The 144,179-nt window shown below is 44.4% G+C and overlaps 1 protein-coding gene across 6 annotated transcripts; it reads right to left on the bottom strand.

Moving 5' to 3' along the window:
• Positions 1-26,064: 26,064 nt before the first annotated feature.
• Positions 26,065-122,592, bottom strand: STX2 (syntaxin 2). 6 transcript variants are annotated; one of them, XM_069557612.1, is made up of 11 exons: positions 122,221-122,592; positions 110,786-110,860; positions 105,584-105,683; positions 95,831-95,905; positions 94,176-94,249; positions 93,382-93,490; positions 91,614-91,687; positions 91,365-91,502; positions 88,398-88,508; positions 49,057-49,175; positions 26,065-26,378 (listed from the first exon to the last, which is right to left on the bottom strand). In XM_069557612.1, exons 1-11 carry the CDS (start codon positions 122,248-122,250, stop codon positions 26,333-26,335), a joined length of 951 nt encoding a protein of 316 aa, XP_069413713.1. In that variant the 5' UTR covers positions 122,251-122,592; the 3' UTR covers positions 26,065-26,332. The 6 variants fall into 6 exon arrangements, with proteins under 6 accessions (XP_069413713.1, XP_069413714.1, XP_069413717.1 ...); XM_069557613.1 differs by lacking the exon at positions 26,065-26,378 and adding an exon at positions 47,592-48,551; XM_069557614.1 differs by lacking the exons at positions 26,065-26,378; positions 49,057-49,175 and adding exons at positions 82,328-83,241; positions 86,396-86,519.
• Positions 122,593-144,179: the final 21,587 nt, after the last annotated feature.

Here is a 144,179-nt window from a genome sequence, read left to right as displayed (position 1 = left end):
GGGATGATTCTCCCGAATGGGATGCTCTGGAACTCACACACGGCCCCCTGACGGAAGAGAAGACAATTGGGGGGGGGGGAGGGGAGTGGGGGGGGGAGGGGAGTGGGGGGGGGGGTGTTGTCGGGAGAGAGGAGAAGGGAGTGTAAATGGACTTTTCTTTCCTCAGGAGGTCAGCCCTTCAGCCCTCCACGGGAGGGCAGATTAAGTATAAAAGGAGAGGTCGACAGCGCCCCCTGGAGGCAGGGCTCACGCGGCCGTGGCATCCTTGCTTTCTCACAGTTAACTCCACTCGGGTCCGTGATTCTGTCTGTAGACGAGGTAACTGACTGAGCAGGCTGCCCACGGAGATGCTGGAGACGTGAAGGGAAGCGGGCTCCAGGCTTCCACGCGCAGAGCGCTGCCCCCAAGCAGAGCCCGCATCTTTCCCTGGGACCCATCTCCCATCCATCCTTCGCTAAGAGGCTAGGAAGCCAGCAATTGCCCCAGGCTCCTTTTGTTTACGAAGCTGTGCTCTGTGGGACCCACCCCAGCTCTCAGTAGAGAAAAACAACACAGCCAGTGTGCAGTGTGCCGCACAGACGTGGTAGAAAATGATTTTAAGTAGCAATTAGCTGGAAATTAAAGGCTCCTGAATGGCGTGAACGGTGCCTCGTGCACTGTGACCTCGCGGGTGGCTGCAGGCGAGTCTGGGACGTCGCCGATAAAGGCTTCCTGGGTGAGCGGGAGCTTGTCATTATCTGAGGGACGTGGTCTGTGGGCGCTTCGAGGGGTCCAGGAGGTCGGTGCTGCATACTGCCACGATGCAAAAGGAGAATCTATTTGTTGATGACTGCACCGAAAGAAGCAAGCCTGCCATCTTATCAGACATCCCCAAGCGAGAGGGGGGATTCGATGGGCCTTTGGCTGGGCTGATGATGGATGGCTGGGTTTGCCAGCAAAGGCAGCTTCTGTGAAGGATCCTCCAGACCCGGAAACAAGGGGGGTAGTTTTTATTCCTGCCTCTGGAAGAAACCCTCAGGGTTCCCAGGACAGCGGAGGAAATAATCAAGTTCATAGCTGGAAGCCTTACATCCATGGCCCTGTGGGAAGGTGGAAAGGGAGAGAGAGAGAGTGCCCAACCAAGGGCAATCTGGACGACACCCTCGCCTGGACCGGAGCAGTCCAAGTCCCACTGGACCCAGGGAAGTCCAGCTCGCACCTGCCACACAAACCCACATCTTCGCTGAGTGTCCTTTCTAAGCCCTCTTCCACCTGCTGCCCTTGCCTCCTGCTGCTGGTTTATAACGGAGCCTCTTCATTACCTGGTGTTAAGCAGTGAAGAGTGAAGAATGATTTGATGAGTTCTTTGTTCTTTTTTTAATTTATTAAATTGTCATTAAAAACCATTAAAGACTCCCTGTCCTGATGCACAGAATTAAATCTCACCAAGACCCTGGAAACAAGTGACTGACTTTATTTTTCCAGGCTCCAAAATCAGTGTAGATGGTGATCGCAGCCATGAAATTAAAAGATGCTACTCCTTGGAAGGAAAGTTATGACCAACCTAGACAGCATATTAAAAAGCAGAGACATTACTTTGCCAACAAAGGTCTGTCTAGTCAAGGCTATGGTTTTTCCAGTAGTCATGAATGGATGTGAGAGTTGGACTATAAAGAAAGACCACCGAAGAATTGATGCTTTTGAACTGTGGTGTTGGAGAAGACTCTTCAGAGTCCCTTGGACTGCAAGGAGATCCAACCAGTCCATCCTACAGGAGATTGATCAGCCCTGGGTATTCATTGGAGGGACTGATGTTGAAGCTGAAACTCCAATACTTTGGTCACCTGATGTGGAGAGCTGATACATTTGAAAAGACCCTGATGCTGGGAAAGATTGAGGGCAGGAGGAGAAGGGGACGACAGAGGATGAGATGGTTGGATGGCATCACCAACACAATGGACATGGGTTTGGGTGGACTCCGGGAGTTGGTGATGGACAGGAAGGCCTGGCGTGCTGAGGTTCATGGGATCGCAAACAGTCAGACACAACTGAATGACTGAAGTGAAGACCCTGGAGGTCTCCTTCTGGGCGTGGTCTCCCTTCCTGAAGGCGGCCTTCTCTCCTCTCTCATGATCCCAGCCCCACCAGTTCCCCATCTTGCCCCAGGACCGCCAAGCATGATGTTCTGGAAAGGGGTTGCTCAAGCATCAAGCCATGACTGATCAGATTGCGGAGTCAATTAAGTAAGTAGGTCTTAACACCATTTTTTAAAATAGAATGGGATAGGATGGGATGAAACTGAAGATAAATACTGACAAGTTAGGAACTGTTATCTTCTCCATTTTACAGACAAGGAAACTGAGAGGAAGGCCTACTCCATGAGCAGAGAGCTAAGACATGACTTACACAGGGAACTGTCCCCCATTAACTTCATATTTTTATTGTAACACTTCTCAAAAGATACACATCTGACTGCCCTTCTCCCTGTGAGCCTCATGTGATATGACTCTATATGCAACCATCATGTAGCAAGTTGACTGAATGAATGAATGGAACGTGAAGAAACGTGCAGAGGGTTATCTCTAAACTTGTCTTTCCACTTCTTCTTGAAGCTGTGATCTTAAAACAATTAGCAATGACAAAAGCTTGCATCCTGAAAGGACTCAGGTAATTATACCTTTTCATCCACACCTGAGAGGGCAGCTTAAAGATGAAATCACCCAAGAATAACACCTTTTAAAAATGCCCTTCCTAGAACTTTCTTCTTTAACTCTTTATTTTATATTGGAACATAGCTGATTAACAATGCTGTGCTAGGTACAGCAAAGGGACTCAGCCATACGTACACATGTATCCGTTCTTCTCTAAATCCCCCTCCCATCTAGGCTGCCACATAAAATTGAGCAGAGTTCCCTGTGCTATATAGTAGGTCCTTGTTGGTTTTCCATTTTAAAAATAGCAGTGTGTACATGTCCCAAACTCCCTTCTCCTCATAGTTCCCCCAGGTAACCAAAAAGAATTTTGTTTTTAAAGATAATTTAGACAATCAGGAAAAGTCTGAGTACACACACACACACAGATCCAATTCTAGCATAATGACAACCTAGGAAAGAATCACCCCAATGAAATTAGGTCAACCACAAACAATGATAACTATTTATCATATGTGTTTTCCTTTAAAAATAGTGAACCTCAACACCAATGAAACTCAAGGACTGTGTGAAGAATCTCACTCATAAGTCAACCACAGAGAGGCTCGGGGACCAGATAATACGTGTGCACTGGGTGAGGAGAGCAGGTGTTTTGAAGATCACTGGTCTACTTAGTATGCACTTGCAGAACTTTCTTTCTCACAGAACTCAAGTTTTATTGGAGGTGGTCACACCCCAGGGAAATACTATTATTTCCCAGCTTTTGGTACAGTTTGGAGTGGGTACCTGGCCAATGAGATATAAGCAGAAGTCACTGAATGGTATCCCCAAGAACATGCATTAAAGGGGAATGCTTCCACTATCACTCACTTTTTCTCACCCTGCATCCATTTCCCCTTCTTCCTGCCTGGAATGCAGATGTACTGGCTGGAGCTCCAGCTGCCATCCTGAGAGCATCAAGATGAGGGGCACTGTCATCAGGATGACCAAGCAGCAACGTAGGACCCTGAGTCCCCAGTGATTCTGTGAAATTAACCCCATCAGAAGCTCCAGACTTCTTACAACTAAAATTTTTAGGCTGCAGGAATACAAAGCCTTATCTTGTTTGAGGCACTGCATTTTCTTTAACATGCAGCTGAGCGTAATCCTGAATGATGGATCTAGGACACCCATACACCAGAGGGCCATTCCGTGCCACACAGACTATAATCCTCGAGCAAGATTCTCCTCCAGAAGAGCAACCCGGACAGTCCTGCCCACTGACCAGATGAAAAAGCCAGAATTCCTGACTCAGCTCACTCCCATCACTCAGCCAGTTACCACACGCGCCAAGTCGGCCTCCTATTAACTCTCCAATCCATTCACTTCCCTCTGTCCCATGACCCTCATCCAGGCCACCAATGTCTCTCTCCTGGATCACAAAAACTGCCTGCTCACTGGTCTTTCTTCTAGCCAAAAAGTGAAAGTAAAAGTTGCTCAGTCATGTCCGACTCTTTGCAACCCCATGGACTGGAGCCCACCAGGCTCTTCTGTCCATGGGATTCTCCAGGCAAGAATACTGGAGTGGGTTGCTATTCCCTTCTCCAGGGGCTCTTCCCAACCCATGGATAGAACCCAAGTCTCCTGCATTGCAGGCGGATTCTTTACCGTCTGAGCCACCAGGGAAGCTTCGTCTAGCCAAGGCTTCCTTTAGCTCATATTCCACCAAGGAGGCAGAACCATCTTTGGAAAATGGACATCTGATTATGTCATTCTTTTACTTAAAGGACTTCAGAAGCTGCCCGTTACCTTAAGGATAAAGTCCACAGTCCTGACTGTGGCTTGCAATCCAGTCCTGCCTCATTTCCAGGGTTTTCCTCATCACATGGGTTTTCCAGCCTCCTCTTGTACTGGTCGCTCTGCCTGGGACCCTCTTCCCCTTTTCTCCCTGATAGTGAACCCTACTCACCCCTCACGTCTCTGTACCAACGTCATTGCCTCACTGTGACCTTGGTGGTTCTCTGGATAGTCCCCACAGCCACAGCCCTCACTACCACTGTCACTGGTTGTCCCATAGGAGATAATGAGGGGTGACAAAGAGGGTGGGGTGAGATGATGGCGGAGGACAGCCCTGAAGAGAAGTTACAAGAAAAGGAAGAAAGCACATTGAACGCGGGCACACGCCATGTCATTTCTTGTTCTTGGCACTGTTCCCAGAATGTAGATGTTTGACCAACCCTGACCAAAGGAATCAGCAAATAGAACTTGGTGATGGAGTCAGGAAATTCTGTCCAGGCCAGAGTGAGGGTTGAACCAGGTCTCACAACAAATCCAACCAGAGGTATTCCCGTCACGATGCAAAAGCCGTGATCCCAATGGAGCCCTTCTTTTCCATGAAGCCTGGGGCTCCCCTTCAGCACAGAAACAGGGAGCAACCTTGCCTCCAGTTCGTTGTTCAAAGCATCCTTTTTAAATAATGCAGGGGCCACAACGTCTGACTTCCTATCCCCTCATTAAGCCTCCCCTGATCCCTCCAGGATGGTGAGTCTCCCTACTTCCTGCCTCAGAGAGTATTTCTTTGCTGACTCTCCCTGTTCTGCGGGATGCCCACCATGTGAGCTCGGAGGACCCCATGGCCTCCGCCTCCCATGATCGCACAACCAATAGTCAGACCTTCACTGCATCTCCAAGTGAACAGTACGTTGTCTCTGAGTGATGCAGAGAACTGACAGGCAATGCTTGCCATGCAACCTTGTGAAATGTACCACATCCAAAACAAACCACTTGAAAACTCCCACCCACAGCTGACTGAACCAGGAAGAAATCAACTCAGTTTCTGTTTCATGAGCTTTAACTATAACATCGAATCTGTCATACACCATAAGCACATATGCTGAGAAGTCACGATGTAGTATCAGGCATGGGGGCCATCGTGAAACCTCAAGGAGAAAAGCAGAGATAAGAAGGACTATTCCCTGTAAATGTGTGTAGCTGCTATGGAGAACAGTATGGAGGTTCCTCAAAAAACTGAAAACAGAGTTACCATATGTTCCAGCAATCCCACTCCTGGGCATATATCTGGGCAAAACTATAATTCAGAAAGATACACGTACCCTTGTGTCCATAGCAGCTTTATTCATGATAGCCAAGAGATGGAAACAACCCAAATGTCCATCAACAGATGAATGGATAGAGAAGATATCATATATACAATGGAATATCACTCAGCCATAAACAATGAAAGAATGGCATTTGTAGCAACATAAATGTAACCAGAGATTATCATACTAAGTGAAGCAAGTCAGATAGAGAAAGACAGGTATCATATGATATCACTTATATGTGGAATCTAAAATATGACATGAACGAACTTATCCATTAAATGGAAACAGACTCACAGACATGGAGGACAGACCTGTGGTTGCCAAGAGGGAGGAGGATGGGCGGGAGGGATGGATTTGGAGTTGGGATTAGCAGACGCAAACTAGTATAGATAAAATGGGAAAACAACAAGGTTCTATAGTATAGCACAGGCACTATGCTCAATATCCTGGGATAAACTAGAAAAGAACATAAAAAAGAATATATATATAACTGAAGGCTTCCCAGGCGGTACTAGTGGTTAAAAAAAAAAAAACCTGCCTGCCAGTGCAGGAGACCAGGAGACACAGGTTCAATCCCTGGGTCGGGAAGATCCCCTGGAGGAGGGCAGGCAACCCACTCCAGTGTTCTTGCCTGGAGAATCCCATGGACAGAGGAGCCTGGCAGGCTGCAGTCCATAGGGTCACACAGAGTCAGACATGACTAAAGCAACTTAGCACACACATGTATGACTGAATCACTTTGCTATATAGCAGAAACTAACACACCATTGTAAACCAACTATACTTCAATAAAATAAATTCAAAAAGTAAAAGAAAGATTGTTCCCTCCCCACCATGAGTGAGAAAATAAACCCTGAATTCTGACTCTCCAGGTACCATGCCCTTAAGCTCTCTTCATGTTTGATTACGGTGTGAGAGCATGGAAGCAATGGGCAAACGTCCACTGGTCAAGCTGCTCAGAGATGAGCAAGATGATCTGGGTTCACAGAAGGTGTTTCGCATCCTAAGGGCAGTTGGTTCTTCTTTTGCGGCCCCCTGGTAAACAGGCACATTCTGACTAGAAAAACTGGACTCATTGTGCCACGTACCCAGCAAGCTCCGAGTGCCCACCGCACGCCCAAGACTCCCCGTGCCGGGGTGTGATGAGCGGACAAAACAGCCCCGTCCTCCTGCAGCCTATGTTATAACTGGGGAAGAAGAAAAGCCAGGAAAGTGATAAATGTGCCTGTAGAGAAGCTGATGCTGAAGAAAACCGTGTCGCCTCTTCTGAAGATGACATCAAAAGTGCAGATTCCAGTAGTAGCCCAGTAGTAGACCTGGCTGAGCTTCTGGTAAGAGCCCCCGCCTGTATCTAAATCAGGAAAGCAGCATCAGAGATCTTCCAAGGTCCAGGGGAAAGTGCATTCTAGGCTTCCCAGGAGAAGGATTTGACAAAGCATCAGCCAGCTGCGTGGGAACTAGCCGCATCTGGGGTCCCAGCACAGAGGAGCAAAGAAACAATGCCCATAAGACTCTTTCTAGACTCCCATCTTTGTGCTTCTGTCACTTTCTAAAATGTCTTCAACCAGGAGAGTTTTCTGAACTAAAAGTTACCGAAGGAGCTTATGATGGGTCCATAGTTTTCTGGAGAAGACTCTTGAGAGTCCCTTGGAAAGCAAGGAGCTCGAACCAGTCAATCCTAAAGGAAATCAACCCTGAATATTCATTTGAAGGACTAATGCTGAAACCCCAAACTTTGGCCACCTGATGGGAAGAGCTGACTCATTGGAAAAGACCCTGATCTAGGAAAGATTGAGGGCAAGAGGAGAAGGGGACAACAGAGGATTAGATGGTTGGATGGCATCACTGACTCAGTGGATGTGAGTTTAGCTTAGTGAAGGATCAGGAAGCCTGCTTTGCCGCAGTTCTTGGGGTCGCAAAGCGTTGAACACGACTTATCGACTGAACAACAACAGATAGGTTTCTAATTAGAGTTTCAATTTTAAAAAAATCCAAAGCCCTTTTCACACACCAGTTCTTTTCCAAGGCTTTCTCTGGCCCGAGCTCCCCTGTCTCTGTGCTCTGACCCTCGGATGACACATTATCCATCCCATTCTTCTGTAGCAAATGCCCGTTCACACCTGAGCTTCTCCAAAGAGCAGAGACCTGCACTACTCCACTTGGGAGGCATTTGCTTTTGGTTTTAAACAGTAACCGTACTCAGTCACTCAGTTGTGTCCGACTCTTTGTGATCCCGTGGACTGTAGCCCACCAGGCTCCTCTGTCCACAGAATTTTCCAGGCGAGAATACTGGAGTGGGTTGCTACTTCCTACTCCAGGGGATCTTCCCAACCCAAGGATCAAGCTAGCATCTCTTGCATCTCCTGCATTGGCAGACAAATTCTTTACCACTAGCACCACCTTTCGGAGAAGGCAATGGCACCCCAATCCAGTACTCTTGCCTGGAAAATCCCATGGACGGAGGAACCTGGTGGGCTACAGTCCATGGGGTCGCGAAGAGTCGGACACAACTGAACGACTTCACTTTCACCTTTCACTTTCATGCATTGGAGAAGGAAATGGCAGCCCACTCCAGTGTTCTTGCCTGGAGAATCCCAGGGATGGGGGAGCCTGAGGGGCTGCCATCTACTGGGTTGCACAGAGTCGGACACGACTGAAGCGACTTAGCAGCAGCAGCAGTAGCAGCACCACCTTTGGTTTTAAAGGAGAATACATTTCCTGTTTCTGAGTTGGAGATGTGAAGGACGTTTCCCTGTTTGTCTCTACACCTCATGTAATAACAAAACCTTCCTTCCATCCCTCAACTCGGTCACCCATGCAACTGACAGCTCCCTCCTGAGTTGCTGCTCATAAGCTTCTGGTAACATCCACAGCTCTGGTTCTAGAGCTAAATTGGCTGGAGGATCCAGGGTTGGAAGGGGGAGTGTACTTGCATAAAGAAGGCCGGGTGTGGCCAGCAAGGGGGTGTGGAGACCTGCAGAGCCAACCAGGGCTCAGCAGCAGGCTTCTGCTCTAACACTTTACAAAAGAATGTGAGTTTCGCTTCAAATACGTCAGACTGTAGAAGCACAACACCATCTTCAGGACCCAGAAAATGATGTACAAGCACACCAGTCTAATGTTTAGCGAGGCTGGTGCCATTTCACTCCACCATCATGCTGCTCATTCAAAGAGAAGGCCATCAGGAAGTCCCAAGGCTCCATCATCCTGAAATCTAGCACCTAAAGCCAAGTTCTGTACTATGGTGGAGACTCCCAGTGGTCGTTAGATCCATTCTCCCCTTCATACGCATGAACAGAATGCTGCAGCTGGACAGATGGCTGCCCAGGGAATGACTTAACCTTTCCCAGTCTGGGAAGCCAGGCGTGGCCAAGTCACTAAGTCTTACCCATGAGATGTAAAAGCGGCTATGTGACGACCCTGGGTGGTTCTCCCAGGAAGGTGTATACCCTCTCCTTCACCTCCTCTCCGTTCCTGCCATCCAGGGTGAGTTTGCAGTGATAAAACATTTGGATCAGACAGTGGAGGCCAGGGCAGAGCTACAAGACAGCAGGAACCTGGGTTTTCAACCCTGTGGAGCCCCTGACCTGGACTATTGCTCTACCAAGAGCATGTACCTTTAACCCATTTCTTTTGGATCACATGACAGCAGCGGAACCTCTCTCCACACTCATCCAATGCATTCTTTCACTTGCCCACGTGACCAGTGAGTCTTTCATCCACCCCATTCATCACCCCAAACGTGCTGGCCTTCTGCCCTCTCCATGGCCCTTCACCGGAGAACCCTGCTCCCCTCTAGAAGGGAGATTCATGAAGTCAACATCACTGAATATTGTTCAGAAGCCACAAAGTCCAATGTTGGCTCTTTTATAAATGTTTTATCTCAAAAATTCCAGTTGAACTGAAGTGGATGAACCTACAGCCGGTTACACAGAGTGAAGTAAGAAAGAGAAAACCAAATATCGTATATTAATGCATATATACAGAGTTTAGAAAAATGATAATGATGAACCTATTTGCAGGGCAGGAAGAGAGATGCAGATGTAGGGAATGGACTTGTGGATGCAGTGGGGGAAGACAGGGTGGGACAAATTGAGAGCGTAAGACCGACATACATACACTGCCGGTGTACAATGGAGAGCTGCTGGGAAGCTGCTGTATGGCACAGGGAGCTCAGCCTGGTGCCCTGCGATGACCTAGAGGGGTGGGGGGGAGGCTCAAGAGGGAGGAGATGCATGCGTGCTTATGGTTGATTCCTCCCGAGTGGCACAGTGATAAAGAATCTGCCTGCCAATGCAGGAGCTGCAGGAGCTGCGGGTTTGACTCCTGGGGTGGGAAGATCCCTTGAAGTAGGAAATGGCAACCCACTCCAGTATTCTTGCCTGAAAAATTCCATGGGCAGAATAGCCCAGCAGGCTACAGTCCGTGGGGTCACAGAGTCGAATGCGACTGGTGGATCAAGCATGCACGCATGGCTGGTTCACCTTACTGTACAGGCAAAAACCAATAAAACACTGTAAAGCAGTTATCTTCCAATAAAAAAAATAACACTGTATACCTAGGGGGAAATATTCCAAGGTTTGAATGATGGGAACCAGTTTTTAACAATTTTAATTAACTCTATGCAGGCCAAACAAAAACATGTGGGATGGCACTCAGCCTGCAAGTAAATGAGAGCCATTTGCAACCTCTGAGAGCCATTAGGGGCCCCCAACCACCCAACTGGTTTAAAGAAAAATACTTCCTGAACTGTCACTGGCCAGACAACAATCTTGACAGTCTTGTACTTTGTGTGGTGTTTTCTCACACCACGTTGGCCGTATCCACAGAGACTCACAAAACCCAATCCCTTAACATCAGCCTTCTTTTCTCCCTCCATGAGTTCCTTCGGATGTCACCTGAGCTGAGGGGAATCCTGAAACACCAGCCTGCACCCGCAGAGGACCCCTTGGATAGTCATGATGGTGGTTTGAATGGTGTCCCTCCAAATTCACATCAATGCAGAACCTCAGAATGTGACCTTATTTGGAGATAGAGCCTTTGCAGATGGAATTGAAATGAAGCAGAACCCTATAGTCCCCCCACCCCCACATGTCTTCTGTCTGTGGAAAAGGTTAGTCAAAGAATAAGTTTAATCAGAGAAATGAGAAATGCAGAAACAAAGGAAATAAAAGAAGCCCAAATAATAATAATGTAGTCATCAAGCAAAGACAAGGACCTTTAGTTCTTTCTCAAGGGCTGTAGATAATATTCTGAGCCACATCCTGTGAGCTGTTTTATAGATACTAAAACCCCAGGTGGAGAAGCTAACTACGTGATGACCTTGACTGTACCCAGGACATAAGCTGCCACAACTCTAAGAACTGGCCTCAGAGAAATGGGAACAAATGGACCCTGAAACTGAAGATTAACTGTCCCTAAAACAATCAAGATGACACTGGTCAGGCCACCTTTAATCAATTTGAAAATTACTGTCAGAGCTGACTGTGCTGTTCCTACATCTATCCCCCTCCTTCTGTCTATAAAAGTTCTTGCCCCACTGGTTGCTAGTGGGAAGTTGGGGGAGTCAGCCCTTGGACAGAGGTCCACCCTCCCCACCAGTTGCCGGCATCTGAAATAAAGCAAACTTCCTTTTCCACCCACCTAGCCTGTTTGTTAGCTTTTGAGCGATGAGCCAGACCCACACACACCTTCGAGTAACAGAATGAATGTAAAAATTGAGATGGGATCATAGTGGATTAGAGTGGCCCCAAATCCAGTGAGTCTGTCCCTTCAGAAGACAGAAAAGGACATGGCGTCACAGAGCAGAAGGGCATGCAGATGATGGCAGGGATTAGAGTGATGCTGCACAAGGTAAGGAACACCTACAGGCAAAGCAGAGACTGAGGCAGAGGAGGAAGGAGCCAAGCTTCAGGGGCAGCGTGCTCCTGCAACAACAGCCTGATGGACAGCTGCAGAATTCATGTTTTTCTCCAAGATGTTTAAGCCAAACAGTAGTATGTCTTTTAAAATGGGTCCTTGAACTTAGAGAGCAAAACAGGTTTACAACTGACTAGAGAACCTAGGGCTTCCCAGGTAGCGCTAGGGTAAAGAACCCACCTGCCAATGCAAGAGACATAAGAGATGTGGGTTCAATCCCTGGGTTGGGAAGATCCCCTGGAGGAAGGCACGGCAACCCACTCCAGTATTCTTGCCTGGAGAATCCCATGGACAGAGGAGCCTGGTGGACTACAGTACATGGGGTCACGAAGAGTCAGACATGACTGAGCGACTAACACTTTTACACTTTCCCTATGGGAATTTAAAGAATGTCTTTTCAGCTATTAATCTCTTCTAATAAGAACCATTGCACATTGATTAAGGGATAAGGCTCTAGAATCAGATTATACAGAATAGAATCTTGCCCAACCCCACCCACCCTGTTACAAACTGTGACTTTGAACAAGTTAAATTCTTGAGCCTTATCCAATAAAGCCCATCCTTAAAAGCAGAATTCATAATATGAGGCTGTGAAAATTCAATAAAAATTAAAAACTCAGAGTTTGAGGATGCTCTGTATGTTAACAGCATCAGCATCATTTACTTCTTCTCCTTCATTCCTGGGCCAAGACGACAAGACTATGATTTCCAGCAGTTTGCTCATTTCAGTAAATGCTGTTACATTTTAGGTGCCCCGAGAAGTTCATGATAATAGGATCTTCTCCATAATGAATGCAGATCACTGGGTCACTTCAGTGGGTGCAGGCGGGATTGTTGGTCTTGAATCCTAAAATAATTGCTGCAGGTGCCAGAATGTCGGACCCGGGACCACTGGGGGAGCCAGTTAACCCGGGATGGGATGCTCACCATCTATTTCCTATTTCATCTGCCTTTTACAGTCACCACTTATCATCAAGCAGGTGCCCCTTGCTGCCCAGTATGTGTGAGGGTCATCTTCAGTTATTACGCTGGCTACCCGAGAAGCCTCAATTCGCTAATAAGAAAATGATGGGCTACCATCAGCGTTTGAAAATTACCTTTAGAATTCAGGCAGAAAGGGTAAGTGATCATCATTTTTTAAAAGCATGGACATGCCTTTTGCCATCCCGCATCCTCTCCTGAACCACGGCGGCTTGAGGACGGTGGTCCCCCTCCCAACTCAGCCCCAGCCTGGGGTCTGCCCACCCGGCTCTGGGCAGGGCGCCGGGTCAGCTCCCCGGTAATGGGTAATCAGGATCTGAGAGGCATTAGCCCTCACGTGACCAGGCTGTCCCCTCCTGACCCCGATCAGCTTTTCACCCACAAGCTGCTGCCTGCAGCCTGCTCTGGGCTCATGTTGACTTTCCACATTTTGAATAAGATTCAACAAATCTAATCGGTGGAGTATTTTGGTGTATGTGTGTGTGTGTTTAAATGGAGATCCCTAGGGGAGAAGAAAGAAAAAAAATAGCACCTCATAATAGAACAGCAGAGAAGAAATGCTGTAGGAGATGAAGAGACAGGTGAGGGTGGAAGGGAGGAAGCAACAGGAGGAACCTCAGGTCACTCAGCACAGGGCAGAGGCTGGGGCCTGGCCACAAAGGAGGCGTCTCTCTAGGACACACTGGGTCCATCACAGGCTGGTGAGGCAGGCGACTCCTCTTCTGTTGTATTCTTGGGAACATCAATGAAGTCTCCCTTAAATATCCCCTTTCTGTGTCCAAATGCCCCGGCTGGAGTTATCTCCTATGAAGTGGTGCTTGGAGGTCCAGGGACCTCTGGAGAGTGGGTGTGGGGCCAATGCGCTGACTCTCCCCTGGCACCAAGACCCAGGAGAGGGCCCTGACAGGGACTGCAAGGAGGGCTGAGCCACCAGGAGCAGGGGTGAGAGGAAATCGCCTCTGCAGGTCCTCGGGCAGGGCCACACGCCTCCCCACATGGGCCTTCAGACAGGCTGAGCTGCAGCCTCTAGTCTGAAAAATAAACAAAGACACCCACAAATAGCAACTTTTAAACCCAGAAGTCATCCTCTATCACACAGCACTTTCCACATTAAAAAAAAATTTTTTATTTATTTGGCCCCATGAGCATCCCTGGTAGATCAGATGGTAAAGAATCTGCCTGCATTGCAGGAGCCACAGGAGACCCAGGTTCAGTCCCTGGGTTGGGAAGATCCCCTGGAGAAGGAGATGGCAACCCATTCCAGTATTCTTGCCTGGGAAATCCCATAAAGAGAGAAACCTGGTGGGCTACAGTCCATGGGGTCTCAAAGACTTGGACACAACTGAGCAACTAACATACCCATAACCATGATGCATGTGGGATCTTAGTTCCCCAACCAGGGATCAAACCCACACTCTCTGCAGTGGAAGCACACAGTCTCAATCCCTGGACCACAGGGAAGTCTGCTTCCCATGTTTTGACATGCTTTCTAAATAATTTCTGCTGATGAGTCTGCCTGCCTGTCTCCAGTTTTCTCAAAGCGGGGAAGGCCCGCCAGCAAGCAGTATGCAGCCTCTGGGAAGTTCCAAGATTCCCAGACTCTCCAGTCCAATCACCCTGCTTCCAATCCCAGCTTTGCCACTTTCTGGCTGTGTGATCTCAGGCTAATTACTCCACCTCTCTGTAGCTTAGTTTCTTCATCCACACAACAGTGATAGCAGTCATGCCCACTGTGTGAGTTTCCCATGGCTGCAGTAACAAATTACAGCAAAGCACGTGGCTGATAACATCAGAAATTCATTCTCCCTGGAGGGCTGGGGTCACAGAGTCAGACACGACTGAGAGCCTGAACAGCAACAACAGGTCTGAGGGCCAGAAGTCTGAAACCAAGGTCTCTGGGGCTCGAGGGGAGGACTCTTTCTACTCCATCCACTTTCTAGTGCCTCCAGGCTTCCTTGGCTTCTGGCCACATCCCTCCAGTCTCTGCCCCACGGTCACATGGCCTCCTGCTCTGTGTCTGTGCATGCAGTTGCATCCAGGGCCCACTAGATGATCCAGTATAATAAACTCCTCCTCTCAAGGTCCTTAATGTAATCCCATCCTTTGCCCTGTAAATTATATTCGCTCTTCCACTCCATCAGGTAATAGGATTCCAGAGCTTAGGATTCAGATGCATCTTCTGGGGGCCACAGTCAGCCCACAGGAACTTCCCAGGTGGCATTAGTGGTAAAGAACCTGCCTTCCAGTGCAGGAGACTTAAGAGATGTGGGTTTGATTCCTGGCTTGGGAAGATCCCCTGCAGGAGAGCATGGCAACCCACTCCAATATGGACCCTACAGTCCAAGGGTCGCAAAGATTCGGACATGACTGAAGTGATTTGAGCATGCACTACAACCTTGTAGGGCTGCTAGGAAGTTTGTTTTGTTTTGTTTCTAATAATTTTTCTATTTGTCTTTTGCTTCATCTATTTCTTTTCTTTAATTTGGCTGTGTTGGGTCTTAGTTGCAGCACATGGGATTTCTGTTGGGGCATACAGACTCTCTAGTTGGGGCTCACGGTCTCAATAGTTGCATTGCATCGGCTTAGTTGCCCTGCAGCGAGGGGTCAGGTCAGGGGGGCTTCTCCAGTGGCTCAGCTGGTGAAGATCCAACCTGTCAATGCAGGAGACTTAAGAGATGTGGGTTGGATTTTTCCGTGGGGAATATCCCCTGAAGAAGGAAATGGCAACCCACTCCAGGATCCTTGCCTAGAGAATCCCACGGACAGAGGAGCCTGGCAGGCCACAGTCCATGGGGTCACAAAGAGCCATGTCCAACACACACATGTGGGATGTTAGTTGCTGGATCAGGGATTGAACTCACGTTCCCTGCATTGAAAGGCAAATGCTTCACCACTGGACCCACCAGGGAAGTCCCTCCCTTGAAAATTTAATGTGCTAAAACCTGCAAAGTGTTTACAACATTGCTTGGCACACAGAGAGAGCTGAATGCCACTGTCAGCTGTTACAGTATTTGTTGTTTGTTATTATTATTATTCAGGGGCAGCATTAAATGACATTAATTCATTATCTGTTCTCTTACATGAGTTCCTGCAGGAGGAAGTCTCGATCGGGACCGACGGTCTTCAATACCTTTCAAAAGTTCCACTCACAAAACCCCCCTCAACAGAGAAGGCACCTCAGGAGCCGAGCCCAGGCAGGCAGGAGAAGATGCTTAGGACCGATTAGACATCTCTTATCTTCACTCTTTTCATTTTTAGTCCTGCTTCATCTAACATGATATAAAGATTTCATTTACGATAATCGCATAAAATTGCATTTGTTTATTTTTAGCCTCGATAGATGTCTTTAAAAAGGAAAATGAGTCCATTGAAAACAGATATTAAGTCAGTAATGGCATAGGCTTGGACAACTGGGGCAAAAAGAAATCACAAAGCTGGCCTTATGGAGGGGGAATATCATCCCGCTGAAGAAATAAAGGAGCAAGCAAAGCACCACCGCTCACAACACGCATGCACCAGGTTGGGAGGTGATGCCTGTGTGACCCGAGTTTGGAAACAGTGGTGCTGAAACGAGCAGGACTCCATGGTCCTTGCCCCCCACCCCAGGTCCTCTGCCTGCCTTTTGTCTGTGGAAAAACTTTGGCCAAAGAGTAAGTTTAATCAGAGAACTGAAACATGGAGAAACAAAGGAAAACTGCCCAACAGGACTAAATAGTAATTGTTTAGTCATTAAACTTAGTCAAGGACCTTTCGTTCCTTCTCGAGGGCTAATGGTCTGAGCCATATCCTGCGAGCCGTCTTGTTAATACTGAAAACCAACCCCCCCCCCTCAGGTGAAAGAAGTTAACTACATGATGACTAGGCTGAGGCCATGACATACGTGGCCACAATTTTGAGACCTGCTCTCAAGAAATTGAAACCAGCTGACCCTGGAACTGAAGACTAACTGTACTGAAAACAATCAAGATGATGCTGGTCAGACCACCAGTGACCAACTTCAAGATGACTGTCAGAGCTGACTGTGCTGTTTCTCATGGCGCCCCCTCCCTCCATTGATAAAAGTCCTTTCCCATTGGTAGTCAGTAGGGGTGGGGGGCGTCAGCCTTTGGACAGGAGTCTGCCCTCCCAAGCCCACCCTGGTTTCGAACATCCAAAATAAAGCAAAGTTTCATCTCCACCAACCTGGCCCCTTATTGGCTTTTGAATGGCAACCAGCCAGACCTCACTTTCAGTTACAGCATGAGATTACTATCTGCACTTTGGAACCAAGAAGACCAAACCTAGGCAGTGAGGTGACCGACCTGTTCATTGCAAAACACGGTCCAGAACCCAGGGCTCCTGGGGCACCTAATCCAAGCCTTTCTGTATGTGTTTACTTCTGGGAAGAAAGGAGTTATGTTTCCCCCATTCATTTCTCCCGAGATTGTGAGTCACAGAACCATCCTGGGGGTGAGGGTGGTCAGGAGGAGACACAGCTGTCCCATGGGCCAGGTGCACCCATTAACCCCTGGGGGTACCCCTGTTTCTTTTTTTAATAAAGTAGTATTATTATTATTTTGTTGCATTGCAAGGCATGTGGGATCTTAGTTCCCTGACCAGGGATCGAACCCATATCCCCTGCAGTGAAAGCACAGAGCCCTAACCACTGGACCACCAGGGAAGTCCCAGCACACCTGTTTCTGATGTGCTCCTATCTGGTGAAATATCAGTGAACGTGTCTGCTGCTTTATCTACTGTGTTCGAGGCCCCCCACTGTTTCTCCCTCTCCCTTTCTTCTATAGGCCTCCAGGTCCCTGTACAGGGCAGAAGGAAAGAGCCTCAGGCTCCCTGCGCTGTAGAAATGTCCTATCTGCCCAGACAGTGGGGCCGAGTTCCAACTGAGCATCTTCCCAGAGGCAGTGTGCAAAAGCCAAACAGAGAGAGGCCGAGCCCATCACAGCCCCTACACCCCAAGCAGGACTGCACAATGCCATTCCCTGTACAAATCTCTCCCTCCCACACGGTTTAGGTAGCTCTGCTCATAAGAAAAGAAAAATAAATAAATCGCAGAAGCATCTATTTAAAAATCTAGGCTGCACTGCCCAGGAGACCCAAGTCCAAACAAACTTCAAAGGACCAGTGAAAGCACCTTTGCTTGAGGCTCTTAAAACAGATCAGAACTGGGGAGTCCCAACGTCAAGTCTGATTTTAACCTGAAATAAGCCAGCGGGTCTGGGCTTTAAAGGAGCCCTTACCCAAGTCGACATGCTTCCCTGGTAGCCCAGTCATTAAAGAATCTGCCTGCAGTGCGGGAAACCTGTCTTCAATCCCTGGGTCGGGAAGATCACCTGGAGACGGGAATGACAACCCCCTCCAGTATTCCTGCCTGGAGAATCCCATGGACAGAGGAGCCTGGCGGGCTACAGTCCGTGGGGTCTCAAAGAAGACACGACTGAGCATCCAACACACACCCAGGTCAACACGGTAGCGAGGATTTCGTAAAGGAGCTTCGTGAGAGCCAAGTCTCATATGCACGTGTCTGTTTCTGCAGATTACCCATCAGAAAGATGTAAATGGCTGCTCAAACATTCAAGTCACTAACAGCAGGGAGAACGTGATGTTTTCATCCTGTGCTGGCTGAGGGCACCAGTGATGGAGGGGCTGGTGCAGGGGGTCAGCTCGGCCACCAGTCAGCTGAGCGGAAGTAAGGCTTTCGGGGACAACCTCCCACCCAGAGCACGGGGTGTGGGGAGAAGGTCCGCATTCATGTATCAGGTGGGATCCTGTCTTGTTTATCGCATCCTATTCATTCCATTGTCGTTTTACTGCCTGGTCTGTTTGGGATCTGAGAACCATAGCAGTGATAATATTAACTAGCCTGTGTTGAACCCTCACTGTCTGCCAGGCCCTGTCCTGAATGTTTCACATCATTCAACTCATTTAATCATCAAAACATCCCATCTACAGTCTCCCCATCTGAATGAGAATAATAGTAAGAGCTAAAATATGTATTGAGTGCTTACTGGGTACTGAGTAGTTTACCTGTATTAGCTCAATCCTTTGAGAAAGAGATAGATGACACTGTTCTATAGATAGGAAAACAAGGCACAGAGAGGTTAAGAAACACACCCCTTGCGTGTCAGAGAACAATCTTATGGCTGCCCAAGGTGGGGGGTGGGAAGGATAGGGAAATGGATGCTCGGGAAATTTGGGACGGACAGGTACACACTGCTATATTTTAAAGGGATAACCAACAAGGACCTATTATATAGCACAAGTAACTGCTCAAGGTTACGTGGCAGCCTGGATGGGAGGGGAGCTGGGGGAGAATGGATACATGTATATGCATGGTTGAGTCCCTTCTCTGTTCATTTGAAGGTATCACAACATTGCTGATCAGCTATACCCCAATGTAAAATAAAAAGCTATAAGAAAAATGTAAAGAAACACACCCATGATCACACACCCCAAAGATCACAGACCTAAGGCAAGAACTAGCCAAGCTGGCTTAAGACTCTTAAACATGGCCAGTGGCACCTACTGAAGGTCATCTCACAGCCCCCTTTGTGGGATTAACTCCCCTTGCAGGAGCCACAGGGAGAGAAGTGAGTGCAGGAACAGGTCAGCACCCTCCTCAGTGGCAGTGTGGCATGATGGTTAGGGTGTGAGCTCTGCCCACACAGCCCCAGTGCACTTGACTGCTTCACTCACCAGCCTCATGAGATTGGGCAGGTGACTTCTGCTCCCTGGTCTCAGGCCCCATCCACAAGGCATAGAGAATGACAGCTCCCCCCTTATAGGGTTAGTGATTGTTAGTACCGTGGTTATGATTGAATTCCAGACTAATTGCAAGTGGAATTATGAATCAGTACAGAGAATGAGATGGCTGGATGGCATCACCGACTCAATGGACATGAGTTTGGGTAAACTCCAGGAGTTGGTGATGGACAGGGAGGCCTGGCATGCTGCAGTCCATGGGGTCACAAAGAGTCAGACACAACTGGGCAACTGAACTGAACTGAATGGATTATTACTAATCAATAGAGGAATTATTCAGAAAATACCAGTGGTCCCCAGTGCGGCAGGACCGTATTCTGACAGAGTAAAGGAAGCCTTCTCCCCACGCATCCCACTCCCCAGGGGAGGGGGAAGGAATATTCTGGACCAGTTCTGCTTAGCCTCCACTTTGATGGTCGAGCTGACCTCAGCCAGCTGTACCCTCCACGCCCCCTCTCCATGGAAGAGAAATTAACTGTGAAATTTTGAAACGATAGAGAAAACACAAAGTAATCAAATTTATCCTCCAGTGACAGGATCAACTTTCCTGATCTTAAGAAAAAGCAGAGCTAAAACAAGCTGGTTACAGACAAGAAAGCAGCCTCGGGTGACTCGGACCTCCGGGAATCACATGCCACCCACATCAATGCTTCACCTTGCCCACAGCTCTGACCCTGCACACACCACTGTGCACACCCAGGCCTCCCTCTCTGGGATGCTGGGCTGGGGCAGGAGGAGATGCCCAGGCCTGGAGGGTTCATGCACCCTCAAAATACTGACCACCTGGAGGAAGTCCAGAAGAAATGACAGAGGATGAAGGGAGCCCCGCCCCTCCCTCAAGGAAAGAGGAAGAAACAGGCTTTCTGCAGGAGGATACGGCTGCACAGAGAACCAGAACTGAACAGATCAGTTCCCAGAGCCTGGAGCCACCTGACAGTCCCTGGAGCCTTTGAAACCCGCCTTCAGGGCCCACTTGAGCCCCCACTCTGGGATGGGGCGGGGACATCAGTATTTTTAAAACAGATTTATTGAGATGGAACTCAAGTATCATCCAACTCATCCGTTTAAAGTGTACAAATCAATGGATTTTAGTATATTCTCAGATACATGCAATCATCACCATACTCCATTTTAGGACATTTTCATCACTTCAGAAAGAAACTCAATACCTTTATCATTTCCCAGTCTCCCCAGTCCTCCAGCCCTGTGCAGCCACCAACCTACTACCTGTCTATGGGTTTCCAGTCCTGGAAATTTCATGCTGGTAGAATCATACAATAAGTGATCCTCCATGTCTTGTCTCTTTTCTCTTAGCATCTTGTTCCCAAGGTTCATCCACGGGGTGGGATGCATCTGAATGTCACTCCTTTTTTATAGCTGAATAGTATTCCCTGGTGGCTCAGATGGTAAAGAATCCATCTGCAATGCAGGAGACCTGGGTTTGATTCCAGGGTTGGGAAGATCCCCTGGAGAAGGCCACTCCAGTATTCTTGCCTGGAAAATCCCCAGGGACAGAGGAGCCTGGTGGGATACAGTCCATAGGGTCACAAAGAGTTGGACATGGCTGAGCGACCAAGCACACAGCACACGCGGTATTCCATTGTATGGGTCCACCAATGTCCCTCTTTGGCAGCCATATTTTTTTAAAGATCTGAGAACCACTGCTGGAAATGGATGTGTGTCATTCCATGCAGTCTCCCCTCCCAACCTCCTCCTCCATCCTCAGCTGTATCCTAGGTCTGTTCCCATGGATTTATTCTCTCTTTTCTCCTTCAAGTCCTGAATCTGATCTCTTCTCACCATGGCCACTGCTACGCTGTGACCCCATCGTCTCATCCCCTGGAGGCTGTGTCAGCCCCTTCCCATCTCCTCATCCACCTCTGCCCTGCAGTCCACCCCACACAGCAGCCAGAGCATCCCGCTGAAAACAGGCAGACCACGCTGCTCCTCTGAGAACCTTCCGGTTGCTTTTAACCTCCTCACCTAGAACCAATTTGGGAGAAAGCAATGGCACCCCACTCCAGTACTCTTGCCTGGAAAATCCCATGGATGGAGGAGCCTGGTAGGCTGCAGTCCATGGGGTCACTGAGAGTTGGACACGACTCAGTGACTTCACTTTCACTTTTCACTTTCATGCATTGGAGAAGGAAATGGCAACCCACTCCAGTGTTCTTGCCTGGAGAATCCCAGGGGTGGCAGAGCCTGGTGGGCTGCCGTCTATGGGGTCGCACAGAGTCGGACACAACTGAAGCGACTTAGCAGCAGCAGCAGCAGCAGAACCAGTTTGAGGCCCTTCTGACCACTACTGCGTGGCCTGCCCCCGCTTCCTCCCCACCTCCATCGCCACCATGTCTCCCTGATGCCCACCGCCTTCAAGACACACTCGCCGGCTTGCTCTTCCTTCCATGAGGGCAATTCTGCACAGTGGATATCCACCAGCTTCCGAGCTTGGTTGACCCAAATTTAAAACCTGGGCCCCTCCTCCCCAGGTGTGAGACCCTGGAAAAGTTTCTCATGTCTCTTAGATGATTGTGCTGTCTGTAAAATGGCTCTAAACTATGTCCAAAGCCCACCTTATAAAGCCTCAGTGTTGTGCACATAAAAATTGAGGACACACGGGGATGCCCAGTCAGTGGCACACATATTACTACATTTATGGTTCCAAGGGCTGTTCACACAGGCTCCCTTATTTAATTCTCAGCCTAAAAAAATGGTCCGGGACTTCCCTGGTGGTCCAGTGGTCGAGAACTCATCTGCCAGTGCAGGGGACACAGGTGTGATCCCTGGTCTGGGAACAAAGATCGCATATGCCCAAGGGCAAATAAACCCGTGTGCAGCAACTACTGCCTCCACATTCTAGAGCCTGTGCTCCACAACAAGAGAAGCCACTGCAAGAAGAAGCCCGCCCACTGCAACTAGACAAAGCCCATGTCGAGCAATGAAGACCCAGCGCAGTCAAAACTAAATAAATAATTGATTAAAACTCAAAAATAAATTTTTTTTTTTAATGATCCAGGGACTTCCCTGGGAGTCCAGTACTTAAGACTTCACCTTCCAAAGCGGGGGTTGAGGGTTCAATCCCTGGTCAGGGAGCTAAGATCCTACATACCTCATGGCCAAAAAAAAAAAAAAAAAAAAAAAAAACCCACAAAACAGAAGCAGTGTTGTAACAAGTTTAATAAAGACTTTAAAAAATGGTTCACATTAAAAAAAAAAAATCTTTAAAAAAATGGTCCAGAACTGGAGTGAAGGGACCCCACCCAGAGCTGGTGGGCTTGAGGACTATCCAGAGTCTGGGGGGTGACAAAGGCACCCAGCCCACCCTGGAGGGTGTCACATACACCAGTTCATAATTCTTGAGCACCTACTATGTATCAGCCACTTGCCAGTACTGGAGATTTGGCCACAGGTTCCACAAAATCAGATGCAGGTGGGCCAGGAGAAGACCAAAGTGGCCCCCAGTTCTCAAGATGGGGTGTCTGAGTGGCAGAGGCACGATTCACTTTGATGGCCAGAGAATTCTGGAGAAGTGGAGGTTTGGGAGGGGAAGTGAGGTTGTAATCTACCTTGACAGCTAGTTTGAGACTCTCCTGTGGGACTGCCTTGTGCCGTGGGAGACCCTGCTATAAAAATCCCTTGACCCTCCAAATAGACAGCCCCGTGTATCACCCAGAAGGACAGCAAATTGGGTACCGTGTGTATGTTAGTTGCTCAGTCGTGTCCAACTCTTTTGAGACCTCATGGACTGTAGCTGGGCTTCCCAGACGGCTCAGCGGTAAAGAATCTGCGTGCAATGCAGGAGATGCAAGTCTGATCCCTGGGTCAGGAAGATCCAATGCAGGAGGGCATGGCACCCCACTCCAGTGTTCTCGCCTGGAGAATCCCATAGACAGAGGAGCCTGGTGGGCTGCAGTCCATAGGGTTGCAAAGAGTTGGACACAACTGAAGTGACTGAGCACACACACACACACACACACACACACACACACACACACACAAACTGTAGCCCACCAGACTCCTCTGTCCATGGGGATTCTCCAGGCAAGAATACTAGAGTGGGTAGCCATTTCCTTCTCCAAGGGCTCTTCCCAATCCAGGGACCCAACCTGGGTCTCCCGCATTGCAGGCAGATTCTTTACCATCTAAGCCACCAGGGTGGCCACCCATTATTTGTAATAATGAGGAAAAATTGAAACAGTCTGAATGGTCCTATATGATAAGTAAGCTGGGAATAACCATGTTCAAGTATTACACAGCTACTCTAAGATATGTTTTTGCAGTGTCTTTCTATATCATGGAGAAATGCCAACTTTATCATGTAAAATGTTTTAAAAACATACTTCAAAACAGTTAATGAAATAAAAACCCTCATAGAGAAGAAACTGGAAAAAATGCCAGTATTAACAATGGTTGGTTCTGGGTGACAGGATTATGAATCAACAATATTTTCTTCTTCCTGCTTTTTTTTAAAATACTTTCTAACTTTCCCACAATGAAAAGGCATTACTTTTATAATAAAAATCAGGTGCTTCTGCAAAAGAAGAAGAGGGTAGCAGAGGATGAGATGGTGCAATAACATCACCAACTCAATGCACATGAATTTGAGCAAACTTCAGGAGATAGTAGAGGATGGAGAGCCTGGTATGTTGTAATCCACGGGGTCGCAAAAAGTCGGACACAACTTGCTGACTGAACAGCAACAACAACAAAAAAACAGATAACTAATGAGAACCTTTTGCACAGGGAACTCTACTCATTACTTTGTGGTGAGCTAAATGGGAAAGAGATTCAAAAAAGAGGGGATATATGTATACATACAGCTGATTCACTTTGCTGGACAGTAGAAACTATTATAATACAACCTTGTAAAGCAAATTATACTCCAATAAAAATTAATTTTAAAAAAATTAAGGACTTCCCTGGTGGTCCAGTGGCTAAGACTCTTTGTTCCCAATGCAGGGGGCCTGGGTTCAATACTTGGTCAAAAACTAGATCCCACATGATGCAACTAAGAGTTCACATGCCATAAACTAAAGATTCTGTATGCCTCAACCAAGACCCAGTGCAGACAAATAAATAAATAAATAAATTTGTAAGATGTCATTGAAAAAACAAATTCAAGATGCAGAACCCATGTACTGAGCTGGGTAGGGATGGTCAGTGTGGTTTTGACATCAGCAGAGGCAGCCCTGTCACTTGCCCCAAACCTGGCCCCCAGCTCACCAGCATCCCAACCCCCTGGAGCAAGTCCTGGGTAACTAGCTAAATACACAGATCAGATTCTTGGCCCCTAAATCTGAGCTCTTTAAAGACATGGAGCTAACAACCAAACATGATTTCCTAGTACTCCAGAGCTCCTTCTGGGATGGGGCAGGGGAGTGCTGTTAGGAGGGAAACATTAGAAACAAGCAAACAACCCCATGGCCCTATTACCTCTCTACACCTCTGAGTCTGAAGTAACAGTGGAGCAACACGATGAGGAGTGATTCTGTCTTAGAAACAATCAGTCAACAATAACCATCCATAACTTCCCAATGGAAACCAACTCTGCTGAGCCAACTGCAGCAACCAATTCTAAACTCGGTCATCACAGCATCCGTGCTAGGTTTTTGGCAACAAGAATATTTCATCATAGAGAATCTTTCCAAAGTCCCCTCTGACCAGATCAGCAGCCACAAGCCCCATTCAAAATGCCTTTTTTCCAAAGGCAAGACAAACAGGTTTTCTTGGTGGCAGCATGCGATGGGATGGGGCAAGACGGGGACAAGAGGAAGTGGGGAGGAGAACCTTTGCATCTCGAAAAAGGGAACCCTGTGGCCAATTCCCTGAGGATGGCACTGGCAAACTACCCTGACCCACTGGTTTCAGATACCTGTAGGAGCTCATGGCTCATGCTCAGTGTCCATGGGTGAAAGCCTGGGGACTCCAGACCCCCGTCATTCCACCTGCTCCAAATACATCCTGCCGGCACTTCCTGCACAGCCATCTAAGAGAAAGGAAACCGCTGTTCCTTCCTTCAGATATTCAGGGTCTTTGCACCTGTATCTGTATACCTGGATTCTTAAATGTCACTTCCTCCATGAGAACTTCAAGGATCACCCCTCCACAGGCTCTCACATCAGGCTGTTATAATCTTCTGTATGGTGTTGCCTCTATTTGTTTTTTAGTCATCTGCTTGTTGTCAAACACACACACACATCCACACAACCATAAGAACAGAGATTTTAGCTATCTTGCCGGCTGCTCTGTGCTCAAAATGCTACTTAATATTTAATAGGGGCTCAAATGTTTGTTGAATGAATAAGTGACTGCACTGTTTTCATCCCTAGATTACAAAAATAAACATCACAACTGCTGCCTTCCAGGAGCTTCATTCTAGAGAACAGAACCATCCTGGAACACATAGTCGTAGAGCTTGTGGTGACGACAATGCGCAGGCCAGTAACCAGACTAGAGGTTACTGCCCCATCCCACCCTGGGGCCTCTTAGAGGTCATTTCCTTCCTTCACTCCTGGCTTCCCTGATAGCTCAGTTGGTAAAGAATCTGCCTGCAATGTGGGAGACCTGAGTTTGATCCCTGGGTTGGGAAGATTCCCCTGGAGAATACCCACTCCAGTATTCTGGCCTGGAGAATTCCATGGACTGTCCATGGGGTCACAAAGCGTTAGACACGACTGAGCAACGTTTACTTTCACTTTTCTTCATTCTTTCCAAAAAAGATTTATTGACACCGTACTATGTGCAAAGCACTTGCATGGAAAAACAGACAATAAAAATGTCAGCAAATAAGATAATTTTAGATGAATGCCCTTAGTCACCCTGATTCCTCCATTTCTCAACAACCTCCCCCACACCCAATTGCCACAGACTCTGCCACCTCACCCATCTGTGTCCCTGCGAAGCCCCTCAGGGCCTGGAAGTCGTTGACACTTCTTTCCCATGTGAGTGAACATTAAGAACAGGTTATCTGACTGTCTTGCTATAGGGCACAGGAACTATAGTCAAAGTCCTGGGAAAAAACATAACAAAAAAAGAATACAGCAGAAATTAACACAACATTGTAAATCAACTATACTTCAATTTAAAAATAATAATACATTTAAAAAAAGAATAAGTCATCCAGAATCCCAAAGAAGTCCTAGCCTCTCCCATTTTATGAGCCTCCTGGTCCAGTGAAAAACTAAGAAATGTCAAGGCAGGTTTAAATTGTTATTTCTCAGGTATCCATTTAATGCATTAAATACATGTATTGGGCTTCCTTTGTGGTTCAGCTGGTAAAGAATCCGCCTGCAATGTGGGAGATCTAGGTTCGATCCCTGGGTTGGGAAGATGCCCTGGAGAAGGGAAAGGCTACCCACTCCACTCCATGGAGAATTCTGTGGACTGTATAGACTGTGGGGTTGCAAAGAATCAGACATGAATGAGCAACTTTCACTTCATACACATATTAATATATATGTGTCATGTACACGTTATTAATAATACATTAACTATAACCCAACAGGAGCCCCCCAGGTAGTTCTGTGGTAAAGAATCCACCTGCCAACGCAGGAAGCAAAGGAGGCACAGATTCGATTCCTAGGTTGGGAAGATCCCCTGGAAGAGGAAACGGCAACTCACTTCAGTATTCTTGCCTGAAAAATCCCATGGACAGAGGAGCCTGGCAGGCTACAGTCCACGCAGTAGCAAAGAGTCAGACACGACTGAGTGACTGAGCATGTGCATAACCCAAGAAACCGTAGCATGATATCATTGACTTATGAAGACGGATCCACTCAGGTCCCGTTACCAGGAACAGGTTTAAAGTCTCATGAGACATGATTAATTTTTTGAGTCTTCTCAGTGGGTCTTGGTGACTGAAAACATAGCTTCAAATGTCAAGGGTTAATTTGAGATTCTTTGTCACTGTAAGAATGAGCCAAAGGACCCTCCCAGACACTGCCCCAAGAAACACATCAGTTCTCAAAGAGGAAGACCCGTTACCCATAAGGCCTGAGACAGGGCAGGCTGCCTCAGAGTTAAGAAGTGACTCTGAGAGACATAGCCCAGTCCCCTGAAAACCCTCCCAACTCTGCTGCTGCCCGCAAATGCTAGTTTGGAACTGAAGTGTCTGTGAAAGCCCCCTCCCAAACAGCTTTAGGCAGAACTGGATATACAAGGGCTGGAAAAGTTCATTGCAAATGTTAGAAAGTCAGACAGTGCTAAGTGCTGGCAAGAACGTGGGGAAAGAGAACGCACCCTGCAGAGCAAGCTGGAAGAACTTGCTGAAATGAGGTAGACACATCCCCTCTGCCCCAGCGATCCACTTCTGAGATGCACTCAGAATGATTCTCACTCAGGACCCTCAGGCACACGTGCAAGGATGCTGCTGCAACATCATCTGAGCAACTGGGCTCTGGAGCCAACCTGGTGTCCTCGATGGGGATGGGCAAGAAAAAGGTGGTCTGTGAGCTCTATGGAATATCACACAGCAGTTAGAGGTAACTCAGCAGAAATACACACTCTGACACAGATGGACTACAAAGGGACAGGACTGAATGAGAGAAGCAGGAAACAGAACCAGGTCTAGAGCACCATGGAATTTCTGTTCATCAGAACACCTGGGAATGTGGCAGCACTAATGTTTCTCATAAATGCAAATTCAGGGTTATATATCAAACGCATCGAAGGGACTGGCTGTGATGGGAAAGATAAAAGGGGTGGGGACTGGGGTGAAAGGGAAGAGACAGGAAGAGAGGCAAGGGAGAGAGAGAAGGGAGACAGAGAGAAGGAAAGGGGAAAGCAGAACCTGTAACAATAACACATTAGGGACTGTGGAGTGAGGTTCAGCCAACACTTCGCACCCAGTGCAGTGGCACTAACAACAGGCCATTGCTTTTCTGCAACTGCGAGCTTGGAGCGGATGCCATAACAAGATCAGGCAGCTTTTCAAATGGACAGGCAGAGGCAAAGAGAAGCTGCGGAAACACTGTTCATAGAGTATAACGATCTAATTCAAAAGGAACCAGAGAAATGAAGAAGAGTTTACGAGAAGTCAAGGTCAGCCACTCCAGTGCATCCATAATAGACCAGCACAGCAGGAGGTGCATCCTTAAACAAGTTCCCAGGACTACACAGATTCCACCCTTCCCGCTACCCCAAAACAACTGGGAAATTCAGCGGTTAAATCCTCTACCTCCCCTACCACCGGGAGCAGTTGCTCCAGCCATGCAGGAAAGGAGTCTCCTTGCTAGGAGCAAAGTTCCAACATGAGCCTACACCCACCAAAGGGGCCAGGGCTTTGCTAGAATCACACTTTGTTTATACTCACAACCCAAATCAACAGCACGGTAGACGACTCCCACAGATGCTTGACCACCTTGGGGGTGACCCCTAACCCAGCAGTTCTCAAAGTGAGGTCCCTGGATCAGGAGCATCAGCACCAGAAACTGAGAAATTCGAACCCTAGACCTCCTCCCCAGCGCTGCTCAGAAATTGCTCTCACCCTGCTCCCTCCACGACTCGGATGCTCCCCAACGTTTGAGAGCCCTGGCGCTAATTAAAACTTCAAGCTTCACTCCAAAAACACAAAGGAGGGAGGTTTGGAAGTGGAAGCTCAGGAAAGAACCTCGCTGCTCTGTGCCCCTCCTCCTGCCCTTTAAGCACAGGCTGTTCTCCCAAACGCCAACCACGTAGGGAGAAATGAGACTGGAAAACACAGTGGAGAGAATCAGTGGAATTGGTTTGCTGCCTTTTTCTTTAAATTGCTAGTTCTCAGCCCAGTCGGCACATGGCCTCACCTGGGGCAGCTTTCAGACTCCCCCCACCAGGGATTCAGATGTGGCTGGGTTTGATCTGGGGGATGCAGGGCACAGACCTGGGACTGGGGTGGGGGTGAGGGAAGCCCCTTAAGTCCCACCCACTCCCCTGGCACGCTGACAGCGCCAACCTTTCCCTGACCCATTTTGTCATCTTCTCAGAAGGGGAGGGTGGTAAATATCAGCTGCCAGCCACTTCCCTGAAATAACCTCAAAATGCTTTGCTCCGTGTCCCGGGTACAGTGCCATATGGCCAGCAGAGCAGCCGTAGGCCCTGGGGCACAGCCCAGTCACCCCACACTGCAGATGGGTCTGTCTGCCTGCCTGCCTCCCACACCACAGCCCCACGCCAGAGACACAAGCCCAGGTCGTACCCAAGCATCTAGCCTGGAGGCTTCAACTTCACAGGAGCCCAAATCACACTCCAAGATAACAAAACCCCAAACACTACAGCAGGGCTGGGAGAAAGCAGAGGGGCTGGGGTGTCAGGATCGGGAGGGGACCCCCCCAGGACCGTTCACCTTGCAAATCGGGCTGAGTTTAAAGTGCTCCCCTCCCATGACACCTCCTTTACTCCTGGCTCAGAAACTGGGCGTGAGGAGAGGTGGTCCACGCCCCCCTCCTCTCTCCATCTCATCTTCCATGTTCAGAGCCAGCTCATTCCCTTCTTCCTCTGACTGCTCTCCCTGGGACATTTTCTGTCCCTTAATGAGGTGGGGGTCTCACTTTAGTAAAAGGTGATGATGCAGAGAGAGATCCCAGGGTGGACCCTTTCCCCCAAGGCCCTCCCCTGCTCGCTCACCCTGCCATCCTAAGAACTTGGGGGAACTGCAAACCCAGTGGAATGGTCTGGAGAGCCCCTGCCCCCAATTCCTGCAGAAGCCCCCAGTGGCCCCGAGCCCAGTGACCCAATGACCGAGTGCTGAGCCGCGTCCTCCCAGCCCTCAGCTGGACTTTTGGGGACAGCAGCGCACCTGCCTCTACAAAGGCCTCAGAGTCAGAACAAACAGCACCCTCGCCCCCACTGGCCCCCAAACCCAACTTCCCTCCCGGCAGATCGTCCTGTAAACACTGCGTCTCCAGGTGAAAACATGGCTTTCGGGGGAGGGCCTGCCTCAGCAAACAGCCTGTGGGTACACACACACGCACACACAGACGCGCACGCACGCATTCTGCCGGGAACATCTGTTTTGACAAACAAATCATTCAAGTCAGTCTATGGGACATGAATTGACAAATTCTCAACGTGCAGGTCCCTGGCTCCATACATTTCAGATCTGAGCCAAGCTGGGGATGACACAACCAACTCTTATTTTTTTATTCGTTGGCCCACAACCCCTTCCTCACTCCAGCCCAACCTCCAAGAAGACCACATCCGGAGCCCCCAACAGGCTTAGATGAGAAACAATCGGAACTCACACACCTGGGGGTTACAAAGACATTGCCTGCCGTGGTGTCAAACTTCGCCCAGAGGGGCTTTTCTGCAAAGCTGGGGGCCGAAAGGGTGTCGGGAACCCCGCAGTGACAGAGAACCGCCAGCCCTGCCCTGGGAAACCAGAACCACCGGGACCAAGCAGCAGTATCCCGCATCAGCGGGAGGAATCGTCTGGAAACGGTCCGCCTCTCCCGGCGGCTCTCCAGCACCGGCACCGGCGTCCATGGCAGCTTCGCCAGCCGCGCGGTACCCGGACCCGGTGCTGAAGGGCATCCCTAGACCGCTGGAAAATAAACTTTGTCTTGGCAGAGAGTTTCCGGCTATCACCCAGCTATCACCGCCGCCGCTGCAGCGCGGGGTGCGCGCTGAGGGGTGAAAAGGCAAACGAGAAGCTATTTTTAGGAGAAAAAATAAATAAATAAATCTCAGCCTACCTTAGAAGCAGCAATGCCAAGACTGGGAGGTTCACCGGGAGACAACTGCAGTCTGCTGTGTCAGATTACAAACTGGGGGCCAGAGGGAGAGAGCAGAGAGGGAAGGGGGAGGGAGGGAAGAAGAGAGGAGGAGGGAGGGAGGGGGAGAGAGAGAGAGGGCATTGGTGTGTCTGCACTGCTTGGATTCAGCTAGAAATGATTCATTAGTTTTCTGCAGGCAGGCAAGCAGGCCCAAAGAGAAAAAGATCGGGGGGTGGGGTGGGGGGTGGGGAACCAACCGCCGTGCAGCAGTACCCAGAGCCCAGGAAACGTCAGTGTTTTAAACACACACACACACACACACACACACACACACACACACACACACACACACACACACACACACACACACACACACACACACACACACACACACACACACACACACACACACACACCAAGATGGCTCTCCCCTCCCCGCCAGCGTCTTTTCCACCGAGTTGTGGCCAAAAGCAGGGACAGAAATGGAGGCCACACAGCTCTCTTAGCCACACGGGGCTTGGGGTTCAGTGGGTGATGCTCCGTCTGGGGAATAACAACGCAAGCTCTCCCCTGTTGGCTGCCAGGGGCCTCCTGCAACCTACCGGCCGCGGAAAACCTGCCCTCGCGCGCCCCACAAAGCTAAGAAACTCAAGTGCAGCCGGGAATTAAGCGATTATGTGAACCACCCAAGCTGTTCGGGTCTACCCTCTGGTCTGGCGCCCCCGCCCGCCCCAACCTCCAGAATCCAAAGAAAATAACATATGTGTCCTCCTCGTCCCCCAAGAAGTTCAGACTCTTCCGCAGACTACCAGCTACCTAGCAACGCGGCAGAGTGACAGTCTAGGAAAATGTGTGTGGACTGGACACACGCACACAAATGCACACACATGCGGGGAAACAGTTTGTTCCCTGAGATGAAAACCCATCGTGTGTGATTTAAAGATGCTAAGTAATTTAGCTGCTGGGAAGAAAGCCCCATGTTAGGCCCCACAGACCTCAGCTGCAGCTCTGAGGGGTCCCAGTGCCACCTGCCTAGGCAAGGAGCAGGCACCAGCGACAGGTCCTTTTTACAAAAAGGCAAGAGTCTCTGGAGATGGTTTCTGTTGCTTTTCCAATTAACAGGCTTACAAAACGGGCTCATCAGGAAAATCTAATACACCCTCGACCACCGTGGTTGAGTTACTTGCCTTACCCAAACCACCATGATCTAAAAAACTAACCGGGAAATTTCCTGTTGGGTCCAGTGGTTAGGACTTCAAGCTTTCACTGCTGAGGGCATGGGTTCGATCCCTGGTCAGTGAACTGAGATCCCACAGGATGTAGCCAATTTTTTAAAAAAATTTTCTTAAAAAAAATGGTATGAAAAATAAAAAGCTAACTGGCCAGAAGGACACTCCTTTTCCGGACAACTTCTGCATCATGGCGGTACAAGGGTGGAGGAGACATTTTCCTAATCAGGACCCACTTTTGCTTCCCAAAGATGGAGAGGATCTGAGTTTGCCTACAAGACAGAAGGCTTCCTCCAGCCCTAGGGTTGCTAGTCCCAGCCTCTTTCCATGGAACCAAGAGTTCTGTGCCCCTCTCAGGAGTGGGGTGCAGACCACCCACCACTTCCCTTTCCATTCTGCAGGCAGAGCTGTCGGATCCCCATAACCAAGACCAGGGAAGAGAACAGGCAACACGCTGTGTACAGGCTGACTAGGCAGCTCTAGTCACAACAGCCAGTGGGTGGAGACAACCCAATGCTCACTGATGGCAGGTGGATCCACAGGAGGTGGTGGTCTATCCAGGCAGTGGAATGCTATGCAGCCACAACAAGGACAGAAGCACAGACACAGGCTACAGCAAGAATGGACTTGAAAACATACTGGTAGAGGAAAGAAGCCAGACACAAAAGAAAACATGTCGTGTGATTTCATGTGGATGAAATGTCCAGAATAGGCAAAGCCATAGAGACAGAAAAGAGATGAATAGGATGGTGGCCAGGACCAGGGCCCGGGGGAAGCAGGGAGGGGGAAGGGGCTGCTGATGAGCACAGGGTCTGCTTTAGGGGTGATGAAAACATTTTGGAATTAGGTGGTGGTTGTACAACATTTCAAAGGCACTAAATGCCACTGAATTTCTCACTTTTATGTTATATGAAGCTCATCTCAATTTTTTAAAAGGACTATGGGAAAAGCACATGAATTGGAAGTCAGTCTGGCCAAGGTCTTAATCCTAACTCTTTGTGACCTTGAGCAGGTTGGTCTGTTCCCCTGGCTACAAAAGTATCCTATCTGCTTCTAAGAGGGCATCCACCTCCTGGGGTTATCATGGGAAACAGAACTTGATTGGCAGAAGAAAATTAAGCTCCTCCCCCTGAGAAAGAACTCATTCTTTGAGAAGGACGTTCAATGGTATGAATATGGCTTTCTCCCCCTCTTTCCTCAGCAGATTGTTTTGAAACAATCCATAGATCAGACAGGGCTAAAGGCACAGGTTCTGAAACAATCACCTACAAAGTCCTTCCCAGGCTGGGCCACAGCCACTTGAGCTAGCCGTGTTAAGACTCCAGAATCATTCCCACGGTGTTTCATGTCAATGGGAGTTGCTTGCCTAAGGGTCTCCATTTCACCCGCTTAGAGGACCTGGCAAGCTGAGAATGGGAAAGGACACTGTCCCCGTCCAATCAGAAAAGGAAGGCAGGTGGGAGTGTAAATTGGTGCAGCCACTATGGAGAGCAGTAGGAAGGGTGCTGGAAAACTAAAAATAGATTTGCCATATTATCCTGAAGTCTCACTCTGCATATATCTGGACAAAATTATAATTCAAAAAGATACATGCACCCCTATGTTCGTGTGTGTGTGCTGAATCATGTCCGATTCTTTGCAACCTCATGGACTTGAGTCCACCAAGCTCCTCTATCCATGGGATTCTCCAGGCAAGAATACTGGAATGGTTGCCATCCCCTTCTCCAGGGGATCTTCTGACCAGGAATCGAACCCACATTTCTTGCGTCTCCTGAATTGGCAGGAGGATTCTTCACCACTGCGCCACCTGGGAAGTCCCTGTGTTCATGGAGATTCCTGGGTCAGAAGATCCCCTGGAGAAGGAGATGGCAACCTTGGAGAAGGGCATACTAACCCACTCCAGTATTCTTGCCTGGAGAATCCCATGGACAGAAGAGCCTGGTGGGCTACAGTCCATGGGGTCACAAAGAGTCAGACATGACTGAAGGGACTTAGCACGCTCGCACAGAAGCAACCTAAGTGTCTTTCAAGAGAGGAATGGATAAAGAGGATGTGGTGTACATATACAATGAACTACTACTTGGCCACAAAAAGGAATGAAGTAATGCCATTTGCAACAACACGGATGGACCCAGAGATTATCATACTTAGGTGAAGTAAGTCAGAAAAGACAAATACCATATGAGATCACTTAATATGTGGAATCTAAATAATAGCACAAATGAATCTATCCAAGAAACAGACACAGACTCGAAGACATAGCGAACAGACTTGTGTTTGCCAATGGAGGGGGGAAGGATGAAGTGGGAGTTTGGGATTAACAGATGAAAACTATTATATATAGAGAGAAGGCTGTGTTAATTTCTGCTGTAGCGCAAAGTGATTCTGTTATACATTTTATATATATATATATACATTCATTCTTTTTTATATTCTTTTCCATTTTGGTTTATCACAGAACATTGAATATAGTTCCTTATGCTATAAAGTAGGACCTTGTTGTTCATCCACTCCCTATTTAATAGTTTTCAATAAATTTAAAAAAGAAAAGGAATTCAGTGATTCCACCTGTGAGTACTATGTTCTAACTTCACAAAAAAGCAGGTGAATTCTGTACTTTAGCCACCAGAAAATGTAACAGAGCAGAGAATTTCACAGACAAGATCTTGGGTAACTCATGATGCAGAAGAACAAGGTGAGAAGACACAGCAGGAAGGAACCACTCAGTTCTGTAAAATGGGCTGCCAGGACCCAGCCCAGCTTGCTTGAAGAAATCAGCGAAGCTCATTGCTTCAACACTAGTTGGAGGCCACTCAAAAAACAGACCCTACAGAGAAATCCCTGTTCGACTATTAAGAGCTGCTATAGATAACTCACCGTGTAGGTACCACTAGTGGTAAAAATCTGCCTGTCAATGCAGGAGACACAAGAGACATGAGTTCCATCCTGGGGTCGGGATCCCCTGGAGAAGGAATGGCAACCCACTCCAGTATTCTTGCCTGGGAAATCCCATGGACAGAGGAGCCTGGTGGGCTGCAGTCCATGGGGTCTCAAAGAGTCGGACATGACTGAGCGACTGAGCACAGAGAGAATGATTTATCTGATCCTGAATGCAAAGAGTGTTTGCAAGACTGACAGAGAAGCACCAGATGCAAAGTTGCATAACTGCCATCCAGAGCCTTCCAGTCACACATATGGAGAAAGCACAGCTGGGCTGTTTCCATTTGGACTAGCTCTCTCTGAGGAAATGCCAGGTGTCGATTGCAACGTGGTTCTGAGGGTTCAGCATTAAAGCAGCAGAATCTATGATGGTCATGGAGCTAAGAATAGGTCCTGAACATCAAGATCTCAGCAGGCTCAGAGCTGCTACAAAGCACAGCAGGCTCTCTATTAGGTGTGTCCCAAGGCCAGTGGTGAGGTGTGGTACCTAGGCCCTTTTCAAGTCATTTTAGGAGATGTTATGATGGTCTGTGAACCAAAAAACTGTTACAAATAAGAATGGAATGGAATGGAACAGAGTAGAATAGGACCAAATAGAAGAATTTTGCATATATTCCTTAATAGAATACAATCATGTATTATTTTTGCTGCCAATCAAATAAAAAAAGGATATTATTGCATTTAATAATATGTACAAATCAATAGCTTTTCTATATAGGAAGAACAATCAGTTGGGAAACAATCCCATTTCTGGTGGCATATCAAACAAAAAACACACCAATACAAAGTGGTATAGATATGATTATGTCTATGAATGATTTGAACCAGAAATACACAAGATATATGTGAAGAAAACTGAAGAAGAAAATATGAAAATTGAATAAAGAGAAAAGCATACAATATGCTTGAAAGGGATGCTTAAATTCTATGACATTTTCCCTAAATCAATCTTAAAATTTAATATGATTACAAAAGATATACAGACAGACACCCTCAGATCTATGGAAGCTGATTCTAAACTTTGTATGAAAATATAAGCACAAAAGTATAACATGGAAAATTTTTTTAGGATAAAGAATAATGAAAGGATACTACCATTACCAGACATTAAAATATAAATATATTTGTTAAATTGATGGTAATGGTGCAAGAATAGGTAAATCAACAGAATAGATTTGGGCAAATAAGTTCTATCACATATCAGCATTTACTATATAATAAAGTATCACTTCTAATCAATAAGAAGACTGATTATTCAATAAATGACATTAATAAAGCTGGATATTTTTTTAAAAATTCTTACTCAAAAATTAATTCCAGATGAATCAAGCATTTAAACACATAGAAGAAAAATTAGACATTTTTGAAGAAATCATTAATTTTTTTTCATTCTTTTTAAATGAAGGAGGACTTTAACCAAGACAGGAAATCAGAGATGATGAGAGGAAGAGCTGATTAAATATGACAACAAGGAAATTTAAAACTTTTCACAGTGAAAAAAATGCTATAAATAGGCCAAAAGATAAGTTATAAAACAGGATAAAATATTGGCAACACCGGTTTCAAACTCAGGTATGGGCCCAGGTTTTATGAGACCTGGGGTTTGTTCAACTTGGGGACCCTGTTTTAAAAGAATAAAAACAGAAAAGAAACCCAACCAATACAAAATGGTATAGATATGATTATGTTTAATGAATGAGAAAATAAATCAAATCCCAGACTTTAAAAAGCTAACAAACCCCACAAATATCACAAAATTTAGAAAAATAACATTGTATTTGTTTAATTAACTGCCTGACAGACCTCTGCAATTCCTTTGTTACATTATTGTGGCTGCATGATCTTTGATGACCTCTCCAAATGACAATGATTTTGAGGCATAATTCTATTTGGAGAGAATAAAGGATAAATTCTTTCCCTAACATATTTAATCAAATGGGGGGTGGTTAAAGTTATTTTTGACAGTTTAAAAGTTTTCTTCATATGATCCAACAATCCCACTCCTGGACATATATCCAGACAAAACTATAATTCAAAAAGATACATGCACCACTATCCTTACAGCAGCACTATTTACAATAGCCAGTACATGGAAACAACCTAAATGTCCATCAATAGATAAATGGATAAGGAAGATGTGGTGTATGTTTTATGTGTATTATATATATATATATATATATACACACATATATACACAATGGAATATTGCTAACTCATCAAAAAGAATGCAATAATGCTGTTTGCAGCAACATGGATGCAAATGAAGTAAGTCAGACAAAGACAAATATCATATGATATCACTCATATGTGGAATCTAAAATATGACACAAATGAACTTGTTTTACATAACACACTCACAGACATAAATAACAGACTTGTAGTTGCCAAGGGGAAGGGGTGGGGAAGGGATGTACTAGAAGTTTGGGGTTAGCAGATGCAAACGATTATATATAGTTGTTTATATAAACAATAGGGTCCTACTGTATAGCATAACTATTGAATATTGAAAAGAAGGTCTGCATAGGTATACATGAGGCACTTTGTTGTACAACAGAAATTAACACAAGATTGCAAAACAAATATTCTTCAATTTAAAAAATAAATAAAATATCTAAAGTTTAAAAAAATTTTCTTTACCAAATTTATTCCATGTATCGCTACTGTTACAGTAGCTCCTGAACTACTATTCCAGGGTGTGTTCAAAAAGCATAGAAATTCTTTTTTTTTTTAAGTTATTTATTTTCAGTCAGTTCAGTTCAGTTGCTCAGTCATGTCCAACTCTTTGCGACCCCGTGAATGGCAGCATGCCAGGCCTTCCTGTCCATCACCAACTCCCGGAGTTCACTCAGACTCACGTCCATCGAGTCAGTGATGACATCCAGCCATCTCATCCTCTGTCACCCCCTTCTCCTCCTGCCCCCCATCCCTCCCAGCATCAGAGTCTTTTCCAATGAGTCAACTCTTCTCATGAGGTGGCAAAAAGTACTGGAGTTTCAGCTTCAGCATCATTCCCACCAAAGAAATCCCAGGGCTTATCTCCTTCAGAATGGACTGATTGGATCTCCTTGCAGTCCAAGGGGCTCTCAGGAGTCTTCTCCAACACCACAGTTCGAAAGCATCAATTCTTCAGCACTCAGCTTTCTTTATAGTCCAACTCTCACATCCATACATGACCACTGGAAAAACCATAGCCTTGACTAGATGGACCTTTGTTGGCAAAGTAATGTCTCTGCTTTTAAATATGTTATCTAGGTTGGTCATAACTTTTCTTCCAAGGAGTAAGCGTCTTTTAATTTCACGTCTGCAATCACCATCTGCAGTGATTTTGGAGCCCCCCCCCAAAAAAATCTGACACTATTTCCGCTGTTTCCCCATCTATTTCCCATGAAGTGATGGGACCAGATGCCATGATCTTCGTTTTCTGAATGTTAAGCTTTAAGCCAACTTTTTCACTCTCCACTTTCACTTTCATCAAGAGGCTTTTTAGTTCCTCTTCACTTTCTGCCATAAGGGTGGTGTCATCTGCATATCTGAGGTTATTGATATTTCTCCTGGCAATCTTGATTCCAGCTTGTGCTTCTTCCAGCCCAGCATTTCTCATGATGTACTCTGCATATAATTTAAATAAGCAGGGTGACAATGTACAGCCTTGACGTACTCCTTTTCCTATTTGGAGCCAGTCTGTTGTTCCATGTCCAGTTCTAACTGTTGCTTCCTGATCTGCATATAGGTTTCTCAAGAGGCAGGTTAGGTGGTCTGGTATTCCCATCTCTTTCAGAATTTTCCAGTTTATTGTGATCCACACAGTCAAAGGCTTTATTTTAATTGGAGACTAATTACTTTACAATATTGTAGTGGTTTTTCCCATACACTGACATGAATCCATCATGAGTGTACCTGTGTCCCCCATCCTGAACCCCCTCCCACCTCCCTCCCCAGTCCCAGTGCACTGGCTTTGAGTGCCCCATTTCATGCATTGAACTTGGACTGGTGATCTATTTCACACATGGTAATATACATGTTTCAATGCTGTTCTGTCAAATCATCCCACCCTCACCTTCTCCCGCAGAATCCAAAAGTCTGTTCTTTATATCTGTCTCTTTTGCTGTCTCGTATATAAGGTCATCGTTACCATCTTTCTAAATTACATATATATGCATTAATATACTGTATTGGTGTTTTTCTTTCTGATTTAGTTCACATGTATAATAGGCTCCAGTTTCATCCACCTCATTAGAACTGATTCAAATGTATTGTTTTTAATAGCTGAGTAATATTCCATTGTGTATATGTACCACAGCTTTCTTATCCATTCATCTGCTGATGGACATCTTGGTTGCTTGCATGTCCTAGCTATCGTAAACAGTGCTGTGATGAACATTGGGGTACATGTGTCTCTTTCAATTCTGGTTTCCTTGGTGTGTATGCCCAGCAGTGGGATTGCTGGGTCATATGACAGTTCTATTTCCAGTTTTTTAAGGAATCTCCACACTCTTCTCCATAGTGGCTGTACCAGTTTGCATTCCCACCAACAGTGTAAGAGGGTTCCCTTTTCTCCACACCCTCTCCAGTATTTATTGTTTGTAGACTTTTTGATAGCAGCCATCCTGACTGACCAAAGAAAGCAATGGCACCCCACTCCAGTACTCTTGTCTGGGAAATCCCATGGACAGAGGAGCCTGGTCGGCTGTAGTCCATGGGGTCGCTAAGAGTTGGACATGGCTGAAGTGACTTAGCAGCAGCGGCAGCAGCATTCTGACTGGCATGAGATGGTACTTCACTGTGGTTTTGATTTGCATTTCTCTGATAATGAGTGATGTTGAGCATCTTTTCATGTGTTTGTTAGCCATCTGTATGTCTTATCTGGAGAAATGTCTGTTTAGTTCTTTGGCCCATTTTTTTGATTGGGTCAGTTATTTTTCTGGTATGAAGCTACATACGCTGCCTGTATATTTTTTAGATTAATTCTTAATCAGTTGCTTCATTTGCTATAATTTTCTCCCATTCTGAAGGCTGTCTTTTCACCTTGCTTATAGTTTCCCTCACTGTGCAAAAGTTTCTAAGTTTAATTAGGTCACATTTGTTTACTTTTGCTTTTATTTCCATTACTTTGGGAGGTGGGTCATAGAGGATCCTGCTGTGGTTTATGTCAGAGAGTGTTTTGCCTATGTTTTCCTCTAGGAGTTTTATAGTTTCTGGTCTTACTTTTAGATCTTTAATCCATTTTGAGTTTATTTTTGTGTATGGTGTTAGAAAGTGTTCTAGTTTCATTCTTTTACAGATGGTTGACCAGTTTTCCCAGTACCACTTGTTAAAGAGATAGTCTTTACTCTATTATATATTCTTGCCTCCTTTGTCAAAGGTAAGGTGTCCATGGGTGCGTGGATTTATCTCTGGGCTTTCTATTTTGTTCCATTGATCTATATTTCTGTCTTTGTGCCAGTACCATACTGTCTTGATGACTGTGGCTTTGTAGTATTGTCTGAAGTCAGGCAGGTTGATTCCTCCAGTTCCGTTCTTCTTTCTCAAGATTGCTTTGGCTATTCAAGGTTTTTTGTATTTCCATACAAATTGTGAAATTATTTGTTCTAGTTCTCTGAAAAATACCATTGGTAGCTTGATAGGGATTGTGTTGAATTTATAGATTGCTTTGGCTAGTATACTCATTTTCACTATATTGATTCTTCCGATCCAGGAATGTGGTATATTTCTCCATGTATTTGTGTCATCTTTGATTTCTTTCATCAGTGTTTTATAGTTTTTTATATATAGGTCTTTAGTTTCTTTAGGTAGATTTATTCCTAAGTATTTTACTCTTTTTGTCACAATGGTGAATGGAATCATTTCCTTAATTTCTCTTTCTGTTTTCTCATTATTAGTGTATAGGAATGCAAGGGATTTCTGTGTATTAATTTTATATCCTGCAACTTTACTATATTCATTGATTAGCTCTAGTAATTTTCTGATGGAGTCTTTAGGGTTTTCTATGTAGAGGATCGTGTCATCTACAAACAGTGAGTTTTAATTCTTATTTTCCAATCTGGATTCCTTTTATTTCTTTTTCTTCTCTGATTGCTGTGGCTAACACTTCCAAAACTATGTTGAATAGTAGTGGTGAGAGTGGGCATCCTTGTCTTGTTCCTGCCTTTAGGGGGAAATGCTTTCAATTTTTCACCATTGAGGATAATGTTTGCTGTGGGTTTATCATATGTGGCTTTTATTATGTTGAGATGTGTTCCTTCTTTGCCTGCTTTCTGAAGGGTTTTTATCATAAATGAATGTTGAGTTTTGTCAAAGGCTTTCTCTGCATCTATTGAGATAATCACATGGTTTTTATCTTTCAATTTGTTAATATGTATAACATTGATTGGTTTGCAAATATTGCATCCCTGGGATAAAGCCCACTTGGTCATGATGTATGATCTTTTCAACATGTTGTTGGATTCTGTTTGCTAGAATTTTGTTAAAGATTTTTGCATCTATGTTCATCAGTGATATTGGCCTGTACTTTTCTTTTTTTGTGGCATCTTTGTCTGCTTTTGGTATTAGGGTGATGGTGGCCTCATAGAATGAGTTTGGCAGTTTACCTTCCTCTGCAATTTTCTGAAAGAATTTGAGTAGGATAGGTGTTAGTTCTTGTCTACACTTTTGGTAAAATTCACCTGTGAGTCCATCTGGTTCTGGGCCCTTGTTTGTTGGGAGATTTTTGATTGCAGTTTTGATTTCCGTGCTTGTGATGGGTCTGTTAAGATTTTCTGTTTCTTCCTGGTTCAGTTACGGAAGGTTATACTATTCTAAGAATTTGCCCATTTCTTCCAAGTTGTCCATTTTATTGGCATATAGTTGCTGATAGTAGTCTCTTATGATCCTTTATATTTTTGTGTTGTCTGTTGTGACTTCTCCATTTTCATTTCTAATTTTGTTGATCTGATTCTTCTGGCTTTTTTCCTTGATGAGTCTGGCTAATGGTTTGCCGATTTATTTATCATCTCAAAGAACCAGCTTTTAGTTTTATTGATTTTTGCTATAGTCTCTTTTGTTTCTTCTTCATTCATTTCTGCCCTAATTTTTATTATTTCTTTCCTTTTACTAACCCTGGGGTTCTTCATTTCTTCTTTTTCTAGTTGCTTTAGGTGTAAAGTTGGGTTATTTATTTGATTTTTCTTATGTTTCTAGAGGTAAGCTTGTATTGCATTGAACCTTCCCCTTAGCACTGCTTTTGTCAAATCCCATAAGTTTTGGGTTGTTGTTGTTTTCATTTTCATTTGTTTCTATGCATATTTTAATTTTTCTTTTGATTTCTTCTGTGATTTGTTGGTTATTCAGAAGTGTGTTGTTTAGCCTCCATATGTTTGTATTATTAATAATTTTTTCCTGTAGTTGACATCTAATATTAACACACTGTGGTCAAAAAAGATGTTTGAAATGATTTCTTTCTTTTTTTTTTTTTTTTAAATTTACCAAGGCTAGGTTTATGGTCCAGGATGTGATCTATCCTGGAGAATGTTTCATGTGTACTTGAGAAAAAGGTAAAATTCATTGTTTTGGGGTGAAATGTCCTATAGATATATTAGGTCTAACTGGTCCATTGTATCATTTAAAGTTTGTGTTTCCTTGATAATTTTCTGTTTGGTTGATCGATTCATAGGTGTGAGTGGGGTATTAAAGTCTCCCACTATTAGTGTGTTCCTGTTAATTTCCCCTTTCATACTTGTTGGCATTTGCCTTACATATTGCAGTGCCCCTTTGTTGGGTGCATATATATTTATAATTGTTTTGTCTTCTTCTTGGATTGATCCTTTGATCATTATGTCTTCTTTGTCTCTTTTCATGGCCTTTATCTCAAAGTCTACTTTATCTGAAATGAGTATTGCTACTCCTGCTTTCTTTTGGTCTCCATTTGCATGAAATATCTTTTTCCAGCCCTTTACTTTCAGTCGGTATGTGTCCCATGGTTTGAGATGAGTCTTTTATAGACAGCATATATAGGGATCTTGTTTTTTATTCTATTCAGCCAGTCTTTGTCTTTTGGTTGGGGCATGCAACCCATTTACATTTAAGGTAATTATTGATATGTATGATCCCCTTGCCATTTACTTTGCTGTTTTGGGTTCAAGTTTATAACCCTTTTCTATGTTTCCTGCTAAAGAAAATCCTTAAGCATTTGTTGGAGAGCTGGTTTGGTGGTATTGATTTTCTCTCAGCTTTTGCTTGTCTGTAAAGCTTTTGATGGGTGGAGCTGTGTTCCCTCCCTACTATTTACCTGGGGCCAAACTATGGTGGAGGTAATGAAGATAATGGTGACCTCCTTCAAAACATCCCTTGCGTGTACTGCTACATTCAGTGCCCCCAACCCTGCAGCAGGCCACCACCAACCCACATCTCCGCTGGAGACTCCTGGACACTCACAAGCAAGTTTGGGTCAGTCTCTGGTGGTGTCACTGTTCTTGTTGCTTATTTAACTTACATGCAGAGTAAATCATGCAAAATGCTGGGCTGGATGAAGCACAAGCTGGAATCAAGATTGCCAGGAGAAATATCAATAACCTCAGATATGCAGATGACACCACCCTTATGGCAGACAGTGAAGAGGAACTAAAGAGCCTCTTGATGAAAGTGAAAGTGGAGAGTGAAAAAGTTGGCTTAAAGCTTAACATTCAGAAAACTAAGATCATGGCATCTGGTCCCATCACTTCATGGCAAATGGATGGGGAAACAGTGGAAACAGTAGCTGACTTTATTTTGGGGGGCTCCAAAATCACTGTAGATGGTGATTGCAGTCATGACATTAAAAGATGCTTACTCCTTGGAAGGAAAGTTATGACCAGCCTAGACAGCATATTAAAAAGCAGAGATATTACTTTGCCAACAAAGGTCCATCTAGTCAAGGCTATGGTTTTTCCAGTGGTCATGTATGGATGTGAGAGTTGAACTATAAAGAAAGCTGAGTGCCGAAGAATTGATGCTTTTGAACTGTGGTATGGGAGAAGACTCTTGAGAGTTCCTTGGACTGCAAAGAGATCCAACCAGTCCATCCTAAAGGAAATCAGTCCTGGGTGTTCATTGGAAGGACTGATGTTGAAGCTGAAGCTCCAATATTTTGGCCACCTGATGTGAAAAGCTAACTCATTTGAAAGACCCTGAAGTTGGGAAAGATTGAAGGCAGGAGGAGAAGGGGATGACAGAGGATGAGATGGCTGGATGTCATCACTGACTCAATGGACATGAGTTTGGGTAAACTCTAGGAGTTGGTGATGGATAGGGAGGCCTAGTGTGCTGCAGTCCATTGGGTCACAAAGAGGTGGACACAACTGAACGACTGAACTGAACTGAACTGAAACCTTTTGATTTCTCTTTCATATTTGAATGAGATCCTTGCTGGGTGCAGTAATCTGGGTTGTAGGTTTTTCTTTTTCATCACTTTAAGTACTTCCTGCCATTCCCTTCTCACCTGAAGAGTTTCTATTGAAAGATCAGCTGTTACCCTTATGGGGATCCCCTTGTGTGTTATTTGTTGCTTTTCCCTTGCTGCTTTTAATATTTGTTCTTTGTGTTTGATCTTCATTAATTTGATTAATATATGTCTTGGGATGTTTTGCTTGGGTTTATCCTGTTTGGGACTCTCTGGGTTTCTTGGACTTGGGTGGCTATTTCCTTTTGCATTTTAGGGAAGTTTTCAACTATTATCTCCTCAAATATTTTCTCATGGTCTTTCTTTTTGTCTTCTTCTTCTGGGGCTCCTACGATCCGAATGTTGGGCGTTTAACATTGTCCCAGAGGTTTCTGAGGTTGTCCTCATTTCTTTTCATTCTTTTTTCTTTTACCTCTCTGCTTTATTTCCACCATTCTATCTTCCACTTCACTTATCCTATCTTTTGCCTCAGTTATTCTACTGTTGGTTCTCTCCAGAGTGCTTTTGATCTCAGTTATTGCATTATTCATTATTGATTCTTTTTTATTTTTTCTAGGTCCTTGTTAAACATTTCTTACATCTTCTCAATCCTTGTCTCTAGTCTGTTTATCTGTAACTCCATTTTGTTTTCAAGATTTGAGTCATTTTTACTATCATTATTCTGAATTTTTTTTCAGGTAGACTCCCTATCTCCTCCTCTTTTGTTTGGTTTGGTGGGCATTTATCATGTCCCTTTACCTGCTGAATATTTCTCTGCCTTTTCCTTTGTTTAGATTGCTGTGTTTTGGGTGGCCTTTCTGTAGGCTGGAAGTATGTGAGTGAGTAAGTATGTAAGTGAAGTCGCTCAGTCGTGTCCAACTCTTTGCGACCCCATGGACTATAGCCCACCAGGCTCCTCCATCCATGGGATTCTCCAGGCAAGAATACTCAAGTGGGTTGCCATTTCCTTCTCCAGGGGATCTTCCCAACCCAAGGATTGAACCCAGGTCTCCTGCATTGCAGGTAGATGCTTTAACCTCTGGTTCTTCTTTATTGTGGAGCTTGCTCCCTGTTGGTGGGGTTGGACTAGTGGCTTGTCAAGGTTTCCTGGTTAGAGGAGTTTGTGTCTGTGTTCTGATGGGTGGAGCTGGATCTGTTTTCTCTGGAGTGTAATGAAGTGTCCAGTAGTGAGTTTGGGGGTGTCAGTGGGTTTGGCATGGCTTTGGCAGCCTGTCTTCTAATGCTCAGGGATGTGTTCCCACATTGCTAGAGAATTAAAGTGGTATGTCTTGCTATGGAACTTGTTGGCTCTTGGGTGGAGCTCAGTTTCAATGTAGGTATGGAGGCTTTTGGATGAGCTCTTGTCTGTTAATGTTCCCTGGAATCAGGAGTTCTCTGGTGTTCTTAAGTTTTGGATTTAAGCCTCTTGCCTCTGGAAAAGCATAGGAATTCTGAACAATCCTATTTTATTTGAAAAAAAAAATAGGATTATTTTTCTTAGATCAAAAAAGAAAAATAAATGCCTGATGGATTACATTGGTGTTTTCTGGATTGTTGAGGATATTCCAGACAGGAGAACTTCCTGTTTGTCATGCATTGGTGAGAAATACCTTCTCTGCTTATAGTTATGCATTGAGGACTGGAAGAATTTTGCACAGACTAGCTTTCATCTCCACACAGTTCAAACCTCTTTTCTCACCCACATATGCTTTCAGATCCACATACCTAAGCTATGGTGACATTATGATGTCATCTTTGGCTACACAGGGTGATGAAGGATAACTCAGATGTATTATTCCAGGAAGAAATCATGTACCATGATTACCAGTGATAATTTGTACCCAGAAGTAACAGAAACCCATTTAACATATCCCACTAAATCCAAATTAAATGTGATCTTAACTGAACTTTCTCTTAACCAGATGTCAAAAATGCTGACAGCCTGTCTGACAAAACTATCATGAGAGAAAGTCTCAATAAAAAGATATAACTGTTTTAAATGATTGCAATAAAATAACTTAGCTGAGTAAATTTTATGAACACATTGCTAGGATCATTTCAGGGTCTTTTAAGGGTTTGTGCAATTAAGGATGACTGAAGCTCAGACTTCACTGATTTCATGTAAATCAGCCTCTTGATGAGCTAAGGACTAAATTCCTTAATATATAAAGAGCTCTAACAAATCAATAAGACCAACAATTTAATTGAAAACTTAGCAAAGGGTGTATATACACAGTACAGTTCAGTATAGTTCAGTTTAGTTCATTTCAGTCACTCAGTCACGTCCAACTGTTTGTGACCCCGTGAATCCCACTACACCAGGCCTCCCTGTCCATCACCAACTCCCGGAGTTCACTCAGATTCACGTCCATCGAGTCGGTGATGCCATCCAGCCATCTCATCCTCTGTCATCCCCTTCTCTTCCTGCCCCCAATCCCTCCCAGCATCAGAGTCAACCCTTTCCAATGAGTCAACTCTTTGCAGTACAGCATTCCCCCAATTTAAAAAAAAAATGATGAGTTGTTGCCACAATACAATCTCCAACACATGTTAAGTGAAAAAAGAAAAAGGCAAATAGTGTGTATGCAGTCTTCAGTCTCCCTACAAAAATGGAATGTCTGTACATACAGACTATTTCAGAAAGCTTACAACAATGAGTGGTTGCCTTAGGGACTAAGGGTTTGAGAGTGAAAGCTCTCTTTTACTTTGGTGCAGAGTGAATTTTTCAGCAACTGCAGATACTGTTTTGTCTTTTTTACTCCAAGTGTTATTACTTACTAAAACTCATTGAACTGTAAACCTAAAAAGAGTACATTTAACTGTCTTTAAAATTAAAAATGTAGATTTTAAAAACATGATTATTAAGTGTATATTACATAATAATATATAGTAAAATAATATTTTATGTGTATATATATGCACACACAGAACTTAAATACATGTATATAAACACAGGACATAATGGAAAAATGCCCATTGTTTAACATTTGCTTTACTTTAGCTACTGGATTGAATAGGGATGGAGGTAAAGCAAAGTAGTACAACACTGTAAAATACTTTTAGCTAGATTTGATATGTGTTCTATTCAGTTGGTCAGTTGTGTCCGACTCTTTGTGACCTCATGGACTACAGCACGGCAGGCATCCTTGTCCATCACCAACCCCCAGAGCTTGCTCAAACTCATATTCATTGAGTCGGTGATACCATCCAACCATCTCATCCTCTGTCATTCCCTTTTCCTCCCACCTTCAATTTTTCCAGCATCAGGGTCTTTTCAAATGAGTCAGTTCTTTGCATCAGGTGGCCAAAGTATTGGAGTTTCAGCTTCAACATCAGTCCTTCCAATGAATATTCAGGACTGATTTCCTTTAAGATGGACTGATTGGATCTCCTTGCAGTCCAAGGAACTCTCAAGAGTCTTCTCCAACACCATAGTTCAAAGGAATCAATTCTTTGGCACTCAGCTTTCTTTATAGTCCCACTCTCACATCCATACATGACTACTGGAAAAACCATAGCTTTGACTAGATGGACATTTGTCAGCAAAGTAATGTTTCTGCTTTTGAATATGCTGTCTAGGTTGGTCATAACTTTCCTTCCAAGGAATAAGTGTCTTTTAATGTCATGGCTGCAGTCACCATCTGCAGTGATTTTGGAGCCCAAGAAAATAAAGTATGTCACTATTTCCATTGTTTCCCTATCCATTTGCCATGAAGTGATGGGACCAGATGCCATGATCTTCATTTTTTTAATGTTGAGTTTTAAGCCAACTTTTTCACTCTCCTCTTTCACTTTCACCAAGAGGTTCTTTAGTTCCTCTTCACTTTCTGCCATAAGGGTGGTATCATCTGCATAGGTGAGGTTATTGATATTTCTCCCAGCAATCTTGATTGCAGCTTGTGCTTCATCCAGCCCAGCATTTTGCATGATGTACTCTGCATATAAATTAAATAAGCAGGGTAACAGTATATAGCCTTGATGTACTCCCTTCCCAATTTGGAACCAGTCTGTTGTTCCAGGTCCAGTCCCAAGTGTTGCTTCTTGACCTGCATACAGGTTTCTCAGGAAGCAATAAAGTGGTCTGGCATTCCCATCTCTTTAAGAATTTTCCACAGATTGTTGTGATCCACAGTCAAAGGCTTTGGCATAATCGATAAAGCAGAACTGTTATTATTTGCATCAGGTTTACCCCATAAGCCTATTTAAACCTGAAGTCTATAAACACATTCAACTACTGCAATAGAAAAATAAGCAAAAATGCAGCTAAGACAAAAATGACCTTGATAATCCACCAAAACAATGCTTCCCATGTGAATAATGGAAGGTTGAGATCCATGTTAGATTTGAAGCTTAGCCCGGGTATCTGGTACCCTGAACAGACCCCTCCCTTCCCACCCGTCCTGGTAGGCCAGCCTGTGCTATAGGGAAGGCTGCACTCACATTTGCCTGGGCTTCCTGCAGACATTGCTGCTGGTCATCTCTGCAGTCACAGTAGCCCCTGACTCAGACAGCCTCAGCAGCTGCTCCCCATCAGCAGGCTTCTGGCATAGCCACTCTTTCTGTGTAAGAAAAACCAGAGTCCTTCAGTGCCTGGACCATGGACCACAGGGCAGCCTATCCAGGAACTTCTGTGTGCATTTGTGGAGATGCTGAGGGAACAGTGTTGTGGATTACGCAACAGACACATGAGTCCCCTTCTGCTGGAGTAACAAGTTCCGAGAGATAGACAGGGAATGGGGAGAGATGGACCCCCTTCCTGGATGCAGGGAGAATTGTGCCACCCCCAAACTCTACCCATAAACATTATTCCTACCACAGGCTATTCCAAGGTGCAGAGTGGATTCCCAGCTGGAGAGACTGTATTTCCCTGCCCTCTGTGTGTATCTAAGGATCTGCCTGGTCTCTATTTAAATTCACTTCCCTGGTTGCTCAGCAAGTAAAGAATCTGCCTGCAATGCTGGAGACCAGGGTTTGATCCCTGGGTTGGGGAGATACCCTAGAGAAGGGAAAGTCTACCCATTACAGTATTCTGGCCTGGAGAATTCCATGGAAAGAATAGCCTGGCTGACTACAGTCCATGAGGTCTGCAAAGAGTAGCATACAACTGAGTGACTAACACTTTCACAAGGCATTTACTCCATCGAAGAAATCCTTTGCATCTCTTTCTGGGCACCCTGCGCTGCTCTGGGTGCTCAGAACACAACTCAGATGAAACCCAGGTCCCTGCTGTCATGCGCCTATGTCCTCAGGGCAGGGAGGCAGACCACACACAGATACAGAGATCAGGAACCTGGAACGTGGGTTGTGATGGGGCCACGGAGACACCTGAGACAGGTAAGTGGACAGGCAGAGGGGGACAGGGGTCAGGAAGTCCTCTCTGAGAAGATGACAGAGGAGCAGAGACCTAAGGCCAGCGAGGGAGCAACCTAGACCAGGAGCATCCCCAGGTGGGGCACAGCTGGTGGGAAGCTGAGAACACACCTGGCCTGGCATGGTTGGGGGAGGGGGCTCACAGAGCTCAGGGCTGTTGGAAGGGCAAGGGACTGGGGCCAGGGAGGGGCAGGAGGCAAGCCGTGTACACTTTTATTAGAAGTGGCAAGAACTCTTCTTTTTTTTTTAAGATTTTTTTTATGTGGACCATTTTAAAATTCTTTATTGAATTTGTTACATTACTGCTTCTGTTTTTATAGGCTTTTGTTCAGTTGGTTTTTTCTGGCCACTCAGCATGTGAGATCTTAGGTCCCCTAGCAGGGATCGAACTTGCACCCCCTGGCTTGGGAGGCAAACTCTTAACCACTGGACCGCCAGGGATGTCCAAGAATTCTTCATTTTCTCTGAGTGAGATCCCAGCCACTGGAGGTTCTGAGTACAAACCGATGTCCTCTGCTTTCAGACAGTCCCCCTAGTAGTCTCAGGCGGGAGGGCGGTGCAGACAGCCTGGAAAGTCACACATCCCCTTCTCCTCTGCTGACTGTGAGTTTAATAACAGCCATGAAAGAAGCTGTTGTAGAGAGGAGGAACTTGGGGAAGGAATAGGCCTGGTTCCTGGGGCTCCCGTGTCAGAAGTGACGAGGTAGGAGGGAGGGGGAATGATAAGGAGGTTGGCATTTCCCCAGCATCACTGTCCAGCTCCAGCAGAGGATCGAGGCACCGGCTAGAACCCAATGGCCTGTTAGTCTCCTGGCTCAGCCCCTGTTTTCACATCCGCTAAGATAGTCTGCTTAGACCCAAAGTTCCCAGAGATGCAGTTTCATTGGTTTTATCTTCCTTCTACTCAGAGTGTATGTTTTTCTTGAGTCTCTGTTGAGAGTCTTTTCCAGTGTCTGGAATTGCTCCAAAAGTTTATAGAGAAAGTCTCCTGATGCCCAACCACACAAAGCACTGATGACCCAGAAGGGGATGGGGATTGGGGATGTTTCAGGCTGTCTTAGGCATCAGTGAATCATTTTCACCTTCTCCTTATAGGGTCACATGAAAAGATATTTGATAATATCCCACCCAAGAGCAGAGGCAAGGAGTAGAGAATGAGTTTGTGACCGTGGTTTTCATTGGCTGGTGGTGGTTTAGTCGCTAAGTTGTGTCTGACTCTTGAGACCCCATGGACTATCACCCGCCAGGTTCCTCTGCCATGGGATTCTCCAGGCAAGAATACTGCAGTGGATTGCCATTTTCTTCCCCAGGGAATCTTCCCATCCTGGGAATCAAACCCAGGTCTCCTGCACTGCAGGCAGATTCTTTACCAAATGAGCTACAAGGGAAGCCCTAAGTCTTTTGTTGGTTGGGAAAATACTATTAGGAATTTCAAAACTGTGTGTGTGTTTTCCAAGCACAGAGAGGGTCCCAGCAGTGAAGCCAGTGTCAGTTTACCCAGAAAAGCAGGAAACCCTGTAAGCTAAGATAAAATGTGCTGATCTTGCTCAGCTATTGCTTTAGTATAACAGCTTGAGGTTGAAATCAGAGTTTGCAAAGTCAGATGCCTACAGGGAGCAAATTGACTAAGGGTGAGAAACATATGTTCTCAATACAAATCCTTATCTTCTGACTTTTTTAAAATTTTATTGAGGTATAGTTGATTTGGGCTTCCCAGATAGCTCAGTTGGTAAAGAATCCACCTGCAAAGCAGGAGACCCCGCTGCGATTCCTGGGGCAGGAAGATCTGCTGGAGAAGGGGTAGGCTACCCACTCCAGTATTCTTGGGACTCCCTGGTGGCTCAGCTGGTAAAGAATCCATCTGCAGTGTGGGAGACCTAGGTTCATTTCAATCTTTGGGTTGGGAAGATCCCCTGGAGAAAGGAAAGGCTACCCGCTCCAGTATTCTGGCCTGGAGAATTCCATGGACTGTATAGTCCACGGGGTCACAGAGAGTTGGACACAACTGAGCTACTTTCACTTCACATAGTTGATTTACACTGTTGTGTTCATTTCTGCTATACAGCAAAGAGAGTTACACGTGTAGACATTCTTTTTCATATCCTTTTCCATTATTGTTTGTCACAGAATATTGAATGTAGTTCCCTGTGCTATACAGTAGGACCTTATTGTTTATACTAGTTTGTATCTGCTAATCCCAAACTCCCAGTCCTTCCCTACCCGTCTCCTTGGCACAAGTCTGTCTATGTCTGTGAGTCTGTCATCTATGTCTGTGAGTCTGTTTCTGTTTTGTAAATATGTTCATGTGGTATTTTAGAGTCCACATATGAGTGATCTCATATGATATTTCTCCTTCTCTGTCTGACTTACTTCACTTACTGGGATGATCTCTAGGTCCATCCATGTTGCTACAAATTGCATTATTTCGTTCCTTTATGGCTGAGTAATATTCCATTGTATATATGTGCCACCATTCTTTTTTATGGCTGAGTAATAGTCCATCACATATATGTACCTTGAGTCCCTTCGACTGCAAGGAGATCCAACCAGTCAATCCTAAAGGAAATCAATCCTGAATATTTATTGGAAAGACTGATGCTGAAGCTGAAGCTCCAGTACTTTGGTCACCTGCTGCAAAGAACTGACTTAATAGAGAAGACTCTGATGCTGGGAAAGATTGAAGGCAGGAGGAGAACTGGATGACAGAGAATGAGATTGTTGGATGGCATCACCAACGTGATGGACATGAGCTTGAGCAAGCTCCGGGAATTGGTGATGGACAGGGTGGCCTGGCGTGGTGCAGTCCATGGGGTTGCAAAGAGTCAGACACAACTGAGCAACTGAACTGAACTGCCTGATCTATCACGTCTTCTTTATCCATTCATCTGTCAATGGACATTCAGGTTCCAACTTTTAATAGAGACAAGGGTATTAAAAATATGTCACTGTTAGCAGAATGGATCTGAAGGGTATCACCATTGGGGGGGTGCTAATCTCTGACTAGTCCTACATGTATATAGTCGAATGTATATAATCTAATATATATTAGATCAATTCCACAATCTTCCCTCCTTTTGATAAATAAACCTACAGACTGTGCCCAGCTAGCACTCAAGCCTCCTTTCCAAAGACATGGCTTACACTCATCCACTCCCCAAGCAGTCTGGAACTAGAAAACTGGGACTCTTGAACAACACAGAATCAGCTACCAGTACGTGATCCAGAACTTACCTGACCATTTCAGGCCAGATCACACAAGCTGCAGAATCAAACAGAGCTAAAGAAATGAAATGAATAACCACCTCCTTCCAGAGCTATCAAGTTCCCTGGAGTGAGCCTTACAATGACAGAGGTTCTTTCTTTGGAATGTGGCTAATTGGGGGTGTTAAATGTAAACATCCCAATCTGGTTAATTTTCCATCTGGGATTTCACATTCTATGTCTACAAGAGCTAGGAATTCTAGAAAGTGGTTCCCTAACTGTCAACACCTCACAAAAGGGAGGAAAAGAAACATGATTTCAGGGTCAAGTGAACCCATCCAAGTGAGAAGCGGTAATTGAGAGTGTTCAGGCCCCACCAAAAATAATTCCATTTAACTTCAAACTATGCAAAGCAAACAATGCATGGTCCCTGGTTGAAGTCCTTCTTGATAGTTTCTAGGGAAATACTTGAGAGGACTAAGGGGGACTTGGCCTTTTAACCCCAGTTTATGTCACAGCAGCTTTCAGCTTATGGACCAGCAGCTATATAATCTGACTCATCCTTCAGAAAATCTATGCACCAAGAATTCAGATCCCAAAGCTTCTAGGTCAGATCCTGTCGAGTAAGAATATCACATAGAAGGGAAAATTTCTGGGTTTTAGGGGTAGATCAATTGGCAGTGGTATAAAGTTCAGACCAACAGACTGTAGGCCCATAAATCTGGCCTACCCATTGTTTTTGTAAATAAAATTTTATTAGAACTCTCATTTGTTTACATATGTCTATGGCTGCTTCCATGCTATAATAGCAAAGGTGAGGAATTGCAACAGAGACTATACAGTCTGCAGAACCTAAAATATTTACTGTCTGACCCTTCACAGAAAAAAAATCTGCATCCCCTGGTGAAAGGTTTCTAAACTTTTTGATCAGATACCCCTAACTGATAAAAGAAAATTATGGATCTGTCACAGGAGTAAGGGGAAGAAAGAAGGTACAATCTGTCTGTGGAACATGTTAAGTTACCCTTAAAAAATGCATTCCAATATACATTAGATGCAGACACATACTGTTTGATTCCACTTATAGGAGGTACCTAGAATAGTCAAATTCATAGAGTCAGAAAGTACATTGGTAGATGCCGGGGCTGAGGGGTGGGGAGGGGGAATGGGGAGTTAGTGTTTAATTGGGACAGAGTTTCAGATTAGGAAAGTGAAAAATTCGGGAGAGGGATGATGGTGAGAAGTGCACACCAGTGTGAATGGACTCAGTGCCACTGAACTGCACAGTTACATATGGTTAGTGTAGTATGCTTTATGTGACTTTTACCACTATTTTTTAAAAAATTGTTTTACGTTATGGAGCATGTAGCCCTATTATATGGATGAGTTATGGGATATATATATAGCTTCAAAGTGCATGTATGCTAAGTTGCTTCAGCCATGTCTGACTCTTTGCCACTCCATGGACCACAGCCTGCCAGGCTCCTCTGTCCATGGGATTCTTCGTGCAAGAGTCCTGGAATGGGTTGTCATGTCCTCCTACAGGGGATCTTCCTGACCCAGGAGCAGAACCATGTCTCTTGTCTCCTGCGTTGGCAGGTGGGTTCTTTACCACCAGTGCCACCTGGGAAGCCCAGCTTCAAAGTGTCTCTCCACAAATTATTTACTAACTGTAAAGGGGAGGATATTAATAGTAACCTTTGTGTGAAAAATCTCCAACAGATATTGCCTTATCCAGGCAACCAAATTAACATCAAATCAGGATAAGTCAAAACCACGCGTGTCCTGGATGATGCCCTAAGAAACCACATCAGCATTATGTGAGCAACAACCACACCAAGAACACACAACTGAATGGAATCTTAAGGAAACATCAGCAAACCTGAATTGAGGGAGAGTCTTCAGGGTCTGTCAAGGTCATGCAAGGCTGGGAGGGCCTGGGGACTGTTCTGCATTAAAGGAAGATCAAAAGACGCAATGGCAACCTACATGTGATCCTGGACTGGATGCTGGACCAGGAAAGAAAGTGACTGTTTAGGATATTATGGGGGCAATTGATCAAGTCTGCATAGGGGCTGTGGATTAGATACTAGTGGTTCATCAATGTTAAATCTTCACATCATTGCACTGTGGCCTTGGAACAGGATGTCTTTGTTCTTAGGAAAAAACACACTGAAATAGTGTAGGATAAATAGACAATATATCTGCAATTTACTGTCAGTTAGATGGTTCTGGGGGAAATCTGTCTCTCTGTCCCACTGTGTGTGTGTGTGTGTGTGTGTGTGTGTCTAAACAGATGATGGATAGATGCTAGATAAAGAGAAATAATGATAGATGGAGGATAGATGGACAGGTAGATGGACAGATAAGTAGATAAAATGATAAAGAAATGGGGGCAAATATAAACAGTTGACGAATCTGAGTAAAGGATATGGGGCTTTCCAGATTGCGCTAGTGGTAAAGAATCTGCCTGCTGATACAGGAGATGCTAAGAGATGCAGGTTCAATTCCTTGTTCGGGAAGATCCCCTGGAGGAGGAAATGGCACTCTACTCCAGCATTCTTGCTGGGAGAATCTCATGGACAGAGGAGCCTGATGTGTGTGTGTGTGTGTGTGTGTGTGTGTGCGCGTGCGCATAAATAGATGACTAATAGATGATAAAGAGAGATAATGATTGATGGATAGACAGATGGAGAAATAGATAAAATGATAAAGAAATGGGGGCAAAACATAAACAATCGGTGAATCTGAGTAAAGGATATAAAAGCATTCTTTATGCTATTCTTGCTGCTTTTCTGCAAATGTTAATTATGTTAAAATAAGAATTTTTTTTAATGCAGAACAAAAATCCCCCAAAGCACCCCCAAGGACAGAGCTCTTATTTTTGACTCATTCCTGGCAGCTCAGGGCCTCTGGGTTCATGTATTTTCAGGCCAGTAATACAAAGTGGATTTACCCTGAGGTCTCCATGCTGTTCCCTCCGGCGCCCCCTTCTCATCCCCCAGTTACTGATTTCTGGGTCCCCGCCCAGGATGGCCTCCCTGGGCACCTGCTGCCGGGAATGAGTTTCTCCACGGAATTTAAGGTCTTTGGAGTTGGTGGACAGCAGGCTTGTAGAGTGTGTTGTCCTTTTCCCAGATGAGACACAGCATGGCAGTTCTTCTAAAACGAAGAGAGATGCTGAATTTTGTGCAAATTTTGGTTTGACCAGTCTGGCTTATGCTGCTAATCCTTTCTAATATCCATTCATCCCTTTTTTCCTATATAAACAGGATACTGATTAATTTAGGTGGCAATGTACCTAGAGTCTGTTGAAGGTAACCATGTTATACTGCTCTGGCCAACAAGCAGTGCTGACTGGGGTCAGGAGGGAAGAATTCTGGAAAAAAACATTTGCTTTCCTCTTAAAGGGGAATAGATGAGATCAGTGTTATCCTTCATCCTATTTCTAGTCCTGAATACAGATGATGGCTGGAGCTGTGGCAGCTATTTTACAATCATGAGGAAACCCCCAGGAAACTCAGAATGATAGTCCTGATAGCCTTGAGTCATTAAATCATGGCCAACAACTGTCTACTTCTCAGGTGAGAAAAAAATAAAGCCTTATTTGTTTAAAACACTGTTAGTTGTGTATTCTATCACTTTTTTCAAACCAATTTTTAATTGTCATAAAAATAAATCTTATTTTCCTTTTTGTATCTTAGGCTCCAGAGAAGAGCTATGATAAAATATACTGCATTCTGTTCTCTTGGGGGTCCCTTCCTGTTCTCCCTGCCACAATAATTTTCAGTTAAACTGTGGGCTTCATTCTTCAGTCCTGACAAAGCTCCCATGGGGAGTGTTCTCTGCGTAAGGCTGATGATTCCTACTTTCCTTCTCCAAACTGAATATTTTCACTTTTGCTTAATTATTAATATACTGAAGATATAATTAAGATGCGACCCCAGCATAAAGTATATTTAAAACTTGAACAAGGATTTCCATTACACTGATAAATAAAGGATGAGTTGCCCCAGCCTGCCTTCCCCTGACTGCTCAGCTGCTCACACATGCTTCTTGCCTTGCCGGCAGCTCTTCTGCCTATTTGTCCAACCAGCTGACAGGATCATCATAAGGATCGCGCTCAGAGGAGTTATGAACCCAGAACTCCACAGGGAATGGCAAATGTAAACAATAGCCAAGAGGCTATGTGTGAAGATTCGTTTATCAAGACAGATCCAAAGAGGGAGACTAGTTCGGAAATAGATTTTCCCCAGCCTGACTCAGGACACAGAAGAGTGTCCAGCCTCTGTTCAGAAACACTAGCAACCAGACTCCATAGGCTGGGATAGGACAAGCCAACAGATGTTTGGGAGCAGAAACAGCAAAGAGACAGCGAGCACCAGGATGAAACATCAATGTGAATGTTGCTCAGTCAATAGCTAATTTCTTGCAGGTCAAATACAGCTGCAAAGTGTCCATCTGGGTTAAGATATTATGATACAAACGAACCTATCTACAGGACAGAACAGATGCACAGACATAGAGAAAAGACTTGTGATTGCCAAGGAGGAGGGGAGTGGGGAGAGGGATAAACTGGGAGTTTGGGGTTAGTAGAGGCAAACTATTATTACATTTAGAATGGATAGACAACAAGATCCCACTGTATAGCACAGGGAACTATATCCAGCCTCCTGGAATAAACTACAAAGGAAAAGAATATATAATAAAAATGTATATAGGTGAATAATTGAGTCACCTTGCTATACAGTAAAAATTAGCACAACATTGTAAATCAACTATTGTTGTTGTCATTTTTTAGTCATTAAGTTGTGTACAACTCTTTTGCGACCCCATGGACTATAGCCCACCAGGCTCTTCAGTCCATGGGACTTTCCAGGCAAGAATATTGGAGTAGGTTGCCATTTCCTCCTCCAGGGGATTTTCTTGATCCAGAGATCAAAGCTATGTCTCTTATGTCTCCTGCATTGCAGGTGGATTCTTTACCACTAGCACCACCTGGGAAGCCCCAAACTGTACTTCAATTTTAAAAATAATATATATTCTTGATTCAGACATATATATGTACACACACACACATATATATAAATCACTTTGCTGTACACCTGAAAGTAACACAACATTGTAAATCAACTATATTTCAATAAAATTAAAATAAAAAGACATTATAATTCCAAAACACCCAAACAGTTGGACATTTCTCTAGATAGATTACAGAGGACAAGAGGCCCCTGAAGCTTTGTAATGCTTTTATCATAGATTGCACAGAGATGGCCATGGAAGAATGGGGGACAGAATGGGTGGCTCCCAGTAAAAGTAGAAAAAGAGCCCAGTGTATCTGATAGAGCAGCTAACACTGCACAGAGATTCCTGTGGCACCAGGGAATGGGCATCTCCACAGAGGTCTGGTGGTGGATGATGGATTAGGAGGACAGGTCTCACTGAAAGAGATCCAGGGCTACCAGGAGATGGGGATCACTTAGCAAAACCTTGAGGATACCAAGGAACAGGCATGACTTAGGGGAATCCTGGGGACATCCGAGGAATGGACATCACTTTATCAGATCCTGGGACACCAGGGGAAAGACATCACAGACAGCAATCCTGGGAGGATCAGGAGGTATAATTGCATCAGATGCATGGAGGATGTTTACACAGTTGGCCTTCGCCTTGTGCAGGCTCTGCTCCATTATAAGACGACCATGCCCTTGGCGGTATCCTTTCCTTCAGCCCAAACCCCAGAGTGAGACACCTACAGGGCACCCTCTGAACTCTGAGCCTGAAGCAGAACCATCCACGCATGCCCAGTCCACTCTGCCAGGCTTCACTTGACCTGCATGCCCCAATATGAGAAGCCACTCGCAATCTTCTGTGACTTGGAGACCTGGGAGTGTTTGTTACGCAGCAGTTGCTGACTGCTACCTCCCACCTACAGGCTGCCCATGTAGTGGAGGGGAACAGAGAAGTCTATGATTTGTGCTCAAGAACAGCAGTCAATTTGTGCAGCCTATTTATTCTATCTGCCTTTGGAGAGAAAGAAGATCATTATACAGTAACTCGAGAGATTTTATGCTTCACATCAGAGGGTATCCCATTATACTTTCATAGACTTGAATATCCATGTTTATCAACAACATTTGTCTACAAATGCAAGTTAACATAATAATGTGCTGTGAGCTGGTTTATCACAACCGACTCAGTGCACGCCCCAGCCTGCCTTGGTTGTTTCTCAAGGGGCCTGGGGGGTCTCAGTCCCACACAGAGTCCTGGTTAGTCCTTGCTTTATAAAATCAGACAGACAACCTTCAAAACACACAGATGTGTATATTTTATTTCCTTTATTTGATGTCAAGGACTCAAGGATTTATTTTTCAACTGTAACATATACTCCATTCCATTGTACAAGCATTTTTCACTTAAAGTCTCAACAATACTGAAAAAAATCAGAAGCTCAGTGGGAAATTGCTTTTCCGAATCCTATTTTCTACTATTTCAAACTGGAGAAGTTATTACATGTTACACATCCACCCAAATGCTCCAACCAATTTTATAAGTGTAGCTTTTTTAAAAAAAAAAAGTAAAATCCCTGTATATATATAACAACCTGTCCTGGGAGCAGGTAAAAATCTTACAGCATCACTTGCTGACTATAAGACAATTCATACAATGGTCACAAACAGTTGTTCTGGACGCCATACCCCCAGGATATCTGAGATTCATGGCTCTTTGGTGGGCAAAAGGAAGCCTTTCCAAATATCTTGACTTTGAGGCTCTACCACTTGTATTTTGAGAGAAAGTTGAAACTTTGTCCATTTAGCAATTTGTTTAAAATGTCATCTTGAATTATGGGGTCAAAAATGTGTATTTCTCTTTAAATACATATCTGAGAAGAGATTTATTTATATCATATATGTGTGTTAAGTTATACATTATATATTAATATATGCATTGTTCCTATTCTTTAGTTGCTAAGTCATGTCCAACTCTTTGCAACCCCATGGACTGTAGCCCACCAGGCTCCTCTGTCCATGGGATTTCCCAGCAAGAAGAATGGAGTGGGTTGCCAGGCCCTCCTGCAGGGAATCTGTCCGACCTAGGGATCAAACCCGTCCCTTGTGTCTCCTGCATTGGCAGGATTCTTTACCACTGCACCACCAGGGAAGCCCAGTATATGCATATGCATATATAAAGAAGTTTGATTTTAAAAACCAACAAATGTACTTCCAGTACATGTATATGTACCACTTCTTTACCCATTCACCTGTTGATGGACATTTAAGTTGCTTTCATGTCTTGGCTATTGTAAATAGTGCTTGATGGCACCTGAGTTCTCCAAGTACCTGAGACTTTCCCGGGTCAGGCTGTGCCTACCAGCGCTTGCTGCAGCTCTAGACACTAGCTACCCTCTGGCGCCACCTACTGGTTCTCTTCCCCCTTCATCCCAGAATTTCCTTGCTCTCAAAAACAAGAAGAGATTTTGAGCCGGTGACATTCTCTTTATATTGATTGTGGGAATGGAGGGATGACGTTCTGATTCCTAAGGTGGTACATTTGTGGTTGGACTTCCCTGGTGGCTCAGACGGTAAAGAATCTGCCTGCAATGTAGGAGGTATGGGTTCGATCCCTGGGTTGGGAAGATCCCCTGGCGAAGGGCACAGGACCCACTCCAGTATTCTTGTCTGGAGAATTCCTCGGACAGAGGAGTCTGGCAGTCCATGGGGTCGCAAAGAGGTGGACACGACTGGGCGACTTTCACTTTCACACATTTTTGCTTGACATTTGTAGAAAATACAAAAATAGCCCAAAGACGAGTCCCAACTATAAACAAGCCTCTCCCACCCATAAAGCCCCACTTTGAAATAACCATTGTTCATACTTTTGGTACCAACTTTCCAGTTTATCTTGTGATATTATTTTATTATGTGTATTTCATGTATATTATATTTACCATATGTATCTTCTTATACATGTTACATTAGGGGAAGATTACTGTTACTTCATTCTGTTTTCCCTAGATTCTATTCTGTAACCTGGTTGGTTCTATTTAATTCACACTTTCCCTTAATCCATTCTGTTTGAATATTGTCATCGTTATAACAGTCTGTAACTTATGTAATATCTGCCTCCCATTATTTGATATTTCACTTAATTCTGCATGATTTTCTTGGATATAAAGCTGCTTGCTCATCTTTATGCTTTCATAGCAATTCATTCCTGGGAACAAAACACCTAGACCCACCAACTGTAGGCTTTTTTATGGCTTTGGATTCTCTTTGTCTAACTGCCTTCTGTGTGTGTGTGTGTGTGTGTGTGTGTGTGTGTGTGTGTGTGTGTTGTGCTTAGTCGCTCAGTCTTGTACTACTCTTTTGTGACCCTATGGACTGTAGACCGCCAGGCTCCTCTGTCCATGGGATTCTCCAGGCAGCAAGAATACTGGAGTGGGTTGTCATTCCCTTCTCCAGGGGATCTTCCCAAACCAGGGATCGAACCCATATCTCTTATGTCTCTTGCACTGCAGGAGGATTTACTGTCTGAGGCACCAGGGTAAGCCCAATTGCCTTCTAGGAAGTACCAATTGGCGTTCCCACGAACAGCGCCTCTTTCCCTACATCCTCACCAATGTTTGGCAGTATCATATGTTAAAAATCATAGCCAACATGGTATGTAAAACAATGGTAACTCATTGCTTTAATTTGCTGGGGTCAGGGTAAGGGGGCAGTGAGTGCTGCTCAGCCACAAACCAGCTGTTTGACCCCGGGCCAGTCACCTAATTTTTCTGTGCCTCAATTTCTTTGATTGTATGGTAAGAATCATATTGTACACTGGTACAGCTCCTGGCTTGTGTGAGCTTGGGATGAGCCCATACATGGAAAGCCTGGAGGACAGCGGCTTATATACAGGACAGTGTAAATATCGATGGGGAAGGTTGCACCTCTCAGGAGTCTGTTCAGTTAGACCCTGTTTCATTACCCTGAGCTCATAGCAGCTCTCTTGAAACAATGTTATTTAATTGTGAGCAACTTTGGTTGCTATGACTTTTACCATTAGGAAGATCTGATCTACATTTCACATTTTACCCAAATGGGTATTTCCCTAGTAGCTCAGATGGCAAAGAATCCCCCTGCAATGCAGGGATCCAGGTTTGATTCCTGGTCAGGAAGGTCCCCTGGAAAAGGAAATGGCACCCCACTCCAATATTCTTGCCTGGGAAATTCCATGAACAGAGGAGCCTTGCAGGCTACAGTCCATGGGGTCCCAAAGAGTCAGACATGATTGAGCTACTAACACTTTCACTTTATCCAATAGAGTAGAAAAGACTTTAGGAGACTAACATGAATGGGTAATTTTCAATTGTATGGTCTTTTGGAGTTTGAAAAGCTTCTTCTAATTTTAAAATAATAATAAGATTAATTCATAGATGGATAGTATAATGGATAAAATTATGTTAAAGCAAATACAGCAAAATACTAATTTTAGAATCTAGATGGTGGGCAGACCTATACTGATGGCACAACTTTTTCACTTTTCTATGTGTTTGAAAAAATGTTTTAAAAGTTGTTAATGGGGAGAACTCCTTTTTTGACATTATTTCATTTTTTCGCTCTCTGACCAAGCAGATTTCTGAGTCTCTTTATCTTGATCTGTCTTTCTTGTCTAAGTTCTGAGTGTCAGCATTATGGGGTCTTGCCTGCAACTCTTCCCCTTTGTACACTAGGTTCCTCAAGCAAGACTAATGGCTCTGGGGCTCAGTCACCCCTCCTCCCCTGGCACCTCCCCTCACCTCTCCAGCACCCACTCCTTCAGTGAGGGCCACCCTGATTCTGACAGCCGTCCACAGCCCTCCCCCCACACACCTGGGTGGTAACTCAAGTTCAACCATTCAAACTGAGGGGCACCATCACCATCAAGAATCTTCAGTTTTATATATGTATACACACACACACACACATAATGGAATACTACTCAGTCATAAAAAATGAAATACTGCCATTTTCAGGAACATGGATGGGCCTAGAGATGATCAAATTCAGTGAAGTCAGTCAGAAGGAGAAAGACAAATATCATATCATATCATTTATATGTGGAATCTAAAAAATTATACAGATCAACCTATTTATAAAATGAAAAGAGTCTCATGGACACAGACAGCAGACTTGTGGTTACTGAATGGAAAAGGGGAGGAGGAAAAATTAGGGGTTTGGGATTAGTAGATACACACTACCATATATAAAATAGGGGATCTTCCCAATCCAGGGACTGAACTCGGGTCTCCTGCATTGCAAGCAGATTCTTTACTGTCTGAACCACTAGCAAAGCCTGAGATAAACAACAAAGGAACCATACGCAATATCTTGTAATAGCCTATGATGGGGAAGAACCTGAAAAAGAGCATATACATGTGTATAGGGCTTCCCCAGTGTCTCAGTGGTAAAGAATTCGCCTGCAATGCAGGAACTGCAAGGGATGCAGTTTCGGTTCCTGCGTTGGGAAGATCCCCGGAGGAGGGCCACGGCAACCCAGTTTCCAGTACTGCTGCCTGGAAAATCCCATGGACACAGGAGTCTGGCGGTCTACAGTCTATAGGATTGCAAAGAGCCGGACACAAACAAAGCAATTTAGCAAGCACGCAAACATGTATGTATGTAGGTGAAGTGAGGTGAAAGTCACTCAGTCGTGTCTGACTCTTTGCGACCCCATGGACTATACAGTCCAAGGAATTCTCCAGGCCAGAAGACTGGAGTGGGTAGCCTTTCCCTTCTCCAGGGGAACTTCCCAACCTAGGGATCGAACCCAGGTCTCCTGCATTGCAGGCGCATTCTTTACGAGCTGAGCCACGAGGCATGTACCTATAACTGAATCACTTGGCTGTACACCTGAAACTAAGAAGATATTGTGAATCAAGTGTAGTTACATTTTTAAAAAGAGCCTCAAGTTCTCCCCCATCCAGCCCCACGCCAACCCTCTCCTGCAGCTCATGGGCTGGAGTTATTTTATTTCCGTGGACTGAGGGGCATCCCAGCGCTCTCATAGTCTGTGCTGCTGCTTGCCCAGACCACTGCCCCCCAGTCCACAAGAATAGCATAACCCCATCACACATCAGCACTGCAAGCCCTGGGTCCAGTCTCTCAGGACATGATATCACTAAAGAATCCAGGTCACCCTCTTTCACAACCTGGCTGACCTCAGCTTCCCCCGAGGGAGAATTATTAACAAGACGGTGGCCAGGGCAGAGTGAGCCCGGAGCACAGGTGGTTTGTTTGTGTGGCTTGAATGTTGGGAATTCCACAGGGGCTCAGACCCCCTCAGGGCCTGCGGACAAGCTCATCACTAAATCACTGGCTCCTGCTTTGGTCACCTAGGTATCCTTTTCCCCATGGCCCCCCTCCCCATTTCCAATAGGATTAGGAGAAGCCACTAAGCATTGTGGGAAACTCCCTCCCGTTGCCTTCTCAGGAGGCTGCGATTATGAAAGCCCTGGCCCAGTGTTTTATTCCACCTATTGACCAAAGAGTCCCCTGCTGTCTTGGGATCCTTCACAGGGCTGAATAGGCTCCAGTTTACAAAAGCGGTCGCGGCAGGGATGTTTTCCACGGTGCCGTCCTACAGGTAACCATTGTCTGCGGATTATTCATGTACTGCGAGCTTTGGAGGCCTGAAGTCGGAAGGGGCCCGCCTTCACAAACGATGATAAACAGCTCTTAAAGGGTCGCACAGGTCAGCGAGAAATGGGATTTGATTGACACAGATTCTATTGACCCAGAGTTTTTAAGAAAACAGTTACCAAGGAGAAAAAGAAGCCACATTCCACAGCTGGGCAAGAGCCTGGACTCAGGGATTGTGACAGAGCGCCCTCTGCTGCTCATTCAAGGCTCTGCAGACCATGAGAGCAAATCGCAGCGAAAACCCAGGCTTGTGCTATATAATAGTTTCTCACTAGTTATCTATTTTATGTATAGTAAGGCAATGGCACCCCACTCCAGCACTCTTGCCTGGAAAATCCCATGGACGGAGGAGCCTGGTAGGCTGCAGTCCATGGGGTCGCTAAGAGTCGGACACAACTGAGCGACTTCACTTTCACTTTCACTTTCATGCATTGGAGAAGGAAATGGCAACCCATTCCAGTGTTCTTGCCTGGAGAATCCCAGGAACAGGGGAGCCTGGTGGGCTGCCGTCTGTGGGGTCACACCGAGTCGGACACGACTGAAGCGACTTAGCAGCAGCAGCAGCAGCAGCAGCAGCAGCAGTGCGTATATGTCGATTCCAATCTTCCAATTTATTCCTCCTTCTTGTCCTCAGGTAACCATAAGTTTTGTTTTCTACATCTGTGACTCTGTTTGGTAAATTTAGTTCATTTGTGCCATTTTTTTAAAAGTCCATATATAAGCAGCATCATATGATATTAGTCTTTCTCTGCCTAAGTGCATTTTTAAAACCACATGAGCTGTGGCTGTTCAACATCCCTGGAAGAGAAGTTCCTCTTGTTATTTCCCAGGACAGTGTGATGGGCCCACTCCCGGGGCATTGATGGTTTGAACAGGTTTCCCAAAAGGGCAACTTTTGGTCAAAAGTTGTTGATCTGCAGATGTTGTCATGAAGCTTCAATACCTTCAGCTTTTGGGATAAGCAACAAATATGGAGTGTGACGTGTCCTCCTGGAATGGACCCCCTGCCCCCACAGAGGGTCAGCTCCATGTCCTCCATGGGTTACAGTGTCAGCACCCTAGAAGTTTCCCCGACTCCACAGGCACTGGCTAACCCAACATCCTTCTTACCCATGGGGAGACTAAGGCCCAGAGAAGAGAGCAGAGTCAAGGAAAGATACCATCATTGAAGTGACAATGATGGAATGAAACGTGTCTCAGAATTTATGAAAACTAATCATTCAACTGAACTCAATCAAGCTTATTCATCAACAGAGAAGGTAGTGAAAGAAGTGGGTGATGTCATCTGGAAGTGTATTGTTCAAGACTTGTTTCTTTGAGAGAAAGCCAGGCAACTCCCTGTTCAAATGAAAATACATCCCCAGGAGGGTTTTCAGCTCCACCATAGCCAGGGCCCCATCCCAGCATCTCGCTCAATGGAGATACCTGGTCCTTCATCCCTGATACCCAGCTGGTCCCCTGGTTCTGCCCAGTGCCTCCTTGTAAACACATCTGTATCTCTCCTTTCCTCCCAAGCCCATGCCTTCATCTTTGGCAAGACCCTCCACAGACTCAGAGGAGAGGTTCCAGTCTCTGCTTTTACAGATCATACACAGAGAACTTGAAGGGGAGAGCCATCACTGAGAAGGTCAGCGGCATTGTCTGGAAGAGGGCAACGTGGTTCCCCCAGAAGGACCCAGGCTCCTCGTCAGCTTCTGCGTGTTGCTTCTCTGTTCAGTGGCTTCCCATGACCTGTCACGTGGACATCTCAGCTCCTCCCTCTGGCTTCTCTATGAAGTGTGGGGCTAAGTGTGAAATGGAAGTGGGGAACAGAAAAAGGGTTGTTAGAGGCACTAAATTATAACACTGCCCCACCTGTGTGGTATCCCTATCAACCCGTCATGGTGTCTTATTTTTTAGTCTTTTAATTCATTATTTTTTAATTAAGGCTTGACAATGCTGGAGCTGCAGGAGACATGGGTCTGATCCCTGGTAGATAGATAGATAGATAAAATGATAAAGAAATGGGGGCAAAATATAAACAGTCAAGGAATCCGAGTAAAGGATATAGGGCTTCCCAGGTGGCACTAGTGGGTAAAGAACCCACCTGCCAATGCAGGAGCTGTAGGAGATGCAAGTTCAGTCCCAGGTGGGGAAGATCCCCTGGAGGGGGAGATGGCAACCTGCTCCAGTATTCTTGCCTGGGAAATTCCATGGACAGAAGAGCCTAGTGGGCTACAGTTCATGGGGTCGCAAACAGTCAGACACGACTGAGCACATACATTGCTGTACAATGTTGTGCTAATTACTGCTGTCCAGCAGAGTGATCCAGTTATACAACATACACACATTCTTTTTTTTTATTCTTTTCCATTATGATTTATCACAGGACATTGAATGAAGTTCTCTGTGCTATACAGTAGGACCTTGTTGTTGATCAGGGCATCCTTACTCACTATTTAATGTCATGCTTCCTGGGACAGGAAAATACTCTCACGGTGAGAACAGGTCTGCACAGGTTTGGGAGGTCCTGTCCCGTGACTCAGCACGCAGCCCACTTTCCACCCAGCCTCTAGACCTGGCCAGGGGGCAGGAAACTCAGTCCCCCTTTCCATGGACCCAATAACCCAGCCTACTCTGGATGGTGCCCCCTTAGATGTTGGCATCCTCCATGTAGGGGTGCACTTGGTGCCTGGACAGGGGGCAGGTGAGGGTTCACCTGCCAGCTACTGCCAGGCCCCCCTGAGGCCCTGCAGTGTGTGTGCGCCTGACCCTGACACCCCGTGCAGAGCCCAGCCCCGGGGGCCACAGGGCAGCAGGCTGGGCATCAGAGTGGAGGCTGGTGGGGAGGGGCCAGGTGTGCAGGCGCTTCCCTGGTAGCCCAGTCATTAAAGAATCTGCCTGCAGTGCAGGAGACCTGGCTTCGATCCCTGGGTCGGGACGATCACCTGGAGAAGGGAGTGGCTACCCACTCCAGCATTCTTGCCTGGAGAATTCCATGGATAGGAGAGCCTGGCGGGCTACAGTCCACGGGGTCGCTAAGAGTCGGACACGACTGAATGCACAGGTGTGCAGGGTGTTGGGGGTGAGGCGTGGCCACCTGAGAACCCATCCAGGGAGGCAGAGGGACCACCTGAGGGCACACAAGCCCACGGCACTCACTCCATTGTCCCATCAGACCCCACAAGACACCCACTCAAGGACAAAATGATTACGAATTATAAGATGGCAGACGTTATGAGCTAGGTTGTCCCCCTAGATTTCGTACGTCAAAGCCCTAAAACCCAGGGCCCCCAAAATCTGATATTATTTCAAAATAGGGTCCTTGTGGATGGAATCAGTTAAGATGAGGTCTGGAGTAGGGTGAGCCCCTAACCCAACATGACTGCTGTCCTTATGAAAAGGGGGGAATTCAGGCACAGACAGGGTGCAGGAAGGAGACACATGAAGACATGGGGAACACGGCGGGCGGGGGGAGGAGGCGTGGCATCTGCAGGCCTAGGAGAGAAGCTCCGGACAGTCTCCTTCATGGTCCCAGAAGGAGCCAGCCCTGCGGCACCTGCACTGTGAGACGATTCATTCCTGCTAGTTCAGCCGCCTAGTCTGCAATGCTTTGTCACGGCTGCCCCAGGACAAAGAGACTGCGGCATGTTGAACCCCTAGTGCAGGGCCTCCTGGGTTTGGGGCTTCCGGTGACCACATGAGTCTCACCCAGGAGGCTGCTGGCTTTTGAGTTTCCACTAGTGAAGGCCTCCCGATTTTTCCTCCTGAGCATGCATTTTCTCTTTTCTACTAATGGCACTCTGATTTGAGGGAGGAGGCACACCCAATATGCTGTGTGCATTTTTTGTGCATTCTGGGGGTGGGGGGGGTTCCCCAGCTCTGGGCACCAGGATGCCCAAGTGGCATCACCATCCCATCTCTCTAGCCAGCTTAGCAGGCACAGAGATGGGAAAGTGACCCACGACCTGGACACTGCATGCATTCTTGGGAGTTTCTCTCTCTTTTTAACAAAACTTTATTCATTTATTTTTGGTTGTACTGGATCTTTTGTTACTGTACATGGGCTTTCTCTAGATGCGGTGAGCAGGGCTTACTCTCTGCTTGCGGTGTGCGGGCTTCTCACTGGGGTGACTTCTCTTGTGGCAGAGCACGGGCTCTCAAGCACAGGCTTCAGTAGTTGTGGCACATGGGCTTAGCTGCCCCTCAACACGTGGGGCCTCCCTGGACCAGGTGGATAAGAATCCGCCTGCCAATGCAGGGGACACAGGTTCTATCCCTGGGCTGTGGAGCAACTGACTCCATACACCGCAATTGCTGAGCCCTTGAGCCCTAGAGCCTGAGCTCTACAAGAGAAGCCGCCACAATGAGAAACCCGTGCACCACAGCTAGAGAGTGAGCCCTGCTCACCACAACTAGAGAAAAAAAACCGTCACGCAGTCAAAAATAAATAAATAATTTTAAAAAATAAATTAAACATTAAAATAAAGAAAAAAATTTTTTTAAGTTTGTGCAAGATGGAGAGGAACTCAAAATAGAGTGGAAAAGAGAACACTTGTTGGAAGCTTACTATCTGCACCATTCAAAAGGATTCATATTTTCAAAATCAATCCCCACTCTTCAAGGAAGGGACGATTATTAATATCATTAGCTCTGATTCATGGATGGGTCAGTCTAAGGAAGGTCCACTCTAGTGGACTCGGGCTGGCACGGGGTTGGAGAGGAACAGGTTATCAAGTTCTGCTAACACTCTTTGCTGGAAAGTTCCATTCAGACCGATATCTTAGCAGCTTCCTATTCTCCACCGTGGGTCTCATCGATCCTGCCACCAATACAGTAACTATTTTATTACTTTGTCACAACACACTTCACCGTTATTTATGGGAAGTCCTTCCCTTATATTTCTTTTTTGGCAAAAATGTCCTTTTTAATCTTCCTAGATGAATTTGAGATACACTGGGCAACATTTTCAAAACTAATTGGAGGGAAATTAACTCTTGAAATATTGAGTCTTTCCACCCGGAATTATGATGTCTATCTTCATTTATTTAAAAGTCCTTTTACATCCCTTCTGAGATCTCAGTTTTCTTTAAACAAGCAAACCTCTCCCCTTGCATATTCAAAGAAAAAAAAAAACCTCTCTTAATACCTATGTTATAAAGTCAAAATTGAAGATACTAACCTGTTAGAAATGGGCAATAATTGGATGAAAAGGAACAATCATACCTATAAATTTTGAGCCCCATAAATATCGATCCTTTGATTAAAAGAATAAATAAATGAATCATTTCTGTTTATCTCAGGTAAATATATCATTTCTGATAGGTTTTTTAGCATTTTGAAAAGGACTCCTGACAATTCCACATGATCCCCTCTAAGACCCCAGGCGGGGACCACTCCCCTGGGCTATATGGCCACTCCCCTGGGCTATGTGGCCACTCCCCCGGGCTATGTGGCCACTCCCCCGGGCTATGTGGCCACTCCCCCGGGCTATGTGACCACTCCCCCGGGCTATGTGGCCACTCTCCCGGGCTATGTGGCCACTCCCCCGGGCTATGTGGCCACTCCCCCGGGCTATGTGACGTCACTAAAATGTGGGACAAGCTGTGGCACTGACAGCAACCCAGCAACCAGGACCCTCAGCAAACTGACTCCGCTCCCAGGCTCTTCCCTGAGGCCATGATAGGCTGCCCTTCCCTTCTTAAGGGACAGAGGACCTGCACGCACGCCTGGGGGCGTCTGCCATCTCCTACCATGGCCAACACTCAGTGTGGGCTGCAAGAAACTAGTAGACAGACGAATGGATAAAGAAGATATGGTACATATATACAGCGGAATATTGCTCGGTCATTAAAAACAAAACTGGGTCATTTGCAGAGATGCGGATGGACCTAGACACTGTCATACAGAATGGAGTAAGACAGAAAGAGAAAAACAAATATCGTATATTAATGTATGTATGGGGCTTCCCAGTGGTAAATGATCCACCTGCTAGGCAGCAGACACAGGTTCAATCCCTGGGTCAGGAAAATCCCCTGGAGAAGGAAATAGCAACCCACTCCAGTATTCTTTCATGGGAAATTCCATGGACAGAGGAGCCTGGTGGGCTACAGTCCATGGGGTCACAAAGAGTCAGACACGACTGAACGACGGAGAACCCTCACAGCACCGTGTGTAAAACAGCTAGCAAGTGGGAAGCTTCTGTGCAGCACACGGAGCTCAGCTCGGTGCTCTGTGATGACCGAGAGGGGCGAGTCATGTCCTCAGACAGCCCCGCCCCAGCTGGGCTACAGCCCTGCGTCCAGAGCCAGGGCTGGAAGTACTGCTGGCTGAGCACCACCAGCGAGCAGCCACCTCGGTCATTTCAGTCCCGGAGGGGATGCACATTGTCTCTGCTGACCGCCTTCCTCTCTTTGGGCTTGAAACCAGGGGTAATGATTCATCAAATCCACTTCACTTGCCTTTACCGATCAAGGTAATGCGTCTCCTCCAAACATCACGTAGCCTGAACAGGAAGATGCTGCCTTGAATGGTGCCTCAGGAATTTGGAGTCATCTGTGTCCAATTTCAAGCTGAATCTGGTTAGGACTGGCTGGAACCAACCACCCTCCAGCGGGGCATGTGTGTGTCGCTTGGTGACCTTTTGACATCGAGGGCTGAACTCTGCCCTCAGATTGTGCTATGCTATTCAGTTGCTCAGTCGTGTCCAGTTCTTTGTGACCCCGTGGACTGTAGCCTGCCAGGGTCTTCTGTCCATGGGATTCTCTAGGCAAGAATACTGTGGTGGGTAGCCATTTCCTCCTCCAGGGGATCTTTCCGACCTAGAGATCAAACCCATGTCTCCTGCGTGTCAAGCTGATCCTTTACCACTAAGCCACCTGGGCAGCCTCGGTGCTAGGCGCATCTGTTTTTGAATGTTGCTTTGAGGTTAAAGCGTCTGCCTCCAATGCGAGAGACCCGGGTTCGATCCCTGGGTCAGGAAGATCCCCTGGGTCAGGAAGATCCCCTGGAGAAGGAAATGGTAACCCACTCCAGTATTCTCGCCTGGAGAGTCCCATGGACGGAGAAGCCTGGTAGGCTACAGTCCACGGGGTGGCAAAGAGTTGGACACGGCTGAGCGACTTCACCTTCACCTAGCTTTGGCTGCACAGAGCCACGATGATGCTCGTCTTTTCAATCACCTTTCCCTACACTCCCCACACCTGGTCCCACCCAGCTGCTTTATGCTTCATTCCTTAAGTGCTCCAGTCCCTCACCTTCCAGGAGGAGGACCTGAGACTTGCTCTCTTGTCCCCTCACTTGGCTGCCTTGCAGACAAACCCCTTCTTTGCCGCAAACCTTGGGGCTCATGTTTTGACTGCTGCACATCGGGCAGTGGGCTCTTTGCCACCAGGCAGCACATGTTTTGTTCCCGGCACAGCACTGGGTGCTGGGTAATGGGAATTGGCGACATGACAATGGCCACAGAGAGGAGCAAAAGGGACTTGCACCGTGAAGGCCAGGACGGTGGCCCTGCAGGCAGGAGTGAGTGTGTGCGGACTCCTCGCAGTAGGGGCTGCCCCATCCACTGGCCTCAACTGGGCCCCACGGCCCTCAGTGGTTTACAGCTCTCTCCCGAGGTCTTCAGGGCCCATGTGTATCCCTAACCCAGCGTGAAGACAGGAGACGTGGCCTCTGAAAGGTGATTCCCAGAGAGATTGTGAGGGAATTTCAAGGTGCCTGGGAAAGATCCGGGAGGAGGTAAGGTCACTTCCAGACACCTCCAATCATGGTGAGATAGACTCAGGTGGGGCCTCCAGAAAGACTCAGGACAGGGGAAAATGTTGGGTGTCATGTGTAGCTACAAATATGTGGGAAGATTCAGAGACCAAGAAATTGTAAACCAGTTCCTATTGCAACAAGAAAACATATATATATGTACACATACACATAAGCATATACATACATATAAACATATATGCATATACATACATATAAACACACACGTATACATATACATACACATACACCATACACATAAATGTGTACCTACATGTACACATACACATGCAATATGTATACACTATATGTAAAGAAAAGAGGTTGGGTTTTCACCAGTAATCCCACTCCTGGGCGTACATCCAGAGAAAACTCTTAATTTGGAAAGAACATATACATGCAACCTTATATTCATAGCAGGACTAGTCACAATATGGAAGTCACCTAAGCGTCCATCAAAAGAGGAATGGATGAAGAAGATGTAGTATATATATATATATATGATGGAATATTACTCACATAAAAAGGATGAAATAATGCAGCAACATGGGTGGGCCTAGAAACGATCACAGTATTTCAGACAAGACAAATATGATATCACTTATATACAGAATCTAAATAAATGACACAAATTTATTTATTTATGAAAAAGAAACAGATTCACAGACATAAGAAAAGAATTATGGTTACCAAAAGGGGCTGGGCAGGAGGGATGAATTAGGAGTTCAGGATTAGCGGATAGACACTACTATATATCAAATAGATAAACAAGGATCTTACCGTGTGGTATAGGCAACTGTGTGTTATAGTAAACACCCAGGAAAAGAATATGAAAAAGGAATAGACTAGGAATAGGAAAAGGAATATCAAATAGGAATAGGAAATAGGAAGAGAATATGAAAGGGAATATATACATGCATGTCTATGTACACTGAATTCTTTTGTGGTTCACCAGAGACGAACACAGTGTTGTAAAGGCAAGGATACTCTTCTCTCTCACAGGAAATCCCGTCCAGTGCCCCCTCATGCAGGCCTGGGGAGCCAACACTTAATTCAGACCCCTCCTGAGTGGGCTTTCATGGAACTGGGGAGGAGAGTGATGAGACTCAGATGCTGTGATTCAGGGTGTCCTGGGCCAGTTCCCTAAGCTGAGCCCACATTAATGCATTTTACTTAGAAAGCCCACCTATTCACAGGCATGACTGTGATATCTACGTGTGCCCAAACTAGGAATTCCTCCCAAACTGAGAACAATCACTTGGATTTTTTTTGTTTTTTAGAACTCAATGGGAGAGAAAGTAAAAGACAGCAAGAAGTTAAAAGAGGCCTGTTCACAACCTGAAAATAGAGAGTTATTTTATTTGGTGGGAATGTTTAGGACTCCAAGCCCGGCAGACAGCATCTCAGTAGCTCTGAGAAAACTGCTTCAAGGAGGCAGGAGGCTATATACAAGTTTGCAACAAGGGGAGCAGGCAGTGAACATCAAAGATCAGGTATCAAGTTAAGGAATGTAGCATTCCATGTATGGGAAGACGGCAGCCTCTGGGCTCACTGAATTCACTCCTTTCCCATGCACCTCAGCTATCTGGGGCCAATCATGTTTCCTTGTTCACCTTGCTTCTTGCAAGGCTGCTTGTTCACCAGCTCCTCAGCAATCACTGTGAGGGATGGAGGCATCTGCTGGATCGCAGCTTGGGTAGCCTCCATTCACATTTGGAGGCCCGAAATCGCTGATGGTTGTGACATTTCTTGTTTATTGATATGGTAGGAGATATTTTCATTTCACAAGCCTGAGGGTTTCCCTCCCCCTTTGATGTCTTGCAAGACAAGATACTGCCCAGGCATTGCTGCTCAGGCTGTCAGTCCATTAAAGAGGCGGAGAAGAGGATGTTCCCTGTGCTCTTTTTTTGTTTATCTTTTTTATTGAAGTAAATTGGTTTACAGTGTTGTGTTAATTTCTGCTCTAAAGCAAACTGATTCAGTAATTTATATATATATACATATATATATATACTTTTTCCATATTCTTTTCCATTAGGGTTCACCCCCAGACATTGAATATAGTTCCCTGTACTATACAGTAGCACCTTGTTGTTGATCCATCCTATATATAGTAGTTTGCACCTGCTAGCCCCGAACACCCAGTCCTTCCCTCCTCCCAATCCCTTAGCAACCATAAGTCTGTTCTCTGTGTCCACGAATCTGTTTCTGCTGTGTCAATAGGTTCATTTGCTTTCCTAAAACTGACACAGACTTGTAATTAACATAATACCATGTCTGTGTTGCATCCAACAAAATTAATCATCTCACAGGCACTCCATAGTCATATTTATCTGATTAGCTCAAAAACATTTACCTTTGATTTTGCTCAAATGAGGACCACATGTTACACTGATGTTTATTTCTCTGAACTCTTCCTTTCCTACAGATGCATCAACCTTAATTAATCAGAAATATATCAAAAGAGGGACTTCCTGTTGGTCCAGCGGCTAAGACTCCAAGCTCCCAATGCAGGAGGCCTGGGTTTGATCCCTGATCAGGGAACTAGATCCCACATGACACAACTAAGAGTTCGAATGCCACAATTAAGACCTGGTTCAGCCAAAGAAACAAACAAGGCAAAAAGAGAGAGAGAGAGAGAGAAAGAGAGATGCATCAAAAGAGCACGCAGGCAGGATTTTAAACAAATGAGGGTCCTATCAGGGTGAGGGGAGTGGGATTAGAAGGCACTGCCTGCACCGCATTGCCCCTTTCTTCTTTGCAAATAAATAAACCATCCCTTGGACGGTCACAGAGACCTTGGTGAATCTTGCTTACAAGCAATGGTCATAGATTATCAATAGATTATCAATCTCCTCTGTAGCTGGGAGATGGATAATTATCACGGCTCTGCCTAGATAATTATCATGGCTCTGCTGACTCCTTGGGGGAACTCCCCCAGGTATCATGGGGGTAAAAAGATGAGTAGGATGCACTGCAGTGAGGAGACTGGGATGTAAACCCCACGACCCCACTCCCCAGTCCCCCTGCATGTGTCCCTAGGCCTTGGGGTTTATCCTTAAATCAGTTCATTCTTTCTTCCACAATGCAAATATAAAGTCAAGTGTGGCAAGTCACAGAAAAAGAAATGCATTAACTGTTGTGCAAATTCAGAGAATTAAGAGCTCCTAGTGTAACCTACAGAGAAGGCAATGGCCACCCACTGCAGTGTTCTTGCCTGGAGAATCCCAGGGACAGGGGAGCCTGGTGGGCTGCCGTCTATGGGGTCGCACAGAGTCGGACACGACTGAAGCGACTTAGCAGCAGCAGTGTAACCTAGGGCTTCCCAGGTGGCCCTAGTGGTAAAGAACCTACCTGCCAATGCAGGAGACGTCAGAGATGCGGGTTCAATCCCTGGGTCAGGAAGATCCCCTGGAGGAGGGCACAGCAACCCACTCCAGTATTCTTCCCTGAAGAACCCCATGGACAGAGGAGCCTGGCGGGCTTTGGTCTATAGGGTCACAAAGAGCTGGACATGACTGAAATGACTTAGCCTAGCCTAGTGTAACCTATGTGGGTGCCAGGGCCCTCGTGGAAGATGCTCCTCATGAACCAGGCAGAATAAAAAGGAATTCCAATCTTTAGTCATGCTTCTAGAAAAAGATTTCAGGCATTTCATTCATAAACCATAACAATCTTGTTGAATTACTTGTTAAATCTACTATCTATTCTGGAAGAGTTTCAGATTTGGAGACATTGTGGCTATTCCTATGAGCATCTTCTTTCCTTCTGAACCCAATTCTCTACACTTAGACACCTCTCACTGACTCCCTACCCCAGCCCACCTCCCCTGGAAAATATCCTTTCTGTTACAGCAAAAACAGAACTGAGTGAACAGCCTTTGGCACATACCAGCCAAACAGTCTTGGAAGAGTTATGCAATCTTGATTATTCCTTAGCTGTTACTACTACTAACACACACTTGTAGCTGGACTTATCCATCATAAAGCTAATTACTCTGACTCCATTTAGATTATACACTGCACCTGGCATCCTTCTCCCAGTGTAGCATTCTGCATTTCAGAAAGAAAGTACAGGCTGATAACTTCAGGGATACCAGACCCGGCTGCTGAGTTGCCCGATGCCAGCTGTGGTTTTGAAATCTTGAAAAAGAAAAAAAAATGCAAAATCTTCATGAGGATATAAAACCTCTCCCTATTCCCCAGAGAAGGAGGCACAGTTCTTGAGGTGATAGCCTCCTGTGTTCTCCTCCTTGCCTGGCAAAAAGAATAAAGCCACTCTTTTCTATTTCCTCCAAATGCTGCCTCCGTATTTCTATTCGGCATCAGTGGACAGGGAGTCAAGGTTTTGGCAACCTTCCTAGCACCCAGCTTCCGGAAATTGTGAGTCCTTCTTTCTTGGTTTACTCTCCCGTTCAACTACTGCAGCAGCCCCTGGGTCTTTTTCTGTTTTCTATCCTGTTTCTTCACGAGTTTCACCCTAGTTTTCCCTCCCATGGAATGTGCTAGAATCAGCTCAACACGCAAGCCGCTCCCCTCTCTTCCTGTCTCTTCCCTTCTCTCCACCCATTGCCCTGACTGTGTTCTGCATCATGAAAAAAATGACAAACCAATAGGAAGTCACATCCTCTTAGAGGTGGAGGAAGCGAGCAGAGTCAAATTCTCCCCTGTGGGTGGCATGGCGGGTGGTCTGACTGCTGCAAGCACTCACTTTTTGGCGGACTGTGTCTGTTCATGAAAAGTGCCCAGTCTGAACAGCCCTGGAGATGCCCACGGCTGGAGGGATCACTCCAATTCCACACATCACGGTCCCAGGAACTGGACAGGGAAATTCTGCCTTGAGGTTAGATCTGCAGGAGACCTCTCCCCAAAAAGAGGATGTCTGCATGGCTGATGTTACCTCTGCTGAGACGTTGCCCAAAATACTCTGCTCACTACTCTGCTTTGCAGTCTGACTACTGGAGTAAGGGCTTCTGACGAGCGTCAAGTGGGTGTGCGTGAAGCGTGTCACCGTATTTTGAACAAAGCAGCTGTGGCCACAGGAAGCTGTTCACTGTGGAACACTGGTCTCCTCACTGAGGACAGAAACCTCTTAGCAGTTGCCCTTCAACCAAAGCATCAGAGCCACTCCCAGTTTCCTGGGTCCTGTGGCAAGTACTTTATTTATTTATCCAGGGATCTCCAGTTTATATCAGACATGGCTTTCTGATAAAAACATCCCTACTAACAGACATTTCTCCAAGGAAGACATACAGATGGCCAACAGGCACATGAAAAGATGCTCAATGTCACTAATTATTAGAGAAATGCAAATCAAAACCACAGCGAAGTATCACCTCACAACCAGTCAAAATGGCTATCATTAAAGCCTACAAATGAAAAATGCTGGATGGGGTGTGGAGAAAAGGGAACCCTCCTACACTGCTGGTGCAGCCACTATGGAGAACAGCATGCAGGTTCCTCAAAAAACTAAAAATGGAATTACCACGCTGTTGCTGCTAAGTCGCTTCAGTCGTGTCCGACTCTGTGTGACCCCATAGATGGCAGCCCACAAGGCTCCCCTGACCCTGGGATTCTCCAGGCAAGAACGCTGGAGTGGGTTGCCATTTCCTTCTCCAATGCATGAAAGTGAAAAGTGAAAGGGAAGTCGCTCAGTCGTGTCCGACTCTTCGCAACTCCACGGACTGCAGCCTACCAGGCTCCTCCATCCATGGGATTCTGCAATCCCACTCCTGGGCATATATCCAGAGAAAACTTTAATTCAAAATGATACATGCACCCCTATGTTCATAGCAATAGCCAAGATGCAGAAATAGCTGAAGTATTCATCGACAGAAGGGTGGGTAAAGATGTGGTACGTGTGCAATGGAAGATTACTCAGCCCTTAAAAAGAACGAAATACTGTCATTTGCAGCAACATGGATGCAACTAGAGATTATCTTACAAAGGCAAGTAAGTCAGACAAATATTGTATGGCATCACTTATACTTGGAATCTAAAATATGACACAAACAATCTACAAAACAGAAACAGACTCACATATAGACTTGCGGTGGCCAAGGCGGAGGGTCTGGGGAAGGATGGACTGCAAGTGTGGGGTTAGCAGATGCAAACTAGTATATGTAAGATGGATAAACAACAAGGTCCTACTGTACGGCACAGGCAACTAGAGTCAATATCCTGTGATAAACCATAATGTAAAAGAGCATTTTTAAAAAATGTATATATGTGCATATACTAAGCCACTTTGCTGTACAGCAGAAACTAATGGAACATCATAAATCAGCTGTGCCTCAATTAAAAATATATATTGCCTGCCACCCTAGTAAACAATGCATGTTGCCCACAATCAAGTCATCAGCACTCAGCCTGAGGGGACTCGGGTGGAGAAAAGCAGGACACTGGCCCTGGATAGCTAAGGTGCATATTAAAGGAATAATTTCACTGAGCCCTGACTCTCTCATCTTCCCATCCCTAGACAATCACAAAAATCATTGAGATGTCTGGTTTTCTAATGAGCATTAACCTTTCAGTGTTGGACTATGTTTGTTTTTTAGCGAAAACTCATACATCCTGGCTGCTCCCCGACCTCTTTGGAGCAGTCCCTCAGAGCGATCTAAGAGGCTGTACCCAACTTACATCCTCCGTAAAGCCACCAAATAAAACATCATTCTCAACTTTCAGGCTGTGTGCTTTTTTTTTTTTTTTTTTTGCAGTCGACTTAAGTCCCAGGCTTGCAGGCTGAACCTACTAACGCATGGCCCTGCCCTCGATCATGCCACCTTTTCTGGAACTCACCCCTTTCTCACAACCGGACCTGTAACCATCTTTCTGGTTTAGGAATCTGCTCCTTCAGGGGATGCGAGTCAGAAGATGACAACTGGATGTTGCCTCAAAGGAAAACAAAATGGCTCACTGTCCACAAGGCACTCTCTCTGGAAACATGGGCACATCTTCACCCTGACTGCAGCTAGGACATGGGACACCTCTACAGAGCTCCTGCTGCACTGAAACCCCAAAATGTGCTGTCTCATCCACACCAAACACTGGATCTTGTCTTAACAAAGGCGGGAACCAGGGTTGGATGAGGTCAAGACTGTGTCCTGTGTCCTGTGCGTGCCGTGTCGGTCTCACACCTTAAAACCAAGCAAAGCCCCAGGCTTTGCTCAGCTGCCCTCCAGAGGCTGGTTCTGGACTTGTTTCCCGCTGGAGTTGATTCTTCTCACTGATGCTCTCCTTCAAGTAGGGGAGGGCGAGGAGGGGGAGGTGGATGGGGGTGTATGCTGCTGTGCTCACTGAAATAGTAACCTAGAAAGGGGGGGTGGGGACACATGGCTGGGGAGGCCTCAGCTGTCACAGGGGGTCCTTGCCAAGCACACAAGTCATTGCCATGGGAAGATGCGGACTGACTCCTGGCCTTCCCCACTGCCCCTACCCAGGCCCCCCTGACCTCCTTGGAGCCCCTGAACCAGGCCCCAACCCACAACCAGGACAAAATCCCTGGGCAACCCTGACCCTGAGCCCCCCAGGGTCCCTCCTGTGACCCAGGCTCTTCCAATCCAAGCCCCCTGACCTGGGGGCCCCACCATTTAAACTCATGAAAGGATGTGAGCTTAGATTTATTGAAGAAATTAACAAAAACTGTTGAAAGAGGTCCTGGAAAAAGGACACGACTGCTCATTGACCCACAAGGTGGCCCCCAGGCATCGGAGGCCCAGCAACCCAGCACTGTCCTTGGATGTCTGCTCTGCCCACCCCCCAAGGAACCCCCATGTCCACTGTGGGAGCCATTTCAAGGATGCCCCTTGACAGAGAAGGTGTGGAGACCTTGGAGCGGCGTGGGTGTCTGAACCTCAGGAAGACCTCTCTCTCAACTCAAAGGTGCAGCGGGCGGGTGGGTGGTGATCGTACCCTGCGGAACCCCAGACAAACCTCCGAGGGAAGTTGGGGGGCTGCCTCCTCCTCAGCCTTCCTGGGAAACTCCCCAGGGTGTGAACTTAAAAAACTCAGGCGATAAACTTCATAGTCTTTAAAAAATATAAACCAAGGCACTAAATTACCACGTGTGCATGTCAAGACTGCAGCTTGAAAGGGAAGTCACTGGGGAAGAAAGAGAGGAAAAGGAGGTTAGAGGTAATACATGAGTTGGGGTGGAGAGGTGTCCAACCTTCATGAACTGATGTTCTCCAGAACTAGCTTATTTTTCTTTCTTTTACATGCCGGATTTTGAACACCACATTTCAACATGATTAGAATTCAGTAAGGATTATGGATTAGGGAAATTCCAGTTAATAAGAAAGTGGAGGGGGGTGCCCTGTTAATAACTGTCAATGCTAACATGTCAAATTGGCAGAAGGATGCAAAGCCAAATTCCCTAAATTAGCATTTGTTGTCAACAGCAAGAACCCAGGTGGGTTTATTAATACGTGACAGCCAAACCACAGAAGTTGGTAACAACAAATAATCAAAAACTTACCAAAAACATCTAAAATTATTAGCTTACATTGTATCATTACACATAATAACAGCCACAGGTAATATTCTTTTAACAATTTATTTATGAATATGCAATGAAATATCTCCCCCCAAATCTTTCTAGAAATGAACAAGGCAGAAAGTAAAATATTCCTTTTGGGGGTGCTCTTGAGTTTGTTTTTAATGTAAACATGAAATTTCAAGAAATGATTTAAAAAGTAACAAGTGAACCTGTATATGTATTTTTAAAAATCGGATGTCAAATAGGTAGATGAGGCTTAGACATACAAAATGGGTTACCTGGTGAATGACTTAAACATCTTGAGTAGAAATCAAAAAGCAGTTTCATAACTTCAACTATAAAACACAGATTCAGTAAAGTGTTTCAAATCCAGAAAGAATGTTTTGAAAAGATACAATAAGAATTGCTATGAGGAGTAGGGGCTAAAAAGGCTTCACTTGAAGCCACAGTGGGACACACGGGGAGCATGAAGTGTCTCCACACGTGCACATAATCGTATGGACGATGGATGTACAAAAGTCACACTGACACAAGCATGATCTCTGGATAATTAAATTCCCTCAGGACAAGTCAGACCATCAACATAAGCACCAACCAGGGAGCCTGGAATCCTGACTACACAGAGACGACCAGCAAGAAAATAAAATGCACACATACAGACTTGACTCTGAGCTCAGCAGTCAGATGCATAAAGTATGAACGCGTGCAATTCATAACTGCATTCAAGAGGGAGCACAGCTTCTGAACGATTCTGTAATTCACACTTAGAGCTTGCAATCAGGCGTGTCTATACACTAGTTTTCAAGCCAAACAATGTTAAATTATAGTCACGAACTTACACAATCACATACAGAAGTAACAAGAGATAACTATATTTTTAATATCCTTCACATACAGTTTTGACTACTTGCTATCATATAGATGCCCATTCGCTAATAAGATTTTGTACATTTTACAGTCTAAATATAAAGCATATTATAATTCAAAAAAATTAAGAAGTAATACAAATGTTAATTACGGATTCCTGTAAACTTTGAGAATTAACTTTTAAAGTTCAGCAGAATAGTAGGTACGTAACAAAAACATTCAGGTGATCCGTACAACAGTTTAAAAGAATGACTTAATGTCTGGGAATAATCCCTTTGAGTTTAAAATTTGATTTTATCACCACCTTAAATTCAGACATTATTAGTGTCAACAGGGAAACACTTATTTTGTAAAGAATGAAAGCAGAGACCATTGTCTTTACAGTGCAGTAACTAATTTATTATCTTGGGTAATCGAACAGGTAGAAAGGAAGCTGAGCACAATAATTGAGCTTTTCCTGGAGGGTACTGGGCAGATTTGAACCTTATAAATCAATTTCAGCAGAAGGAACTAGAAACGCTTTTTGGGATACTTTGCAACCAATGTTTTCTATGCCGATGGCAAACTGTGTAAACAATTGTGCAAAGATGGCTCTGATATCATGAAGTTTCTTTCCTATTTCTTTTAAAAGGCAATAGTTAATATACAAAATTGGAGTAAATTAAGATGTTAATATATTAAACAATTAATTTATAAACATTTAAACTTATAGATATCTTACAAAACAGCTCTGTGATAATAAAAATAATTTTTGCAAACATAAACAGACATGAGTGAAACATAGTACAAAAACGTCTCTTGATGAGCATGTTAGCTGGGAAAGGGAAGAAAGTCTCAGACCTGATATCTAATAGCTTCATAACAAGATATTTCTAATTATACTTCACATACATATTTTTAACACTGAAATATAAAAAAAATTGAAAATTTCAAAATTCCTTATTTTAAGGCCATTGAAACAAGTCTCACATTGTTAAATGTTTGTGCTGTGTTATTTAGAGTCCAAGGATGTCTGGGTTAACACATCACATTCATTCTGTTTTTTCCACTGAACAATATATCTGTTGTGTTCTCTCCTTGAATTCACTAATAAAATATCAGTACTCAATGCCACATGTCACAATGTCTAGGATTCATTCATGAAATGGGAGGATGCTGATTTGCTGCAGATGTGGTCTGACTCCAAGGACAAATGGCTCTTGGGATACGGTTGCTATGACAATGTTGTTGCTAGGATAATTCCAAGGATCACAAGCAAAATAACTACACAGATAATAATGAACATCATTTTCTGTAAGATAAAGAAAAACATTTATTAATTTGCAAGATAGCAAAGGAAAGAAATCACTGATGTAATTTCCTAACAAAATTCTCTTGGAATTTGAGATGGTTTAAACTCCATCATCAAGAAAGAACCCCTACAGGTCATAGAAAAGGGAGGAGTCGGGAAGGGAAGTTCCAGAGGCATAGCACAAAGTTACAGACACATATACATTAAATTAAACGAATTTAGTCATTTAAAACACATATTATTAAAACAATAACCATTGACTCCTAGAGGTAAAACACAGTGTCTACTTGGCACTATGTGGGTTCTTAACGAACACTTTCTATTGATCACAGTAAAATCCCAACTATTGTTTCTTGGATGCACTGTACATCTTATAATTTTAAATGGATTTATTTCTCATTTGCTGAAAAAAATCTTATTTATGCTTTTTTTTTTTACACTGAGGTAAGACGCATATAAAAAATCAACACACCATTAACTCAGTCTTCTATTGCATCCTCGGCTCAGAGGAAGGCAATACAACATTTAACTTTTTGCTTGCAGTTAACAAGCATCCTTGCACAGGATGCTTGAAAAGCTAAACAACCTCTGGCTTGAGAAATCCAGTCTCTCTAGGAATACCATCTTTGGGAGAAGGTGAGGGATTCACAAAGATGAGAGGCATATCATACTGTCTGACTTCGAGTTCTCCTGGTAAACTGCAGAGATGCATCGTTTTAAATTACGGTTACCAAACACACGGCAAACTTTCACCTGAGAAATCGCGCCTGCTCAAAGTGGTCAGTGCTACTTCAGTATTAGCTGCTGAGAATGCCATCAATTACTGAGTGATTTATGAAGACAAGCATGGCCAGGCCCCGCAGGAAACTTTCCTGTCAATTACTCAGAACCTAGGGACCACTGCCTGCAGGACATCACACCCTCAAATTTCATGTCACTTATTAATCTTAGGCACATTTCCTGAAAAACAAGGCCTTGGTCCCAACCATCCTGGCATCTCCTCATGTGTCTCCCTGCGAGCCTCTCTCAACATCTTTCTAGACACACCTTTTCCCTCTGGTCTGTCACACCTTCCTTCCCATTGGCACCACCCTTCTGCTCCGGAACCTGCTCCATATGCCCGTTAACCTCAGCCATCAGGCGGCTCTGCACCTCGCTGCCATCCAGGCATCTGCCAGGTCTCTGGGTACCATGCATGGGTGTGTGCTTGCACATCTGGCTTTTGGAAATGCCTCCTGAATCCCACCATGACTGGGTTCCTGCACCCTCAATACCACAGATGGAACGACCATTCTCGTCCAACATCCTGCTCACAGCTCCAGTCAAATGCCTGGACTTCTCCTTGGTGGCCCATGCACACCCCAAGTCAAGCTGCCACCTACTACACCTAAATCACGGCCACGTGCTCTCTCAGCCATGTCCTCAGATAGAAAGCTGGGCATCTGGCCCTTGCTGCAAGGTTATAGGGACCAAGATTCCCTCCACATGGTGCCTACAGGCCCAGAGAAGGCTGTGCTGAACTACCTGCTAAAAGAATAAATTAGTTTTTCAAAAATATAATTAAAGACACCAACCACTGCATTTGTATTGAAAAAAATTGTTGGTATGCACTCTGATGTGGTTTGAGTTCACACATGCTTAAAGGCATGAAGGTACAGCAGCCCCCCAGGCCCAGGGCACAGAGCAAGCCTGGGGCTCCCCCAGAACCACACTGGGAGGAGCCTGCCCTCATTCAACGGCATCGTCACAGCATTTGATCTTAAATTATGTTTATCTTTAGTGGAAACACATCCAACTAACCACATTATGGCCACTAGGAAAAGCTAACAAAATGCAGAGTTTATACATAGTTCATAAAGAATTCTAAAAATAGTTTTTAAATACATTATTATTAGTAAAGGAAAATCACATATATCTTTAGTTCAGCAGAGGTAATAGGAAAGCATGGAGAGATACATAAATGTCCTGCCTAATGAAAAGAGTGCTCAGAGCTCCTTCCGCCTCCTGAAAAAAATGGCTTGCTAACAAACTCAACATCCTGGAGCTTCTGAGTGCAACCCCATGCTTCCGTGAATGTCAGGATCCTCACCTGCTAACTGTGTGCTCAGCGCACAGATGCTTACACTAAGAAACACCTCTTCTTTAATAAAGCGCTAAGTGTTTATCAAAACAGCAGCTGCTTTCACAATAAAATAATGAATTCATCAAGGACTATTTGTCACAATCTAGATACAATTTTAATTCCAATGATTATGCCAAACAAACATTTTAAAATAAACAACTAGTATGCCCAACTTTGAGACACCAAGACAGCATGCTAGCTTAAGAGTTGAAAAAAGGATGATTCCAAATGCATAAAAAGAGACGAAAAGCACAAAATCTACCAAAGTTAGGTGAAAGGTGACACTCATACAGTGAATAAAAATAAAGGTGCTATAAATAAATAATCTTTTGAGTATCTTTTGTATTCCAAACCCTTTAAATTGAGAATATCTTTTGAGTATCTTTTGTATTCCAAACCCTTTAAATTGAGAATTAACAGGCATGCTACTCAGTACAAGTTTTCATTTTAATGTGGACACATTTAAAACAAACTCAATGATGCCAGTGGAAACAAGTGAGACGAAGTCTCTTGGTTCCACTGAGTGTTCTTCACAGCTTTCGTCCCATTCCCTCTAATTCCACAGTAAAATGGTGAGCAAATAAATACAGCTCACAAAGCACGTTCGGTTGTTGCACTTATTCTTAGAATTAAAACTTATGAGACAAATTATTAAATGTTAGTTTCTTCATTGAGAATTAATCCTCATTACTAAAGTTATTCCACTAATGAAGGGCTTCAATAAGGAGGAAGCGTCTTCCTGGATCAAAAACAAAAGCCTGAAGAGTCAGGAGCTGCTGCCACCCCTACTATCACATCTAAACAAACCCAGAGGTTTCAGAAAACAGCAGGAAGACAACCCTGGTTTAGAAATAGACGGCAACCCAGCCAGTGCTTACTCTCAGCACACCATGACTAGAGGCCTGAATGCAGAAGTCAGGCAGATACTCCGCTGGCAGGCTTTTGTTACTTTCCAGTATTTCTGAATTGGGTGAGCACCACTATTAGCTAATTGGGCGAGTGACTAAGCAGATTAGTTGATTAGTTACTTACTGCCATGCTGGCAGAGACATGCACGCTGCCGTTATCCACATCATCACTTGCCAACTGATAAACCAATAATTAGAGCAATCACAGCCAACAGAACCAGTGACACAGCCACAATTATCCACTTTTTCTGTCAAAGAAAAGCAAGCTGATTATATCATGGTTAATTCCACATTGCCGTATTAGAAGATATCGTTCATTTAAAAATCAAATAATCCATAGGAATGTGTTTTAAAATCTAAATCATGGGCCATCGATTAACTGTTTCACAATTTTCAAAGCTGTCCAAAAGAGAGATTTTTAATTTAATGAGGTCAGACTATTTGGAGATATACTATTATGGAACTTGAAATATTAGGTTTTATCAATGAGAAAACACAAGACTACATTCTTTTGATAAATTTCTGATGAACTGAGACATATAGCTGATTTTTTTTTTCATGTATAGAGAGCTGTGTGGCCAGGTCAGTGAATGAGGAAATCAGTGACCTAAGCCCCTACACTTTTCTTCTTGTTTGTTTGTTATTGGCAGGTAAGTCCTTCACTTAACAGCCACACCGAATAAAACAGATCATTCCACTAGCGTCATCCCGTCTCTCAGGGGCTAACCCGGCTGCCCTGGGAATGGAACCAGGACACCACGAGAGGGGACGGCCAGCATCTCAAGGACCACACACCCAACAGCAGAGAGAGAGAGAGAGAGAGAGAGAGATGAACAAGCTGTGGGTGGTTTCAGATGTCAGGCCTTGAGTTGGAGAAGTTGTGATGAATTTCGAAATGAGCCTCAGGTTCTGACCAGTGGCCACTCCAGGTAATGCACTGAGCCAGCCGCCTGCTAGAGCAAGGCCTCCTCTGCCGTATGACGATGAGATGGGAATGTCTCACGGAAACGTTCGCTGGTCTGACCTGCTGCTCAGGTCATGGAGAAAGGATGGGACCTGTCGTTTTTTAGTGACTGCTTTAAAGTGTGAGTCCATTTTGTGCCTGAACCAGAGCACTTCACACCTGGACCTCACCACCTCACTTTAGTTTAAGGCTCAATATTTCAAAATCTGATAACAGAGAATAATGTAAGAAACCATGTCTTACATCTCAAAGATAATTAATACACAGATATTCCCAAGAGAAAGCAGGGTGAGATGCTTTGCAGGCTGACATGAAAGCCCGGATGTGCCTCATATTTGAGAACATCTATGGACCATTGTCACAGGTGAATCTGACTCTTCATTTTTCCTGAACATTCTGAAACTCCGTCTTTACCAGGCCTTTATGACATGGCATGGAAATCTCCCCTGACAGGCACCAAGAAAGGCCTCTGACGGCAGGAGCAGGGAGACGGGCACTGAAGGCGGGGGTCTGGCGCCTTGTGGCGCTCTCATCTACACTGGGGAGAAAGAGACCAAGAAGCGGTGGGCCGGGTCACACAAGGAGACAGTTTTCCAGTCCTTGAGTCACAAGTGAATTCTGTAGTTTTGCTGTTTCCTCAGAAAGCTTTCACCATGAAGATATTAAAACTCCTCTACAAAGCTTCATTAGTGAGTGCTACATAACATCTGAGGTCCATGGTCTCAAGCAATTCTCTTTCCTCCAATCCAAAGGATTAGCAAATAACCTAACGAATAAAGCGTTCACTGCATAAACTGTGTGACCAAAGATTTTTAGGAGAATTTCCAGTCCCATGAGTTTTATGTCCCTCCAAATAATGACCCAAGAAACAGAGAACTCTGGAATTGAAACCCATTCAACCGAGGAAAGGGAGGTGGGGCCAACTTTGACCCTAAGTAAGGGTTATCGTTACTTAGAACTGACAGGGTTCACCATCATCATAACTTATCTGATACACTTCAAATGTTTCAACAAGAAGAATTACTTCAGTTTTCAAATGCAAGATTAATGTAAGAAGTTTTTATTTCCTGGAATACATTTAAAGTAGGCTTGCATCAGTGTATGACCATGTGAAACCAAATCCAGAGGAAAACGTACTTTAACTCTGAAAGACCAAACTCACCCTTCTTGCTTTGCTTTGATATTTAATGGCTTTCTTCGTTTCTTCTTTAGCATGCTCTACATAGTCTGCGGCATTCGTAACATTTTTTTCTATGTTGTTGATCATTTCACCCTTAAAATGGAAAAGTTTCAAACTTAGAGGATACTTTCAAATGACTTAATTGTGCCTCTTAAGACAGTCACAGAGCAGCAGCAAAGTTTCCACAGGAATGTAATGTGCATGGAATGGACACTGAAATGTTTTTCACATTTACAAAAAGATGAGACCATTATAAATGTGCCAATATGAAAAGTAATCAAAATCCAATTTACATTATAAAAAGAACTAAAAGGGATGGGCAACAATGCTGACAATTAAAGGCATATCAAGTAAGCTTTGAGATATGCTTTAATATAGGAACACTCTTAAAATGGGCACAGTGAATGAGAGGCAGCTGGCTTTAGGCTAAGCTAACATTTACTATTATGCACAAACATACAACATCTAAAGAATGACCTCTTTTCTAATGGGTAGACAATATTTGTCATTTCTTTAAAATACCAGTAAACTAGGAACAGTTTATGTCTCCCATTAAATTGACTAGATTAATGAGCAAAAAAATGTAAGGTGAGGTGAACCCAGTGAAGCGTCAGGGAAGAAAAGCACATTACCTGGTTTTCTGTCCACCAGCAGACATAATCTGCAGCAGTGAATAGTAAAGCATTGGAAAGTGACGCAGAGTTAACTTACTCATTCACACATTTCAACATACTAGTCAGTTTTGACTATACATAGTTTGAGTTACATTAGTCGATACTATGCAATACTAACAGACGTCTGAAAGGAAACAATGCAACCAAGCTAAGAATACACTGATATATCGATTTTTCTAGTAGAGATTAGCACATCTGGCATAGAACACTCCTAACTAAAAGTCCAAGGTACTCTAAAATCTTTAGTAATGACAAAAGTCGGAGAAGGCGATGGCACCCCACTCCAGTACTCTTGCCTGGAAAATCCCATGGACGGAGGAGCCTGGTGGGCTGCAGTCTATGGGGTGGCTGAGAGTTGGACACGACTCAGTGACTTCACTTTCACTTTTCATTTTCATGCATTGGAGAAGGAAATGGCAACCCACTCCAGTGTTCTTGCCTGGAAAATCCCAGGGACGGGGGAGCCTGGTGGGCTGCCGTCTGTGGGGTCGCACAGAGTCGGACACGACTGAAGCGACTTAGCAACAGTAGTAGCAGCAATGACAAAAGTACTCAGAGTGGTCTAACTGTCTCACTGGTTTCCTTCCTGAAAACAAAAGCTGGCAGCAGCCAGACTCCCTTTCAGCACCGTGAGTGGCAACGGGCACCCCCAAATCAGAAAGGAGTGAACATGCCCCATCCCCACCCCATCTGCAAATTCATAGCACCTCAGCTCCGCACACATTTTTATGGCAAAGTTCCTCAAGCTAAATCTTCAAAAGGTTGCTGGCGATATGGAGGATGAATCTGGTACCCAGATGGACTTCCCAGTGCTCCTTACATAACCCAGGAAACCAGCAAACAGGCCCATCAGAGGACCATTCCTGCCACAACAGATCCTGAATCCAGCCTCCATGGGAGGGAGGACATGACTGTGATGTGAATCCCAAGATGCTCTGGTACAAAGGCTTTGCCTTCATAGGGCAGTCAGCTGGACTCAATGGCCCATCGACCCATGAGCGACCAAGTGTGAGCCTCACACACTTGAGACGTCTCAGAGGACATTATTCACCATCACAAGAGGAGGGGCAAGCACCCCCACACACCTAACTGGAACCACCGGCTTTATTTTACACTGAATTTTATATGTTTTTTTTGTGTATGTGTTCTTTTTTTTCTGTTTTTAATTGGAGGAAAACTGCTTAACAATGTTGCTTTGGTTTCTGCCGTACAACATGCGATCATCAGTCATAATTTTATATATGTGTTTGTGTGTGTGTGTGTGTGTGTGTGTGTGTGTGTATCCCCTCCCTCTTGAGTAAATTTTATTGTCTTAAAAAACTGCATTAACTTCCGCAGTCCCTCATAAGGGTCTCCTCATACCTGCCCCCTTCTGCTTGTGGTACTGAACACTGTAGTAAGTATAAGCTTCTATTTATGTCACAGTCTATCCCCTCCGGTGCTTATTCTTTTATATATTTCTCCAAATTATTACTCTAATATCTGCTCCTTGAAGGAAACTTGAAAATATACTTTAGAGAAGAAAACTAAAATTCCCATAGTCCCACTGTTGCTATACTGCTTGGCATATTTCTTTCCTTCTGTGAGTACTGTTTCATGTAGCCGACTTTATGCCACACACGCTATATATAGGAGGATAAGAGTGTATGCTGCATATATATTTACATTTATACACAGAGGTGTATATACACATATGAAGTGACATGAAGTGTTAAGTTGCTCAGTCGTGTCTGACTCTTTGCAACCCTATGGACTGCAGCCCATCAGGCTCCTCTGTTCATGGAATTCTCCAGGCAAGAATACTGGAGTGGGTAGCCATTCCCTTCTCCAGGAGATCTTCCTGACCCAGGGAGCAAATCTGAGTCTCCTGCCTTGCAGGCAGACTGTTTACCATCTGAGCCAACAGGGAAGCCCCATATATATATACACACATACATATAAGGTTTAATATCGCCCTCTATGTCAACTTAAATTCCAACACATACATTTGCATATTTCATTCAAAATCTTCCATGAACAAAGTTTACGTTGTCTACCTAGGGTTGTCTACTTATGGCTGCTTATCCTATGGACACATCGTATCTTAAATCAGTCCCCTACTGTTGAAGATTTAAGGTGCTTCGAGCACTTGAGCCTCAAATGGCAGTAACGGTATAACCAGTTTTTTATTACAAGACTGGATCCAGAATAATGGCTTTCCCAATAGACTGGAGTCAAGTATCAGATTTTACAAACCATAGCTCTGTTTCAAAGAAGCAAAGATGCGTGTGATTACCTGGGTCTCGACGAACATGGCCATGTCCATGAACATCTCGTGCAGCTCACGGATGCTCGTCTCCAGCTTCATGATGTCTTTATGACGGGACTCAATTTCATTCAGAGCCTGTCTAGTGATTTGTGAATCTGATATAATCTTTGAAAAACAAAAACAGAGGAGAAATACTGACGAACTTAAGATCTTTCTAGAGGTTAAAGAAAAAAAAAACTGTATAAATACAAACACACATGGCCACCCGGCACTCACATCTGACGTGAAGATGGAGGGATTCCCACTTTCCAGCATCTCTTCCAGCTCATCATCGGTGGTAGTTTTTCCAGCTAAAATATCAACAAGGGAAAACTCCACTCAGTATGCAGCAGTATTTTTAAATTACCCTTGCGTCCATAAGTTAGCAGGTAAAATGTGAGTTGCTAACATTTTAACCAGTGTTTTTCTAACTTTTCCAGTATATTTTTTGGCAAGTGTTAATGATAACAGAAATTAACATAAGCCCTTAAGAAGTAGGAAGAACTGGAAAACACTCATGAAAGACCTTGTAACTGGAATGACTAGTAAAAATCCAAGTTTAGTATGGATGACAAACAACTATAAAAAGGAAATTGATAATACAAATTTTTGGCCTATCAATTTCCTAAAAGTTTAACTGGCTTATAGGAAAGGAGGATAAGCTAGACTTAGCATATGTTAACTGGAAATAATAAAGATTGTATAACTAGAATCAGAGGCTCTAATACTTTCTGTATTTTGGTTATTAATATTTTTTCTTGAGTTAAATGTATTAATGTTTCCTATGAACAAGTTCACAGGATTTTAGAAAAACCCAATTGATAATTCCTATTTTCACACTCTGTGCCACAAAAGACAAAATTAAATGAATAAACATCATAATAATTAAGATATAATTTACTGTGAACATTCACAGCAGTATTATTCATAATTATCAAAAAGTAGAAACCACCCAAATGTTCTTTGCCTGATGGATATATAAACATAATGCTAACGTGGTCCATCCACACAATGGAACGTGATCCAACCATAAAAAGAGATGAAATACTGATGTTTGCTGCAGTATGGCTGAACCTTGAAAACCCTGTGCCAAGTGAAAGGGCCAGTCACAAGAGACGTATATTGTATGACTCCACTCATTCGGATGCCCAAATGTGCAAATTCATAGACAGATGAGTAAACTGGTGGGTGCCTAGGGCTCTGGGGAGAGAAACAGGAAGTGCCTGACAATGGGTGCCGAGCTTCCTTTTGGAGGGATTAAAATGGTCTGAAACTGATTGTGCTAATTTACATACTAAAGACCACTGGACTGTACACTTTGAGTACCTGTTCACATGGTATGTCAATTACATGTCAACAAAGTCAAAATGTCACTGAAAGCAGTTCAAGTTCACAGATGCTCCCTTCTCTCCAAGCCCACAGGAGATGAAGAGCAGTCTCGGTGGACAGTGCACCCACCCGCGGCCTGTGTCGCAGCTGAGGGACCCTGATCTTTCACAGCAGGGAGGAAGCAAGCCTGCCTGACCTTTGATCAGCAAGCAAACAGCCTTCTGCCCAGAGGAAAGCCTGAGTTCCATCCTCCAAGGCTGCACAGACAGACATCCTAGGAAGAAAGTCTGGAGCACAAGGCAGGAAGTGTCTGCTCACCAGACATGCAGAATCATGAGAACCATGGAGACTGTCCCCTGAGACGGGGCAGGAAGGGGTGCGGACACAAAAATTACATGAGGAAGTGACGGCTGGAAGCTTTCCAGATCCGATCAACACTTTACAGGTAACAGTCATCAGAAAGTAATTTAAAGCCCACTCACTCAGAATCTGCTGAAGAATGTAAGTAAGTAATAGGTTGGTTGATTCAATGAATGGGAAGCTATGAAAGGGCTTTGCGCTTTACAATACTGATAAAAACAGGGATGAAATTACTTTTTTGATGGTACATACTTTCATGTCAGACCTTAAGGAAAAAAACACGTTTTTAACAAAAATGGCATGCTCACTGACTCACTTATTTCTAGCTGACGCTGTATACGGCCTTTGCTTCGCTCCCGAAAAAGAGTCTGTGCTTCATTAAATTCTGTCATGACTTCCACAAACTTTCGAGATAGCACTGAATGCTGTGAACACAGAAAAAAAATAGACCAATATATAATGGTCATTTCTTCTACTAAAAGAGAAGGCTTTTCTCTTACATATAAAAACATTACATTCTATAAATTCAAACTAACGTGCTTACTCCTTCAAATGGGAAATAAGAATAATAGCAGCTTACTGCATACTGTATAACAGAATCTATGCTAAGAACTTTACATCCGTTGTCTTATTTGATTTTCACAGTAACCTTCCTGTACTATTACTGTCCCCCATTCTACAGAAGGGATGAAAACCATCATTACGAGAAGTCAATTAGAGAGTGGTGTCAGGCTGACTGGGGTCAGGCTGGCACTCAAGCAAGGTGTCCCCAGAGTCTGAATCCATAATCTTCATTTGTCAAGTAGAGTTAAGTGGACTAAATTCCACTTTGCTGTACCATCAGCCTCTAAAAGATGAGGAGTTCATCATGAACACTAAATGACTCAGATAATTCTCTGCTCTTCAGAAGAGATTTCTGCTGATGGGCTGAAGAGACTTTTTTTCTTCATCATCTAGAAAGGGAATCTATAAATACTGTCTTTATGCAGAAATGCTGTGAGCATTAATGTGACAGTAAGGATGTAATTATTCTGAATTTTAAAGAAGGAAGTAAAAAGACTTCTTAGTCTTCAACATTGCTTCACACTAGGAAAAGGCTGATCATCAAACCTGGGTTCTTCGTATCCGAAGCTCCACAGAAGTTCGGTTTCCACCCTCATCCTGATCAAAACTCTGTTCAATAGCTAGAAGCAAAGAGGAAGAAGTTACATTTTAATCTTAAAAAAAATGAAAGGTTTTCAAGCCCAAACTCAAATGTATTTTATCTTTTCAACTCCTAATAAATGTGTGAGTTTCGGTAAGCATCAGTTGTTCATAATGTCACAAAATAAAACCAGATGTTACAGCTTCACATTTCAAAGCGAATAACCTGAATTTGATTCACTTTGGAGAACTTAACTGTCCATCCACAGGAAATACAAAGCATAGTGGAACCTGTTGAGTTAAATTAAAGGGGTGAAATCAGTGAAACTCTGCAACAGGGCAACTTCTGATGAACTAATGTCCTGGTTTCTCCAACCAAGAGGGAAACGTGCTAGGGGTGGGAAAGATGGAAGAACCTGATCTGAAAAAAAAGCCTTAAGTGACATAACAACCAATCACAGTGTATGGTCCAAACAAGAAAGCGGAGTCGCTCAGTTGTGTCCGACTCTTTGTGACCCCATGGACTGTAGCCTACCAGGCTCCTCCATCCATGGGATTTTCCAGGCAATAGTACTGGAGTGGATAGCCATTTCCTTCTCCAGGGGATCTTCCCGACCCAGGGATCGAACCTGGGTCTCCCGCATCGTAGACAGATGCTTTACCGTCTGAGCCACCAGGGAAGTCAAACCAAGTCTGGTCCAAACAAGAAAGCCAATTTAAATAAACTGTTGAAGAAAAATTAAAAGATCACTGGGGAAGTGTGAATTCTGACTAGATAGTTTACAATAAATAATAACAACTAAGGTGACTTAGATATACATAAGAGCACTGCAGTTGTGTTTGGGGGAGGGGATCCTTGTTTTAGAAACACACACTGAAAACTATATACTGATGAAGCCCTAGATATCTGCCATTGATTGTGAAACCAGCTGGGTTGGGGGGGAGCCACTGAGACCTGCAGAGCTGATGAGTGTGGACCCTAGGCTTGTGGTGGTAACCCCTTCCCCCCATGTTTGTCTGAAATTTTCCACAATAAAGGTTCCCTCTGATCTTTAGATATGTTCTTGATTTGTATGTTATTTTTGTAAAACTTAAACACACTGTGTCTTTCTACCACATCAAGAACCACCACCTCTGTTTAAGTCCCACAGGGAGGCTGTAGGCACTATCAGCTGAGCTGAACTGTAGGAAAGGCTCGTAGGACCTCACCAGCTATAAGACCATTCAAGAAGAACCTGGCAATTCATGTTGAAGGCTACTTACCTTCTCAAGTATCTACAATTTAGCCCCAAATGTCATAACAATATAAGAGATAAACAGTTTATAAGCAAGTGCTCACTCCTGTGGAACATGAATGAGTGCCTCACTCCAAAATTTAAGCATTAATAGCCCTTAACTCTAGCTCCTCATGTGTGATCCTTACAGCTGGTAGCTTAATAATTCTAGAATAATGAGGAACTTAAGCAAGGGTCACTATTCCAAGTACATACAAAAGATTTATTTTACAGTGGTCACAATCTTAACTTTTGAAAATGTAAAAGAATAAAAAGCTATAAAGAAGAAAATAATAATACCCACATTCCCACCATCAATGATTATACGTAATTAAAGCTTTAACTCACACTTCAACTTAGTCCGAATTTTATTAGCAGTTTTCTTGATTTCTTTGTTCAGATCTTCAAGCTCTTCCTTTATTTCTATAAATTAGAAATAAAAAAGACATGTGAGTTACAATATCCAACATCAATAACGTCCAACAAATGTAAATGGAACAATAGAAAGTGAAGAGGAACTAAAAAGCCTCTTGATGAAAGTGAAAGAGGAGAGTGAAAAAGTTGGCTTAAAGCTCAACATTCAGACAACAACGATCATGGCATCTGGTCCCATCACTCCATGGGAAATAGATGGAGAAACAGTGGAAACAGTGTCAGACTTTATTTTTTTGGTCTCCAAAATCACTGCAGATGGTGACTGCAGCCATTAAATTAAAAGACACTTACTCCTTGGAAGAAAACTTATGACCAACCTAGATAGCATATTCAAAAGCAGAGACATTACTTTGCCAACAAAGGTCCGTCTAGTCAAGGCTATGGTTTTTCCTGTGGTCATGTATGGATGTGAGAGTTGGACTGTGAAGAAAGCTGAGTGCCGAAGAATTGATGCTTTTGAACTGTGGTGTTGGAGAAGACTCTTGAGAGTCCCTTGGACTGCAAGGAGATCCAACCAGTCCATTCTGAAGGAGATCAGCCCTGGGATTTCTTTGGAAGGAATGATGCTAAAGCTGAAACTCCAGTACTTTGGCCACCTTATGCGAAGAGTTGACTCATTGGAAAAGACTCTGATGCTGGGAGGGACTGGGGGCAAGAGGAAAAGGGGATGACAGAGGATGAGATGGCTGGATGGCATCACCAACTCGATGGACGTGAGTCTGAGTGAACTCTGGGAGTTGGTGATGGACAGGGAGGCCTGGTGTGCTGTGATTCATGGGGTCACAAAGAGTCGGACACGACTGAGTGACTGAACTGAACTGAACTGATTCTCGGTAAATACTCAAGTTTGTTGGGTTTTTCTTTAGAGAAACTATTGATCACAACAGTGGTTCTCAGAGGGTGAGTCCTGGACCAGCAGCTTCAGTATCAGGTGAGTGTTTATTAGAAATGCAAGTTCCTGGGCCCCACTCCTGACCTACCCATAGGAACCATCACTGGATAGGCACAGGAATGTGACTTAAGCCCCCCAGGTGATGCTGGTGCACACCTAAGTTTGAGGACAGCTGGTTTATACCAATCAATTGATGAAACAGTGCCCTGAATTCATTGTTAACACCTAGACCTGAAAAAAGCAAGCAGAAATTTAACCATATTTTTGTGGGGAGGGGGGGAGCCTGCCATGTGCTTGCTTTCTTTCCTGCTATCCTAATCAAAGCAGGCTCCAGGCGGGGAGTGTGGATTTCTGCACTGGCGGAACAACCTCAGAGGCCCCACCACTGCATGTGGGGAAGGAAAGTCAAGAAAGGTGTCCAAGAGGAAGAATGCATGAGCAGGAGGGTCTGTGCAGGGTCTGCCCTGCTGAGGACACAGAGTCAGGGAGCAAGCATTCCAAAGCATGGCTCACCTCTCTAGAAAAGAAAGCCCCTGGGTTGGGGGGTCATTCAGGACGGAATCACTGGACCTTCTTGCCAACACAGGCACGCAGGGGCTCAAGCATGAATTAGAGAAATAAAAGAGGCATTACTGTACTTAGCCCTTCAAGCTACAGAAGCAGGCCACGAGGTTATACTTGATAAAGGCAGGATTTCAATACACAGAAAAGAAGGCAAAGATGGGAAACGTCCTTATCCAGTGGACTAGGTCATTCTGATCAGTTCTCCTGCTGAGAACAATCAGAAGAGTTGGACAAAACATTTTTTAAAAATCTGCTTAAAGGCATCATAAACCTACAAAAGCAGAAAAAGAAGAAGATTCAAGAGAAGGAAACCCAGAGATGTGAGCCCAACGAATGGAGCGACTTGACACTGAGGCAGCCAAGGCTTTGAGCAGCTGAGAAAACGCTGAGCTGACACAAGGCCATGCCCCGCAAGAAAGGGGAGCCAGGTCCAGAATGTTGGCGCCCCCAGCTGTCCATCAGAAATGTTCAAAAATCATCTCTTAAAAAAGAAAACACTATCCTAGGACTCACACTGTGGCCCCAAGCCTTCACATTCAAAGCCCAGTGCTCAACCAAAAACAACCAGCAAGACAGAGAAAATAAACCCCAGGAAAACAACAGAGCTGTCTTAACAGAGTTATTAGACACAGACCTTCAAATAAGCATGTTCAAAGAGGTAAAAACAAGATTGAGGATTTTGTCAGGAAAACAGGACAGGAGAAAAAGGAGCCCAGTGAAATTCTAGGACTAAAAAATATTTTAACCAAAAATAACTCTCCATGGGTTAAGAGAGATGCCCTAACCTGAAAGGTAATCACTAAAGAGAGGTCAGGAGACAAATCAGATTCAAAATGAAACACAAGGCAAAATGATGAGAACAGAGGGCAAGTGGCATAAGAGATACAGTGAAAAGGTCTAATACTCATATAGTTCAAGTCTCAAAATAAGAAATGACAGAAAAGGGAGGAAAGATGACTTATGAAGAGAAAATAGCCAATATTTTTTCAAAACTGCCAGAAAATATCAACCCACAGATCCAAGAAGCCTTATAAAAACAGTATAAATAAAAAGAAAACCGTATCTGGAAACATGAACACAGCATTGATAAATCCAAAGGCTAGAAATCAAATTTTTTATAAGCTATAATTAGATAGCTGACCAAAAAAAAGACGTTGAAAATTTATTTTCAAATTTTCAAAGTGATGAAAGAAAACAATTTACGAACTAGACTCCTATGCTCACTGAAAATATCCTTGAAGAACAAAATCAAGTAAGGACAATTTCAGACAATGGCATCACCCTAGTGAAAGAAAGAATAGTAGTTTTAGAAAGAAAAAAAAAATCTCCAATGAAAGTTTAAAGATGCAGAATAACAAGGAGCACTGGTACAGGTAAATATGTGGGTAGCTCCAAATCCATATTAATTGTACAAAATAAAAATATATATTATTTTTATCTAGTACAATACATATATATGATGATGACGATAGCAGTAAGGAGGGACAGAGTTAAAGGTTCCTCCTAAGGCCCTCCTATTACTTGGAAGTAGTAAAAACATAAATTTCTATTAGATTTCAGCAAGTCAGGGATGCATACCACAATCTACAGGACAACGGATAAAACCACAGCAAACAGAATATAGGAAAGAGCTAACGAGGCAGCGTAAAGTTCTGAAAAACCAATCCAAAAGACAGCATGGAGACAGAGGAAAAGTAACAGAACAAGCAAGGAAAATATAAAGCAAACAAGATTGTGAATGTTAGCCCCAACGTATCAATAATTCCAGTAAACAAATAGACTACAAGAGTTAATGACAGACAAAAAAAAAAAAAGATCAAAGGGGCCAAGAAGACAAAGCCCAACTATATTTTATATATAAAAGATGAGAGAAACATCTAAAGTATAAGGATACAGGGAGATAAAAAGGAAATGATGGGCAAATATCCATCATGCACACACCATCAGAGAAACTGGTCGAGCTCCGTTGGCTGATATCCGGCAAGTGCATCAGAGCATCACCAGAGAAGAGAGAGGGGCCCTTCACGTGGGAAAAGGCCCAATGTGCCACTGAGACAGGACAATCCTAAAGGCATCTGGGTCTGGGGCTTTAACTGCCTCGGTGTCTAGAACGGACCCTAGAAAGCTAAAGGATATCAGCTCGACAATTCTTGACTTGAGAATGTGGACTGTGGATTCGATAGCATTTTATCCACATTAAATACTCTGCATTAGATAATTATACTGTCTGTTTATAAGAAAATATTCTTCTCAGGAGATAAATGCTGGAGTAATTAGGGGTAGATGGTCACAAGGTGTGCAACTCACTCTAAAATGAGTCGGCAAAAATAACATGTATGTGTATACACATGTGCAACGTGTGTATGTATATGCACTCACACATACATGAATACACACACACACAGATAAAGCGAATGTGGTGAAATGGTAATAACTGGTGAAGCTAGGTGAAGGAAATATGAGTTTTCACTGCACCAAAACTGCAACTTGCCCACAGATTTGAAAAGTTTCAAACTAAAAATGGGCTTCCCTTGTGGCTCAGCTGATAAAGAATCCGCCTGCAATGCAGGAGACCTGGGTTCAATCCCTGGGCTGGGAAGATTCCCTGGAGAAGGGAAAGGCTACCCACTCCAGTATTCTTGCTTAGGGAATTCTATGGACTATATGGGTCTCAAGAGTCAGACTAATGAAAAGAACGTTTCATGGGATGAGTCCCTTGACACAGCACAATGTTTTCAGGACTGCTGGCCCGGGAGACAAGCTACCCAGTACTCAGGGACACACAGCTGGGTCAGGATGCCCGGGCCCAGTGGGGTGTAACCATGAAACCCTAATGGACGCTTGGTGAGCCTGGGGCCCCATTTTGGAACAGCAGCAGGGACAGGAGAGCCGGCTTACAGGTCTGGGTGCTTGAGACCGCACTAACTGCCCATCCTCTCAATCTACAACACCCTCAGCTCAGAGACACACCCGAGGAGAGCGCCCGCGGCACAAGGCCATCTCAAAGCATAAATGAGCCTCCACCTGTCCAGCACTCAGCAGTCCCTGCTGCTCAATACAGCAGCAGGTCATAGACCATGGTGACAGCATAGCAACGCGAGATCCCTGCACTGACCCTCACACACTGCGAGGGAGGCACCTGTCCACAGTAGAGGGCCACCATCTCATCCAAGGTGTTTGGTCCCAAAATACTCTGCTCCCACATAAACACCAAAAGTGAAAATGCTACTGCTAGGCAGCCACTAAGAAAAGGGTCCTGTAGGGACTTGCCTGGAGGTCCAGTGATTAACACTGCACACTCCCAATGTAGGGGCGCAGGTTCAAATCCCAGCCAAGAAGCTGGAATCCTGCAAGTGGTAGGGCCAAAAAAAAAAAAAAAAAAAAAGGCAGGTGGGCCTGTAACTGTACACTAATCAGCAAAAAGAGCATGCTGTAAGACAACAAGCACTGTGTGATCCAAATTCTACACTTTTTAAACATTATTTGTTTTTAATACATGCTTTTTGCTAGAAAAATATATACCAAAACATTAATATACATATATTTATATACCAATGGACAAAATTATGAGTGTTTTTTTTCTCTTGCTTTCTTCCAAAATGAGCACAATAAGCATATACTGGCTTTGGTAAAACAAAGCAGGTGAACTTTAAAAGATGGAAGAGGCTGGGGTCGGGGAGGGGGGCCGGCCAACAGGGTCAGAGGCCAAGGAGGGGGCATAAGGGCCAGGGTGGGGCCCGCAGCAGGATGGGGGGTGAGCGGGGAGAGACTACTCTCTCAAGAAAGAAACAGCCACTAGAGGGTCAGGCAGGGCTGTGGGGAAGACGTGGTTCTAAGGGGGGGGAATGGACAGGCTTCTGGCTGACGAGAAGCAGGAAAAAACACCCAGAGGAGGGTTCAAGGTCACACACCACAGCTTACCCTTAAAAGGGAGACACATGCCTCTCACTCTGAAACAGAAAGAGGGATGGGATGGAAATGAGGTGATGACAAGAAACAATGAGGACCGCAGCAGTTAGCATTTCTACATGATGGTCGGTGATCTGTCCAAGGCCAACAGTGAATTCATGGTGCTACTGGGGTTCAAACCCACAGCTCACCTGAGCAGAGGCTTCTACACTGAGGCGGGTAAGCAGTGATGGCCACGTAGTTCTCAAGAGCCTGAAATGCGTACTAAGGGCATCACTCCAGCAGAAGAGGGCAGGAGGAGGGGGAATGAGAGATGGGATGCAATTAGGGCGCAACTGCTCAGACGGAGAGAGGCCAACCCAGGAGAAAGACAGTGGGATGGAAAAGAAGGAAAGATAAAGTGTTAGCAACAGGTGCAAGCTTTTAGGAGGTCCACACCTCAAACACGGGCTGAGGAGAGGGACTATGACTCCTGATTAAAGGAACCACAAGCCCTGTCACTGATGAATAAAATCCCCACCCTTCTCTGATGGTGATGTCAGGCATAATCCTGTCACCAGTAGGAACCAAAAAGTTGAATCATGTACATTTATTTCAGAGTTCTGCCAGGTGGATCCATATTTTGGAGAGCCTGAAACTTACACATTTTCAATGACCTTCTTTCAAAAAAAAAGAAATACATAAGTGTAAGATCAATGAAGACAAGTGCAAGTTAAACGTGCCCTCTGTTAGCTTTGTAGCAAACCTTCCTCTGGGATCTTGTTACTGAGGTTAATGAAATGACCTGGCCACCCAGCCAACCCTGCATCCAAAGCAGAAGCTAAAGGGCCATGGGCGGGTAGTGCCACCTGGTGGCCGCGTGCTCTGGACCCCTTCCGCATGTCCACCCAGGAGCCTGGGCAGGCAAGGCACTGAGGAGCTGGAGCTCCGATCTGCACCCTCCCCTGCCCCCTGCACGGACAAAGGGCAGGCGGACGGCAGCCCACTGCCGTCTGCAGCACCTGGGGCACTCCCTAGAGCCCAGCAGCATGGGGCAGGAGTCACCGCATCCTTCTTACAGAGGCCAGCTCAGCAAGCAGTGAGACGCTGCTTCCTGCACTCTGGTCCATACTCTGTCGTGAAACTAAAAGCAACAGTTTTCTTCAGAGCCCAAAGGGACGACTGTGAAGCACTAGAGCTCTAAATTTACTCAAACAATTGTGCCTGCTATTACTGGGGAGCAGAGTTTTTTGGAGGTAAATTTCTCAAAAAAGAAAAAATACACAAACACGTATTCAAATTCAACTTCACCAAGAATTAAGCAAGATGTTAACAGGTGTTACATAAAAAGTCCTATGGGCAAATGCGTTTGTGAAACACTTCACTAAGCAAAGTTAAACAGGCTTCTTCATCACAGGACTTCTCAGGGCCTTTATTGCTCTAAGTACACTGAAGTCATCCAAGTGGGGATGTGCTGTGAAGATGACCCCAAATGTATCTGGCCGCAGAACTCCCATTTAATACAATAGCTAGTGAGAGTCAAGCTTCTGGGAAACATTTTTCTAAATCATTAGACAGGGCATCTGCAGACATGCAAAGCATTATTTTACAAGATACACATAATCTTCAAAATGAGTAAGAGTTCTTTTTCAATTTAAAATCAAGTTAGTTTTTAAAAGTGAGGCCACATCAAATAACCTTCCAACAAAGTTGCTTTCAACTTTCCTCTGAGACTGAGAATAACATGTTCCCATCACCACTTCCATTCAATGCTGTATAGAAGGTCAGTAAAAAAAGTCAACTGAAAATAAAAAGCCTGAGAATGGAGGGACAACTGTCATTATTCACAGATAACATGACTGGCTATAGAGACAATCCAAAGGGATCCAGTGAGAAATTATTAAAAATAATTAACTGGGCCAGAGAGTGAGATAAAAGCTCAACATACAAAACCTACTGTATTTCTATATATGGAAACAAGTAGAAAACAAAATTTACAGCAGATACTATTCACATTAGGATCAAAAGCATCGACTGCCACGAAAGGTGTGTGAGACCTCTACACAGAGCCCTGCATACATCACTGGGAGCAAGCAGAGAAGATGTAAGCAGAGGGATGAACCATTTCCAAGCATTAAAAGACTCAATATGGTAAAGGTATCAATTATTCCCCAAACAACATATGGATTCCAATTAGCAGTCTTCTGGCTTATCCAGATCCATTTACCTTTAAAGTTATCAAAATTTATCACTGCAGCTCAAGGAAATACTTCCTTAAAGCTGCCAACACTGTGATGTTCAGTTCATTTTAAATCACCTGTTCACATGCTGCCCTCCACAGACTCTGAGAACAGTACACTCCACACAAAAGCCTTTGCTGAAGACGTAAAACCAGCTCTTGCTCTGTTCTTCCTCTTTAAAACTGCTCCATCCTGCTCTATTGTTTTCCAGATCAACCTCTCGTTAACTTTCACCTAAACACAAAATTTTATCACTACTGTTTAGCTGTGAACATAGCACGGCTCTACTCATCTCACACGCTAGGAAAGTGATGCTCAAAGTTCTCCAAGCCAGGCTTCAGCAATACGTGAACCATGAACTTCCAGGTGTTCAAGCTGGTTTTAGAAAAGACAGAGGAACCAGAGATCAAATTGTCAACATCCGATGGATCATCAAAAAAGCAAGAGAATTCCAGAAAAGCATCTATTTCTGCTTTATTGACTATGCCAAAGCCTTTGACTGTGTGGATCACAATAAACTGTGGAAAAGTCTGAAAGAGATGGGAATACCAGACCACCTAACCTGCCTCTTGAGAAACCTATATGCAGGTCAGGAAGCAACAGTTAGAACTGGACATGGAACAACAGACTGGTTCCAAATAGGAAAAGGAGTACATCAAGGCTGTATATTGTTACCCTGCTTATCTAACTTATATGCAGAGTACATCATGAGAAACGCTGGGCTGGAAGAAACACAAGCTGGAATCAAGATTGCTGGAAGAAATATCAATAACCTCAGATATGCAGATGACACCACCCTGATGGCAGAAAGTGAAGAAGAACTCAAAAGCCTCTTGATGAAAGTGAAAGTGGAGAGTGAAAAAGTTGGCTTACATCTATGTCTGACGCAGGATACAGCATGCTTGGGGCTGGTGCATGGGGATGACCCACAGAGACATTATGGGGAGGGAGGTGGGAGGGGGGTTCATGTTTGGGAATGCATGTAAGAATTAAAGATTTTAAAATTAAAAAAATAAAAAACTAAAAAAAAAAAGAAAACAAGGAAAAAAAAGAAAAAGTTGGCTTATAGCTCAACATTCAGAAAACAAAGATCATGGCACCTGGTCCCATCACTTCATGGGAAATATATGGGGAAACAGTGGAAACAGTGTCAGACTTTAGTTTGGGGGGCTCCAAAATCACTGAAGATGGTGATTGCAGCCATGAAATTAAAAGATGCTTACTCCTTCGAAGGAAAGTTACGACCATCCTAGATAGCATATTCGAAAGCAGAGACATTACTTTGCCAAAAAAGGTCCGTCTAGTCAAGGCCATGTTTTTCCAAGGGTCATGTATGGATGTGAGAGTTGGACTGTGAAGAAAGCTGAGCACCGAAGAAGTGATGCTTTTGAACTGTGGTGTTGGAGAAGACTCTTGAGAGTCCCTTGGACTGCAAGGAGATCCAACCAGTCCATTCTGAAGGAGATCAGTCCTGGGTGTTCACTGGAAGGACTGATGCTGAAGCTGAAACTCCAATACTATGGCTACCTCATGCGAAGAGCTGACTCGCTGGAAAAGACCCTGATGCTGGGAGGGATTGGGGGCAGGAGGAGAAGGGGATGACAGAGGATGAGATGGCTGGATGGCATAACTGACTCGATAGACATGAGTTTGGGTAAACTCCGGGAGTTGGTGATGGACAGAGAGGCCTGGCGTGCTGTGATTCGTGGGGTCGCAAAGAGTCACACACGACTGAGCGACTGAACTGAACTGAACTGAAGGCCCCATCAATCACTGATGTGGTTCCAAAGTTCTGCAAAGCCACGTCCGTGTATTCTCATGGCTGTCATGCATCAGTAGTCCTCACCCAGGGTGAACAGCAGATCCCACGGAAGCTATAAAAACACACACACACACACACCCCGAGGCCTTGGCTTACCCAGACCAGACACGAGAATAGAGAGGGTGGGCTGCCAGCCTCCAGCACTGTTTACAGGCTTCCAGCTTAAGCTCACATGTTCCCGGGCTGAGGCTTGTGTTATGGACAGCAAGACAGGCAGGTCAGACAGACAGGCACACTTGTTTTTAAAACCAACAACTTACTTCCTTCTGGGTTTGGTGCAGAAAGAATGATGCTGTGGTTTTTCTTCACTTCTTCGACATACTGAGCTATTTTTGCTATACTGTTTCTGATCTCCTCGACCTAAGAGAGAAGGAAAAAGTCATCACCACTGTGGCAAATTCAGATTTGCCTTTCATCACCTAAAAAGGGAAGGATAAAAGAGGGAAATAAGTGAATAAGTACCACATAAAGAAATAATAACCTTGCACCACTCAAAAAATTAAAGGGAAATGGATATATATATGTATATGGCTGAGTCCCTTTGCTGTCTTAGGTGGACAAGCACAACAAGCACAACATTGTTAATCATCTATGCTCCTATATATACATATATATATAGGATAAAATATTTTAAAAAGTAAAACATATAAAAAAAACTTTCAGAATAAAGGGAAATAAGGCAGTATCAATCCCCAGGAACACCTAGTTGGCTATAAGAAGTTTTACAACCACGACCCAGTATTGCCACAGACAGTGGCAACTATTATAGAAGCATCTGCTATGAGCACCAGTTCTCTGTGCAGTCAAGAAGGGAACTCCCTCTGTAGGCAAGGCCAGCAATAACACTCTCATGTGGGGAGGTATGGACAGCTGGTAAGACCAAGCCTTCTTAGTCATTATTTTTTGCCTCTGATTATCTAAAGTATTCAACACTTGCTTCAAAATGCAATGTACTCATTAGAAAGATTTGTCTAGATGGATTCTTAACAAGGGTGGCAGCATGAATACTGTCCCCCCAAAATGTCCAGGCCCTAACTCCCTGTGACCTCTGTTGGTTACCTTATATGGCAAAAGAAACTGCAGATGTGACCTAAACAAAGTATCCTGGGATGGGGAGACGGATGATCCTGGATCTTCCAGGTGGACCCCCAACATCATCTCAAGTGTACTTGTAAGGGGGAACAGAGGAAGATGTGGCTACAGAAGAAGGCCACGCGACCCAGTGAAGCAGGATGCTTTGCTGCTGGCCTGGAAGAAGGTGGTGGGAGGTGGAGGAGGGGACGGGGACGCAGCTCGGGAGCTGGAGAGGCCGGTTCTCCAGGGAGCCTCCCAGGAGTGCGTGCGATCCTGCTGACACCACGGTTCATCCCAGCGGAACCAGGGTGGATGTCTTGCCTTCAGAAATAAAGAGGATAGATCTGCGCTGTTTCAAGCCCCCAGGAGACTAAGCACATTTTCTACCCTTAAAACCTCCGGGAAACTCCCCTGGCAGTCCAGTGGTTAAGACTCCCCCTTCCAGTGTAGGAAGTGCTTCAATCCCTGGTCAGGGAGCTAAGACCCCACATGCCTCATGGCCAAAGCACCGAAACATAAAACAGAAATGATACTGTAACAAATTCAATAAAGACTTAAAAAATGGTCATATTTAAAAAAAGAAAAAGATTAGGAAAATCCTAAAGCCCAGCAAAAGGAGGCTTGTTAGGTTACATTATGGAACTATAACAAAAGGCATAAAAAGATACTCAGGATATATTACATATATTACCCAGTTAAAATCACAGGGGAAAAAAATACCTACGAGTTGCAGAACACTGTATATATGTGTTAACAATGATGAAAAAAGCCAAAACAAACAGAATAACGGGCAGATGTTAACATTTATAGGAAGAAACACTGCAATGTCTCAAAAAGAAACTTAAAAAGGACCCCTCACGAGGTGAGAAGACAAGCAGATGAAGACAGGGGTGGGGTGAGGCCTCTCGTAGGAGTGGGTCCTCTCTCATCATCCTGATTTCTGAGCAACGGGGATGCACCTCTCTGTGGAGAGGTGAGATGTCTGCTTTGGCTCATGTAGGCTGCAGCTCCTTCCGATCTAAGTACCACAGTGGAGATACACCTTTAACATGTACACCTTACTACACTCATCACAAACCCATGATATGCTGTGGTGGATGGCCACATCTTAATCCTCTGCATGTGACCTTACAGGGCAAAAGGCGCTTGGCAGGTGTGGTTAGTTAAGGGTCGAGATGGGCGATTATCCTGGATTATCTGAATATCCAAAGTAACCACAAGAGTCCTTATAAAACGGAAGCAACGAGATCAAATTTAGAAACAAGCAGAGATGTGCTTTAGATGGAGGAAGGGGCCATGAGCCAAGAATGGAGGAGGCTCCAGAAGCTGGAACAGCAAGAACGCAGATATTCCCTCGAGCCTATAGGAGGATACAACCCTGCAAGCACCCTGACGTGTGCCCCAAACAGCTCGTTCCAGACTTCTGACCTCTGGAACTGTGAGACGATAAATGCATGCTCTGTTAAAACTACTGTATTTGTGGCAATTTGTTACTGCAGCAGCAGGAAACGAAAAATACATGTTAACATAAATAACATTTTTATGGAAAAAAGCAGTATTTTCCCTCAAAATCAGTGACAGAGCAGTGATTTGCATTTCTCTGCAAATCTAGCTTCTAGCTTAACGGAAGGCACCTTGATTCTGATGCCTGTTTCCGTGTTCAGTCTGTTGTGATGTGGCCTCTGAAAACTGTCCCCACCCCCATGGTCATTCATGACAGAGGGAGAGCAAAGAGGTGAGCATCTTCGTATTCTAACAAAAATTGTTTCAGCCACACGGACTCCTTGGAAGGGTCTCAGCGATCCCAGGGACACTGGGTCCAAACCCCACAGCACATTTTGAAAAGCGGCATATTAGACGACAGTCTGACACAGAATTCTGCTTTCATAGAGCAGTGAGTGGCTATTTCATTGGTCCTGAGTGTTATTTCCATCTATACATGATTTCTACAGAACTTCACACATTTATAATTTAATTTTATTAATCAGGTAAAAACCACACAAAAAATTACAACAGAACCTTTTTAAAATTTTTGCTACTTTATCACCCAGGCTTAAGCACAAATGATTTTGTGGTTTTAGTGCACAGATTTACATTTCAGTTAGCCATCTTTAAAGCACCATTTCCGAAGTAAAAGTCAGTAAAACGCATCTGTCACAAAGTAGAAAAGATACTCCTTTGCCTCTTGGAAAGTTCTACAGTATACACACCAACATTATCTGTGCAGCAGAAGCACCACTGTGGCCCAAAAAGAAAAGGAAACTGCTGAGCCACCAACTCGGTACCAGGAGGGAAGTGTCATCCTAACGGTGGCGCCAGCCCCATTTACGCCTATGAATTACACCACATGGGCTCTCTCAGACAACCACAAACTACTTTCACAAAAAGGGGATCTCCTGGCCGCCTATTACAGCATTATTTTAGTTTTAACCAATACTGGTCACGCGCAAAATTCCTATCTTTTGCAATATTCTATGTGATACTTAAGATCTAAATGTCGCTTTCTAAAGAAAGAGCTTGTATTAACAAACATCATTTGCTTCTCTATTTGTTTCAGAAGTCATTTCAGGATGTCCCTGGTGATCCAGCGGTTAAGACCTCAGGCTTCCACTGCAGTGCACACAGGTTCAGTCCCGGGTTGGGGAACTAAGATCCCACATGCAGCATGGCACAGCCAAAAAAAAAGTCATTTCACAGAAGTTAACTGCAAAATAAGTCAACTATTTAACAAATGAAACTGGAACTTAAGTTAGAATCAATGGCTCTCAAACCTCCCTCACACCACTCACCCGTTTTTGTATGCACCTCTAACACCTGCAGCCAAAATGGATTAGTGCTAAATTACTACAGCTTAACGACACAGTGATCGTAACTCTTCTGTAAAATACCACATTTACTGCTAAAAGATTCTTTAAATTAAAAATATGGGTTTTTCTGGAGAACTGACATGGAAGAATTAAGCATCTAGGTAAAAGGGGTAAAATCACAGAAATAATGATTTTACAAAGTGGGCCGGTAAACTAATCAGGATGAAAAGCGTCTTGTTTGCAAAGTGAAATCCAGAAATCCAGTAACTTAACTCCAATAAAGAAAGCTCCTATAGATAATGATTTAATTTCATGTTTTTTTCCATTAGAAAAGACTAGGAACTAACATAAATATATTCGAAACCCAATGAACTACGTATTCAATAAATTCTGGCTGGAAAGTTGGTAACTTGTAATACATTTTTAATTAACATATTACATATTTTCAAATCCATGTTACTGATAGACCAGTTTACACTGCCAACAGATTTAAGAATCACCTGAAACTCTTAGACTAGATTCAGCATAACCAAAACAAGTCCTTGCAAATGAAGTTTTCATTGTTAAAAAATTATATACTGACCATGTTTCTTTTCTTAATGCCTAACAAAGTCAAAATATCTGTTCCTCAGACTCAATTTCAAAAATTTGAAATTATGCAAAATTTGATCAACTCTGACTTAGGGTTAAGAATTTAAACATGCTGTCATGTTTATATTCTACAAAAAACCCTGGGGAGTTGAGAGGGAGAGGGAAAGGCCTTAGGGGGAAGTCTGGGAGACAGACACGTTCGAGAGAAGACCCAAGGGCACGGGTCCAGAGGCTTCGCCCGGTACGGACAGTCCAGAGAAAGGCCAGGCTAACCAAGGCAGAGCAGAGTTGCCACAATCATATCTTTGCTCATGGATAAGATCTCTCAGGAGTGAGCAAAGTCCCATATGACCTAAAGACTCATGCTTTGATATACGGGAATGTTCTCAGGAGAAGAATTTAAAATTTGATCAAGGATTTTAGAAAATACACAACATGAGCGAGCCCCTTGATATATGGGACTCACTGCCATTCTACAGAAGCGCGAGAGGAGCCTCACTGTGTGTGCTGTGCATGCCTGACTGCCAGCTGAGGGACATCAGTGCCACCAGGCCTTCCACTCCCAGGACCCAGTCTCCCTTCGTCTGGAGGACCCTGCTGGCCATGGGTGCGGCAGGACCTCCCCGAGAGAGCCTGTGTTTGGAGGAGGTACCTTCTCCCAGCATGAGCCCGTGAGCAGCATGCCCACCTTGCTGACCACCCCCAGCCCATGGGCTTTAGTCTCCTCAGAGGCCCTCGGCACCCACAGTCACCATTCTCACCCACCCTGCCCCCCCACCCCGCCCCCAAGTAAGTCACCAGAAGAAGGGCTCAACAGCAACAAATGTGCTAAGAGCACTAAAAATTCTACAGCACTTTTTGTCATTCAAACACCAACTTTTCAAAATATTTAGTTTTGGTATTATTTCAAACACGACAAACGCACAGTTACATTAATTTAATTATGTTTAAAGAAAAATGACAGACTGGCTTTCACGAAATGACTCTTACCTGATGGAAGAAATCATCCATAAAATGGTCCTTTTCAACAACAACAGTTGTGTCCCCATCATCATTCTTCCTACACTGAAATGGAAAAATACGAAATGTAAAATTTGGTTTTAGAAGTTTTCACAGAGGCACCAACGGCGAATTGAAAGACAAGAGCAGCTGGGTACCTACACGATCTCAGCTCACTAAAAGCACCAAAGCGTAAGAAGCCCGCCACCCACCAAGGCCGTGACATCCACCAGGCCACAGTCAGGGCTGGCGCACACAGCCAATCGGCCCGGAGAAGCAGCCACGTCAGGGGGAATCAATGGCTAGATCTCCGAGAACTGAGCACCAGAGGATGGATCATTCATTCTCACTGAGTAGGTCCATGTGACAGAGGCCAGGTTTATCTTCCACAAGTGAATCTGCTTACACTGCACACTGCCTATAAAGATTAAAAATACTGACACCACTAGTCAACTTTTCTAGTTGTCGTTTAGTCGCTCAGTCGTGTCCGACCCTTTGCAACCCCACTGACTGCAGCACGCCAGGCTTCTCTGTCCCTACCATCTCCCAGAATTTGCCCAAGTTCAGGTCCACAGAATTGGTGACATCTTCCAGCCATCTCATCCTCTGTAACCCTCTTTTCCAGATTAGGTAATAATTTTCAAAGAACTTTCACATATGTTAGCTGGTGTTTATCATTTTTCCCTAAGTAATTCCAAGTTATGGCCACACTCGTATAATCAATAAACATTTTACTAAAGAAAGACTCAGTGAAGAAGACCTGAGTGAACTGTGGAACTGGAGGAGCCTCTTGAGAGTCCCTTGGACTGCAAGATCAAACCAGTCAATCCTAAAGGAAAGCAACCCTGAATGTTCTTTGGAAGGACTGATGCTGAAGCTGAAGTTCCAATACTTTGGCCACCTGATATGAAGGGCCAGCTCATTGGAAAAGACCCTGATGCTGGGAAAGATTGAGGGCATGAGGAGAAGGGAGCAAGAAAGGATGAGATGCTTGGATGGCATCACCGACTCAACGCTCAGAGTTTGAGCAAACTCTGGGAGATGGTGAAGGACAGGGAAACCTGGCGTGCTGCAGTCCAGGGGATTACAGAGTTGGACACAATTTAGTGACTGAACAACAGAGGAACACTGAGGAAGAGAGCAGCCCACCGCTGGGAAAGGCCAAGATGACACTGTACTTTACAAATCAGGTGCCATCAGTTTAAAATAACATCGAAGAGATGTTCTAGGCCAGGGGTTCTCACACTTGAGGGACATCAGGACCGCCTGGAGGGCTGGGTCTCTGGCTGAGTGGGGCTGAAGTGGGGCATTCCATGACTTGAGACTACCCTAGAACATCCAGAACCTCATCACACTGTAACCCTAACTCACCCCTCAAGGGAGGCAAAAGAATGAAACAGTGAAAAGTCTTTGCAATAAGCCCCCTACACATGAATCTTCAAGCTGCAAGCTTTCAAAGACGTGAACATACATTCCCATGTCCAATCACGTGAGTTCGCAAGTCTGGTACATGCTGTCACGTGCGTACATCCTCTACAAGTGGTTGGGCTTTTGTATACTTTACTGTATAGTAATGCAGTTTTATTTCAAGCCCAGGATGTCTGGAAGCAAGTGCAAAAGCAGCGATGATGTAGTTGGTAACTGGTATGACGAGAAAAAAAGAACTATTACCCAAACATCACTGGACTGTTTTTTTGAGAGGGTAGATAGAATTGAAGCCAGCAAGAAACCAGTGTCATCAACGTCAGGTGTGAGTGAAATTGCAGCTTGCCCTCCGTCTCCTATTGTTGACGATCCTTCAGCTCTACCATCTCCCACCTCCACTCCCCACTCCAGTCAGTAACTCTTCTTGCCTGTTCACTCGATGCCAGTCCTGTTCACCAGCTGTTCTACTATACTACTATACTTCTCAAGGTACTGTAAGATTTTAAATGTTTAATTTCCTATGTTTGTTTTTTATGTATTATCTGTGTGCAGGGCTTCCCTTGTGGCTCAGTTGGTAAAGAATCTGCCTGCAATGCGGGAGACCGGGGTTCGATCCCTGGGTTGGGAAGATCCCCTGGAGAAGGAATGGCTACCCACTCCAGTATTCTGGCCTGGAGAATTCCATGGACTGTATAGTCTATGGGGTCGCCAAGAGTCGGACCCGACTAAGTGGCTTTCACTTCACTACATTTCACACTATAGCACTATATAGCCGACTGTGTTAGTTAGGTACCTAAGCCAACTTTGTTGGACTTACAAACAAACCGGACTTATGAACATGCTCTCAGAACAGAACTCGTTTGTATGTAGGGAACTTACTATACTGGGAAGAAAGCAACCTCTGTCTACAGCTACAGGGGAGAGAAGACAATGTCAGACCCCGGGACCTGGCATCCGAGTCACACAGTGTTTATCAAGGACATGGGCCACAGCAACTACCAGTGAGAGCTGTGCATTCGAGAGGACAAAGCGAAGGTACCTGGCAGCATACACAGGAGGGAACTGTTTGGAACCATCTCCCTGAGGGCAGGCTGGGCGGCCAGTTCAGCTCTAACTGCGAAAGCTGAGGCAGCCTCAGATTTCAGGAATTCTGTACCCTCAGGAAAATCAGAGTCTTTGAACACTAAAAGTCTTATGTGTAGCTTTACTGATCTGCAACCAGGAATAATGTGGAAACAAAATTCCACTACATTTAGTTAAGAAAAATCTGCCAAATGTAATAAATGTGGTAAGAAAACACGATGCAGCCTCCCTCGACAGCTTCCAGGGCCCATGCTGAGGCAAATCAACCTGGCCTAAACTTCAATAATCTCTCACCACCCCATGGAAGGCTTCCGCACCTCTCTTGCCCTGGGGCCACTTCTGGGTGCAGATAAGACAACCTATGAGGGCAAAGGGAGAAGAAATGTGCTTCTCCAAGATAGAGAGGCACGAGCTCCCTCAGACAAGGGGTTTTTATGAGAGCCGTAAAGAGTATTTTATCACCAGGTAACACACACTGGACAGCCGGGGGGCGGTCTCGAGGGAAAAGCAGACCCACCTCCACAGGATTCTGGGAGAAGCTCTCTGAGCTGCAGGAGGGGGTCAGCAGGCGCCTCTCAGGGCTGTGGGCCGAGCTCTCTCCACACCATTGCTTCTGTTTACACTGACTCCCCAGGGATCCGCCTGGAGTGGTTTCCCCAGCAGGGCCCTTACTTTGAGCCACCACCCTGCTCTCACGTGACTCCAGTCGTGGAGGAAGATGCCCGCAATTAGGCAGCGCTGCTACTGAGAATGTTGCATTTGTGCTCTGCTAACAGGGCAGGTATTATGGGTTGAACTGTCCCCCTAAAAATAAATGTTGCAAACCCCCAGGACCAGTACTTGGAGAAAGGGACTGGGAAGATGGAATTAGCTAAGATGAGGTCATGCTGGAGCAGGATGGGCCCTTAACTCCACACGACTCTGTCCTTATAAGTGTCAGAGACACAGGGGAGGCGGCCACGTGGCAAGCAAGGCAGAGAGGGTAGTGAACGGTCTATGAGCCAAAGAGAGCCAAGGACTGCCACCACTCCTGGAAGACGTGAGCAGCAAGGCAGGACGCCCCCCAGGTTCAGGGGAGCATGGCCCTGTGACATCCTGACTTCAGGCTTCTGGCCTCCAGGGCCAGACATGACAGCACGTCTGTGACCCCATCTGTGGTCTTCTGTCACGAGGGCCCAAGGACACACTAACACCAAGGACTGAAGCGTGCCGACCCGAACCTCTCTTTAACCAACTGTGCTAACTAACCAAGACATCGATCTGGACCCAAGCAGACAGTCTCGTCTAGAGGGAAGAATACTGTCTTGGAAGTCGCATGTCTGGCTTCTAACCTGCTTACCAGCTGGGCACTACCAACTTCTCCTAGTCTGTCTCCTGGTCTATAAAGTGAAGATGACATCCGTTTCCTCCTCCAAAGGTGGGGCTGCAGGAAAACTGCCCACTCGGGGCTTTATAAGGCATATGACTTCACAGGGTGTGCAAATACCAATAAAGGCTTTTAAAATCACTTCAGGTCCATGCTCTTAATTCCCAGTAAAAGAGCACTTAAAGGCAGATCAGCATCAGCTAACTGCAACAAAATTAATGTTCAGGCAAACCCACCAATGGCTTAGAGCTCTTCTCCAGGCTCCCACATCATTTGAAGTGAAAGAGGGCTGCTAACGAGCATCACGGGCCAGGGCACTGGGGCAGCAGGAGGACTTGCTGCTGTGTTGGTCCTCCAGCACCACCTGAGGCCTGCGAGCACCCCCGTTTCACACACAGAACACCCCAGGACAGCTGAGCACCATGCTCACAGCTTCAAGCCTCTCTGAGAACCAGGAGGGTTTGACCCACAACTGTGTTGACTCACCAATGGCAGTAGCACCAGGAAACTTAAAATGCCTTCCATACCAGCTCCCCCAACTCTGTGAGAAGCAGCTAAGGCAGGAGGGATGAGGGGCTGCCCTGGACACTCAGAGCTGAGACCACCTTATCCATCTGACTTCAGAAGCCCTCGCTCTTGACCACACACCAGGGACCTCCTCCTGGAGGAGGGGATTTCACATAGGTCCTCCAGGCACAGCCTGGCTCCCAGGCTCCCTTTTGAGCTCCCGGGGCAGCCTCCCTGGCCTTCACAATCATGTCCTCTTTGAATGACCCTGCATGTCACTGTCCCCCAATAGCTGACTTCTCAGATGCAGGCGGGGGACGTTCATGGTGCCAGGGACACTGAAGTGAACTAAATTAAGTCCCCATGAATTCACCAAATAAGAATGGGGGAAGGGTAGAGAACGAACTTGAACGCGGCTGAGCAGGGCTGGGATTCCCTTGTGGCCCAGAGGGTGAGTGATGACAACCCACCTGCCCCTACCGTGGCTTTCCTGGGGCGGAGGGCACCCATCTCACCCCTCTGACAGCTACTCGAGGTTCTCAGAGGCCTCAGTGTTTGGTCAGTCTTACTTTTTGTTGTGGAAAATGACAGAACACGTACAAAAGTAGAAGGAATAATACAGGGAGCCCTTGAGGAATCCACTGCATGGGTTCCACAGCGGTCAGTTCACAGACTGTCTCACTTCACCTGCACGCTCCCCGCGTCCCCGGCCCGGCAGCACTACACCATCTCGTGGCAAAGCCCACACACAGGCTGCCTGCCACGTGTGACACAGCCAAGAGCCTAAGCTCCCTACTCTACCCGCTCCAGAAACTTAGTTATTTCTGGCTCAGGAGAGACGATGTCCAACACAACACTCTCCCTGAGGGAAGTCAGTCCTTTTACATTACACATGGACCACTCTCCTTGCAGGAGGCAGCGAATAAACAACCAACCACCAAAACACTCAGCTCTGCCTGGATGCTGAGACCCATCTGTCACCACGCGTGATCTCTATTCAGTCATTCACTTGCTGGTAAATCGCTCATTTCTCTACCTGCAGACCAAGAGGGAGCCAATGACTGGAATCTGTCTCCTCTACTGTCTTTTTTCCGTCCTTTTTTTTTTTTGGGGGGGGGGGGGCGCTACCGGTTTTACTATTATGTTTCAGTGCCTTAGAGAAAAATCAGCAAAATGACGACACTGTGTGCAATTTTAACACAATTTTTGCAGATTAGAGATTACTAAAATTATTTCTATTCGTTAAGGCATGGTATTCTTATGTCACAAAAAGATAAAACATATAAAATCAGTTGTGAAGACATTTTTTCTTTTTTAACTTTTTATTTTATGTTGGAGTAAAGCCTATTTCCTACTTATATTTCTTAGGTTTATCTAGAATTCTCAGAACTATTAGACATGAGAAAATAGACCCAGTAATACTATCTTAGCTTTTCCATTCACTAAAAAAAAAAAAAATGACTACCTAACTGTTATTTACGCTACACAATCACCGCCCCCCCCACCATGTCCATGAAGCCCATGTTCCATCTTTCCAGCTGAGATGGTGTAACCCCTGTACAATAGCTGTTGTTTATAACAGTGTACTTATCGTAAATAACAAAATGATTCGTGGCATTCACTAAGAGCAGTGGAAATAGCCTCCAACTTGATTTCCAAAGGGTCAAAGTGCAAGATAAGCACCCAAATATCAACATTCCATTTCTGTTAAATTTTAAAAGAATTCTCCTTAAAAGGAACATTATATTAAAATACAATTCTCTCTGTGAAAAGTATTGTGAGGAAGAGACAGTAAGGAGCTTCCCTGTTTAGAAACTATTTAACAAAGATGAATTATCTGTCACTGGAATGCTCTCTGTTGAGATAATTCAGAAGCTGAATTATCGCAAACTAAAAGAATCCAAAGTTGGATAAGATACTGAATTTTTCTCCATGTTATTCTCCATATACATGTACACTAGGGCCTTCCATGCAAATGCTAATTGTGGAGAAACAATTATCTTGAAATATGCCCAATGGTGGCAATAGCTTTATTGCTAGAATATGGTAATTATTCAAAATTACTTCAGTTAAAGAAAAAAAAAGAATACTTGTAATTAAAAATAGGTAAAAGCTGACTGCTGGCCAGTTGGTAATCATGTTGCCAGATGTAAGTATCAATTCTTTCCCATATTTTTATATAATCAGTTATAGTTTTATGCCCTAGGTAGAATATTACTGTTTCATGTTTCACATTTTCACTTCGTATTTATCTCCATTATTATTATTATAAATACTACAGATCCTTACACTTTACATAAATAACACTGTACTGCATAAATGCTTCTGATTTTTTCCTCTCAAAGACATGTTTAAAGATTTTTCCTCATCTCTCATTTTCGCTCACCACTGACTATCAAACTCATCATCCTTCTGTCCTTCATAGGAGAGCCCTGGCTGGCCATGCCCCCTGCCCAGCTTGTACCCAGCTGGCTCCTTCTTCTCATCACATCTCAGCTCAGAGACCTACCTGATCAAGACCCCTGATCATCCAGCCCAAAGCAGCCAACCCATACCCACTCACCGTGTTATATCCTCCCCAGCAGTTACTGCTCACTGACTTAACTGTTCCTTGTCCCGTCCCCACAGGACACGTTTCAGGGGAGCAAGGACTTCAAGGGTCTTGTTGCAACTTAGGCCTGAAACAGTGCCTGGCACGTAGCAGTCACTCAGTTGAGACCAGCTAAAGGAATGAATGAAGGGCAGAGAGATGAGATGGAGGTGGGGATGGAGAGAAGAGAAAGCGCATACAGAAGGACAGGGAAACCAGGAAACAAAGACACAGACACACACAGCATGAAGCGGCACAATGGGCAGGACCGGAGGACAGAGGCAGTCTTGGTTGCTCGCTAGCCCCTGGTTCCATCCCCTCGTGAGGTCTGACAGCACATCCCGCTGTTGAGTCTGAAGCCCCATTCTACCATTGCATCAATCTCCCTTTTCTGTTTTAGCGAAGGGGTTTCTGTCCCTTGCGACCCAAAGAGCCTGAAGACAACAGAGTCCATTGTCATCTGCATTTTCCTAACTAACCATGAGCGTGCTCAGATGCAAAGACACTCAAACCACACATAGCAGGTGCTCCATGCAGAGTCCTGAGCCCTCAGAGCAAACCTGGAAAGGTGCAGAGTCTGCGGGAGGGTGCAGAAAACAGCACCACGCGTGTGTTCAGATGGGCAGGGACGGGAGATCGCGGGGGACACAAGAGGGAAGACTTCCTGGTAGCGGTGCTTGCACTGAGGCCAAAAGAAAACGTGGGGCCAGAAAAGGGGAGGGGGCAAGAGACATACAAAGTGAGTAGCTCATGAGGACCCAGAGAGGAGGGCACGTGGGAACAGCGGACTGGACCAGGGGACCTGCCATAGTAAGGTGCTGGTTCTCTCTTGGGTGCTCCATCCCTTATATTCAGAATGAACAGACTTGAAATTAAAAACAAGAAGTAATTAACCTGTGGAAACGTGGAGACTTTGCCTTTTTATTTTGTATACAAACAGTATTTATTGTGGTTCCCAGAGAAATATCAAGGGCTTCCCAGGAGGCGCAGTGGTCAAGAATCTGCCTGCCAATACAGGAGATGCAAAAGACATGGGTTCGATCCCTGGGGTTGGGAAGATTCCCCGGAGGAGGAAATGCAACCGATCCTTGCCTACACACAGAGAAACTATAGATCTGGGTTGCAAAGATCCCAACTGTGGGATCCCAACTGTCTGTACAATGACACAGGATTCAGTAAATTATGAAATCCTCAACTATAAACATATTCAAATACTACAGACAATTCATATATTAAAGTACACATGTATTATGAAATTCTCAGTATTTTCAATTTCAGTGACATACTTAAAAAAAATGTTTTTACTTTCTAAGTTGGAACCAGAATCTTTACCACGTAACAACCTGTACTCTGTGTCCCCATCTGAGCTGCCAAAACAGAACCTTAAAAATATGCGGGCAGCTTCTCTTGCCCTTTAAAAAATTTTACATGCAATTCATCACCATGAACCCAAGCATTAAAAATAGTGATTTTCTCAATAAAGTCCTACTGTATAGACTGAGAACTATATTTAATACCCTGTGAAAACCCTAATAGAAAAGATTATGAAAAAAATATATATATATAACTGAATCACTTTGTTGTCCAGCAGAAATAGAACATTGTAAATCAACTACATTTCAATATAATTTTTCTTAAAAAATGTAACTTTCTCATATGTCTACTAATGAATACCATCTAAGTATGTGTGTTTACGTCTATTACTCTGCAAATTCCCACAGCTGAAATTTGCAATTTTTCTGTTTTTAACTATCGTAAATAGTCTTCTGCATTCACAAACATTTTTAAAAAGGTAATCAAAATATATTTGGGGTTATTATCTCGAAGGACAGCAATTCCACTTTGACTTACTTCCTAAATGTTATTTCCTTCTGCTTCTGCACTCTTCCTTACCCGGCTGTGCACATTCACAGCACACACCCAGTTCATTTCTGTGCCCTCTGCACTTAGCACATAACCTCACAGAGATCCGGTACTCAGAATCTACTGAATGGGTGGTCCTTTTACTTTTTAAAAAACCAGAAACATCCTTCTGGATTTAGAGTTTAGGAAACCTTGGGCAAGTCACTCAAACTTTCTGCACCCAAATGAACTAACTGGCTGCTCAAAAAGAGAATTCTTACTTAGAAGCAGCTAAACCTGTATTTGACAAACTGTATTGGACAAACTAACCTTTAAGTCCTTTCCGAGTAGTTATCAGTGGGAATCTTTTTCTCACAAGGAATTACTAACAGCTAATAAAGGAAACTTCTAGAAGGCATCAAGAACATTTTGTCAATGTGGACAACACAGGCATTTTAACTAGTAAAATTAAATATTCACGTTTGCCTAGGAAAAAACACCAGCCACTTAGAAACATGGTTGTGAAAGGTCATTTTACTACTCCAAGAGCTACCTGGAAAAGACACATTTCATGAAAAAAAAAAAATTAGCTTTGATAGCTGATAATTTTCAGATGAGTTTATAAATATTAAAAGTTAAACTTTAAGTATGTCAGATTCAATTTTGAGTTAATATGCCAGGGAGAAGGATGTTTTTTATAACTGCTTGAAAACATTTTAAAAACTAATACATATTAATAGCACTTGTAATTACAAAGCATTATTCTCTCTCCCACCCGCTCCCAGAGTGTCACACACAGGAAATAATTTTATGATTCAGCACTTCTTCCATAAGAGTACACACAAAAAAATCTTATTATCCTCATTTTGTATACAGGAAAACTGAGGTTTTGGAGAGATTCAGAAATTTTCTGCCCAAGATTCAACAACTCCAGACATAGATATGTCCACTAATTTGCCCTACAGCTGCTTAATTTTCGTCTACAGCAACATGGTACTGGATCAGAAAAGATCACTTCTTCCTCTAGAATTCTACATTAAAACATGTTCTTACCAACACTGTTGCCAAAGAGCTGAAATACACATACACTTAAGAGTGATAAAGAACCGCCTTCTTTTTGGTTTTTGCTTTTTTTGCTAAACAAGTCAAGAAAAGCTTCTCACATGTTCAACTAACATTTTCTACTGTTCTCCAATATTCCTAAATTTGTCTATTCTTTCATGATACAGTCTTCATTTCTTCACTTAACAAATATCTGAGCTTCTAACAAGGAATGATACTCCATTGAGTGCGATAACAGAACAGCAATTTGCCATTTAACATATTGCTAACCTGTGAACACAAACAAAATATCTAACCGTTAATAAAAAGGGAAGGCAAGAAAAATCACTATGAAGAAACTTTCTGGGAAAGAGTGTAAAAGCATAATTTCCATAATCTGAAGAATGAATAATTCATTGCTTCTCTGAACTAAGATTCCTCATCTGGCCAACAGAATCTGAGGGACTATTCTACTTCCTAAGCCTGGGACAGGGCTGGATCCATTCTAGAAGCCAAGGAGAGAGTTAATTCATTACATTAAATGGATGCTTTAGTGCAGTGGGCCTTGCTCTGTTCTGAGGCTGTTCAGAGTACTGGGAAACGAAATATAAACATTCAACTCTATTTTAGTACTTGTATTTTTCAAGAAAAAAGTCAGAATTAATTCTGTTCACCTAAAATGTTTCAACTCTTCTACATTCTATAAACCACTACCGTTTCAATGTCATCATCTCATTCACAGTATTGTCTGTGGAATGCATCAAACACGACTCCCATTCCTAAGGGAACAAAACACTGTTCTCTTACTAAAGTTATTGGTAATTTGTTGAGCACCTATGTACTCCACCAGCGGGGTTTACTGGGAGTAAACAAACACAAAGCAAACTATTTACAGGGGAAACAAAAGGCGCCCCTCTCTACCTGCCTCACCGCTCCCTTCCAGCATCCAGTCCGGCAAGGCGCCCACTGGCATGTGGCATCAGATGCATCCACTGAGCTCCTACTGCACGCGGGGTCCCACCCAAAACCCCAGATATAAGACAGGGAACAAGGGGACAAGTCCCTGCTCTCAGGGAGCTGACGCATACTAGGATGGAATAGGCCATAATTCAACAAGTAATTTCTGGTCCTGATAAGCGCTCTGCAAGGATTTAAACCAGGCGAAGGAATGGACAGCCTCTAGGGAAGGAAGTCACCTGAAGAAGCAGCAGAGCCCAGCTCAGAAAAGGAGGTTCGAGGCCTGGCCGGGCCCTGAGACGCCGGCTCAAAAGCTATTCCCTGCCCCAACGCCCAGTGCAGAAGCGAGGGCAGAAGAGTGCCTTCGGGGCGTTGGGGAGATGGTGGGACGGTGGTGCTGCGGGCTGGGGAAGCCGTGCGCCCCCTCCAACCCCGTACAGAGGCCGCCCCGCCCGGCCTGAGCCCCGGGACCTGGACTCGCCTTCCCCGCTCACTCTGTGACCCCGCACCCAGAGCCCCCAGCCCAGCCCCGCACCTCCCCGCCCCGCCCATCTCCGCGCCCCCAGGGCTGCCGGCCCGAACCGCTACACTCCAGCTCGCCCGCCCGCGGCTCACCGCCGTCAGGTCCGGCAGCCGGTCCCGCATCCCCACGGGCCGGGCGCCGCGCCCCGCCGCTCAGGCCTGCCCGGCGCCGCCTCCGGCTGGCCGCGGGCTCTCGGTGTCCCCGCCGCCGCCTCAGCCCGCCTGTCGACCTCCCCTCGGCCGGCGCTGCCAAGGCAACCGCGCCCTCTTGCTCTGCGCATGCCCGGCCCGCGCCGCGCCCAAACCCACGCAGACAGCGGGAGCCTTCCTGAGGGAATGCCGCGACCCAACGGGCGGGGTCCGCCGGGGAGGGGCGGGGCCTGATTTGGGTCAGCGGGGACTATCGGGGAGGGAAGGGGCCCGCCCAAAAGGCGCGGCGGAGGAACATCCGCGATCTGGTGGGGGAAGGATTGGAGCCCGACTGAAAGGGGAGGGGCGGGGCCTGCTGAGGAGAGGCGGGGCTGGCCGCGAAGGGGCGGTCTCTTATCCTGGTCAGTTAGATATGGCTTTTGCTCTTCTTGATTTGCTTTTGGTTTTGTGCTTTCACATTCATTTGATTTGCTTTAAAAATCCGTGGAAAATTTGGTGACGAATTTAGCAAGTGTATGGAGATGGGTTAAGTGCAGCTTTGCAGATGCATACTCCTAACAAAGACCATCTCTTCAAGGATTCTTGGGGCTTCCCTGGTGGCCCCTGCCTGCCATGCTGGAGAGCATTCAATCCCTGGGTCGGGAAGATTCCCTGGAGGAGGGAATGGCAACCCACTCCAGTATTCTTGCCTGGGGAATTCCACGGACAGAGGAGCCTGAGGAGCAACAGTCCATGAGGTCGCAAAGAGTCGGACAGGAGTGAGTGACTATAAAACACACTTTTATGGATTCTTATCCTTTTTTGTGTGACTAAGGCCTAGTCAATCCTAAAGGAAATCAGTTCTTAATATTCATTCCAAGGACTGATGCTGAAGTTGAAGCTCCAATACTTTGGCCACTTGGTGTGAAGAAGTGACTCATTGGAAAAGACCCTGATGCTGGGCAAGATTGAAGGCAGGAGAAGGGGAAGACAGATGATGAGATGGTTGGATGACATCACTGACTCCATGGACATGAGTTTGAGCAAGCTCTGGGAGTTGGTGATGGACAGGGAAGCCTGGTGTGCTGCAGTCCATGGGGTCGCAGAGTTGGACATGACTGAGCTGACTGAACTGAACTGAAGTCCCATAATGATTAACTAATATAACTTAAAGAATGTAATTTAAAATGGCATGAAGTGGTAATATGCAGAGACTCAGGCCTTGGGATGCAGTTCTAGTGTGAGAAACAGACAATACAGAAGTGGACAAATAAATAAGAAAATGGGGCATAGACTTGGAGAAGGGCTGAGAGAGAGGTGGCTACATCAGATAGTGGTCATGGGAGGCACCAGCGTTTAGGCCAAAAAAAGTTAGAGGGAACAGTCTCCAAGACCACTCTGACTTCTGACACCAACTACAAGTTCAGTAACTCACTGGAGGGACTCACAGAATTCACTGAAAACTGCAATGCTCACATTTGAGGTTTAACACAGGGGATGGATCCAGATTAATGTCAGCAAAGGGCAGACATGCTTGGTGGTGGGGCGAGGGGGCAGAGGGGAGGACATCCTGGTTGTACCAAATGTGAAGCTTCTGATGTATTCTCCTTGGATAGTCCAGACACATTACTTTCACAACACTGATGGGTGTCAGAATACATGAAGTTGCCAACAAGGAAAGTTCACCCAGGCCACCAAATTCTGAGTTTTTACTGGGGCTCCATTGCACAAGCTTGATTGATTGATTAATTGCCCTCCTGGTTGATCTAAGACTCCAGATTAGCTGGTACCTATGAAGTGGGGTGATCCCAGGAGTAGGAAATGGCAACTCACTCCAGTATTCTTGCGTGAAAAATTCCATGGACAGAGGCATCTGAAGGGCTACAGTCTATGGGGTCACAAAGAGTTGGACATGACTGAGCAACTTCACTTTTCAAACTTGGGTGAACTAGAGGCAAACTTGTCTCTTCTTAATTTATGACTTTGATATGTTTTTCATAATCAAAATCAGTAAATTGATGGATATGGATTGAACAAAAATTTTCCATTTTGACTAAGCAATTAAAACAAGGTGTTGGCAGGGGAAGAGTGGGCAATTGTACAGAGATTTTCTAAGAATGAGGTTAATATAAAGGAAGTAAAACTGAGAGATGCTAGACAAAAAACACTTGGTCCTGTACACAGCATTTGAGCTCTTCTGTCAAGCAGTAACTTTCATGAGCCAATGAAATCTTTTTCAGTTTCTTCACTTAGAATAAAAAAGCCCTAATATATTGCTAAGAGAATTAAAATAGACAGATTAAAGGCTAGGAGCTAGGTTACTTTTAAAATACAAGGTCTTAGGGAATAGGGGCTTTAGTCTTTCTTGTTAACCATTGTCTTGTGGCTCCAATCCCTACAAAATTTCTGGCAAGTTGGAGGCACTCAATACATAATTTGTAAAATAAAATAATAGATGTCCAAAAAATATAATTCAAAAAGACACATGTACCTCAATGTTCATAGCAGCACTATTTACAGTAGTGAAGACATGGAAACCACCTAAATGTCCAACAACAGATGAATGGATAAAGAAGACGTGATACATGTATGCAGTGGAATACTATTCAGTCATAAAAAAGGAATGAAATAATGCCATTTGCAGCAACATGGATGGACCTGGAGACTATCATGCTAAGTGAAGCAAGTCAGAAAGAGAAAGACAAATACCAAATGACATAGCTTATATGTGGAATCTAAAGTGACACAAGCGAACTTATCTACAAATCAGAAACAGACTCACGTAGAGAACAAACTTGTGGTTGCCAAGGGAGGAGGGGTTGAGAGAGGGATGGCTTGGGAATTTGGAGTTAGCAGATGCAAACCATTATCTATAGAATGGATAAACAACAGGGATCTACTGTATGGCACAGGGAACTATATTCAATATCCTGTGACAATGGAAAAGAATATGAAAAAGAATGTGTGTGTGTGTATAACTGAACCACTTTTCTATGTGTTAGAAATTAACACAATATTGTAAATAAACTATACCTCAGTAAAATAATAGTAAAAATAGATGTCGAGACCTGGCTTTGAATCCCAGTTCTGCTACTTACTATGTGTGACTTTGGACTGTAAAGATATATAAAGGGAGACCTCACTAAAATGGAGTCGAGCCCAGAGGGGGAGCTCTCACTCATTGTCAATACAGATCGCAGAAGGAAGAGATGGTACCTTGCTTGCATCTCCCATGGGAAGTGACATTACTACTGCCAGCAAGAGAAAGTTTTTTCTCTTGGCCTGGCAACAACTCAGTCAATGAGAGACCAGCACAATTCAGTCAATGAAAGCCACTCTATTTCAAATTCTTAGTTTCTTCCCATGGACTTTTTGTTCACAAAAACCCCTCCCAGGTGCCCCTTCTCCCCTGTAAGAATTTTCTTTCTTTTGTTTTACCAGACTTGTTTGTAGTTTGCCATATTTGCATGTTGCAAGTAGAAATTCTCTGCTGCTTGGGAATAAACCCATTTTGCTGGTAGAATAACTGGCGGTCTTATTGTTTTAGGTTTCCAGAACAAAAAGACTGACCTCTCAAAGACTCAGTTTTCCTGCCTGTAAAGTGGTGATAAGGCTGCTTTCAAGTTGAAAGGCTGTGAGTGACCTTCTCATCTTGACCCCACTATGCCTCAAGAAACTGATTTGCCCTATTCATTGGCCCTCTTAATTGCAAACAATGAGTATGAATGACGTGTGTTTGATCAACTTAGGCTTATTACTCTTAGAAATAATTAACATGTAATAAAAAATCTAAACTACACATAGTAAGATTTGTTACAAATTTTAAAAACTGAAAAGTTATATCTGGTTAGTAACAGCTAAAAAAAAAAATTACCCAGGAATTTAGGTTTGGGGAAAAAGACTCATTAACATAAAATTAACTTCCTAAAAGTGAATACTGCAAAATTTGCTCTATTTCAAAAACTGATGAAAGCATCAAATCTTAACAGACTTTAGATGTGCAAAATCAGCCTGGAGAAACTGCATCAAGTAAAAATTATTTACACACACTTTAGAATAGGCAGAGGAACCAGAGATCAAATTGCTAACATCCATTGGATCATAGAAAAAGCAAAAGAATTCCAGAAAAACATCTATTTCTGCTTTATTGACTAAGCCAAATCCTTTGACTATGTGGATCACTACAAACTGTGGAAAATTCTTAAAGAGATGGACATACCAGACCGCCTTACCTGCCTCCTGAGAAATCTGTACGCAGGTCAAGAAGCAATACTTAGAACTGGACACGGAACAATGGACTGGTTCCAAATTGGGAAAGGAGTACAATAAGGCTGTATATTGTCACCCTGCATATTTAACTTCTATGCAGAGTACATCATGCGAAATGCTGGGCTAGATGAAGCACAAGCTGGAATCAAGATTTCCAGGAGAAGTATCAGTTACCTCAGATACGCAGATGACAGTGAAAGTGTCCTTTCACTCAGTCGTGTCCAACTCTTTGCAACCCCGTGGACTATACAGTCCATGGAATTCTCCAGGCCAGAATACTGGAGTGGGTAGCCTTTCCCTTCTCCAGAGGATCTTCCCAACCCTGGGACAGAACCCAGGTCTCCTGCATTGCAGGCAGATTCTTTACCACCTGAGCTATCAGGGAAGCCCAGATATGCAGATGACACCACCCTTATAGCAGAAAGCAAAGAGGAACTAAAAAGAGCCTCTTGAATAAAGTAAAAGAGGAGAGTGAAAAAGCTGACTTAAAACTCAACATTCAAAAAACTAAGACTGGCATCCAGTCCCATCACTTCATGGGAAATAGATGGGGAAACAATGAAAACAGTGAGAGACTTTATTTTCTTGTGCTCCAAAATCACTGCAGATGGTGACTGCAGCCATGAAATTAAAAGACACTTGCTCCTTGGAAGCAAAGCTATGCAAACCTAGACAACTTATTAAAAGCAGAGACATTACTTTGCCAACAAAAGTCCATATAGTCAGAGCTATGGTTTTTCCAGTAGTCATGTATGGATGTGAGAGTTGGACCATAAAGAAGGCTGAGCACCGAATAATTGATGCTTTTGCACTGTGGTATTGGAGAAGACTCTTGAGAGTCTCTTGGACAGAAAGGAAATCAGTCCTAAATATTCACTGCAAGGACAGATGCTGAAGCTGAAGCTCCAATACTTGACCACCTGATGTGAAGAACTGAGTCCTTAGAAAAGGCCCTGGTGCTAGGAAAGATTGAAGGCAGAAGGAGAAGGGAGTGACAAAGGATGAGCTGGTTGGATGACATCACCAACTCAATGGACATGAGTTGGAGCAAGCTCCAGGAGTTGGTGATGGACAGGTAAGCCTGACATGCTTCAGTCCATGGAGTCATAAAGAGTCAGGCACACCTGAACGACTGAACTGACTGAACTGATCTGCACACACACCCATACTTTCCAGTGACAATAGCTGTAATAGAGAAATGTTTTATACTAACTAAAGAGTTATTGATTAATGAATAAAATCTTGGCAGTGAAAAGTACAAAGGAAAGAACTGATCTTTCTCAGTCAGGTTGGAGTATTGACTCAGACAGGCAGGCCTGACACAGGTACTCAGCCATCAGAGCTCATTTTTCATCTCTCAGGTGATTCCTCTGCATTGGTGTCTGACTGAGCCAGGAGCCAGACTCAGTCCCAGGGAAAAGAAACAGCACCTTTTCTGGGTTGCAGCTTCATTCCCGAACTTCACTCTGATTGAATCAGTTCAGTTGTGTCTGACCCTTTGCGATCCCATGGGCTGCAGCACACCAGGCTTCCCTGTGCCTCACTAACTCCCGGAGCTTACTCAAACTCATGTCCATTGAGTCAGTGATGCTATCCAACCATCTCATCATCTGTCTTCCCCTTCTCCTCCTGCCCTCAATCTTTCCTAGCATCAGGGTCTTTTCCAATGAGTCAGTTCTTCACATCAGGTGGCCAAAGTATTGGAGTTTCAGCTTCAGCATCAGTCCTTGCAATGAATATTTAGGACTGATTTCCTTTAGGATTGACTGGTTTGATCTCCTTGCAGTCCAAGGGGACCCTCAAGAGTCTTCTCCAACAACACAGTTCAAAAGCATCAATTCTTCAGTGCTCAGCTTTCTTTATAATCCAACTCTCACTTACCTGGGTTTATTTGCCTACCTCCCAACCCATCACAAGTCAGGTGACATTGCAGCTGTGACAGGTCAAACCCAGTCATGTGACCCGCCCGAGACCAGAAATGCCTGGCACAAAATCCCTGGCAGAGGGAGGTCTGATGAACAATCCTGTAGAAGGATGAAGGTTTCTGGGTGGCTGAATAGTCCACTCCATCCCACTCGATTCCAGTGAAGATAAACTCATTAGCAAGAAGTGAAAAGGGAAGACATTGGGATCCTTCAGTTGCACTGTGTAGAACACTAATTGAGGCATTGAATTGCGCTAACACAGTTCCCTCTGGAAGACATTTTGTTAAAATGAATACTTACTGATGTCAGGACAATTCTGATTAAACATGTTTATCCATAAATGTTCCCTGGATTCTGAATGTGGCATCTAAACATCCAGTCTCTGCGGCATTTCACTTGGAAAAATGGAGTCCCACAGTCAAGGCAATTAAAAATGATTCCAGTCTTTATTCAGTTATTTCTGAGAATATTAGATGAGGTCTCATTTGTTACTCCCAAGATCTCTCTTTAAACCCTTTCTACAGTTTCCTCGTGTTCCATGTATTTTATACCCTACCTGCATCTGCTTGTGTGCTCCGTTGTATCCAGCTCTGTGTGACCCCATGGACTATAGCCTGCCAGGCTTCTCTGTCCACGAGATTTTCCAAGCAAGAATACTGGAGTAGGGTTGCCATTTCCTCCTCCAGTGGATCTTTCCAACCCAGGGGTTGAACTGATGTCTCCTGCTTTGGCAGGGGTATTCTTTACCACTGAGCCACCTGGGGAGCCCTTTATACCTTAAAGTTCCCAGAATATCATCTTTCTTGCTCATCACACCCTAAACTTCCCCACAAGGGCACTTTCTTTCCATCTACCATTGTTGTTAATTTCTCTCCAATAAGTACTGGCCAAAGTCAGGAATATTCACTGGAGGAAGGCCTGGCAACCCACTCCAGTATTCTTGACTGGAGAATCCCAGGGACAGAGGAGCCTGGTAGGCTATGGTCCATAGGGCTGCAAAGAATCGAACACAACTGAAGCAACTTAGCATGCATACAAGTATTGACCTTACCTTTTCCTCCCCCTCCCACAACAGATTATTCCATAACATATAATATGGAAAGAGCAGCTGGATAATGTTGAATTGTCAACCAGAACTTTCTTATCCTGCCAGGGAAGGAATGAAAGTGTGACTACTAATATATAATTCATCACTTTTGTCCCTATTACATACATACAAATGCAGTTGGATGTATCTGGGGTTGAAATATCAGTTAGGCCACAGTAGTGGGTTCAAAATACCTACTACTCAAGATTGAAAGAGACCTATATTCCCAGGTAAGAGAATCTGATTACTTAGTATTAACCACCCAGGATGGATGGGGGAACTAAGACTGGGACAAATAAATAAATATTTTAAATTTTTTCTTTAATTTAAAATTAAATTAAATTAAAAATTTAGCTTCTGGGGGACAGGGCATATTTTTCATATACCCCTTTTCAAGGGTGATTACAAGTAAATGAATGAAAGAATAAGTAGGCAAGGATGATAACACATTGATCTTTGTATTTGTCTTCCCTACTCACATATCTATGTTTTGCGTTGACATATACTGAACAAATAAATCATACATTTAGTCACCACAGAGTAGAAAAGCCTGTGGTGATTGCTGTTCAGTTGCTAAGTCTTGTCCGACTTTTTGCAATCTCACGGACTGTAGCATGCCAGGCTTCCCTGTCCCTCATTATCTCCCAGACTTTGCCCAAGTTCATGTCCATTGACTCAGTGATGCCATCCAACCATCTCATCCTCTGTCACCCTCTTCTCCTTTGCCTTCAGTCTTTCTCAGTATCAGGGTCTTTCCCAATAAGTCAACTCTTTGCATCAAGAGACCAAATGATTGGAACTTCAGCATCAGTCCTTCCAATGAGTATACAGGATTGATTTCCTTTAGGACTGACTGGTTTGATCTCCTTGTTGTCCATGGGACTCTCAAGAGTATTCTCCAGCACCATAGGCATCAATACTTTGGTGCTCTGCCTTCTTTATGGTCCAACTCTCCATCCATACATGACTACTGGAAAGGCCATTGCCTTGACTATATGGACCTTTGTCAGCAAGGTGATGTCTTTGCTTTTTAATATGCTGTCCATATTTGTCATAGCCTTCCTTCCAGTAATCAAGTATCTTCTAATTTCATGGCTGCAGTCACCATCTGCAGTGGTTTTAGAGTGCAATGAGAGAAAAGCTGCCATGCTTCCACTTTTTCACCTTTTATTTGCCATAAAGTGATGGGACCAGATACTATGATCTTACTTTTTTAATACTGAGTTTTAAGCTGGTTTTTTCACTCTCCTCTTTAACCTTCATCAGAAGGTTCTTTAGTCCCTCTTCACTTTCTGCCATTAGGGTGGTATCATAGGAATATCTAAGGTTGTTAACGTTTCTCCTGGCAATCCTCTCCTGGCAACTTCAGCTTGTGCTTCATCCAGCCTGGCATTTTGCAAGGTGTACTCTGCATTTAAGTTAAATAAACAGAGTGACAATCTACAGCCTTGTCATACTCCTTTCCCAATTTTGAACTAGTCAGTTGTTCCATGTAAGGTTCTAACTGTTGCTTCTTGACCCACATACAGATTTCTTGAGAGATGGGTAAGATGGTCTGGTATTCCTGTCTCTTTAAGAATTTTCCACCGTTTGTTGTGATCCACACAATCAAAGGCTTTAGCGTAGTCCAGAAAACAGAAGTAGATGTTTTTCTAGAATTCCCTTGCTTTCTCTATGATCCAACAAATGTTGTCAATTTGATCTCTGGTTCCTCTGCCTTTTCTAAATCCAGCTTGTACATCTGGAAGTTCTTGATTCAATACTGCTGAACCCTAGCTTGAAGGATTTAGAATATAATGTCACTAGCATGGGAAGTGAGCACAGTTGTCCAGTAGTTTGAACATTCTTTAGCACTACCCTTCTTTGAAACTGGGATGAAGACTGACTTTTCCAGTCCTGTGGCCACTGCTGGGTTTTCCAAATTTGCTGACATACTGACTGCAGCATGTTAACAGCATCATCTTTTAGGATTTTAAATAGCTTAGCTGGAATTCCATCACCTCCACTAGCTTTATTGGTAGCAATGTTTCCTATAAGGCTCACTTAACTTCACACTCCAGGATGTCTAAGAAGAGCCTATACAGAGCTAATACAGAAATGAATGCCTCCTGAAGTCACTGTAGGAAGCTTGTAACGATTCTTAGGCTAGAGACTCCCAGTTAAGGCTCCAACACATTGCCTCCTATCTTTTTCTGTTATGTCAGCAATAGAAGCCTATGCAACCTAGATTCTCATCTAGACCATTGGTTTTACTTTTCACAACTGATACATCAGTCAGAAATGGTTGCTTCAGACTTCCCTGGCAGTTCAGTGGCTAAGAATCCACCCTCCAATGCAGGAGACATGGGTTCGATTCCTGGCTGGGAAAGTAAGCTCCCACATGCCATGGAGTAACTAAGCCCATGTGCCACAGTGAAGCCCCAGTGCAGCCAAAAGTAAATAAATAAAATTTTTTTTTAAAAATGCAAGAAAAGAAATGGTTGCTTGCAGTAGCCTTGATTCTTTAATTCTGAAGTTTAAGCCCACACTCCAGAGGTTATAGCACATTGGTAACATGATGTGCAGTTTTGTGGGATAATTTATTATATATATATAATATATATATAAATTATATATGTAATATATATAATATAATATATATAAATTATATATATAATATATATAAATTATTTACTCACTGGGAATATAAACCAAAGTTCTTAGAGTGGCCTGCAAGGTCCTGCCCTAACTGATCATTCTCTAATACCTCCAGAGCCTATTTCCCTCCACGCTTCCTTCCACTGACTCCTGGGCCAGACATGTTCCACCTCAGGGCCTTTGCACTGACTGCTCTTGTCTGAATGTTCTTCCCACAGATATTGTATAGCTTTGTCCCTTACTTCCTTTAAGACTTTGGTCCAGGGGCTTCCCTCATGGCTCAGTGGTAAAGAATCCACCTGCCAATACAGGAGACATGGGCTCGATCCCTGATCTGGGAAGATCCCCCGTGCCAAGGGGCAACTAAGCTCCTGCTCCACAACAATTGAGGCTGCTCTCTAGAACCCGGAAACCACAACTGCTGAGCCCAAATGCTGCAAATACTGAGCCCCGGGGGCCCTAGAGCCAGTGCTCTGCGACAAAAGAAGCCATTGCAATGAGAAGCCCAGGAACAGCAACTAGAGCATAGCCGCAGCTCAATACAACTAGAGAAAGGCCCATACAGCAACAAAGACCAACCGCAGCCAAAAATAAATAAATAAAATAATAATAATAATAATAGAAGACTTTGGTCCAGTGACACTTTTCAGGAGTATCTCTCCCTGTTAAAAATTACCACCCTCTTCCTCTCACTCTGAACCCTCTTACCTTGTTTTTTTTCTTTCTTAACACCTGCAACTCCCTGGCCAACTATGTCATATACGATGTACTTATTTTGTGTTCTATTTCTGTCTTTCTCCTCCGAAATGTCTGCTCCACTGAGGGCACGGATTTTTGCCCACTTTGCCCAGTAATTCTCTCCAGCACCTGGAACAGGGCCCAGCACATAGGAGGTGTGTAATAAATATTGGTGGAAAAACTTACGCTGCAAAACTTTCTTAATATGTGTATTCATTCAAAAGTCAACTTTATTATTCCAGTGGGCAACTTATGGCAAATTATAGGTTAGTGAGTTTCTGGTCAGCAACAGAGTTTGAATTTTACCTTAGCAAGGCTCCTGCCTATTTTAAAATTCTGTGATTCTGAGTTAATTTATTTTTATTTGACTTAAGGAAATTGGAAAAGATCCTGATGCTAGGAAAGACTGAGGGCAGGAGGAGAAGGGCATGACAGAGGATGAGATGGTTGGATGGCGTCACTGACTCAATGGACATGAGTTTGAGCAAACTCTGGGAGACAGGGAAACCTGGTGTGCTGCAATCCATGGGGCTGCAAAGAGTCAGACATAACTTAGCGATTGAACAACAAGAACAAGGAAATAGTAGGGGACATTTAAAAAATCCATTCATATTCAGATCTCTCAAAAATCACTGTCACTTGACCATCTGCTTATGAGTTAAAGACTGGGCTAGAATTCACTTAGTCTTCTCCTAACCTGGATACAGAATGTACAGTTTTTATATATGTATTTTTACCTATTTGGCTGCACCAATTCTAAGTTGCAGCATGCCAGATCTAGTTCCCTGACCAGGCATCAAACCCGTGCCCCTGCCTTGGGAGTGTGGAGTCTTAGCCACTGGACCACCAGGGAGGTCCTTAGGATGTACATTTAAATGAAGATGAATCTTTTAAGGTATTTGGAATTGCAACAGCCTCGTTTAATTTATCATTATGTAAAGTTTAAAAACAGGCTACCCTTTTAAAAATGGAGCTGAATACAGTATCTGGAAACAGGCTTATGATGTCCCATATTGTTTTCAAATCCTACGGCTGCCCTAACAAATTACCACAGTATTAGTGGTTTAAAATAACACAGACTTATTATTTTATGGTCACAGGGGCTACGCATCTCACTGGGCTAAAATCAGCGTTTTCTGGAGATTCTAAGAGAGAATCTTTTTCCAGTTCTTAGAGGTGCCCACACTCCTCGGTTCACAGCCCCTTCCTCTGTCTTCAAAACCAGCAATGTCACATCGCTCTGACCTGTCTTCTGCTATCACAGGTTTTACTCTGACCTCAGCCAGTTCTCCACTTTGTTGGACTGCTGTGATCAGAGGAGGCCCATCTGGATGGTCTCTCCATCTCAAGGTCCCTATCATCAATCATACCTGCAAAGTTTCATCTGTGGTGGAAGATAACATCATCACAGTAGGTTCCTGGGATTAGCACATGGACATCTCTGGGGCCATTATTCTGCCTACTATGCATACTCTTGGCTTATACTTCAAAGAGTTATTTAATATATTCGCTTATGTGAATGGAAAGGAAATTGGATGAAATACGTCACAGATCATGACTCAGAACATTTTAGATTGATATCCACGAGGAAAACAAAAAACAAAACTTGTAATGCTATCATCAGATTACTCCTGAGGAGACACATTTTGAACTATGAGGCTAAAATGGCACATGAGGATGAAAAAGATACGCATATCACTAATAATCAGGAAAAACAAATGAAAACTACAGTTCAACACTATTTTGCCAACTTCTGGGGAAAATAGAAAATACACATTCCTTTGACCTAGCAATTCCTCTTGAGGACTCTCCAGTTCTATAACAGGTGGCCCAACAGCTAGGACTCCAGTTAGGACTCCACACTTTCACTCCCGAGCGCCTGATTTCAATCCCTGGTTGGGGAACTAAGATCCTGCAAGCTGCAAACACAACCAAAATACATAAAATACAACAGGGCTTCCCTGGTAGCTCAGTGGTAAAGAATCTGCCCGTCAGTGCAGGAGAAGCAGGTTCCACTCCCAGACCCCACATGCCACAGGACAGCTAAGCCCACACGCCACCATTACTGAGCCCACACCCTAGAGCCTGGGAACCACAACTTCTGGAAGTGCACCGCTAGAACCTGCACTCCATGACCAAAGAAACCACTGCAATGAGAATTAGAGCAACTAAGGAGCAGCCCCCGCTCGCCACAACTAGAGAAAAGCCCACATAGCAGTGAAGACCCAGCACAACCAAAAGTAATTGATCTTTAATAAAATGAAAAGTTCCATAACAACAAGAGCCCCAGGATGTAAAGAGATACGTCTGAGGATATTAACTGCCGCATTGTTTCAGTGGGGAAAAAGCTTAAAAACAAATGACTATTAGGAGTGGAAGATTTGAACAATCTGAGGTTTACCCGTGTCGTGACTATTGTGTAAGACAGAGAGTGATGTAGGAAGACACAGAGTCCTGCTCCTTCCCCAGCTTCCATCCTGGTGAGGAGGATACAGCCAGCCAGTCTTGACATACACTGTCAGCATCAATAGAAGAAAACACTTATCACACACCCCTGAGCTTGTGCCCCAGGCTGATTTGCAGGGGTTAATAGCCCCCTGTTGCTCTGGCTAAGCCACGAGAAAATCACCATGGGAAAAGAATAAAAGCAAAATATAGAAATACAGCATAACCCAAATAAAAGTATATCAGGTTGATCAGTCAGTCTTCATGCCATGCTAAGCTAAGGAAAAACATAGTGTGGACCTTGGAACGCCAGGTCAGCGCAAATTCAGAACGCTGCTTGTGCACACACCAAGATGTTTTTCCAAGGCATATGCAGGTCTATGACCTTCAGCTAGGTGATACACCTTGTAGAAGAAAATAACAAAAATAGTTTAAAGTAATCAATAAAATGGGAGATGTGACTGAGGGCACAGAAGGCTGATGTCATCGTAACACAACAGATACTTTCTGCTTGCCAAGACACTAAATAAAAGTGATGTGGCTCCGAGGAACAGGGCTCTTGATCCAGGAAGTCTTGAGTCTCCCAGTCCCATCTTTAAAACTTTAATTCTGTCTCTAGTTTCTTTTCCCCAAACTGTGCATCGACCACTTTCAATCTCTACCTGCTCTGCTGGCCACAGCAGTGGTGCCCAACATGGGGCTCAAAAGTGAAGGATCGCCAAGAGCTAAACTGAAGTTGAAATATCAAGCAAAACGGAAGCTAAAATATCAAGGGAAACTGAAGCTGAAATATTGGCGCACGGTTCTGAAGATGAGTTGGGTAAGGCCTCTAAAAATCCCCCTCTGCGGTAAGTAATACTCTCTCAGGCACTGAAACTGGGGTCAAGCATGGGAAATTCAGATAGCTCGGAACAATAATGGCCATATATATGGCTCTTAAGGCAGGTTCTAAAAGCGAGGGGAACAAAAATAAATGAGGGCCGGCTATTGGAGCTTTTACAAACCATCAAGAAACATTGCTCGTGGTTCCCTTCTCTTGGTACTTAGATTTAGGAACATGGGAGAAGGTAGATAGTGAATCAGAGAAACTTCTTTGCAAAGGAGTGCCCTTGCCTGTATCTATCTGGTCAACTTGGGCACTGATAAAATCCATTTTAGAACCTCTTCAGACCCCAGAAAGCTCAAAAGGGAATAAGGATGAACCTGAAACCCCATCAAAGGGAGGACCTGAATATGCAGAGGTGGAGGGGATAAAAAACAACACAGGAGGCTGTAAAAGTTGCAGTTCCTTCTGTGCCTTTGCTTAGGGAAGACAATTTCCTCTGCCTCCTTTTCCTCCTTCTCCTGTCTTAACCGCTGGAGCGGCTCAGGCTTCTCCTTCCTTAAGACAGACAGCAGTTCTGTCAACCCTTCAGAAAGGTATTTGTCAGACTCGACAGGAGGGTGACTTGGAGGCTGTGACTATGCCATTTCCAGTGACAGTACGTGAACGGATAGCTCCTGGGACAGATCCTAATAATCCTAATGGGGTGTATGAGGCTGTACACAAACAGATCCCCTTCAAAACATTAAAGGAACTTAAGCAAGCTGTTTGAATTGTGGAGTAAATTCTCCTTTTACCTTGGGACTAGAGCAGGGACGACCTGAGGGTTCCCATTTGATTACGGTGGCTCATGACCAAGCCAGGCAAATCTCCATTTCTTTAGATCAATTGATAGACAGTGGAGATTGGGGGAGAACTCAGGATCAAGTCCTTATGGAAGATGAGGCTACAGAACAAGTGAGGGGACACTACACAAGAGCCTGGGAGAAAATAGAGGTTAAAGGACAGGCTTTCTTTATTTTAAAAGAAGACCTCACCTCCCCAGAGAGACAATCCCTGCTGGGACAACATCTCATCAGCCAGGCTACCCCTGTCATCAGAGCCAATTTGAACATTCTCTAGTTTAATTTTTAACTATGAAACTATGACTACAAAAAAGAGAGATGACATTTTGACACTGAATGCCCATGATATTCTAGACTCCGGAGAAAACTGGTTAAAATAAAATCTTTTCTGAAATTACAAAACCTGTTCTTGGACGCGCAATTAGGAAAAAGTTGGCTCGTTAAAATACTTTTTTGGAGCTCCAGTTCTGCTTGAGAAACAAAAACAGGCCTGGGAAAAAACCTGAAGTTAACTCTTATGTCTTTGGGACACACAGCCCACTCTATCTGGGACTCCAGCCATGAACAAATTGGTAGAACTCAAACCAAGGAAAAAAAAAGAAGGGGCAAAGTGACAGTTTAAATTTCAAGTGGAAAACTATGAGATTCTCTCTGTCTAAATTTATCTGTGTCTCAGTGTGTGTCTTTGTTTTTTGGATAATATGAGGTTAATTTATAAATGAACTCTATTTAAATTCAGGTTCATGTGAAATGAAAAATATTCAATATTAAATATCTAACATTAATGTTTGTTTGAATATTTTTCATTTCACATGTTTGTTTCCTAATCTACTTAAGACATGTCTTAAGTCATCAGCATTGTGTAATACTTTTTATCATGCCTAGGTTTAAAGTAAACTAAATTTCTCAACAAAGAAAGCAAGTTTATATATATAAATATATATAAATGAGATGAAAACTTTTAGATAAACTCTCTTAAAATAATTATAGTTTAGAAATGTCTATCCAAAATAATCTCTGAAGACTGGAGTAACTTAAATTTCTAGGGTTGTACTAAACTAAATGATGATAAAAGTTTATTAAATAGCTAGGTCATTTCCAAATAAAATAAGATTTTGAAACATTAATTACTGAACACTAACTTCCTCTTACAGAGAAACTAGAGATTTTGGACTATTAATAAATATGTTTGGTGCTACCAGAGATGTTCTCTATAAAAAAAAAATGTTTTTAAAAAATTAAAACTGATATTTATGTTCACCAATCTATAAAATGCTAATATACAAGATGGTTCATGTTTGCTTAAGGAAAATAAGGTTTATGTTTTTAATAATAAAAAAAGATATGAGAAATAAAATTACAGTCTATTAAAAAAAAAGAAAATAAATCTAAACTTACAGGTAGCTATTAACCCCTGCACTGATCTATTCCCCAAAGCATACTACACAGTCACAATGTTTTATCAACTCTGTGTTAAGGATTGAATTGTGTCCCACTCCAAGAAAGATATGCCTAACCTCTGTACCTGCGAATATGACCTTATTTGGAAACAGGGTTTTTGCAGATGTATTCAAGACATTTTGCAGATGTATTCAAGAGGAGGCCTAGGGTGGGTCGTTATCAGAGGAGGAGATGAGGACACAGACACACAGGGAGGCAGGGACACAGGGACGACGCCACATGGTGCCAGGGCTGTATCTGCAAATGGAAGGACCCCAAAGGTGCCAGCAATACCAGTAGCCAAGACAAGAGCCTGGAATGGAGTCTCCCCTGGAAGCTCCAGAGAGCACAGTCCTGTCAGCACCTTGATTTCAGGCTTCCAGAACCGTGAGAGACTACATTTCTGTTCATTTTAGGCACCTAGTTGATATTTTGTTATAGCAGCCCTAGGAAATCCATACACTCTGTAACTATCTTATAAATAGCACAGGAATGTTACATTAGTGATTACTCTGTCTTATAAGACTTAGTTTGTTCAAAGTAAGTACTCAAAATGTACCACAGGCTTCCCTGGTGGTCCAGTGGTTAAGAATCCACCTGCCAGTGTGCAGGGTACACAGGTTCGATCGCTGACCCAGAAAGATCCCACATGCTGTGGGGCAACTAAGCCCGTGCGCCACAACTGCTGAGTTCACGCTCCAAAACAAGAGAAGTCATCACAGGGGGAAACCTGACCACCTCAATGAAGGGTAGCCCCCACTCTGTGCAACTAGAGAAAGCCTGCATGCAGCAGCAAAGACTCAGCGCAGCCAAAAATAACTAACTAAATAAAACTTCTAAAAAGTACTACAATTTTTAAAACCAAAAAAAAGTACTGAAATTTTAAATATACATACTGTTAAATATATGCTGGAGTTTTTCATATGCATTTTAAAAATTATATACCTATATATCCACATGTGTAAATGTATAGATATAGATGGGGCTTCCCAGGTGGCACTAGTGGTAAAGAACCTGCCTGCCAATGCAGGAGATACAAGAAATGCAGGTTTGATCCCTGGGTCAGGAAGATACCCTGCAGGAAGGTATGGTACCCCACTCCAGTAGTCCTGCTTGGGGAATCCCATGGACAGGCGAGCCTGGCAGGCTATGGTCCATAGGATCACAAAGAGTCGACACGACTAAAGCAGCTTGGCATGCATGCATGCATAGATATAGATACTGCATAGATACAATACTATATATGTGTATGTGTGTGTGTGTGTGTGTGTGTGTATACATATATACAATTGACCCTTGAACAAAGTGGAGATTCGGGTCACCCACCCTCTACGAAGTAGAAAATCCTAAGTGTAACTTACATAATCCTCCATTTCCATGGCTCCTCTGTATCTGTGGATTCATGTAGCACTGCAGTTTTTTTAAATTTTATTGCTGCATAGTTGATTTACAATGTTATGTTAATGTTTACTGTACAACAAAGTGGTCCAGTTATACATATACACATACACCTTCTCATATTCTCTTCCATTCTGGTTTATCACAGGATATTGAATATAGTTCCCAGGGCTATAAAGTAAGACCCTGTTGTTTATCTATTTTATATGTAATAGTTTGCATCTGCTAATTCCCAAACTCCCAAGCTCTCCCCCACACCCCCTCCCCCTTGGCAACCCCAAGTCTGTTCCCTATGTCTGAGTCTGTTTCTGTTTCATAGATAAATTCATGTGGGTCATATTTTAGATTCCACATATAAGTGATAACACATTGTTGCAGCTGTTACTATTGAAAAAAAATTGTGTATAGACGTATCTATGCAGCTCAAACCCGTGTTGTTCGTGGCCAACTGTATATAATAGATACTAGATATCTGCCTATATCTAGAGCTAGGTATAAATACTTAGAGATCTAGAGAGAGAGAAATAGGTGGATGTGAATGGATGGATAGATAGATAAAATAGATGGACAGATAGATCAGATAGATAAAGTGGATAGATAGATAGATAGGCCTAAAATGTCCCAGGCCTGTCTCAGCTCCTGAGAAGCTCTGTTATGTCCTTCTATATACTTCTGTTTTCTTTCAGCATCTTCTATCCTCCTTCCTCAGACTACACCCTCCTAAAGTGACATGGGACACAAAATAAAAGCCTTCTTCACAGACAGGGCTCTGTCCTACTGTGGACTGCCAAAAGGCAGCTTTTAAAGTTCTCCTTGCTAGAAAGAAACCACCGTTATTCCTGGCACAAGAGGCCCCTTTGCCCTCCTGTGGAGACCCTGAATTTGCACAGAAATACCATCAAGGGTGAGCCCCTCCCGTTCTCTCTGAGCTGGTCTCCTCCAGCCTCTAGTCTGCTGGCTGCCTTGACAGCACTAAGTGGGCCTCCACCTCAGCGCCTCCGCCTTCAACGCCCTCCCCAGGAATTCCCTTCCCACAAACATCTCTGCGGTTCCTTCCCTTACCTTCTTCGGCTTCCTCGCAAATGTCGCTGTCTTAGGGGAGGCCTGTCAGTCACCCTGCCTCACTGCTACCCACTTTCTCTGGCATCCATATCTTCTTTAACTGCTTATATGTATCTAGAGGTAAATATAAATACCTAGAGATCTAAATATACATACTGAGAGATCTAAGTATCTCTCTCTCTCTCTCTCTATCTATCTATCTATTGGGCAATCCTGGTGGCTCAGTGGTAAAGAATCTGCTTGTCAATGCAGGAAACACGGGTTCTGTCCCTGATCCAAGAAGATCCCATGTGCCAAGGAGCAACTGAGCCTGAGCACCGGAACTACTGAAGCCCTCATGCTGTAGAACCCATGCTCTGCAACCAGAGAAGCCACTGCAATGAGAAGCCGGTGTCCTGCAACGAAGAGTAGCCACAGCTTGCTACAACTAGAGAACACTGGCAACAAAGACTCAGCACAGCCAAAAATAAATAAATACGCAAAATTTTGTGTTTCCTTAAAATATATATATATATGTAATAATATACATATATAGAGAGAAACAGATGAATGGATGGATGGATAGATAGACATTAATAGATAGATATTATATCTCACTCCAGCAATGATCACGTCACATGTCTCACTACTTGACATATAGTTTCTCACATGTCCTGTTTCTACCTCCTAGGATGAAAACTCCATGAACCCCGGATCCTTTGGGTCTGTATTGTTCACTGCTCCAGTCCTCAGGGAGTGCCTGATCCCTCGTGGTGCTCAATACATATCAGCTGAATGAATGAATGAATCTGGGTATTTGCTTATCACTGTCTTAGACTCACTGAATGAGAGGTTGTGGGAACTTCCCTGGTGGTCCAGTGGTTAAGATTCTGCACTTCCACTGCAGGGGTTGCAGGTTCCATCCCTGGTCAGGGAACTAAGATTCTGCATGCCTCAGTGTGGCAAAAAAAAAAAAAAAAAAGTGATAAATGAGAGGTTGTGAATTCAAACATGTCAAGGTACACAAGCAAATCATTCAGTGAGTAGTGCAGGCTTGGTGTCAGAGACAAGTGACCCCAGGCCTCAAGTCTGAGACATGATGGGGAATGGCAGGATCCAAGACAAATGTCAACGTCCACTGCATCCGTGGAGGGCAGGGGTATTTACCTCCAATTGGTGAGGCCATACAAGAAATCAGGCCCAATGCTTTCCTATCTTGATGTTCAAAAGAAACCAGCTATCTGGATTTATACGTGAACAGTCCTCACATTTTGTATTAGTTATCTACCACGGCAGAGCAAATTACCCTAGAAGTTAATAGCTTGAAGCAACAATGCACAGTACTATCTCACACAGTTTCCAGGAATTCAGGAGTGGTTTCACTGAGGGGTTCTGATCTAGGGCTCAAGAAATTGCAGGTAAGATATAGCCCTGATTGGGGCTGAAAGATCCATTCCCCTGATGGCTCCCTTACAGGCCAGCAAGTTCTGACCGGCTCTTGCAGGGACGCTCAACTTCTTGTCACATGTATCTGTCCACAGCACTATTGTTTAGTCACGAAGTCGTGTCTGACTCTTTGTGATCCCCACGGACTATAGCCCATCAGGCTCTGCTATTCATGGGACTTCCAAAGCAAGAATACTGGAGTGGGTTGCCATTTCCTTCTCTAGGGGATCTTCTTCACCCAAGGATCAAACCCACCTATCCTGTGCCTCCAGTATTGGCAGGTGGATTCTTGACCACTGAGCCACCATGAGAAGCCACCTATGGGAAGCCCCCATAGGGTCGTGCATGTCTCCAGATGTGGCAACTGTCTTCTTCCAGAGTGAGTGTCCCCAGAAAGCAAGGTGGAAGCCACAGAGCCTCAGTGACTTAAGTCAGCTTACACTGTCCATTGTGACACCCTGCATTGTTTAGAAGTGAGTCACTAAGTTCAGCTAGAAGTGAGTCACTAAGCCGGGCCCAAACTCCAGGAAAGGAGAATTAGTTTAAGCTTTTGAAAGGAGGAGTATCAAAGGACTGTGGACTTATTTTAAAACCATCACTTTTTTTTTTTTTTGACCACTCAGATTTTGGGATTTCAGTTCCCTGACCAGGGATTGAATCTCCAAGCCAGGCTTCAGCAATACATGAACCGTGAACTCTCAGATGTTCCAGCTGGTTTTAGAAAAGGCAGAGGAACCAGAGATCAAATTGCCAACATCTGCTGGATCATGGAAAAGGGAAGAGAGTTCCAGAAAAACATCTCTTTCTGCTTTATTGACTATGCCAAAGCCTTTGACTGCGTGGATCACAATAAACTGTGGAAAATTCTGAAAGAAATGGGCATACCAGACCACCTGACCTGCCTCTTGAGAAACCTATATGCAGATCAGGAAGCAACAGTTAGAACTGGACATGAGACAACACACTGGTTCCAAATAGGAAAAGGAGTGCGTCAAGGCTGTATATTGTCACTAGAATAAGCTAAGTTCCTCATCTGTCACCATATTCGAGGCATGTTACACAATGACTGGCACTGAATGGGAACATAGCAAATATTTGTTGAATTATTGAGTGAATTGCTCTGAACTCTATCTGAATACAGAAAGAGTCTTATTTAACTGCTTATTTAACTTATATGCAGAGTACATCATGAGAAATGCTGGGCTGGAAGAAGCACAAGCTGGAATCAAGATTGCCGGGAGAAATATCAATAACCTCAGATATGCAGATGACACCACCCTTATGGCAGAAAGTGAAGAACTCAAAAGGCTCTTGATGAAAGTGAAAGAGGAGAGTGAAAAAGTTGGATTAAAGCTCAACATTCAGAAAATGAAGATCATGGCATCTGGTCCCATCACTTCATGGGAAATAGATGGGGAAGCAGTGGAAACAGTGGCTGACTTTATTTTTGGGAGCTCCAAAATCACTGCAGATGGTGACTGCAGCCATTAAACTAAAAGACGCTTGCTCCTTGGAAGAAAACTTATGACCAACCTAGATAGCATATTCAAAAGCAGAGACATTACTTTGCCAACTAAGGTCCGTCTAGTCAAGGCTATGGTTTTTCCAGTGGTCATGTATGGATGTGAGAGTTGGACTGTGAAGAAAGCTGAGTGCCAAAGAATTGATGCTTTTGAACTGTGGTGTTGGAGAAGACTCTTGAGAGTCCCTTGGACTTCAAGGAGATTCAACCAGTCCATTCTAAAGGAGATCAGTCCTGGGTGTTCTTTGGAAGGACTGATGCTAAAGCTGAAACTCCAATACTCTGGCCATCTCATGCGAAGAGTTGA

The sequence above is a fragment of the Ovis canadensis genome, chromosome 17 (genome assembly GCF_042477335.2).
Source record: "Ovis canadensis isolate MfBH-ARS-UI-01 breed Bighorn chromosome 17, ARS-UI_OviCan_v2, whole genome shotgun sequence".
In the NCBI taxonomy this organism is placed as follows: domain Eukaryota; kingdom Metazoa; phylum Chordata; class Mammalia; order Artiodactyla; family Bovidae; genus Ovis; species Ovis canadensis.
Note: the sequence above shows the minus strand (reverse complement) of the source record. Positions and strands in the feature narration are given on the sequence as shown.

What these genes read in the sequence shown, in the direction of transcription:
- STX2 (XM_069557612.1), bottom strand. Translation starts at nt 122,250, where the DNA reads ATGCGGGACCGGCTGCCGGACCTGACGGCG. An exon ending in TGCACCAAACCCAGAAGGAA is followed by an intron (nt 95,906 to 105,583) that starts GTAAGTTGTTGG and finishes TCTAATTTATAG; the next exon opens with AAATAAAGGAAGAGCTTGAA. An exon ending in TTCGGATACGAAGAACCCAG is followed by an intron (nt 93,491 to 94,175) that starts GTTTGATGATCA and finishes CTGTGTTCACAG; the next exon opens with CATTCAGTGCTATCTCGAAA.